The 121,896-nt window shown below is 44.6% G+C and overlaps 2 protein-coding genes across 3 annotated transcripts; both read left to right on the top strand.

Annotated features, from left to right (window-relative positions):
* The first annotated feature begins 4,736 nt into the window (after positions 1-4,736).
* SUCO (SUN domain containing ossification factor) lies at positions 4,737-69,999 on the top strand. Of its 2 annotated transcripts, XM_054587755.1 has the most exons (24): positions 4,737-4,924; positions 22,618-22,726; positions 24,369-24,479; positions 26,470-26,624; positions 28,190-28,327; positions 28,555-28,705; positions 30,900-31,023; positions 31,779-31,903; positions 32,963-33,030; positions 37,815-37,922; positions 39,514-39,619; positions 41,520-41,540; positions 41,743-41,798; positions 42,275-42,366; positions 43,152-43,217; positions 48,321-48,389; positions 49,143-49,233; positions 52,080-53,237; positions 55,746-55,833; positions 58,004-58,108; positions 59,615-59,769; positions 60,424-60,515; positions 67,121-67,176; positions 68,097-69,999. In XM_054587755.1, exons 1-24 carry the CDS (start codon positions 4,863-4,865, stop codon positions 68,538-68,540), a joined length of 3,750 nt encoding a protein of 1,249 aa, XP_054443730.1. In that variant the 5' UTR covers positions 4,737-4,862; the 3' UTR covers positions 68,541-69,999. The 2 variants fall into 2 exon arrangements, with proteins under 2 accessions (XP_054443730.1, XP_054443731.1); XM_054587756.1 differs by lacking the exon at positions 41,520-41,540 and having other exon boundaries at positions 31,767-31,903.
* Positions 70,000-93,433: 23,434 nt separating this feature from the next.
* On the top strand, positions 93,434-99,674 carry FASLG (Fas ligand). Its single transcript, XM_054587556.1, has 4 exons — positions 93,434-93,781; positions 94,362-94,407; positions 98,285-98,341; positions 99,280-99,674. The coding sequence occupies exons 1-4, from the start codon at positions 93,434-93,436 to the stop codon at positions 99,672-99,674; spliced, it is 846 nt and encodes a 281-aa protein (XP_054443531.1).
* Positions 99,675-121,896: the final 22,222 nt, after the last annotated feature.

The raw sequence follows: 121,896 nt of genomic DNA, 5'->3' as shown, positions 1-121,896 counted from the left end.
CACGTAACTCTGCTCAGAGATGCTGCCTCTGGACCAGGAAGGGAGCAGAACATACGTACAAACATCCTCCTGGGAGACTTGAGTGGCGTATTCATGGCGTTCTGTCCTCTGCCCAAACTACCCTTTCAACCTTGCCTCCTACAACCCCCTGACATGTCCAGAGCCTTCTCTTGAGGTAAACTGGGTTTCTTCCTTTTCCCTGTGTGTAGGAGGCAAACCTCCATACCTTAGCTTCCTGCCCTTCCCACCGCCTGGAAAGCGCCACCTGCGCCTGAATACGGCAAGTCCCTGCTCCGGGGCTCAGGCTCCCCAGCTGGGGAGACCGCAGCTAGGCCGTGAGGCCCAGTGCCAGCCCGTCCCCCCTGCCTCCCGGGAGCAGCCAGCTTGATCCATCCCTGCCTTTCTCCAAGTAGGACTTAGCCGCAGAAATCACACAGCCTCCCTTTGCCACAATCGTTTGTCAAGGAAGTCACCCCTGTTGCCCCGTTTCAAGGGGAAGAGCAATAGACTTTGCTTCTGATGGAGGAATGACGAGGTTCCAGAAGAGCAGGTGGGACTGGACACATGGCTGCGACCATTTTTGGAAAAAGACAATCTACCACAGACCTTGTCACACTTTCTCCTGCAAGTGAGTCCGTTGTACCCAACTAGTGCTGCAGGGAATCGGCCAGATGTGAGCCACGGGGTTTCGGACCGAGAGCTCAGTTGGGTGGCAGAGAGACGCCCTGGTGCAGTGACAGCCAGGACTGGCTGCAAGTTGCTTTCCCAGTAGGGAAAGAAAGGTCCCATCTCCACCATTGAAGAGGCTCGGTGGATAGCCCAGGAGCTGCTGTTTTATTAATTTTCTGACCAAGAGCTGAAATTCTGCTGAGAGACTCCCTGTCTTGCTGAAGTTTACCTTCCAGGTTATGTTTATAAATGCAGATACAAAGCCGTTGCTTCGGTATGGAAGGATATAACCGTCAACAGTGGATCCTGGAAAAAGGGCAGGGAAAAAGGAATGTGAGGAACGGGGAGTGAACTGGTGGAAGGAACTTTACTAAGCTCTTCCATTTACCTTTGCCAAGGGAGCAGTCTTGGTTGATAGCAGCTGGTTCTTGGTAGGCAGAAGCAAGCGGAACAATCTCCAAGCAAAGACATAATGAAAAAAACCTGTGCCAACATAATTATCGTCAGCTTTCTGCTGTCAATAATACACAATTTGATTTATTTCCACTAGGAAATATGCATTTTACTCCTATTATGTGCCTATTTAAAGTCTGTGAGGAGCACAGGTGAAATTGATAGCAGTTATAGTTCATTTTGATTGTTCAGATAAACACATCTCATCAAAATGTTTAGCCTATACGTGGGTTCTGAACAAAGGTAAAATAAAAACATGCAATGTTTAAAATTAACCAAAATTATTTTACATGTTGTCTAGGGTTCAAAATTTAAATTATAGTAATAAAAATCCCTTTCTTCTTCACCCCTATTCTTCAACAATAGCATTTTTTTTTCATTTCAAACTTCTTAGAGTTTAATTTTCTTTTTCAATGGTATTTTGGAAGATGGGACTATTACAACTGAGGGTCCTTATAAAGACCAACAAAGGCAAAATATTACCAAAAAGTCGGACCTTAATGTTTCATCTCTCCAGTTATATAATACATTTATATTGCTTACTTGTAATTAGATTTATTTTTTCTTGTTTTAATTTTAAAGAAAATAGGCACCAAAAGGCCTAACTCCTTGCATAGAAGATGCTCAAGAAACTTAAACACCCTGCTTCATCAATTATGGCCATCATCACCACTAGCGTCCTCCACACTTAGGCTTGATTGAGTGGCTCCTTTGTGCCAAGGACAATGATAAGTGATGAGGGGGACACAGGAACAAAATAGGACACTCACCTCCTGCCCTGCCCGTCCCGTGATGACACACTAACTACAGTGCAAGTTCGAAGATGATGATAGCCTGCACTCTGGAAGTCCCCAAAGTGGGGAGACTGAAAAGGAATGTTCTTCAAGAGGAGAAAGTGGCGGCTGAGCTGGCCTGGAAAGGGGTTCTATAAAAATGCCATCTTCTCAACAGTTTCTCAACCTTCCCTAGAAGCATTGCTGTTACTGTTCATTAATTATTTAGCTATGTGGAATGATTAATGTGTAATGCTTTCCTATGGAACAGACTTTCCCAGCGAGTTCGACTACACGTCCACGTCGTTTCAGTTTAAGGAACTGAGCTGTATGTAGTGGAAGGAGGCTGCAGAAGCTCTTCAGTCCTGGTTCACCTTGGATAGTATTTTATGCAAATCTTTTAAAGACGTACAGACTGGTACACTTTACCATCACATTCTCTCATTGTGCAAGATGAAGAGGAGCAATAACTCAATCCATATAATGATCACAATTCAGCCCTCCAACCAGGACAGTAACTGAGTAATTGAGGCAAAGTTAAGTTTTCCTCAATTATTCAGGTAATTGCTTTGCATTATAGGACCATTAGAAAGATGTTTTTTTTTTAACCCAAATAACAGAGAAGGAGAAAACTTTAGGCAAGGGAAAAGTTATGTCTGAAACACTGAATAGGTGATTCTGAAGGCAGGAATACCAAGGAGAGTTCTAGTAACGCTTTTGTATTCTGAAAGAGAAAAATGATTTCTAGGAAAATGTTTATTTGCCCCACCTCACCACTTTTTATTGCCTCTATGTTCTCTTCAGCTTTTCAAGTCCAGCGACTGAATGAAATAATTGTAAAATCTATGTCATAGCAGACTCTTTCTTCTGCCCCCTATATTCAGTATTTATGGGAAAGTGAAAAATATTAAAATGCTAAAAATATGAACTTATTTTGCCACAGGTCACAAACAGCATGAGAAAATATTACATTTTTTTAAAATTCAAAGTTATATGTGCACATAAGAATCACACATGACACATACATATATCACAGTAACTATCTGAAGTCTTAAAACAAGGAGGAATTAACACAAATAGAAACTCAGGTGAAGAAGCCTAACTTACGGGAAAGACGAGTTCTATTTTATGCAGGTAAAATTTGAAGTAGTGATAGAGTGTTTAAGTGTTATATCAAGACACTATTTGAAGAGAGGTTGGCATATATAGATCTGGTAGTCCACAGTGGAGTTGAAAAGTGAAATTATGAAGTATCCGAGAGAAAAACTAAAAAGATCAGAGGACTGAAGATTAAAGCTTAACTTGAGACCTTAGAAATGAAGCTGGCAAAAAAAGAAAAGGATATTTATTGAAATAATAAAAGCTAATGATTGAACACTTAGGTGAATGGCAAGGCTACTACAGGGATATCAGTAAAACCTTAGTTGTACAAAAAAAAAAAAAAAGGAAGAAACAAGAAAAAAATATATTTGTGTATGTTCCAAAAGACATTGCAGGGACTTGGTGGAAAAGCCGTGGGTTTGGAGTGAGAACCGGAGATGGAGAAGCAGACTTGCGATGAGCTTGTGCCTCTTCCTCTGTGCCCTTTACCGTCCAAGGGAAGACAACGACGTTAAAAAGCGCTTGGGAAGAAAGGCGGTAAAACGTTTTGGAGTTTCGGCCACTGTCCCTAAACTAGCTTCTGGGAGATATTTAGGGGCCTCTGGCATAAAAATCTGGGATGATCACAGGCTCATTACTGAATATTGAGAAATTTTCTTTTGCCCCGTACGGTAGCTTCCCCGCTTTGAAGAACCTCAGGACGTGGAGCTCCCCAGCAGGAGCCACAGTGTTCCCCTTCCAGACCCTCCGCGGCCCACCCAACGCAGGAATGCAGCCGAATGGAAATCAGCAGAGCCCACCCCAACACAGGAATCCGGCGGGCCGCGAAATTCTCCAGGAGGCGGGGAAGCGAAAGACCTTCCGCTTCAACCAATCAGCCGAGAGGGAATCCTGACACACCCTCTTTTCGCCTACCTATCAGCATCTAGCTCGATGGGCCGGACCCATTCACAGGAGAAAACCGCCTTTTAAATTTTATTTGTATAGGTTTTTCCTCCATCGTCATTCTAGGCCAACCCAGAAACTGTGCCCAAAAAAGAAAACTGAGTGTAACAATTCCAAAGCTAGGCAGTCTGGCGGTGAGAAGCGAAACTATAGACCTCTCCATCAACGTGATTCCAGGAGGGACGGGGAAAGGGAAAAGGTTCCAGAGGACAAACTACAACTCCCAAGAGTCCTTGCGCGGATCGGCACGCCCTGGGCGAGGGGGGCGGGACATTGTAAGGACACAGGCTGAGTCAAGGGGCTACGCTCCGGTTTCCCGACCGAGAACCATTGACTGGGCGGGGCTGGAGGTAGGCGGGGCGGCGGCCTTGCAAACTCTCCAGCTTTGTGTCCTCCTCCCTCCCGCTTCTCCGCCAGAGACGTTGAGGGGGCGTGGCCTGCGCGGGGGCTGGTGGGGGTGCAAGCGCCGCGGGACGTGGGTGACGCGGCTGCTTCCAGCTCAGCGGTGTGTGAGGTGTCACGGCCCCGCCGGTGATTGGCTGTTGGCAAGCGAGTACGCAGCGGCAGTTGGTCGCCGGCCGCACGGAGGGAGAGCCGGGGCGGGCGGGGGGGATAAGGGGCAGCAGTGGCGGCGGCGGCGGCAGCGGCTGGAGGAGGCGGGCGCGGACGAACCGGCGGCCGCGGCAGCAGCGGCAGTCCCCAGAGTCCTCCCGTGAAGCGTCCCCGCCGGCGCCGCCGTGGGCCCCTGGGAGAGGGAGGCCGGTACGCGAGCCGCCGAGGAGCCGCTCCCCAGGCGCCGCAGTCCTTCGGACTCTCGCTCCCATCCTCGCACTCCTGCTCCGGCTCCTCCATCTTGGCCTCGGCGGTGGCGACTGCCGGGAGGATGTGCCGCCTTCTGGCCGGGGGAAGAAGGAGGAGAAGATGAAGAAGTACCAGCGGGCCTTGGCCCTGGTCTCCTGCCTCTCTCTCTGCTCGCTGGTTTGGTGAGTAGCCTCGGCCGCCCTGGATTTTCCCCGGGGCGGGGGGAGGGGAAGGGGAGCAGCCCGGGTCACACCCCCACGTCCTCTCGACTTTTAGGGTGCGGGTCTCCAGGGTCCCCAGGAAGCGACTCTCCCGCCGACCGGCCTGGCAGGGCTCTGCAGAAATTTTCACGGTGTATTTTGGGATTTACGGACCCTGACGGGAGAGAAGGGGGCCTGGGTAGAGGGGACCGCCTAAGCGCCTTTGTGTTCAGCGACCCGCGGCTTGGGGGCGGCGGGTGTTGGCGGGCGGCGTTGAGGTAGGTGCTGGGGGAGTCGCGCGAGTTCCGGGGCAGCGCCGGCTTCGGCGGGGCGGTGAGGGCAGTACGCGCGTCGGCGGTGACCCGCTCCCGACAGGCAAACGCGCGTGGTCCCGGGGCGGGTTGTGCGGTGCGCGCCGGAGTCCGGGCCGTTTCTCGCAGGCTTTGGCCCCCAGCGCACGGGGGGCTGCTGCTCTGGGAGGCCGAGGAAGCGCTTTTTCCCGGAGGGCTGGGTGACGGGGAGCCCTTGGTTTAGAAGAGAGTGTGTCTCAGGTATGGTTTGTCCGGTACTTTCCGTGGTGTGGCTTGGGTGATGTCCCTTAGTAATGGGAAGACGAGTCCTGTGTTTGGAAGGCGGGAAGACTGCTTTGTCTCTGAAGTTTGTGGAGTTTCTGTTAATTCCTGCCACATTTGGGGTTTTTGTTTTGTCTTGTTTGTTTTGAGGAGCAAAGAGAGCTTGTAGGTCAAAGGGTTGCTGTCCTTGTACTTGGGAAAGTTATTCGTCCCTCCTGGGGAATTTCTTCGGAGATGTGTGACACTTGCTGACTTAAAAGGTGCTTCTTTATTCAAAGAGATTTGCTGTTTATTAAACGTCAGATAAACCAAGTTCCTGGTTTAGCTTATGTCTGCAAAACACCAGCAGTATTTTTATTTTTAGGGGTGGCCAGTGAATTCCAAACACCCTGAAGTGGTAGAGTTCCTGCTCACAAAAGGTGGTACTTTAATAAGAGGAAAAGAAAACACTTGCCTGGCTGAGGAGCTTTGATTGGAAGGTTGATAGATGTTTTAGAGAAAAAGAAATTTGGCCTTTTGCCTTTCCTTCCTGACCTTCTTAATAAGATCAGTGTCACCCCTCGCTCCCTCGCTTTTAGTATCTTGTTGGGTGGCAAGAAGTGTGGGTAGGTGATGAGTCCACTTACCTCATTTTAAATTTAAATTTGCAGGTGACAGACCAAAACCTTGTATTCATACCTACCCCTTTCTGGGGACGGCTGAGTTGTTCGTAGATTATGTCTTCCTCTTTCTCCTTGATCTTGCCCATCTTTAGAGCACTTTCAGGAATGACTCACAGGACAAGAGGTTACACTTCATTCAAATTTAAGATGCACCAGTTATCTCTGATTTTTTAAATGGAAATATATTGGACACATTGTGTAAACTTAAGGTGTAGAACATGTAGGTTTGATACATTTATATATTGTAATATGTAGCAGTAGCATCTCTATCATGTCACATGATTATCTGTTTTCTGTGTGTGCAGCTGGAATAAAAATCTAATTGCTTAGCAAGTCTGATGATTGTCATCCAGTATCGCTGTCTGTGTTCACTACACAGGGCATTAGACCTCCAGCACTTAGCTTACTAGTGGTAAGTTTGTATCCTTAAACGTGATTTTTAAAAATATGTATATAATTGAACGGTGGAGATTAAAGCAAGTATTACAGTGTAGTTCTTAAAATCATTTGTGGATTTAAATTAACCATTCCTCTATTACTTTGTGTAATTTCTGGCTATCTTTTGCCTAAGCTAACTTCAGTATGATTTCTGACCTGTTAGCAACAATAAGGATATGACCTGTTACGGGGGTCAAATATCAGTCAGTCTGGTATTGAAAATAGTAGTCATGAAGTTCTGTAAAGTCTGTGGACTCCCACTGTGAAAAATGGATGTTGAGGGTTTAAGTAAAGAGTGAAAAGTTTGCTAAGGTGGCTCAGTTGGTTGGAGCCTTGTCCTGTGCACCAGAAGGTCGCGAGTTCCATCCCCAGGGAGGGCACACAACCTGGTTGCAGGTTTGATTCCCCCCTCAGGGCACGTATGGGAGGCAACGAATCCATGCCCCTCCTCCCCCTTCCCCTCTCTAAAATCAGTAAACATATCCTTGGGTGAGGATCAAAAAAAGTGAAAAGTTTAAGAAACTTTAGCCTAAGAAACATTTGGGTTAGTATATTTTGAGATATGTTTGGACTACCAAATAGACATTTTAGTTATTCTTTACTGAAGCCATTAAAATACGATATTTAGGGTTGAATTTTTTTGGAAAGGCGATGGTGAGATTGGGGAAGAGGATTGGCGCATGGTGGGACTGGAAAGTGCATGTCTTGGTCCCTGAGACTTCGTTGGGAAATTGAAATGCTGAAGTGACAGCGCTGGCCCAGCCGCAGCCTGATCTGTGTGCCAGTTCCTGACATCTCCGTTCCCGCCTAGGTACCTCAGGCCGTTGTGAGGCTAGAGGAGAGGTTGCAGAAAAGTTGGTAAGCGCCTCTTAGTAGCCAGTTTTGTCATCTTTATCATTTGTAAATTGTCCTGATATTTGTGGTAAGCTGAACTGTTTTGTACATTTATGAATGCTCTATGTCGATATTGCAGTACTCTAAGGTTCTCCCCCTCCTACCAGTATGACTGAACTTTGTTAGTCACCTAATTTGTATGGCCATCCGTTCGGAGATCTTGGTCCTGTCTCCCCTCTCCTTTTGTCTTTCCTGCCTAGGGTGCTAACTTTAGATTATTTTAGCAGAAAACCCATCCCCTCCATCTCACTATTCATTCTGGGTGCCATGTTTTATTTCTGCGCACTTCATGTGATTCCTTAGCAGTCAGTAGAGAGTATTTTAGACGTACATGTACTATGGCGGCCGCACAGAGTAACATGGCAGCTGATATTTATTGTCAGCTGTCTCTGTGTCAAGCCTGTATTGTGTTGGCATCTTTAATCTTCACAACAACTCTATGACGTAAGCATTATTTTAACCTCATTTTGCATTTTGTAGTGAAGGAAGTAGAGAAATAACTTGGCTAAAGTTAACCAGCTGATACATTTTGGAGCTTGGATTTAACTTAGCAGCCTGATCCACAGCCAAGGACGCCGAGGGTGGGATCCTTTCACAAGAGGTCTGCAGGCCTGTGTCCGACTCCCGTCACTCACTGGCTGTGTGTCCTTGGACCTGTTACGGAATTTCTTTGAATCTTAACTGTTGTATCCTAAAGTTGGGAAAATAAATCATGTCACACCTCACAGGTTATTAGGAGGATGAAATGAGATGACATATGACAGCTTTGTAAAACCGTGCGGGTTTATCATCTACATGTTTCCTCATAAAATCATTCAACAAAGATTTTTCTCATGCTTATTATGACCCAGATGTTTTGGGCATGGAAAACCTTAAAACAGGTGGCCAGCCTTTTCCAGTTTTTGTAGTAAAAGCCCCACATCCCAAGAATCCTCTCCATTAGTTTCCTGTTGCTGCTGTGACGTTATCGAACATGGGGTGGCCTAAAACAGCACACACGTCATCCTACCGTTCTGGAGGTCAGGAGTCCAAACTGCGTCCTCACTGGGCTCAAGCCAGGTGTCGGCAGGACTGGCTCCTTCTGGAGGCCCTGAGAGGAAGAACCTGGGTTTTGGCTCATTCAGCTTCTGGGGGCTCCCTGCCTCCTGTGGCTCTGCCTCACAGCCACCCGCCCCCACCCCCAGCCCGCGGCAGCCCCCACGTCTGCCCCCCGCTCGGACCCCCCTCTCGCCTCTCGCCCCACACCGGGGCTCGCGTGGCCACCGTGGGCCTCCCCAGATGGCCCGGGGGTGTCTCCCCGTCTCGCAATTCTGAATGGAATCACACCAGCAAAGACCTCTATACCACGTAACGTTACCGTTTTCGGGGATTAGGGCTTGGGCCTCTCTGGGAGCCATTACACAGCCTAACATGCCATCCCTCAGTCCTGGCGACCTGGGAAGTTTGATCACCACCTGAAAGAGGAGAAGGACTTGGTCCGCGCCTTAAACAGTGGATAGTCAAACGTTTTGAGTATGTCTCCCAATCAGTAAAACCGTGCGCATGCACCTTTAATATGCACTTGTTTATAAGTTGTATATGCATGTGCCAATATAATGGTAGCGTATTAGTGTGCTAATAATATACAATTTTACATACTAAATTATGTAAATGAGAAAGAGAACTAGCAGACTTCTGTGAACGGTATCTCTTTGCTCATTTAAAAGGTAGCAGTTTTCAGTGACGGATGGGCCTGCCGGACTGGATTGTGTCGCGTCGCACTGTGGGTGCAGAACTGCCTGTGCGGCCTGGGGCCTCAGCCCCGCCGTTTTCTGACCGGTTGTGCTGGGTTTTGGTGGCTAAAACAAAGCAGCTGCTTTCATGGAGACGGTTGCGGTTGAGAGAATGTGTGCTAGGGTCTAAAATTATGGCTCTGAAACAAAGCTTAAAGAGAGAAGAAAAGTTAGTTTTTTAAAAAACGGGGCAGCTAGAAGAATTGAAGGTGCTCAAAAAGCAATGGAGGCGGCGCCGTGGAGGCGAATGCGGCATCCAAGTGGAGACGTTGCGCAGGCACTGAGCATGTGGCGCTCAGTGCAGGTCGCGTCTGGGCCAGGGTGGCCCTCGGAGAGGGTCATTTTGAAGCAGAACCTTTGACTCCCCAGGAGCTTCTGCATGTACTTGGAATAACGGAGGGTGTGAGGCCAAGGGAGGAGACTGGTTTGAAGTGAAAGGCGGAAAGAGGTGTAAGGAGTCCATCCGAATGGGCAGCTGTGTAAAGCGTCTTAGGTAGGGCTGGAAAGCTGGGGAACGGGCAGAAGGGCCTTGTGTGCAAAACAGGGACGTGACTGATAAGCTTTTGGGAGTGGAAAGCAGAAGATGTTTGGAGAGTGGGTCGGTGTGGCAGCCGGAAGAGAGAGGAGAGGCTGAACAGCCTTGCAGCGGTGTCCTTGGAGCCTCGACCTGTCTCCCTCACCCAGCGCCCTTCCCTCTGGCCTGGGCTGGGACGCCTGTCCGAGGCTCCCTTTTTGCCTGAAGGGTAAAACTTTAAACCCTCTTGTTGAAGACCTGAAGTCTGTCTCAAACCTGCGTTTGTAGCTTCATTTTCCATTGTTTATTAGATTTCCTGTTGTTGTAGGCTTAACTTGTTAGCTTGGTAGTTATTTATTTGGGGACTGTCCTTGTAGTTTGTCATTGAAAATTAAGGTAACGGAAGTATTGCGACTTGATTTTGTAGGATAAATGCACCTTATGTAATTTCTTAAAATATATCTTTATCACGTGTTTTTTCCATTACTGTTTATTCCCCTTGTATTCCCCTCGCCGCAGCAATCAGCAGACCCCAGCAAGTGGAAATCGGGAAAGGCTCCTAGTTTCTAACTAACTAGTTCCTGCCCCAGAAAAATAAAGAATGATGAGAACGAAGTCAGGTTTTGGACACTGGGGAGAGCGGGGGCAGGACGTTGTGGGAAGGGGGAGCAGCATGTGCCGGAGACTTGGTGTGTGTTCAGGGAACACACGAGAAACTCGTGTCCGCGAAGCACAGCACGCGGGGCAGGGAGTGGCAGGACCTAGGAAGCCGAAGGCTTAGGCAGGGGAGGAATTTTCGAGATTTTTAAATATCATTCAGGAAGCTTGAATTTTGTCACGTAGACTCTCTAAAGGTTTTCAGCAGGGGAATGGTGTCCTGAGGTAATTTAGTGTTAGGTTTTTGGCGGTGGTGTGAAGGGGTGAATGGCAGGGGTAACAAGGTAGGAATTAGGGAGCTCTGGTAAGAGTTGCTCTGTGTAAGAGACAAAGGCCTGAGCGGAAGCAGCTGTAACGGGGGTGGAGAAACGGATCACAGATCTGTGAGGTAAACTGGAGACGGTAAGAAGAAGTACGGCTGTTTTTCAGGTTGCTCACCTGAGGGCTGGACGGAAAGCAGTACCACGTGGTAGGAGCCAGGATGTAGGAAGAGGAGGTTTGGAAAAGGAAGATCCTGTGTTCAGGTTTAGATTTAGTTCTGTTGTAGACATCCTGGTCAATGAAGAAAGAGAGATTCAGCTTTTAAATATGCTTAATTTATTCTCAGCATTAGTATAGGGCATCACTGAAGCATTTTAAGGAATGGACTAGTGATTTGGAGGAGATGGTAAAAGCTAAAGTTACAAGTTTTGGTGGCCATCAGCTGAAAATCACCCAAGGAGCTGAAACTTCTCAAGATATTCATATAGAGGGTAAACTGAGGACCAGGACCAGGAGCAGAGCCTGGCAGCTCCAGAACTTACGCCGGGAGCAGGAGCGTCTCATCCGAGGGGACTCGGAAGAAATGGAGATGAGCAGCAGAAGGGTGTCATTTGACAAGCCAAGGAGAGAGTTTTAAGTGGGAGTGGTCAAAGATGCTGCACGCAGCAGGGAAATCAAAGAGGGTGAATTCTGCCACAACCGTACTAGTTTCGGTGGTATAATGGGGGCAGAAATTAGATGTCACAGGGTTGAGGACTAAGTGGAAGTGAAGTTGAGACTACCCCTGGATAATACCCTGGAGTTTGATAAGTGAGAGAAGGTGGAAAGGACAGTGATTGATAACAGTAACATTCGAGTACATATTCTGTGCATTCGAGTGCACACTAAGAATAGATTGAGTTGACCAGAAAGTCTCTATGGTTTTTTCTGTAAAGAAAAAGACACATTTTTCATTTTTACCAATTACTTTATTGATTTGGATATTTTGACTATGATGGCTATCTCCTGCATTATACAGTGTTGATAGTTCTCAATTAATGTCTCACTTTGGTCGTTATCAACTTTAATCTACCCGATTGTGGAGCATCATCCAGCCAGAAATCTCCAGCACAAAGCTTCACAAACCACTTTTGACATGTTCAGTCACAGCACCATGTTCATACGCTGCACAAATCTTTAGTTGTGTTTTTACCTCTTTTATAATAAAGCATAATGTGCCAAAAATGTTGCTTATTTTTTCCATCTTCAGTATTAAAATGGCTACACAAAAATTCAGTTTTGATTAATTTTTTTATTAAATGCATGCTGATAGGACAGCTCGCACAATACAGTCTGACACAATTGTCTTGAATGAAGTGAAACACAACTAAGCTCTACTAGAGCCATTGTATGGAGAGAAACCAAATGAACTTTTTGGCCAACCCAATACCTGTGTTATTTCATTTTCCTCATAATAATGCCATTTCCTAGTATTGATAGTGAGGCACACATGTTTTGTAATTTTTCTAAGAACATACAATTTATAAACAACGGACCTGGGATTAACACTTGAGTCTCCTGACTCTGAAGTCCATGCCCTAGCCAGTGCGCTACTAAGTGTCACGTTTGTCACTTGTCGCCGCTCTCAGAATCACGCGGTACATGCTGCTACTCCTTTGTAATAGTTTGTTATGCTGTAACTAGCCTTGACTGATGTGCTTGAGTGAATGGATCTGTTATTTTCTCACCTTTTTCTGTTCATCTGTTGACTCGAGACTATTAAGTAGGAAACAACAGCAATAGAGAAGGGTCATAGCTGCGGGGAGAAAGCTCTCTAGGTTTGCCGTCACAAGTCTAGTGACTTTGGGCAAGTTAACTCTGAGCTTTAGTTTCTTTATTTGTGAAGATGGGTTAATACTTTAATATAAAAGTCCTGACAAATTAAATCAACAAGACTTTTTTCCTTTGGAGACAGCAGATGCTTGGGATTGGGTTGGCGCTCTCAGTTTACGCCGCATTGCGCACGGGTCCCCTTCGCTGCTGCGCCGTGTTTGCTGTTTCCCTTTTACCATCTGTCTTGAGTTTCACTCCTTCTTACCCCCGTTTTAGGCATTTACCCTGGAATATATTTGAGACATTTTGAGTCAACTTTGTGTATTTGTTTGGATATGTGTTGCCCTCCAAAATATTATTATTTATGGGTTTTAAAGTTTACACAAATGGTATGATGCTACTGATCTCATTCTTTTTTCCTAATTTTTCCACTTAACACTTTTTTTACTTGCTCTAGTTGACTAGAACCGTTGTTAAAATGAATTGTAGCAGGGAGGGGGCCGCAGATGCCTTCAGGCGGGCCCGCCTCTGGTCATCCATGCTCACTCCAGGGAATTTCCCACAGATTTGCTGAGCACTTGGTGCACAGGCTGCTTCTAAAGGCAGACCTTATGCCAATGAATGCGCTTGGGAATAGAGGTGGGGAAGGAGGGAAAATTGGGAGAGAAACCACAAACATCGGTGTGCGAGAGAAATGTCAATGGGCTGCTTCTCGCACATGCCCCTCCTTTCCTGGACCAGGTACCGAGCCTGCAACCCAGGCACGTGCCCTTTTGCTTTGCCGAACCACGCCCAGCCACCTGAGCCACACCAGTTAGGCTAATGAGAGGGGTTTTGTGACAGACTTAATTTTGCGGCAGGGTCAACCATGTGCCTTTAAGGCCTTTTGGTTAACCTGGTTATTCTTGGACCACTTTTTTTCTGTATCGTATTTATAACAATGGGATCCTTGAGATATTTGTTGAGTGGTAAATTACCTTGGAGAGAATCGCTGTCTTTACGTTGCTGTCACCAGCATTCCGTCTGTGTGCGTACCAGGTCTTCTTTACCTTTCCTTATTATCCAAGTTATAAGTGTTTGTGCATTATTTAGGTTAATTTTGAAATTATTTTGTATTTTTTATTATTGCTAATATGTAGTTGATTTTCAATCTCTTACTGCTAAGGAGGAAAATACTGACTTTTGTATCTTATATTCTTAAATTGAGATAATTTATATATGTTGAAATGTACATATATTAGTTATATATAGTTAGATCAGTTTTGACAAATGCGTACATCTGTGTAACCCCCACACCCCATCAAATATAGAAAATTTCCATTATGCCAGAATGTTCTCTCATGTCCCTTTGTAGCAAATACCCCAAGGCACAAAAAAAGATTTCTATCATGATGGATTAGTTTTGTGAATTCTGAAACTTCATCTAAATGGAGTTACACAGTATCTGTTCTTCTATCTGGGTTCTTTTACTCAGGGTAAAGTTCCCAAGATTTGTCCATACTGTTTCATTCATCAGTAACTTGGTCCTTTTTATTGCAAGTAGTAACATTGTATGAATATACTACAGAGTTTTATCCTGCCGTTGTTGGACATCTGGGCCGCCTCCAGTTTTTGTCTGTTCCGAGTAAAAGCCACTGCGGATGTTTTTGTACAAGGCTTTTTACGGACTGTTTTTCATTTCTCTTGAGAAGTAAGTAACTGTGGAATTGCAAGTGCTGAACTAGACAGATATCGTGTGCCTCTTCTGGACGTATTACCTGGAGAAAGAGACACGGGGACTTACAGAGGATTCCAGCCGGGAGCACAACCTGAATCTGGCCATGATGGAACATCAGACGGACTTCAAAAAAAGGCCCTACTAGTTAAAAATAAAAGGACTGTGTTCTTCAAAAATGTCAGCGCCATGTAAGATGAAGACCAAGAACTAGTTCAGATTAAGGGAGGCCAATGACACATGCTGAACAAGACCTTAGACTCGATTTGTACTTGGGGTGCTGGGTGAGGGTGCCGTAAGGGCGCTCTCCCCCCACGTGGCACAGCTGCGTACAGATGATAGAGCGTCCTGTCAGTGTAGTGTTTGCTGACGTTGCTGCTGGGCCCTGGTTGGGGTAGAGAATCTCCTCTTTCTGTGGGAATACACACTAAGAGATTTAGAAATAAATTACACGGAGAAGGGGGGAGAGGGAACACGAGCGAGCGTCACGTTAGCGATGTGTTGATACGGGTGAAGAGTTTGTGGATGTTCTTTGTATACTAGCCATTCTTTGGAAAGTTTGAAATTGTTTCCAAATAAAAAAGTGGGGGAAAAAAGTCGGGGTTGGGATTTCCGCCTTTTCTTTGGGAGGTGTTAAGCCACTCAAATTTCTTTAACTCTTGTTAGGTTATTCCAATTTTTGTGCCACTATTGCTACTTTCCTAGAAACACCTATTTTTTCCTAAGTTTTAAAATATATTGGTATATATAGTTTGTGATATTTCATACTTAAAAAGATGTTTTGTCTGTAGTTATTTCATGTTTTTATACCATCATTTAATTTGCACCAGCAACTCTCCTTAAATGGTTTTGCTAGAGCTTGTCTCTTTAATATTTTCTTCAGAGGACCAACTTTTGGTTTTTCTTAATTTTCCTTGCCTTTTTCTTTTCTTTTTTTTCTTTTTGGTTCTCTATTTCTGGGATTTCTGTTCTTTAGTCTTCCTTTTTTGTTTTCCTTGTATTTACAGTGTGTCTTTTATCTTTCTGAGTTGAAAGATTAGCTCTTTTGTTCTCAGTGTTTGTCTTCAAAAGCATAGTTTTCTTGTTCTTTTAACTGCATCCCACTAATTTTGACCTGTAGTCTTCCACTCTTGTATTTCATAATGTTCCTTACTGTTTCTTCTGACTGAAGGATTATTCTGCTGAATAATTTTTGTTGCCAGACTTAGACTGTTGTGGGCTGTTTTATTATTTCAAACTTTGTTGCAGTGTGGAGAGGATAGCTTATTAGGTCTTGTGTCTTTGGAATCTGAGTCTTCTTTTGAAGCTTTAGTATATGGTCAGTATTTGGGAAGTATTCCATGTATGTTAGAAAAGAATGCTGATGTGTATTTGTTGTAAAGTTTGTATATTTCATAAAGCTTGTTTTTTATATATAATACCAATCTCCTGTTTCCTTAGGTGTTGTCCATTATTGTTTTGTATGACATAATTTAAAATAGGCAACCAAAATATTTTATTGTTTTCTTTCCACCTTTGTCAGTAATTTCACATATTTTGAAGTGATTTTGTTAGGTGCATATATGTCTATAATCATTACATCTTTTTACCAATAAATAATAATTTTATTATTTATTTTTAGAGACATATTTTTCAGCTAAGTTCAACTTCGTCTTCTTAATTAAAATTGCTACTTTTTAATGTCTTGTCAACATAGCTATCAAATTTTTAATGAGTTAAAAATTATTACTAACGTTTTCTAGCAAGGCCCTCTGTATGTAACATAATATCTGGTTCCTAGTAGGTAGTCTTAAGCGCTTATATAGTTTCTTTTATATCACTCAGAGGGAAACCGCATTAACTTATTTGAAAGTTTGGCAGACTCCAGTTTAGTTTCGTCTCCTACTCCGCAATTATTAAGCTTGGCTCATTTGCATGTTAGCATATTCTTCATTGCGCATTAACGTGTCCTAAAATTTATTATTGGGTTATTTTGCTAGATTAGTTTGATAAGATTATAAAAAGTAATTGTTGAAGACAGCTAGTTCAGTATTTCTGGGTTAGGCAGGTGTGAAATGCTATCATTCTGAAGTATTGTTATAATAAAAAAAAGATGTTTCATCACTTGCACATTAAAGAATGCTTTCTCTCCTCTTAGTGAAGTCTTCCTTGGCACATCAAGGCTTAGTTCAGTTGTTATATCCTCTAGAAAAAATTCCCTGAGTCCTTCTCCTGTTCCATTTTGTAAGAACTAAATGATACTTCTCCTGTCGTAACACTTAAACCTTAACCATTATTTTTAGAAATACATAGTTGCAGCACACCCTTTAAAACATCAGGATGTCTGGCAATATTAGATTCTAGGTTGCCACTACTAGAAAAACTTCAGTCACTATGCATTCAAGTTGAAAACCTTTTTGCAAGAAAAAAATTACATAAAAATGTAATTTCTAAAATGAAAGCAATCAGGTTGAAGATAAAGTCCCTAAAGTATGCCTTTTGAACCTGGGCATTTATTTCATTCAGTGTCATTTGAATACAGGCATTCATTCCTTCTGTATCTGTGTTCCTTTTTTTAATCTACTAACCATTAAGTGCATACCTAAAAGAGGTTTTTTGGAAATTATAGGTAAATAACAAGTTTTTCTCAATAAAGTAGGTGAATACATATGTAGTCTCTTAATATATGTTAAGCATATTTCTTGGAGAGTGAATATTTTTAAACTAAAACATTCTGTAGTTGTCTCAAATACTTCAGTAAAAGTGAACACATTTTTAAAGGCATTTCTATGAAGGCCTTTCCATGTACAGGGCACCAGCCTAACTAATTACCCATTGATTTAAATTCTTAAGTATAATTCTGTTCATGTCAAGGCCAGAACACAACTTTTAACTACATAATCAAGTAAATTGCCCTAGAAATCACATGCAAATAGAAATCTGCAGAATATGTTTTTTAAATTAACTGTTCATTGTTGTAGAAGTTACAGAATAGGGAATTTATGAAATTTGAATGTGAGAGACATTTTATAATATTTCTATATGTGATCAGCAGTGGGTAAGAGGATGAAAGACAAATTAGGGATAGTTCAAAAATAAAAATTAATTTGAAGCAGTCTGCATTATTCTCACTGAACCATGCTCCTAGGCAAAAATGCCTATTTTTATTCCTTCTCTTGAAATAAAAAATAGTTTGTTTTAATAAGCAGAATGCCTAATACTGTGTTTACTCTGTGCTGTCCACAGCTCTAAGCTTTTCCTCATTAAATCCTCAGAACAGTCCCATAAAATAGATGACAATATTTTGAAGAAAAGTGCAGAGAAAAGTTTAATGAACTTGCCAAAGATCATACAGACTATATAACTCTAGTTCTTATTAATTAAACCATTGCTCTAGGCCATTTAGCAAATTGTCATGTTGAATGTATCTTCTTGTTACAACATGAACCTCTGCAAATCCTTGCCACACACTGGTGTTATTATGACCTCCTAGGAATGGAAAGATTTTCACTCCTCTGTCTCTTTCCTAAAGTTTTGTCTTTTATCTTCCATTAATAGTGATTTGAGCACCAAATTCAACATCAGCGGTCATGACTTGAAACCTCTTGCCTGTAAATTGCAGTAATAATAGTAGTTTCACATCATAACATAGCTGATGTGTAGTGGTAATTCATTTGCTTATGTTCATTTTGAGGCAGTCCCTCAGGAAACGTTTAAATAAAAGATCAGTGAAAGATAGCCATGCTCACACAAGGCATGTTCTTCCTTGAAATGCTATTCCAGCGTAAATTTCACTTTTATTCCTACCTCCCATCTGCCCCTAATAATTATTTGCTACAGACCAGAGCTTTTCGAACTCTCGGTAGTTGAAGGTCTGGAAGAAGTAGTGTGGCAGTTTCTGCTGAAGAGCAGAGCCAGGGTGACAGCACCGTGCACCGTGGTTCACTGAATATTTTAATTCCTTGAGACCTGCTGCTCAGAAAAAAAGATTTCTTTCAAAATATTGGAAGTGCACCTGGTCACTTAAGAGCTTTCATGGAGATACGCAATAAAGTTAATAGAGTTTTCATGCTTGCTAATACAACATTTATTTCTGTAGCCCATGAGTCAAGGAGTAGTTTTGATTTTCAAGTCTTATTATTTAAGAAATACATATGGGTCTAGCTGCTATAGGTAGTTAATCCTTTGATGGATCTGGGCAAAGTAAGTTAGAAACCTTCTGGAAGGGATTCACCTTTCTGGATGTCATTAAGGAAATCAAGAAGAGGTCAAAATTGTAACATTAACAGGAGTTTGGAAGATGTTGATTCCAACCCTCTTGGATGACTTTGAGGAATTGAAGCTTTCAGTGGAGGAAGTGACTGTAGACGTGGTACAAAGAGCCAGAAAACTAGAATGAGAAGTGGAGTCTGAGCCCCGGCTGGTGTGGCCCAGTGGCTCGAGCACCAGCCTGTGAACCCAAAGAAGTGGAACCTGAAGATGTGACTCAATTGCTTCAGTGTCACTGATAAAGTGTGAACGGGAAGGAGTTACTTCTTATGGATGAACAGTGAAAGTCTTTTCTTAGATGGAATCTACTCCAGGTGAAGGTGCAGTGGGAATTGTTGAAAAGGTTTTACAGTCACTTCATAAACATATAGTGTATAAATTTATATCAGTTTATATAAATTGATATGACAGTGGCAGGCTTTGAAAGGATTGACTTCAGCTTTGAAAGAAGTTCTGTGGGGAAGATGCTAGCAAATAGCATCACACGCTTCAGAGAAATCATTCATGAAAGGAACAGTCAGTTGATGTGGCAGACCTCATGGTTGTCTTATTTTAAGAAATTGCCGCGGCCACCACCCTGAGCCTTCAGCAGCCACCGGCGTCTGGGCAAGATCCCTCCACCAGCAAGAAGACTACGACTCACGAAAGGCTCAGGTGATGGTTAGCATTTTTTAAAGTATTTTTAAACTTAGGGTACATTGAACTGTCCTAGTTCAAACAATGAGGCAGGAAGAGCGAAGGGGCAAATAAATGTTCCTTCTCCTGCCTTTTGCTCTGTGGCGCCCCTCAGAGGATTGGATTGTGCCCACGCGGGCAGTCGGCTGGTCCCCTGGTTCAGGTGCGAACCTCATTTCCAAAACACTCAGAATGGAGGGTAATGGCATTTGATCATAGGATAGTAAAACAAGAATCATAGTAAAACAAGGATCATAGTAAAAACGGAGATTTACTATGGTTTTTTCTTTTTTCTTTTTGCTAAATTCACACTGACTGCTTACTTATTAGGACTTAACACAAACACGCACATATACAGACACACACAGACAGAATTCTTGGTGATGGTAGAAATTTAGAAAGTATATAAAGGGGTAAAGAAAGTAAAGAAATGACCACCAAAATTCCAATCCACACAGTTTTAGGTGTCGGAAACTTTGCTGTCCCAAATACGCACACACACACGGCGCGCCTGCAAACACACGCGCAGCACAGAAACAATGTGAACATAGGCCCATAAAGAAATATTTGATGAATAACGATATATTGGGTTGGCCTAAAAGTTCCTTTTTTTTTTTAGTTCATGTGTTTTTCCTGTGCAGCGGCTCTAGTAGAGCCGAGTTGGAGTTAACCTCATTCAAAATAGCTTTGTTGGGTTGCGCTGTGACGGCTGTCACACCAGTGCGCGCAAAACCGTCAGGGGTGGGGACTTTTTGTGTGGCCATTTTAACATTGAAGATGGAAGAAGATACACAACATTTTCGGCATATCATGCTTTATTATTTTAAGAAAGGTAAAAATGCAACTGAAATGCAAAAAAAGATGTGTGCAGTGTACGGAGAAGGTGCTGTCACCGACTGAGTGTGGTAAAGGGGTTTGCGGAGTTCCTTGGTGCTGCTGACCGTCCGGCCAGCTAACTCTGCCGTGGGGCCGTCTGCGGCATGGGAAGGTGTTTGGCGGCCCCCCCGCCCCCCCGGCCTCTCCCCGCTAGAGGCCGGCAGCGGGAGACATACTGACAATATCCAAATCAGTGAAGTTACTGGGGAAAATGAAAGATGTGTCTTTTATTTTATGGAAAAACTAAAGGGACTTTTTGGCCATCTCAATATCTTTATGACATTTTGAATAGACATTATATTCTTGTGGTTAAAAATTCAAAAGACAGAGTATTGCAGAGTGAAAAATATCTTTCTGTTGCCCTGGTTACCAGCCCTCATAACCGCCCCCCATAGACAACCAAGGTGATGCTTATTTTTCTCTTGTTAATTCTTTCAGATTTATGCACATATAAATAACTTTTGTGTACATGGACACACATAGTAGCATGCTATGTGTATATATTATGTACCTTGCTCTTTTTCTTTAGTCACAATTTTTATCAAAAGAATGTGTTCATGGGAAAAAGTCAGATAGCTCTAAAAGTAATTTGTTTTTGCCAAAGAGCAATTCCCATCCTCCTCTCCCAAGTTCCCTTTCCAGGGACACCAGTTTCATCTCTTAGCTGACTGATTTTATAGTTACTTCTTTGTCTCTGAAATAAGTTTTAGGTACTTTAATGCCAGTTTTAGGTATTATTCTACTGCACACGATCAGAGTCTCTTTTAACTACATGCTGATGATATATTTTGATCATTATTTGAGTTAGATCAGCATTTATTGTTTGTATTACTATGACTATAAATGCTATTGACAGGTGAGCCATGTACTAAAACATGATTACTTTTCCTCTTCTGTGCTACTTTTCCTTTTCTGTAGAGCTAATATTTGATTCGTTTCCCTATTTTTGTATTTAATTACAAACTGTTTGTCACAGGAAAACCTGTACTGTAGATTGTCAAAGACCCACCAGGTACGCTGTCCATTCCATCCTCCTAAAGGCTCCCCAGGACCTCCTGATAACCTCCAGGTCAGACGGGCTGCATCTGTTCTTGGTGTACAGCTGTCTGCCTAGGACCTCTCTTTCCAGTTACCCTGGGGATTCCGGTTCCCACTCTCATCTCACTACCATATTGTAGTAGATTAGAATCTTCCTTGGCTGGTGTGGCTCAGTGGATTGAGCAACGGCCTGTGAACCGAAGCATCGCCGATTTGATTCCCATTTGGGTCACATGCCTGGGTTGTGGGCCAGGTCCCCAGTGGCGGGGTGCACAAGAGGCAACCACACACTGATATTTCTCCCTCTATTTCTCCCTTTTTCTCTTTCTAAAAATAAATAAAATCTTTAAAAAATCTTTTTGATTATTCTTACTGATTAGGTAAACTTTAGAGTCAGCCTGTCAAATTAAAAATATGTGGATTTCAAATCTTCCATTTAAATTAGCTTGAATTGTGTAAAATTGACTTTCAAGTTAAAGATTTGTCAAATATTGGCAGTTTCACACAGCTCTGCTTAATAGTACACTCCTAAGTTTATATTTAGTATTTTATTATTTCTGTTTTCAATGGGGACTTTTCTCCTATTAGATCTTGTAACTGGTGGTGGGTAGTTTGAGTAGAGTCTATTGATTGGTTTCTTAATGTTATGCCTAGGTATATACTTCTTATACCCAAGATTTTCTTTTTAGTTTTCCACCTATGTAAATTCATTATCTACAGTAATTCATAATTCTTCTATCTCCTTTTCCCACATTAAATGTTTACTTATTGACTTGTGGAATATGTAAGTTTATCATATATTTTTCAGTGCCTATGGAGATGATAATATTTTTTCTTGATGTTTTTGCATGGCAAAATAAATTGATTTTATTATATTGAATGACTTTTGAATATCTACTTGATCGTGATATTGATGTATTATTTTATTTTTGTTGTGTTCCTAGAGACTTTCTTTTTTATTGTTTTCTTTAGAAGTTCTGTGTCTGATTTTCACAAGTAGTATTAACCTATGGCATTCATTTGTGTGTGCTGTTTCTGTTAATTTTTTTGATGTTACTATTATGTTTCCCATATAAATATAATTTGGAAGCTTGCTTCTATGCTTTGAAATAGTTTAGGTAGCTTTAGAGTTATTTGTTCTTAACTATTTGGTAGAATTTAGAATATTATTGGCATCTGGAGCTGAGGTTAGTTAGCTCTTTGACAGCTCTCTCTATTTTCTGTGATAATCATCAGATACTCCTTTTGTGAAATCTTTCCTGTTCTACCTTCATGAAATTCATAATTCCGTACTTGGAATGCAGATAACAGTCTATTTTTCTTAGGGCATTACATAAATAAATTAAAAAACCCTTGTCTTTTATGTACATTTGTCATCTTCATCAAATTAAGTTCTTAGGGGCATTAGCTAAGAACCATCCTTGCGTTTATTGACTCACATTCTAGTCCATAGTCGGGCATATGGTGGTTTAACACCTTTTCCTTCTTTCTTTTTCTTTTTCTTTTTTTTTTTTGGTGGTGGTGATGGTGGATGTTTTACAGGCTTCCCAGTTGGCGTGTGTGTTGTAAAGAGAGTTCTTCAGCTTCATCATATTACTCTCAAGATGACAGTTGCGCACTAGAAAATGAAGATGTACAATTCCAGAAAAAGGTACTTTAAATAAAGGTGACGAAGTATTCTGTATGTCAGCTTTCTAAGACTTCCTCATAACATTCAGAATAAAAGTAATTTCAAAAATCCTATGACATAATTTCTGGTGGAGATTTCTGATTCTTCCTTTGTATAATTGAGGAGTTACCTGAATATTTCTGAAATTAAGCTACCTCAGATATTTATGTATTTATTTTTACTGCTTATATTTGAAATGTTGGAACATCCTTAGTCCTACAGTAGGGAGAAAGAGTACCTATTCAGGGGACTGAAAACCAGTGGCTTGCTTTTTAATGCACTAAATAGTTAAAGGGTTTCTAAAGAAACTCCAATCTTATAAATTTAAAACTATTAGAAATGAGGATTATAGGCAGAATCTGCAACCAGTGGCTATATAATTGGGGGAGATGAACAGAGTCCACACAACCTTATGGTCTCTAAATAATTTTTTATTTTATCATATTAAATGAATAAAGGTGAGTGTTGACTAGATTTGGCCCCCCCCCAGTTAATGTACTTATTTTAAAATACTGAAGGAATTGATATTGCCTATAAAATAATTTATATCCTGTTCCCCTCCCAGAGGAACCACAGTTGACTGTTTCTTGTGAAAATGCTCATACCATTTCTTGAGATGTAGGTATACCATTATGTAGCAAAAAAAATTAACACTTTTTAAAAATTAATATTTTTATTTTCATTAAAATGTTGTTAATAGTCTATAGACTTCCCCTTTCCCCTCATAATATCTCTTGGACACCTTTTATATTGCTATAGTCTTATGAATGGCTACATTTTTATTTTATATATATAGATGTAGCATAATTTGTTAAACATTTCTTTATTGACAGACTTACATTGTGTTTCAGCTGTGTATATGTGTACATTTGTGTGTGTTATGTGCAAACATAATTATAAGCTTGATTTTATTTTTTGGCATGATATTTACAGTGGGTTATTTAAATATTTGAGTTATATATATACTGTATTTCTGGGATGGAGCATTTAAAGATTTGAAGTCTGTTGCTGAATATTTCTCAAGAAAAGTGTAAGTTTATGCTTTCATCCATATTCTGTAAGATTTAGATGTACTCTCTTTGAGGAGAAATTGGAAAACTAAATGTTATAAGAATGAATTTAATTAAGTAAAGGATTAAGAGGGAAAACATTCTTTCAGCAAACATTAAGGTACCTATTATGGGCTATCCAAAACAAAGATTAATATGAGCTTTGTTTTATGAAACTTGTCTTCCAGAAGATACATTTAAAGACATACAGGTATCGGAAATGCTAACTTGAAAATGAGTGTCAAAAGAGAGTTGACACAAGGAACTACAAGTACATGCATTTATCAGGTATTTGCTGTGTGCCTGACACATAGCGGCGTTAGGATTAAAGTGCTTATTAAGACGTCAAGTGAGGCTCATGGCCACATGATTAGTGGACACAGTATGTGCAGTGGCAAGGAGGGGAATGCGGGAACGTAGATGATAAACGTTTAAACACACGTAATTAGAGTCACATGCACCCAAGGCAGTGTTTTGTTCGTAAAGTACAGAAAGAGGTGGTCTTTAATATTGCTGCAGGACTGTTCTGTGAAAAAATCGTTTACCAGTTAGCCTTTTTGTTTGTTGCAATACAGGATAAAAGAGAGGGACCCATCAATGCCGAATTCCCGGAAAAAGTGAGTTCAAATTTACCTATTCCTCCAGAAGAACAGAAATTAAAAGATGACTACGTTGTGGATGTGCAAGTAAGCCGTGTTGCTTTGATTTTTAATGATGTGTCTTTTCTAACTAATTCATAAGATAGAAAATCTCTGATTGGTCATCATATTGGGCATTGATACTTTTTCTTTTTGAAGTACCATGCAACTGGTATTAATACCATTCACCTGCTAAGAGTACTGCTTTTGAGAAAATGCACAATTACTGATTTACTAATAAATGAGACCATTTCCTCTGTAGTGAAAGTTCCCACAGAAGTCCTCACGTCTTCCTGGGTTTTATTTTGCCCCACTGTGATGTATCTTGTCACTTCAGACTTTGGGCTATTGGGGATTTTTTTCTAACTCACAACAATAGAAAATATTTATATGTAGAACACAGTATTTTGATAACAAAGTCTTATCACTTTGGTGGAATATGAATGATAAATAATAGGTTAGGATGTTTTTCCTCTTTTTCCCATATTATGTCCTGAATATTATGTTACACTTTGGAGATATTTGAGCTGGAAGAGGAAAGACTAAGAAAAAGCTATCTCACCTATTAACAAAACCAAATTTCAGCTTAAAATGAGGGAGAACTCTCTTTTTTAAATTCAGCTAGAGGTGTTTTATGAATTAAATTAGGTTATGTAAGGAAATAGAGTGAGTTGCTTTTTTGGGGTTCTAGAAGACATTTCTTAAATTTTGTGCCTAAGAGTAAGAAAAAAGAGATCTGCGTGACCCTTCTAATGATATGACTGTCTGGAACAGTCCTACCATTGTCCATTTTCTAGAATTTTCCATCATGGTCTACTTCGCTCCAACACTTTCAAATGCTTTTTGCATCTTGGAGACCTGTGCTGCTCAGTACAGTGGCCACGTGCTGCATGTGGCTGGTGAGCACTGGAAACACAGCTAGTCCAAATTGAGATTTACTGTAATTATAATGTGCACATCAGACTTTGGAAACTTTGTAAAGGAAAATAAAAGGGTGCAAAGTACCTCTTTTTTTTACATTGAATACATGTTGAAATAAAAATACAATTTTTGTCTTTTTTTCTCAAGGCCTCCACCATAAAATGTAAACCATTTGCATTCCTTTGTGAATTTCAGTGTAAATAACTCCCTAAATGACCACATTTTGTATATTTTGACTCTGCCTTATATTCTCTTTGTGCCTGCATGCTGGCCCTCCTTCTCTTCAGAGTCCTAGTTCTTCTAGTCCGTTGTCTTTTTCCTCGGAACAGAGCACGAGGACCTCTCCCTTGATAATCATTTAGTAAGCGTTAGATGTCTGCTGTGTGCAGGGTGCTGTGCTGGACACCGGGAACGTGAAGAGCAAGAGAGCCCAGTCTGTAGCCAGGGTGTTCGTAGTAGAGTTGAGGAGGAAGAGGTGTCTGTAAGAGACTTTATGGGCGCTGTGATGAAAGTGTACAGGGACCCGTGGAGCCGAGAGGAAGGGGCAAGGCTAATCCTGTTTAGGGTTGGCCAAGGGGGAGGAGGATTGTGGTAGGGTTTTCAAACACCAGTGGACAGCAGGTAGATCTCAGATTGTGTTTGGGAGGGGCAAACGGCCCAGAACACCCAGGATGAGGGAGCAGCAAGATTCTTGAATTGCTCCGTGTTGTGTTGTTGTTTATTGATACTCATTATCTTCTGAATTGCTTAGGGGCAAGAACTCTGTGTTGTATTATTTTGTGTATTTACATAGCAACGCAGCAGTCCTATGTAAATCCCAGTAGCAACACAGGAACTATGTAAGACTGGAATGTTTGTAGGTCTGAAGTAGGAAGTAGGAAAGACCAAAGGCAAGTTCTTTTGTCCTAGTTTATGAAATGCCATTAAAAATGTGCAGAGCCCATATTTTAATATGAAATATATTCCACAGAGAGGTAATAGTGGAAGAAAGGTTTTTTACTTTTTTAGTGAACATTATTTATATTGTCACTTTTGAGGCATACTTTTTGCATAGTCCTGTTCATCTAAAGAGATAATTTGTTAATTTTAACATTTAATATAACTTTCTTTAAAACAGAATACGGAGTCAAAAAAGTTAAGTCCGCCTGTGATTGAGACACTCTCTTCAGGTGATCTACATGAAGATTCTTCCAGTGTAGTTGTGGGCAGTGAAAACATTGAAAATATTTCCAGCTCATCTACCTCAGAGATCATTCCAATCTCAAAACTTGAGTAAGTCATTACAAAGAAAAAAAAAAAACCTCATTAGATTATGATAGAAAAATTTCTTTATAGAATCAGGCAGCTTGATAGTCTGATTTTAAGTTTAGGCTGTATAGCAGACCTAAGTTATAATGCCTAAACACACACCTAAAAATAATGTGTTTTTATTATTTTTAATGTAATCATCTTATAATATAATGAGTACTTATTTTGCTACCTACATTCAGGATTAGATCCCAGCTGTGAAATTTGTATATCGTATAGGTAAAGTGAGTTTCTAGTTGTTTAAAAAATGTAATACCTATTTCAATAACCCTTCCTATAATTATCAATCATTCAAATGCCAGATTATTTATTTGCATTAAGCATCAGTGCAGCATTCCATATATACTGGTCGTTATGTCTTTGTTTGAATAGCTGCCTTTTTCAAATTTGATAATAAATATTTAGAACACATAGGTGCAAGTTTTCCTTAACTTAGAAAACCTGTTATGTACTTACTCCTCCTAGCTCCTTACAGTAATACTACAAAGAATAAAATAAAATGTTCTTAATACTATAGTACGTTAAGCATTTCTTTTATCAAATGAGTTAACATATATATAGTGCATAGGGACAAAATCTGGCACATAGTAAGAATGTATGTTAGTTAATATCATTATTATTATCTCCACTTTTTTTTTTTTTTTAAACCACAAGCAATTTTTAAACACCTATTCTGAAGAATGTAAGGGCTGGGTTGAAGGAATTGTACACAGATGTTCCAGTTACCATTTAGGAGTTTGTTCCAGGAAGCGACAAGGGAACAGAAGACATGCTTAGTGTTTAAAATTTTTAAATAGTGTTTATTCCAGAAAGAATTTAAGACTAGATACCATATATCTAAACAGTACTGTATTTTCTCATTATATTGAATATGACTCTCTAGTGAAATGGAAGTGATTTAGAAAAAACAGTTAGGGTGTGTATTTTTAAAATGAAATTCTAAAGGTACCTTAAGAACTTCAGTGCGATGTTTTGATAATAGGTGATTTTTTGATACTGTTGGCAGTAAATACTATACTAAGAAAAATATACCAAGGTGCATTTAGAATAAATAATTTAAAAAATTTGTTTTTGATAAGACCAAATATTAACCTATAATATTTTGTTTTAAAATTTTGTAATCAGCTGTTCAGAGTTTAAGGGCACTAATAGGTTAGGAGTTAACAAGTGCTTGGCTAGAGCGTCCCCCTGAGGCGCCAGGGTTGTGGATTTAATCCCTGGTCAGGGCCCGTACAAGGATCAGCCAGCGAATGCATGTGAATGGGTGCAGGGGCACAGGCCAGTGTTTCTTCCTCCTCTTCTCTTCCTCCCTCTCTCTAAAATCAGTTTTTTAAAAAAGAGTCAACAGTTGACTTTACATGATTTAAAAGAAGTGAATTCTTGAAAATAGCCTGCAGAAATGTAAAGCATTCTTTTCCAGCTTAGATTATGTTTAAGAAATCATTGATAATCATTTTTTTTTTTTTTTACTTATTCTTCTTATATCAAATTAACCAGCTTGGTTCTCCCCCCCACCCCCCTATTTTTAGTGAAATAGAAAAATCTGGTACTATTCCTCTAGCCAAGCCCCGTGAAACTGAGCCACCTGAAACCGACTGTGATGTTGGCGAGGCCCTGGAAGCCAGTGCTCCTGCCCACCAGCCCGCCTTTGTCCGTCCACACGAAAGGTGGGTGTGGGCAGCGGTTGCTTTTGTAGGGTCTGGAGGGACAGCAGGGTCACGTGTGAGTGGACTTCGGTGGATGCTTAATTCCACTTTCCGATGGAGGGAAAGCTGAGGTCCCATTCGAGTTCCTTTCTTGGTTTACTTTGTACATGATAATTATAATAATTTTGGTGGTATAAATTTGTTACTTAGTTAAAATTGGTTTAAATATGTCTTTTGCTTTCAAATAGCCTTGTTGGCCAGCATATAGAAAATGTGTCATCTTCACATGGCAAAGGAAAGATAACAAAATCAGAATTTGCATCAAAAGTTTCAGCAAGTGATCAGAGCGGTGGTGATCCAAAGTCTGCATTGAATGCTTCAGATAATTTAAAAAATGAGGTAGGTATTCTACCTTGCACTATCCCCTACTTTATTATACAATGTGTTTTTGTGATGAGCGAATCAGGTAATTTGCAAACTTTATTTGTTACAAAATCAGGGGTTTTAAGTAATGAGCTGTGCTCCCTGAGAGCAAGTGGGTACTTCATAGTACTGTTGCCAGTATGCTGTTTATGAGTAAGTCCTTGCTGGTATGGCCTGTCTTTGGTTGTATGTAATTAAATGGTTTTCTGCCACTATTACTGCTTTAATATCAGGTGCATAAAGTCCTCATTTAAGCAGGTTCTAGAGAGCTCTATAGCAGTATTTATGACTAGTAAATTTAAGTATCTTCTGTATATAAGTTTAATCCAGTAATACATGCTCTTCAACCAGAATCATTTCAGAGGGATATTTTACCTTTAATTATTTGTGTGCAAAACACTAGACCAGCTTTTATTGAAGAGCATGATTCTTAACGTAAAGACAGGGCCTATCCCAGTGTGGCAGTTTTACTCTCCCTTCTGAGTTCTACTTTGACTTCAGATAAGAGGCCAGTGTGGAATTTCCAGAAGAAGCATTGTCAGGAAGGTCTAGGCTTCCTTCAGGTAAGAAATAACAAAGTGAAAGAGATGAATACCCCTCCGTAACTTAACAGAGACAAAATATGGGGAATCAGAGAGGAGCTCATAGTGCTGGTGTCACATCCGTATCTGTGCTTTTTTATGTGTGTGTGTGGGATTGAGTATGCTATTACAGTTGTCCCATTGTTCTCCTCGCCTTCATTCCCCTCCACCCCACACCGCCCCATCCCCCCGCATCCCCCACCCCGCCCGCCTTAGTTCATGTCCATGGGTTATGCATATAAGTTCTTCAGCTTCTCCATTTCCTATACTAAACCTCCCCCTGCCTATTTTGTACCTACTATTTATGCTGCTTATTCCCTGTACCTTTTCCTCCATTCTTCCCTCTCCCCTCTGTCTTACTGTTCATAGTTTTTGATCTTCTTTTTCTTAGATAAGTCCCTTTAACATTTCATATAATAAGGACTTGGTGATGATGAACTCCTTTAACTTGACCTCATCTGGGAAGCACTTTATTTGCCCTTCCATTCTAAATGATAGCTTTGCTGGATAGAGGAATCTTGGATGCAGGTCTTTGTCTTTCATGACTTTGAAAACTTCTTGCCAGCCCTTCTTGCCTGCAAGGTTTCTTTTGAGAAATCAGCTGATAGTCCTAAGAGAATTCCTTTGTAGCTGACTGTCTCCTTTTCTCTTGCTGCTTTTAAGATTCTTTCCGTATCTTTAATCTTGAGTAACTTAATTATGATGTGCCTTGGTGTGTGCTTCCCTGGGTCCCACTTCTTTGGGACTCTCTGAGCTTCCTGGACTTTCTAAAGGTCTATTTCCTTTACCAGATTGGGAAAATACTCCATTATTTTTTCAAATAAGTTTTCAATTTCTTACTCTTCCTCTTCTCCTTCTGGCATCCCTATGTTTTGGAACATGTAAAGTCGCCTCAGAGGTTCCCAAGCCTCTCCTCATTTTTTTGAATTTTTTTCCTTCTTTCTGTTCTGATTGAATGTTATCTCTTCATTCTGCTCCAAATCATTGACTTGAGCCCCAGTTTCCTTCCCTTTACTGTTGGTTCCCTGTATATTTTTCTTTATTTCACTTTGCATAGCCTTCGCTTTTTCCTCCATTTTGTGACCATATTCAACCAGTTCAGTGAGCAGCCAGAGTACCCGTGTTTAAACTGTGCATCTGATAGGTTGGCTCGTTGTTCATTGCCTAATTCTATTTTTGGAGCTTTGATCTCTTCTTTCATTGGGCCATATTTCTTGGTCTCAGTGTGACTTGGAAATCTTTGGAAGGGGCAGACTGTGCCTTTTTAATTTGGGTCTCCTGTTCTCCACCTTCTCTTCACGCACTTTCAGTGAATCTCCACTCACAACTCACTGTGCTTCATTCTGGAGACTTCTGCTCTTTCTGTGCACCTTTTCATGAGTATAGGGGCTCAGCACTTCAGTCAGCATGGTGAATGAGCGAATCTTCCCAGTGAAACCAAATCAAGATACATTACAGTTGAGTAGTCACATACCAAAGCCAGAAATAAAATTAGGTACACATTATAGAAAAATGTGTACCTTGGAACAATTTAAATTGCAGAGAATACCTTTGTATTCTGTGAAAGTTGAAATCTTTGTTTCTTTCAGAGTTCTGATTATACAAAACCAGAAGAAATCGACCCTACGTCTGTAACAAGTCCCAAAGACCCAGAGGATATACCAACATTTGATGAATGGAAGAAGAAAGTTATGGAAGTAGAAAAAGAAAAAAGTAAGATGGTACTTTTGATTCCTTCTTTTTTTTTTAAAATAAAGGAACTGGTTTAAATATGCTTTTCTCTTTTTAATTAGTAAAATAAAACTTTGAAAACTTTTTTAAAGGTAAAACTTACCAAGATAACTATTAAATACCCATATGTAAATTACCTGTGTATAATTATGTACAATTTTAATTCTGATTAAAATCCATTCTTGTAAATTACTCATTGAGGGAAAAAATTAAGGTAGACAGTAGAGCAGTGATTCTCATCTTAGTTTATAAGAGGAAAATTGAGGCATGGAAAGGTCTAAGTCATACAGCTTTGAACTGTAAATACCGTTGGACTAAATTTATTAACACTTAATTTTGCTTTTGTAGAATGGTTCTCAGAATTAAGAATTCTTAATATTGAGGTTAGAGATAGAAGGATAGCATTCGTCCTTAATAGAATTAATTATGTATTTTATATTTTTAAAAGCTTTGATTCTCATAGATGAACTTCATTTTGTGAATTATGTTACTTAGACATAAATCAAGCAGTGTGGATTTTTGTAGCTAATTTGTTTATTGGGGGTATTTAAAGCTATTGAGGTAAAGCATTTTGAATTTCTTAAAATATTTTAGAATATAGAATATTTTAAAATATTCTCTGAGGCATTAAAACCTGTTCTTTAGGCAGCAGACTGTTACTTTTGAGATCATGGTGTTGCTGGGATATTTTCAATCATAATCATCATATGTATGTTTATAATAAGGTCTGTCCGCAGGTCAGTCAATGCACGCGTCTTCTAATGGAGGTCTACATGCCACGAAAAAGGTCCAGAAAAATCGAAACAATTATGCCTCAGTAGAATGTGGTGCCAAAATTTTGGCAGCTAATCCAGAAGCCAAGGTACTTAAGTATAAAATTTTTCTGCACATGTAGGAAGCTGGTGACTTTAATAAATATAAGCAGCGATTTTCTGGGAACTATGTATTAACATGAGCTACTTTGCTAATGCATTAATAAAGGTAGGGTTATGCTTTTAAAGACCATTTCTTGTATGAATTCTTAGTTATATTGATTGATATATTGCACTTTTATTTCTTTTGGAGACTATTTTTAGAGCAGTTTTTGGTGCATAGGAAATTGAGAGGAAGGTACAGAAATTCCCATATACCTCCTGCCCTTACGTATGCATTTCCTCCTCCATTATCAGCATATCCCCCACCAGAGTGATTCCTTTATTAGAGTTGATGAACTTACATTGACACATTATCACGCAAAGTCCATAGCTTACAATTGCGTTCAATCATACATTTAGTGGATTTGAACAAACGTATAATGACATGTATCCATCATTACAGTATCGTACAAACTCTGCCTGTTCATTCCTCCAGCACCCCGCCCCCCCCTACCCCCGGCCAATCTCCTGGCTACCACTAGTCTTTTACTACCCAAATAGTTTTTTCCTTAGAATGTCAGGTAGTTGGAGTTATACATAGTATGTAGGCTTTCAGATGGGCTTCTTTTACTCAGTAACATGCACTTAAGTTTTGTCCATGTCTTTTCATGCCTTCATAGCTCATTTCCTTTTTAGAGCTGAATAATCTCTAAAATTTAGAGCTGTATTGTGTGGATGTATTGTTTATCCACTTACCTAATTAAGGACATGCACCCTGTTTTTAACTTTTTAAACCTGTGTGAAATTTTAAAAAGGAAATAGCCAATAGAAAATAAATTAAAAAAAAATAGTAACAGACATTTAATCTCAGATGTTTTGTTGCAAGGCTAACAGTGTTACAGCCATGAGTGATAAATTTTAGCCAAGTGAAATTTTTTCCCCAAGTGAGTGTTTCAGAATCTTAGGTGTGTTTTAAGATCTAAAAATATAGAAATCCTAGAAAGCTTTAGAATTGAAATAAATATTTTTACTTTAGTAATTTATTTCTTTCCCCCCTTTTAAACTAGAGCACATCTGCTATTCTTATAGAAAACATGGATCTTTATATGTTGAATCCTTGCAGCACTAAGATTTGGTAAGTAAAATAAAATGTAATAAAGCACACTATATATGTGTATATAGTTTTGTGTTAGGATTAGAATGATTTGTTCATGTAGTTACTTAGTAAGCATTTGTGATTTGTTGGGACTGGTACTGTACTTGCCTTAGGTACAGGGATACAAAATTGAAGACAGAAATGCTTTTCCTATTAAGGAGGTCAAAAAAAACAAAAACAGTGACAGATCTAGTCAAACAATGATGACATAATGTAGAAAATACTGCTGAAAAAGTTGGACTAGATGCAGAGATGGTAAGTAATTGCACGAGAGGGTGAAAGAGCTTCTTGGAAGAGGTCCTTCCTGAGCTGAGTCTTGACGGACTATTCGTAGAAGGGAGCAGGTGCGGGGAGAGGCATCCAGGGACTGCACGGGCGCGGGGACAGTGCCGCAAGCCGCAACCGGAAGTACAGCAGACGCAGCCTGGAAAAGTATTTTTAGTCGTGACAAGAATAAAGGTGATAAATGGTGAATGAAGAGACAGGAGAGTTAGCTTAGCAATGACCAGGCCATCTAATATTATGTATACCCAGCTTACAGCTTTTTCAAGTTTATCTTAAAGAAGATGAAGGGGATGTCGTTTATTTTAGTAAGTAATGACATTATCTCGCTGGCATTTTAAGAAGGCGTGTCCTCAAAGGGTGGCCTGTGGCAGGATGCAGTTGGAAGCAGGGGCACCAGGTAGGAACCTGTTGTCAAAGCTCAGGTGAGAAATGAGGGCTTTAACTAAAGCACTGACAGTTTGGATATAGCAGAGGGGGAGGCATACTTGGAAGATCTTTAGAGCAGATAAAATAGACAGCTCTTGGTTAGTTATTGGATGCAAAGAAAGAGACATCGAGGCATCTCCCAGGATTTTGGCTTCACTGCTTGGATGTATGATTCTGCCGTTAAGTAAGAATATAGGCAAAGAAGTAGATTTATACCACTTCTGCCATTAAGTAAGAATATAGGCAAAGAGGGAGGAAATAATGTGATATACTAACAGTTTTATTAGATTACTTGATTTATTGCTCAAAAGCAGCTGTTTAAAATAGAATTGTGGTAAATCACCACTATTGTATTGATGTACATATATATAAAATTATTAAGGAGAAATTAAACTTTGAAGATAATGCTTATTCTTGTTATTGGCCTTTGCTCCCTTTGGTAACATGTATCTTTAGGTTCAATTTGAAAATTATCACTAAATTATTTAAGGGTATTACAGTATCGTTTCAAAAACAGTCTTTGTGCTATTTAGTCCATAAATTGAATTTGAAGCAATGATTGTCTGAGGTCATAAAATATAATTTTGGTGTATTTCTTTGTCGAAGCCTCTATGGTCAGTAACAAGTTTTTATGCTCCAAAGTTTTATATTTCAAGCAAATATGTGCTGGGATGAAGTTACATGAAGCAATCATTTTACTTTATTCTGGTTTGCAGAATAAGTGCTAATAACTACCCATTTTGTATTTAAACCTTTCTGCCAGACAGCATGTATTTGTGTATATGTGTTTATTGTGGGTTTTACTTCTTGCTCACTTGTGTGTCTTCTCGCTGATAATGAAAACCTCAGAACACCGTTTCACTGACTTCACGTGACTGAGGCGGGCTGGCCCGTCTAAGGTGCTCCACGACCACTCAGTTCCCCTGTGGCTTTAACGGGTCTTCCTGGCTGGTGGGGGCGGCGCACATGTACCTCATCGTCATTGGAGGTGCCGCCGCTCTGCTTGTCCCTTTGTTTTTTCTTTTAAATACTAGAACCATCTTGTCAGGTTCTGCAAAAAATTATGCTGGCATTTTTATTGGAATTGTTTCAAATCTTGAGGTGAATCTTCCTGGTCTTTTGTTAGTTTGTCTGTTTCTCCATGTATTTGTTTGTTCATGTTAGTTTGTCTCTTTCTCCATGTATTTGTTTGTTCATTTGATGCTTATTGAGCACCTGTCCTATGATGCACTGATGCTGGAATAACATTGTGCCCCAAAATAGACGCTGTAGATTTCCTGTTTCTTCTTGAGTTAATTTTGGTTAATTTTATGTTTCTGGGAATTTGTCTTTCATCCATTTTCAGAGTTTTTCTAATGAAGTTGTTTATGTCGTTGCCTTATTGTATAAAGATCTTTTTTATTTTACAGACTTTTAAAAATATTTTTATTTATGCCTCTCCTTTAATCGCCACAGAAATTTGTCTATTTTGGCTTTATCAAGTCCCTCTATCATGTCTTTGTTTACTGTTTCTTGTATTTCTGTTTGAATCTGTATTATTTTATACTTTCTTTAGGTTTTGTCTATTACACTTATTTTTTAATACACACTTTTTTCTAATACACATGTTTAAAATTATAAATTTCATTCTTAATTGTGTCGTCTAAGTTTTGATACATGTTGTTTTATCAAACTACTTGTGTTCAGATTTGTTACTTTACCGATTTTTTAAAATTACCTGTAAATAAGAGAAGTATATTGAAATTGGATTTGTCATCTTTTACATGTAGTGTTGTTAATTTGCATATAATATCCTCTGCTTCTAAGAAACAAAAGTTGAGGCAGAAAGATGTAATGAAGAAGCATTTTAAAATCAACTTTAATGAGAAATAATTCCATGCATAGTAATATTTTACATACCCTGAGGCTTATATTAGGTGCATGCAAGTTTTAGAATTGTTAAATCTTCCTGGTGACGTGACTCTTACGCTTGGTAACACAGTTGTGTGAGAGCTTATTTTATCTGGCATTAATATAGCTCCTGTATTCTTAGAAAGGGACAACATTTTTTTTTGCAAAAAAAGGTGGGAAAAATTAGCTTTTTTTCCCCATAATATTCTTTTAGGTTTATTTTCTCCATTGTAAACAAAAACCAAAGTCGGAGTCTGATTTTCTTCAGTTTCCTCTCCTCAGGGTGTAGTGGTGATAGATATAAACAGTATTTAGGCGTTGGAGCCAGATCGATTTGTGCTCTGACTTGAGCTTCCTGCTTCTTGGCTAACTGACTAAGTAGGGCTTGTGATTCTGTGACTTAACAGAGACCAAATAACTGGTTTTAATAAGATAGACATTTAAATTTCTCTGACTTGAAAGCTCAAGCTGGTCGGAGGTGCAGGGGTCCGACATGGAACCGTTCCAGGCCCCCGCGCCTCCGCCTCCCTCAGGCGGTGTTCCTGCCTGGGTGGCGAGGTGATGGACTCACCGCGCCCTCCTCCCAGCCTGTAAGGTTCAGGGGGGAGAATGCACAGTGTGGAGAGGCAGCGGCTGCCTTTTAAAAGGCCTGAGCAGGAAGTTGCAGTTGACACTTCTGCTCCCATCCCATCGCCCAGAAAGACGTAGCGTGGCCAGAGCTGGGAAGTGGTCTGATGGGCGGCCAGCAGCTCGGCTGTGTCTTGGCTGGGGGTTCTGTGTATTCAAGAAATGCAAAGACAGAGGGGGAGAGTGTGAAGTAACCAATTAGTATTTATTAAGTGATTCTGTGAAATGGAGATGATACCCTTTGCAGTTGAAAGAAGGATTACGTCGTCTGACATGGGATCTGACACGGAGCGCACATCAGCAGGTCCCTGTCATGTGCCCTCTCCCGAGCGAGCGGCGCTCTCTGACCTCTGATTGCTTTTACCATCTCCTGGAACTTGGTTCTGTTGTTTTCCAAGATTAAGCACAATATCTTCATTTTAATGTCTGATTTATTTAACATTTAATTGTTAACATATCTCATTTGATACAGTAGTTTACTGTGTATTGATTAGAGTGCTAGGTGCCGCCAGCATTTCTTTTCTGCAAATGCCATGCTATCTACAGTTTTAGTTTACACACATGGTGCCATATTTTTAATATTTTTCTAAGCAGCAATAATTTGTGGCATCTTTCCATGTCCATAAGTATAGGTTTCTGGCATGATTTTTTAAAAACAGCTTTATTGAGGCATCATTGACATACAATGAACTACATGTAAAATAAACTGCAACAGGTCAAAGTGTACAGTTTGTTAACTTTGATATTTTATACATGAAACTATCACATAGTAAAGATAAGGAACATACCCATTTCTCCAAAACTCCTTTGTAATTTTTCCCTCTCACCCCTCCACTACTGCAATGTCAGGTCTGTTTTTCTATCATTGTAACTTACGTTTTCTAGGTTTCTGTATAATGGAATACATAGTTTCTTGTGCCATTTTTACCACAGCTCTTGTATTCTACTGTCTAGGTGGGCAGTGAAGCCAACCCTCTCCTTTGTTAATCCTCTCTGCTAATCATTTAGGTTGACTACCACCTGTGCTGCCCGCCCCGCCGCGCCCTGCAAACTGTGCTTTGGTGTATTAAAATGTATATACAAGGGTGGACATTTGGGGCCATGTATCCCTAGGATAAATTTCTAAAAGTGTATTGCTAAATCAAAGGCTCTGGTACCCTTGAGACAGTGTATTTGCCTAACTGCCCTCTGGACTATTTAGTTTTTATGGTCACTAGCTGTTCTTAGTGAAGTCACTTCTTCTCCAAAAATAACCTTTGTTGTTTAAAAAAAATCTTTTAAAAAAATATCATGGTATAAAATCAAGATCCTGTTTTATTTGTAGCCCCCCCGCCCCCATCATGTGCTTGGGAAATACAGGTGTTCCCTTATGGATAACTAAGGCCCCATGTCCTCCTCCTTCCTTTAATAATGAGTCATTTCATAGACATCTAGTTTATGCACACTGTTAATTTGATTTGAACTGTTTTTAATTAGTTTGATGTGAACTGTTGTTTTGATTGGTTTATCTAAATTGTCTTTTTTTTTTTTTGAAGGTTTGTTATTGAACTTTGTGAACCAATTCAAGTAAAGCAGCTTGATATTGCAAATTATGAGTTATTTTCTTCTACTCCTAAAGACTTTCTGGTTTCCATCAGTGACAGGTAAATTCTAAAGCTGGTTTCTGCAGAATTTATGGTGGATCTCTAGAATAAAAATTTTTAAATGGGTCGCTTTTAAAAACTTTAATTTTTTATATTAATCTATCAATGTGTAAGAACAGTAATAATACTGCTTAGTGTAGGCACTTGTCAAATAGTTTACTTTTATTAACTCATAGTGCTTACAGCAACCATACAACGTTGTTTCCTTCTTAGATGAGGAACCCGATAAGGAGAGGTAAAGTAGCTTGCCCAGGTCACATGACTTGGGAGTTGGAGAACCGAGATTCAAACCTTGATCTGTGTGGCTTTGAAGTCCTTATTTTTAATTATTGTGTTCTATTTGCTTCCAGATATTTCTTTTAAATGTTACTTAAAAAATGAGTACTTCATTTTATTTCATGAGGTATATTTTTGTTAAAGTATAGTTTGAAACTTTTTTTGTTGGTGTGTGTGATTGTAAGAGAGAGAACACATTTGCAGGGAATTTGGTAAAGAAGCACAATCCTATCAACCAAAGATAACTGTCATTAGCATTTTAGTATATTTCTTCATCTTTTCTATGTTTTACTTATGAACTATGTATTTACATTATGAAATGTATTTTGTTATAAAAACAAAATAAATTTAGTTTTTACTGCTTCCATGCTGAGAATATCCTTTTGTCCTTTAAACACGCTATTTTAAATGAGTGCATAATGTCTCCCCCCCGAGTGGAGGAGTTCACTCATGTTCTACATTGTTTGGGAGTGCCGACGGTGTGCATGTAGGGTGCTCTTATTTATTTAACTGTTCTTCTGTCGTTGATCACGAAGGGTTTTCCATGGTGTTTGTTCCTCTACCCCACACTCAGCATTGCATATGTACAGACAGTTTTAGAAATAAATCCTCAAGACTTTGTGAGAATTTGATCCATTTTTCTTCTACTAACCTTGCTTAGATCACTTCCTTCTCTCTAAGACATAATTTTTAAAATAATGTCAAATGGCCATATCAGGTCTGATAGTTTGTGTGTATTGTTTATGTTTGTGATAAGAGAGCACGTGCTATAGTAAACAAAAAGTAATTTTAGGTTTTTAAATTAGATTTCCTTTTCAAGGGGTACAGCTACGTCAGCTCTGAGGAGTTCAAATATGATTTTGAAGGGTTTCCTCTGTTTTCCTGTCCACCAGAGCTTCCGTTCATGCTTTGTATCATGACGCACTTGTCAGTACAGGAAGAGTGGCACCTCCTTCCAAATTAGTCGGTTGGCCACTTCCTGTTTTAAAACGTCCAGTTTACTGGAAAGCCCTTACTCTTAAGAAGCAGTCCTCATCCCATTTTTGTCTTCTTGTCTTCCCCTTCTGTTTGATAATGGTGTGATTTTTCAAAATATTCTTTCTTCTTAAAAAGGAACCTGTTAGAGTTTTAGTTGGAAAAGAATATTCCAACTAAATATTCCACTCACTGTTTAACTGATATTTAAACTAAGTTAAATCAGTATGTTTACCTGGAGAGGAAAAAAACATACACAATGCATTTCGAAGATGTGAAGGGACCTCTCAGTGTGTTTCATGATTGTTTTAAGGGAATATTTATGTTTTATATTTCCTAGGTACCCCACGAATAAGTGGGTTAAGCTGGGGACTTTCCATGGTAGAGATGAGAGAAATGTCCAGAGTTTCCCTTTAGACGAACAGATGTATGCGAAATATGTGAAGGTAATGATTGCACGTATGGGACTATGTTCTGGAATGAAACATACCTGTTACTCATACTTTAGAACCTCAACATGCCTGTTTAGAAGTCAGAGAAGTTAAGAGGAAATTTACTGAAGTATACCATTTAATAAAATAATTTTTACTTGAAAATGTTATTCATTTAATGAGACAAATAGTACTACATTCCCTTCGGTGTAACTGGAAATCTAGGCCCAGTATATTTGTGGCTCTGATGAAATTCCAGATTATAACTTTAATCTTTTTGAGTCTTTATATAAAATCTCATCTTCGTAATACCATATTTCTTTTTATTTCAGAACCTTGTATCAATGTTAGACACTGAAGTCTTCATAGCAAGTCTGATTTCTTAGTAGAATCTGAGTTTTAGGCCATTTCAACTTTATCCTATTTTCGTTGTTATTACAGATGTTGCCTTTTATATTCAAGTAAAATGTTCTGTGTGTCCAAATACCAGTTTCAAATAAAGTCAGCTTTTAAACATTTTTGTTCAGTATACCTGCTGCTTTCTTCACCAATAAGTAGAATTATCACTCTTGAATTGGATTTAGACAAAATATGGGAATTTCCTATTCTTCTCCTGCTCTCCTTTTTTTCTTTAGTATATTAGCCATACCTTAAAGTACCACTCTGTTCATAATATGGACTTTTGGTATCATAGCAGCTTTAATTTCTTTTTCTTCTTCCTTAAATGTGAAAACTTATAGTCACCTAATTGTCTTCCAGGATTTTACTGTCTGTGTCTTGTTAAGCATGTATTAAGTTGGCTTCTCTAAGTGGGTAAACTTGTAGTATTCCTAGTCTCAGTATGAACATACCAAATTCTATTTTTAAAGTAGTTGATATTCTCAGTGATTCAACAGTGTTCAGAAAAATGAAGGTACATTTTCAGTTCCTTTTCAAATGAATACTGAAATAATTATTTAGTGGCCTTTTTATAGAGCACAGTTTCTACACTGTGTTAAGGAAAAACATTGTAAAAATTATTTGGCAGGTGATACCATTGTATTTAATTTTATAATTGATATAATGAACACATTATGAAGTAATTCTGAGAATCCTCCTCTAAACCTTCTACTATGTTAATAATAAAATATTTTATGGTAGGATAAAAGTATGCTGGAAAAACTTCCTACCTTGTTGCTTTTATGATGGAAGACTATAGAGCATTTTGACGATTAGTTTTCTAAAAAGTCCTTTACGATAGAATTAAATCTAAAAGCAAAAACATTAATGTTCTCTAAGTTTACCTGGATTCTTTTTATTCCAAAAGAACTAAATCCAAATCTCCAAACTACTTGTTAGTAGCTTATGTTTAAAAAGTGGGTTGATAATATGTGTGTCTTCTACTGCTCTGTTATACTTGAAATAACAAAGCATACCAAGAATTAATGCTTTCCCTAAAACAATTTGTATACAATATTGTACAAGAATAAAAATCATTTCCTATTATGGTAATTGATCTTTTTTCAATATGTATGTGTGTAGATACATATATCCACATATGTATTAATATATAAATTCATACATAGTTATATATGATAATATCAATATTTAAAGTAATATAAGGCACAGGTTGTTTCTAAAGACTATTATTTTTAGAAAGCTTTAACAGATAAATAAAACAGCAACTATGAATTTTAGGTTCTTTAATAGCTTTAAAATTTATTTCATTACAGTTAGACTGTACTTTCTAGATGGTAAAAAATTTAAATTATTGCTTCAATTTCTTCAGAGAATTAAGGGTACTACAATTTTATCCATCAAAGTACACTGCTTTCTTTAATTGTGCAATATAACTTACACACATTAAATGTTGCTTGTGGCATGTTATCCAGACTTTGGAACTGATTTCTTTTTCTTTTCCTTTCTCTTGCTTCAGATGTTCATCAAGTACATAAAGGTTAGCAACCTTCTCTTTTGCAATATTGGATAATGGCATGGCATATTAATGCATGGCAAAAAATAAAATAATACTTTACAAGTACTGATTTTGGGGGGGAATAAGGACTTTTAGAAATGTTATACATGAGAATCTGAGTGTGTTGTTGGGTAACCTCACAGCATGGTGCTAGTTTCACATTTCATGCGCTTTTACTCTTTAGGTGGAGTTGTTATCCCACTTCGGATCGGAGCATTTTTGTCCATTAAGTCTCATAAGGTAATAAAAACATTTACTGGGTGGTTTATACAAAAAAAGTGATACACAAAAATCCCAGTGTATTTATAGTGAAGAAGTAATTTGCTGCTGTGTGAAGTTAATACCATAGAAATGTAAGCCGTTAAGCCTTTTCTTGCTCTTGAAGACATTTTAGGAAAATGTCAAGTAAACATAACCATCATTTTATGTGTTTGGTTTAGTTTGCTTGCTATTTTGCTATCATAATATCGGAAACTTTTTAGACTGATATCAAAACCTGGTCATTATATTTTTAAATGCCTTAAAGAGAATAATTTTACATTGTGATGGAAACAGTGCCCGACTGCAGTGTATGGAGGAGTCATTATTTTGGAGTCCAAAAGCTAAGGGCCCTCAAAACATGACCAAGTTAATGTATCTTGTCATTCATTGTGTAGAGATGGCTCTTAACAGCTCTGTTTTGTTTTGAAAGTCTTTAATGAAATTGTTGTTCGTAGGGTATTTGGCACTAGCATGGTGGAAGAATATGAAGAGATTGCTGATTCCCAGTATCAGTCAGAACGGCAAGAGCTATTCGATGAGGACTATGGTAAGTGATTTTAGAACAGGTTACTATTATGTATCTATTTTTTCTTTTTTAAATTGGATAGAAATGGGTAAGTATAGGTCAGTTTAAAAAATTAATACTATAATGTTGTCTTTACACTTTAGGTTTTATTTTAACCATAGTAACTAATTTTTTCCTAAGCCTATTTTCTAAACTGATTTTCAACTTTATCAATTGAGTTGTTTTCCAAGTTTATCAATCAGCGTTTGTAATTGGAACTCTCTTGGATATCATCTGTCCTGTAAATTATGACTATATCCCTATGCTTAGACCCCAAAACCTATTCAACTCAATAAGGTAACTGAAATAGAATTGAGCATTAATTGTTTTGATGTGCTTTGAAGCCTGAGACTTTGACAAACACCTGTGAGCCTAAAGGGATAGGAAGGAGCCTGAGGCCCTTCATTCGACTTTATCAAGTCCTAGTTTTAAGATCTCTTAAATCATAATCTGTATAGCCTCAGTTTCCCCATAAATGAAATGAAGACATTTACAAGGGGATTGGAAGTACATTGAAAACTTGAATTGAAGTTCTATATGTGTGATTAAAACTTTGTTAAGCAGTAGAATTCCTTTCCTTGGATTGCGTCTGTTGGATAAATGACTTATGAATCTCATTTTATTTTTTTCAACATATTTTAGATGTATAATGAATACTTATTATAAAATTTGTCTTAATGTCAGCTGACTTGGACATAATCTAAGCTTTTAAACATATTATTGGAGATAGTTCTCAGTGTAAGTACCTTCATTGTCTCTTCAAACAGATTATCCACTGGATTATAATACTGGGGAGGATAAAGCCTCAAAGAATCTTCTTGGTTCTGCCACAAGTAAGTATGGCAGGGGTTTCCTGGTCACCGGGAAAGGGTTCCTCAGCTCTCTCCCCGACACGTGTGGGTGTGTTGTGGCCGCATAGTTTAGAAGGCTGCTCCTATCGCTGTTCGACTTTGAGTTGACTTTGAGATGCTGCCTTTTGAAAAGTATTTCTGTGGAAATAAAATACTGTAGAAAGGATGGATGAAAAGATGGAGGAGAGGAAAAAACGAAAGCACAGTGTAGAGTTCTACTGTGATTAAGTGCTCATGGGATTATGCAAATTCCTCAGAGTGAGAAAAAGGCCAAAGGTGTGCTTGGGGACAGAACTGAGAGAGAGGCCCTAGACCATAGGGCTGGGAGTGTCAGGAGCTGGAACCGTGGGTGCAGGCCTCGCCACCAGGGGTTCTTCAGTCAATAGACATGATTAGTTTCCTATTTAAAATACACAGGCTGTTCTTACCCATAATAATAATAATGATTCCCAAGTAGTAGCAATAGTAGTCATATTAATATACTCTTTGTAAACTACAGAAAGTAACTTAGATACTAGTGGTTTCATTTCTTGTCATTCCAACCTAATATCTGAACCTCATGGTAGGCTAGCTAAGAAGACTCCTGGGAAAGACTGCTACCAGCTGACGCTTTGTTCTTACTGTTAGAACATAGGCAGATATAGTTTAGTGTTTTGTTATTTTTGGTTATCCCTGAAGAGTGTTAAAACTTACTAGAAGAAGCTTCCTTTTTATTTGGAGATTAGTAATTGAATTTAGTGTAAGTAGATCTTAGTAGTATAGAAGATCAGCTGCTTGTGCACTTCCTTTGTTGCTTCTAGTGAGTTGAATTGCCTGAAGCCCAGTCTCCTTGTCCATTGACTGTATAGCTGTTTTAGATGCTCACCCATAGTACCTCTGCTAAGCACATGCACTAAGCTATATAGTACATGGAGTTAAGAGTCATTTCCCTTTATCTTTTCTTTTTACCTTGTATTTTCTCCTTCCTGCCTTCCTCTCCATTGAAGGCTGTAGACTTAGATGGACATTTTAAGGAACAGGAAGAAGAGTATTAAAAATATCTGCACAAGGAGAATCCTTTTATATAATACCTGTCTCTGTTACGTATTAGCTCCATATATTTTTACTCTATTGCTAGTTAACTAATTTTTAAAAAAATATTAGTGAGTACTTTTAAGTAGGATCCTTTGCTATATAATCAATTATGGAATTAAAACTAGGTGCCTCATTCACTGCTGTGGGATGTAGTCTTTCAGGAGTGAAAAATAGGATGCTATTTTGCTTGTCTGGATATTATTTATTATTATTATTATTATTTATTAGTGTCCTTAAACTTGTATTTAAAATTCCATGTTATGTAATACTCATCATGGTTCAGTGATGCTGAGTTAGCTGTGAGGAAGTCTCATTATTTTGTGGGGTCAGAAAATGGTCCCAGACTAAAGGTCTCTAACTTCTGGTGGTTCCTGGAGAGGAAGGGGCCTCTTTGGGAAATCACGTCCTGACTGTGGTTTCAGGTCAAGGAAAGCCTGTTGAAATCCTTGGTTTCTCTTTCTGTCTGCTCATGGGGTTACTGCCTGGGACCACTGAAGCCTGGCTATGTTTTAGTGGGAACATTTCCCCAGTTGTAATCACTACTCTTTGACCATTGTACTATGTTAATTAATTAGGTATAGAATCTTCTTTAGAACCTACTTTTTGTGTCTTTCTCTTTGAAGGTGTGTTTCTTGGTAACACATCATTTATTTTTCTTTTTATGGCTCTCGAAGGGCATTCCATTTACCTTCCAGTATTCTAGGTGTAGGTGGAATTTGTACAGTGAGGCTGGATGGGTGAGAGGGTGTCAGCTGGGCCCAAGCACGGGAGATGGGGTTTGGAAAGATCTCCATCTCTTGAAGTTTCAGAATGACAGAGGCAGTGGGAGCTCAGTGATAAGGCTTTGTCCTCTCAGAGCTTGCAGGCGTGGCCTGCCGCTGCTGCCTTCTCCGCCTGTGTCCTAGTTTTCTCTGAAGAGCCTGGGACTGGTCTGAGCGCGACCTAGCTACTGCCTCCAAGGTGGTGTAACTTTGAGGAGTAAATAACAGAGTGGAATCGGGCTGAAGAGCTAATCTCCGGCACTAGAATGTCCGAATTTGACTATAATCATCACCGACACTTGAAATTAGGTCAAAGTTGGCCATTTTGAACTTAATTTATTTTTAATATTTATATAACTGCTTCTAAATTCTTTGGTTTTAATCCTAATTGAAACTTTTTTTTCCTTTTGCTTTTAAGCAGTAGCTACCAGAGTAGTTGCTTCTAATGGGACTTCGTTGTCAAAGAGCACGCATCCCGCACTTTTAGAAATCCTCGCTATAAACTTTACTTGGTGCCGAAGAGGGAGAAACTGCTTAGAGCAGCATTCTTGGCTTTGTGTGCATGGCAGGACGGGCAACTCTTCCACCTGATTGTTTTGATTACATTCTTGGACTAGAACATTTAAGTATTTTACATCAGCAAGAATTTTTCATGTTGCTGCTTTCCCTGAGTTTGGTTGCATGGATTTTTCCAGACCATTCTCTGTTGACTCCCAAATACGGTGTATTTTGTTAGAATTGCCAGATCTGCTTCTGTATATGTTTAAGACAAAATATAGTTTTTGTTGTAAGTAAAAGTACCTTTTTATGAGTGTGCATATTTTAAGATCCTAGAAGGAAGAGTGAAGGAGGGCACGCTGCAGAGGTGGCCAGAGGCACGCGGGAGGAAGTAGTTGTTGCTTGGCCTGCCTTGCTCTTTGCAGCATAGGCCATTTGTTTTCTGTGTCAAAAAGGGCCATCAGCATGCTGCAGACTGAGTATAACATTGATATTTGTTTCTGAGGAGAATTTCTGTTTTAAAGGGATGAGATGGGATGCATAGTCGCCCAACTCAAAGATAAAGGGGTTGGCTAATCTAGGAGAAATTAGGGACGACTCTCTCTCCAATAACTATCTTTGCTTATACTGAAGGCTTGTTAGTGGCCAGGTTTCAACATGGCAAGCTGTTACGTGTTTGGATGCAGACTGAGAATGGTCAGAGTGGAATATTCACAAAGCTGCTTTCTCTCAAAAGACAAAATAAAAGACGCCATTTGGCAGTGTTCTGTGAACATAGCAAACTATTTCTTGTAGGTTAGATGGGCTGATAAAGTAAATAGAAATTTGCTAAATTTTGCTTCTGTTACTTAAGTGGCCCTTGAAATAATGAAAAATAGTATTTTAAAATGATGGATAGTATAAATCTTGTCTGTTGTATGTGCTAGTATTAAAGCTTAGGTTAAAATATAATACTCTAAAGCTACTTTCTTTGCACAGATTAATAAATGTTGTTTTTTTCCCTGGAATTCTTTAATAAGAAATACTCACAAATTTGAAATCTGAGGGACAGTTGCTTTATGAAGCACAAGAGACTTAGAATATAGACTTGGTTCCAAAATTGGGATTCTGTGGAGCAGTCAGGCGGACTGAGCTTTAGCCAGCAGGCCAAGGGGAAGGCCAGGCACTGCTGTTGCTGTGCTGGCCCGCGTGAAAGCGGGCTCGTGAGGAAATACGAGTTTCCGTTGCTCTTTCATTGTGGTGTGTGAGGAAACATGCAGTTTCCATTCCTCTTTTTAATCTCATGCTGAGGCCTTAGCCCCAAGAGCCCAGGCCACTTCTCTGTTTCCCGATTTGCCAGGTCAACAGGCACGGTTGACCTATAGCCCTAGGCATTTAAAAAGCAAATATACAGCTTTTGTATGTCATTCTAATGATGATTGGAAACAAAGTGCCGCTGCTTTGTTGTCTTTCAGATTGTAGGCTTATGTTTATGTAAAGATCAAAGTTAGTAACTGTCTACTGGTTATGACTTTTAAAGCAGTCTAAGGTCTACTTCCTTACTCCTACCACGAAGCACCTGTTTACGGGGGCAGCTCCAGGCGACAGTTCCCACCCTTCTGGAAGGGCTAGCTTTTCCTCCGTAGGTTTTTCCTGCCTTCACACCTGTGGTTTCCACGGAGAGACTGGTGAACACCCTGGCGGTCTCTTAGGAAAGGAGGCTAAGACGGAAGTAACTGCGGAGGCGCAGTCTGTAGCCTGTGCCAGAGCCTGGTGTTTGAATGGGAGAGATGCGGGCTACTGATGAACTGACCAGTGGGGTTTCAGAGGGCGGATTGGGCCGGGGGTTGGTGTCCCTTGAAGTTACATCACATTACTCGGAAGGAAGCCTGCTGTCACCAGCACCAGCTTTTTTTGAGTTCTGCTGTTCTGTGCTCCTCATGTGCCTTCGGCTGTTTAGATAGATAGGAAGGTTCGTAACATTTGACCCAGCCCCTCGATGCCCTCTTTGGAGAGGGGCAGAATTAGCAGGTGTGCAGGTGGCCCTGCCTACAGCACTTGCGGTTCTATGACTTTGACTTTTAATTTATCTGCCTGTGCCCATACACCTCGATTCACAAAAGAATTTGTGTGATTTATCATCCATAAATCATTACTAAAAATTATCAAAGTAAATTGAGTCTATACATTATCAGTTTGGGGGTTAATCATATTATGATATATATTATATGTTTATAGTTGAAATAACAAAATCTTTCTGCTGCCCTTTGGATAATAATCTTCCCACTTTAATTGTTTTTCTGTGATAATCACCTGTTTAGAAAACATTTGTTTTTTTCAGCCTTATTTGTTTTTGTTTTAAACTGTAGAATGTTCTTAAAGAAAATCAGGCTTTTCTGTAAAATATGAATTTTGGTTGTCACATTTCTTCCCTGTCAATGTTGAATTATACTTGAATTTTGTAAGGCTGAAGACTGTTTTGGTAAAAGGTTTGAGGAAGCCTTTTTTTCTAAAAAAAACCCCAAAAAACCCAAAAAACAAAAAACCAACTCTAGTTTTTAATCCCTTCTGAACGTAAAAGTTCAGATTTATACTCTATACTTGTTGGCTGAAATTTGTGTCCTATATTGGACTTACATAGTAAGGTGAATAAAAAAGTAATTAGTCCAGAAAATGCAAAAAGACCATTAAATAGTTCTTTGATTACCTGATATTGTTATATGAGAATATTTAGGTGGATTGGTATTTTTTTTCTGATTGAATTTTGTTTTAGATGCCATTCTAAATATGGTGAATATTGCCGCTAATATTCTGGGAGCAAAAACTGAAGACCTGACAGAAGGTACCGAATAATTTTATGGCTCTTTTAAATATCTGCTACTTGCAGGGACTTCCCAGTTAGGAAAATTAATTAATAAGCCAAGCAATTTGATTTTGCATTTAGAAATATGAAGTGATTCAAAGGAACCTACCAGTCTTCTGTTATTCACTGTTTATTCAGTTGCACAAGGTCTCTTTTATAATAGGATCCTGTCTGTATAAAATTCATGAATTTGTTTTTTGACTCTTCCTTGCTATAGAAGTAAAATAATTTATCCCTTACCTCTTTCCTGAGGTTTTGGTGCAGTAATGGTACTTCATGTATGCTTTATAAAGCAAATAGCTACTCAATTTAGAAAGCAATTTTTTCCCCTTACAGAATGCCAATAAGAGTATTATTAACAAGGAGAAATAACCTTGCCTTTAAAAAAAACATAGTTCCAAGTACAAACTACAACAGTCTGTTTATTCTCATTCTCTCTAGAAACTCTTTCAGGTGTTAGAAGGCATTCTAATCGTGTAAAATGACACAAAAGTCTTAGTCATCCGACTTGCTTTAATTGTCTGAGATGAGAAAGAATACGCATTGCTTGTAGTTTTGACCTTGTACGATCATTTCTTTCTGAAAGAACGTTGATGAAAATAAACAGTCTACAGTAGCAAACCTATTTGACTTCTCCCCTGAGAAACTAAACTTCTTTATTTGTTGTAGTGAAATATTTCGTGGTATAGCTTTTAAAAATTAAACTCAACATGGGCATCTTTCTTACAACAGGAAATAAAAGTGTATCTGAGAATGCCACTGCCACAGCTGCACCCAAAATGCCTCAGTCCGCTCCTGTTTCGACTCCTGTTCCTCCGCCTGAGTAAGTCTCACTGTGTCTCTGGAGTTCCCTTGACATGGAGAGAGCTACGTCCACTAGCGCAGAGCGAGGTGCTGGGACGGCCAGACGGCTGTCTGCAGAAAGCCCCAGGGCGCAGGGCGGCCGCTCCCCGGCCCCTGACGTGGCGCAGTTGCTTTCGGGTACTCGGATACACCTCACTCCAGGCCAAATGTTTGTGGCTTGGATACTGTGCATTACTTTTGTTAATCACAGTACTGAATCTTTTCCTTATTGTAAATCACTGATGTAACTGTACAGTACAGGTTCGAGGATAAATTTTAAAGGCCTGTTTTTATTAGGTTCAGATTGAAAATTATTGACCAAGCATCTGTGCTTTGCCCAGAAAGCTATAAAGGATGCCTGAAATGCCCAGGGCAGATTCTTAAATATGTGTTTGTCACATGGCAAACTCTTACAGGGTTCAGTTTCCCAAATCAGATGATGTAGTTCTTCTCCAGGTTGCAGTGGGCAGGGATGTATGTATCTAGGTAACATATAAAATGCTCTTGTTGTTGTTATTGTTGTTCTTTTCTACCAGAGATGGTTAAGGTATTTGAAACCTCTACTTCTTATCTAAAGTAGATAAGCTCATAATGACTTGGATAATTGGGTATAGTTATTATAAATTTAATTTGTGTGTATTTCATTGGATATACTCCCATAAAACTTTGAAAGACCTTTTCTGTAGAAGAACTCTTAAGAGAAAATATTGGAACATGAAACTGTTAGAGGCGTATATGTAATGATGCATGCAGTGGATATGCTTTAAGCTGTAACTCCGAAGTACCATACCAATTCAAAAATGAGATTTTTGTGCTTTGAAGGGCACAGTGACAAATTTCATATTGTTCTGTTAATTTTTTTAAGAGAAAAATCTCTTTTTAAAAGATTTATTTATTTATTTTTAGAGAGAGGGGAAGGGAGAAAGAGAGGGAGAGAAACATCAGTGTTCGGTTGCCTCTTGTGTACCCCCTACTGGGAACCTGACCCTCAATCCAGGCCTGTGCCCTGATTGGGAATCAAACTGGCAGCCCTTTGGTTAGCAGGTTGGCGCTCAATCCACTGAACTACATTAGCCAGGGCCATGGCTCTGCAATCTCAAAGTGGCTAAAGGTACTGGGTGATTAGAGAGAAAATACAGCATTATGTGTCGTTGATTCCTAGAAGCTACTAAGAAATCTGTTTGGGATAGACATGTTCTTGTTTCTAGTTAATGTGGGCCTGTGATTGCTGCTTCTGATTTTATAATGAGGCTTCTTCAGTTAACAACACATAGTATGTTTTATTTTTTAATGGAGCTGATTTCATTTTACATATGTACATACCTACACATACATACATACTCACCCCGTTGTATTCATGAGTGTTAGAAGATCAGGGTACTGTGACATATATTAGTTTGATTTTTAACACATATCTTTGCATAACTGTTTTTTTTTACCTAATGTTTCTTCGTGTATGTTTGTCTTAAATTTTGTTGATGATTCTATGACAGTCACCTGAAGAAAAGAAATAAAAGAACTCATGATAGGGTGTCACTGTTTTACAGTTATTATGAAAAGGTGACTTTTCTTTTCCCAGGTTTGAGTTTTTTAAAAATGAAACTGATTAGAGTATTCACAGATGGTATATAAATTAATTTTTACCAAATTAAATTGTTACCAATTTTAGAGAGAGAGGAAGGGAGAGGGAGTGATTTCGAGAGAGAAGAAGTGTGGGAGAGAAACATCGATTTGTTGTTCCATTTAATGCATTCGCTGGTTGATTCTTGTATGTGCCCTGACCGGGAATTGAACCTGTGACCTTGGTGTGTCAGGATGGTGCTCTAACCAACTGAGTTTCCTGGCCAGGGCCGAAAGTATAACTTTTTAGATATTGTTTGTCCTCTTCCTACCTTTACTATTATGATGTAACTCCTCACGAGAAGACATTTTCTGCCATTCTTAGTAATGTTTCAGAGTAGGAAAATTTGTATATGAAGGCTTTATACGTTTTGTAAGGGCCACACCCAGAAATGTATTCTCTTTATGGAAGGAACCATAGACATCATAATTTACAACACTGTTTCACTCGCTTTATCTCCCACTCTCCCCTACCCTCCGCACATACTCCAGAGCGCAAAGATGGGACTGAGGGAGTGGAACCATCAGTTTATTATTAGCTAGGATTTTCATAAAAGTGGTTAAGATTTTCGGTTTTAAATAATAGAACATTAGCCCAGATGACATTAAGATGATCTTGGGGAGGAACGGGGATCTGCTGCTTTTCCCTAAAGCAGATAATTGTGTGTGCATGTGTGTGGTGTCACAAATCCACAGAAAAATTATCTGTGAGAAACTAGCGACCTTTTGGGAGGAGGGTACTCAGACACAGCATGCATTCATAAGTATTAAGGACCCTGGCTTCTAGTTTCTGCTCTGAGACTTCACCGCCCTTGGGTAGAGCTCAGCTTCTAATATAAGCAGTAATGAGGCTTATAAAGATTTGGTGACTATGTATGGGAAGGAAGGCCCACAGCATACTCAGTAAATGGGAGCAGTGCCTGTATTCAGGCAGCCCTGAAGCAGAGATTAAGAAAGCAAGGTTGGTTTGGTCAGTGTGATGATTTGAGTCATCTGGTCACTTGGTGAATGGTCTTTCTGATACCATTTCTGAATAGTATTTGGTTTTATCATGAAAACTATTTCACAAGGAAAGAGTCCAAAAAAATATTTGAATTTCATCTGTGTTTCTAGCCTTTCTTTTGTCTTACGCATGATACGTTTTCCTTAAACATAACTTTAAGGTTTCTAATTAAAGTGATTTGTGATTATGATATGTATTTCTAGGTTTGTGGCCACTGAAGAACAGGCGCACGACACAGAGCCATCGTCACCAGATACTCCCAAAGAAAGCCCCATTGTCCAGCTAGTTCAGGAGGACGACGAGGAGGCGAGTCCATCTACAGTGACTCTTCTGGGTAGCGGAGAACAGGAGGATGAATCGTCACCCTGGTTTGAGTCAGAGACACAAATATTTTGCAGTGAACTGACCACAATTTGTTGTATTTCTAGTTTTTCAGAATACATATATAAATGGTGTTCAGTTAGAGCTGCTTTCTATCGCCAACGCAGCAGAACTGCTGTGAATAAGGAAAAAGGTTACCTTGTGTCCGCTCATCCACCACTACTGCTTCCTGCAGAATCAGTACCTGTGTCAGCGCAGCCTCCATGTGGAGAAGCGGACAGCAAGAGCAAGGAGAAGGAAGCTGAAACCGTTGTTCTAGGCGACCTAAGTAGCGCACACCAAGGTGACTTGATGAATCACACTCTAGATGTAATTGAACTTGAACCAAGCCATCCTCAAACTCTTTCTCAGTCTCTTCCCTTGGAAGTGACTCCAGAAATCAGTTCAGTATCTAAAATGGAAGTATCTGAGCCTATTAAATACGAGGCAGGACACACACCATCACAAGTGATTCCGCAGGAGAGTTCTGTTGAGGCTGGTAATGAAACGGAAAAGAAGTCTGAGAGTTTGGGTTCTGTAGAGAAGCCATCTGTGGTCTCTGAAACTAAACTGAGTGAAGTAATGGATAGTACTGTAAAAGACAACACAGACTCCACGCAAATTATCACAAAGCTCTCGGAAACAGTAGTGCCACCTGTAAACACAGCTGCTGTGCCAAACAGAGAAGATGGGGAAACCAAAACAAGCAGAGCCGATGCACCAAAGCCAGTGCTGACCCCTGCTGTGGATCCTGCCTCGCTCCCTGAAGCGAAAGAGGAGGAGCAGTCCCCGGAGGATGCCCTTTTAAGGGGCTTGCAGAGGACAGCTACGGATTTTTATGCTGAGTTGCAAAATTCTACAGATCTAGGATATGCTAACGGGAATCTTGTACATGGATCGAACCAAAAGGAGTCAGTGTTTATGAGACTTAATAATCGTATTAAAGCCTTAGAAGTTAACATGTCTCTCAGTGGGCGCTATTTGGAGGAACTTAGCCAAAGGTAAGCTTTAGGATGGATGAGCACAGTCCGCTTTGCACGGCGAGTCACGGTGCACAGTAGTAGTACGCAGGTCCGTCCTAGCTGGCGAGACAGAGTTACTTCGATACTGATCAATGACTTAAAGATTTCTTTTCTTTCTTGGTAGTACTAAGTGAAGTAACACCCTTATTATTAGGTTAAGTTTGAATTATCTATAATCAGTTCCTCCTTTCTTCTGTTGCTTAACTTTAGCCATCTTTACGCTTCAATTCCCAGAACACTCATGGGAAAAATTACAGTCTTACAGACCGTAAAGCTCTTAGTGGAGCTTGACAAGATACCATTGGCAAATTTAAGTGGAGACTGGAGTGGACTGAACTGGGCGATTAGGCAGCACGGGCGCTCCTTCAGCAGCCCCCGGGACCCTAGTCCCAGCTGTTGTCACGGGCGCCAGAGGCAGTGTGAGGGTGCCCCGTAGCGACTAAGGCCCCAGGTGTGGTTCTCCCTGCGGTTCAGCGTCTCCACTCCTGTACCCGAGGTGTCCCCTGTCCTGAGGGCGTCTCCTCCGACACGTTGTAACTGCCCAGGCACTGAGTGTCCAGAGTTTCTGATACACTTCTTTTTTCAGCTCTTCTTAAATCAAAATGCTCCTAATGAGATGTCACCAAGGTAGCCATTGTATGCTAAGGGGGGTTTATTCCTAACCCATACATATAATTTACTGGCCCGCTGCGTGTATGTGCGTGCCTACTTAGCTGCTGTGTACCAGCTCCTGCCGCACCCTGCCCCCTCCCAGCCCCCCAAAGGAAACTGCAATAGTCACTGACCTTGTTTTAAATTGAGATCATAGACGTAATATGTTAGTTTCAGGTGTGCAACACAGTGATTCAATATTTGTCTGTATTGCAAAGTGATTCACACCGTAAGTCTAACGTCCATTGCCACACAGTTACAAGCTGTTTTTGCCTTGTGACGAGAACTTTTAAGATCTATGCTCTTAACAGCTTCCAAATATACTGTGCAATGTTACTAACTGTAGTCACCCTGCTGTGCATCACGTCCCCAGGATTTACTCATTTCATGCCTGGCAATTGGTGCCTTTTGTCTCACTTTACCCATTTTGCCCACCCCTTAACCCGTGCCTCTGACAGCCACTAACCTGTTCTCTGTATCAAAGAGTTTGGGGTTTTTTCCTTCAGTTTTTCTTTATTTGTATTCCATGCATAAGTGAGGTTGCACAGCATTTGTCTTTCTGTCTTATTTCACTCAGCATAATGCCCTTGAGGTCCACCCATGTTGTCCCAAATGGCTAGATTTTCTCCTTTATATGGCTGAATAATACTCATGCGCATGCACGCACGCGCGTGTGTGTGATATTTTCTTTACCCATTTATCCATCAGCGGACACTAAGGTTGCTTCCATGTCTTGGCTGTTGTTACTAACGCTGTGTGTGTGCGGGGGGTGCATGTATCTTTCTGAGTCAGTGTTTTCACTTTCTTTGACTAAATACCCAGAGGTGGAATTGCTGGGTCATATTGTAGTGTTATTTTTACTTTGCCGAAGAAGCCCTGCACCTTTTTTCATAGTAAGTGCACCAATTTACACTCTGACCAACAGCGTACTTCTTTTTCTTCACATCCTTACCAACGTGTACTATTTCTTGGCTTTTTGATAATTGCCGTTCTGACAGGTATGAGGTGATGACATGGTGATTTTGGTTTGCATTTCTCTGATGGTTAGTGAAGTTGAGCGCTTGTCACGTGCCCGCTGGCCCCCTGTATGTCATCCTTGCGAGAATGTCTGCTCAGACCCTCTGCCCATTTTAAAGATCAGGTGGTTTGGGGTTTTTCTGCTGTTGAGTTATGTGCATTCTTTATACATTTTAGATGTTAACCCCTTGTCAGGGGTAATGAATTGCAACTATTTCCTCCCATTCCATAGGTTGCCTTTTCATTTTGTGGATGATTTCCTTTGCTGTGCAGATGTTTTTTAGTTTAATATCGTTTCACTTGTTTACTTTTGCTTTTGTTGCCTGGGCATTTTGTCATATCAAAAAATCCATCATGAAGACCAGTGTCACGGAGCTTACTGTTTATGTTTTCTTCTAGGAGTTTTATGGTTTCAGGTCATACATTCAGGTTTTTAATTCCTGTCGAGTTAATTTTTGTGTATAGTGTAAGATAGTGGTCCAGTTTTAGTCTTCTGCATGCGGCTGATTTTTCCAACTGCATTTATAGAAAAGACTGTCCTTTCCCCATTGTCTATTTTTGGCTCCTTTGTGGTAAATCATTTGGGCGTGTGCAACTAATACATCTCACGTCGCACCGAGACACGTAGATCTGATGCTGAGGTGGCCGACCTCCAGCGACCTGTGTTTTACTTACGTAAGTGGGCCTGTGTGGCACAGGCCGCAGTAAGGGGCATGTTTAGAAAAATGGATTTGTCTCACATATTGAAATCAGAAATGTGTTTCCAGTAATAAATTAATAAGAAATTAAAGCTAATTTAAATCAACTCTTACTCCACAGGTACCGAAAACAAATGGAAGAAATGCAAAAGGCTTTCAATAAAACAATAGTAAAGCTTCAGAACACTTCAAGAATAGCAGAGAAGCAGGTTGGTCGTTCTCCTGCTGTGATTTCTTTTCCTATTAACTTCCTTTGAATTTTGTAGGCTCTCGCTAGTGAGAAGGATGAGTAACGTTGGTGTTCTTTTTCCCGTGATGGCTTATGATTAAACCTGTTAATGTCATGTTTAGAAAGTTAATCTGGCTATTTGCATTAATATTTCCTCTAGAGAAAACTTTCTTGAGCATTATTCCTATTACGTTTCAAGATACTTACGTGAGTGTGCAGAAGTGCAGTGGACTTTTGCGCAACTTTGTTAAACCCGAAAATCCCTTGGGGTCATGTCGACATTCTTACTGATTCCAAGTAAGACTAAGCCTGCGTCTCCTTTTTAACCCCAGGACCTTTCTGTTTCTCCCTCGCCCTTCGTTTCCCGCCCAGAGCTGCACAGCGAGGCAGCAGGACTGGCGAGGCGGTCGCCCGGTCCCTGGAGGTCGCACTGGGTTCCTGGCTGCATTCGGATGTTTGTGTGTTGCAAGGCATGGGTCAGGCTTCTTTGGGGGGGAGAAATGAGAGGCATGAATATGCCTTCGTTCCGACATAATTTGTTGAAGATTATCCTTCCTTCATTTCCATTTTTATATATACACACACACATACGTATTTATTTATGGGTCTGGTTTTGCGTGTTTTTGTTATTTGTGTGTCTTTACGCTGACACCTCATTGCTGTGATCACGGTCGCTCGACAGGGGCCCTGGAGCTCAGGTCGTGTGACTCCTCCAGCTTTGTCCTTTTCCGGAATTTTTTTCTCTAATCTGGATTTTAGAATGAGCTTGTCACTTTCTATCTTAAAAAGAAAACCTGTTGGATCTTAATTAGGATTATTTCAATAGATTAATTTGGAGAATTGCCATCTTAACAGTATTAAGTCTCCTGACCCATGAATGCAATGTTTATTTCATTTTTCATTAATTTTAATACAATGATTTGCCTTCGGTATTTTCTCTTTGCCTTATGTCTGAAAGAGTTGTTGAAGTACTTTGAAATAATCTTGAGTATTATTAACACTATTGGAAGTAAATCTTGATTGGAAGTGTTAATGGATTTATTAAATTTAATAGTGTTTTTAGTATTAAATAGTATTCAATAGTAAATTTAACTGAAGTACTTTCAGTGTTTATAACTGTGTAGAATTTATCAGTGTTTGTCAAAAATGTCAGTAAAAAGAAATAATTTGAGTATGTTCAGCATTTTAAAAAGATGAAGTAGGGTAGACAGAGAGTCCCACGGTGGGGCACAGCGAGGGAGTAGGTGAAACTTTTCTTACAGTTTCTATACCCTCCTACCCCCAGCGTCATACACACACACACAGTTGAGACTTAAAACTTACTTATGTCTAAACTTGAACAACTTAGGTCTAGATTGGTTATGTAGCTTTTCTGTAGAGGGTCCCGAATTAGAGCGTTGGACTCCCTTAACATCTTCCTGCCTTCTCTTCCTCCTCCCTGAATTCACTAATCTGAAACTTTCAGTACAGTCTACCTAATATAGAGTTATAGCTATGAGCGTGATGCATATTTCCCTAAAATATGTATGCATATTTTGAATAAAGGTATGTTTGTTGATAATTAAAGTTTCTAAAATTTAGAGCTGAAAAGATGAGTGTTCTAACAAATTTCTTTGCACTGGTGATATTCTAGCATTGACTGGATAACCAGAAGTAGGTTTTTTGACTTAGTAGCATCTTAAATTCCATCCTAATGTAAAATAGAACTTTTGAACCTTGGTGTGAGCCTGCTGTGTATCCAAAACTATTCTTCAAAATTTTTTCCACATGTCTCTGTGCCAGCTGCTTCGGTTTAAAAACACGTATTTGACACAGTAACAATTTTGCATGTAGCTGGTTATATGGTGGTTTATACATATGGAACTCATATTAACTTGAAAAGTAATTTATTAACTTCTGTTAGAATTCTACATGGTAACGATGGCAAAATGGTTTTGGGGCAGGGCAGGGGAGGAAGTGTGAACAGCCTTAGATTCTTGCAGCAGTTTTTTTTTTTTTTAAAGTTCTGTTAGGAGTTTACAATATTTATTCATTAGGAGTTTTCCTTATTAATACCTCCCCCTCCCCTGAGGAACTTAATAGTTTTTCCAGATTATCTTACTTGGACTTACAGCAAAGAAAAACGATGCTTATTTCTCCCCTTATCGTAGGATCAGCGGCAGACTGAGTCCATCCAGCTGCTGCAGGCACAACTGGCCAACGTGACGCAGCTGGTCTCAAACCTGTCGGCAACAGTAGCGGAGTTAAAACGCGAGGTAATTGTTACTACTGGGGTTCCGAGACAGCGCACGTCTAGACGTTGTCATAAAAGCTGGCTCGCCAAGAACGTGGTATTTAAGAGCTTTAAATGAAATTGTCAGTTATGGGGAACTTTTCAGAAAGCCAGAATGTGGAGGTTTAAGGTTTTGGAAGTAATTACAGTCTTTTGGAAAACATGGCTTTCATCGTTTACGTCTTACCTAAAACACAGTTAGTTATAAAACCATTCTTTTAGGCCTTTTGCAAACCATTGATAGTTGGAACACACTCTTCGTTTTCAGTTCCAAAGGCTTTAAGTTGCCTAACAAAGCAAAAATGTCAGCGCGGTACTAAGTATTTACTGAGCGGCCCGTGCATGGGCGGCCCCACCGTGGGACCTACAGCAGGGGGCAGTCCCTGGCCTCGCAGGGCCGTCTCTCCGGGGGAGGGGATGCAGAGAGTGGATGTGGGAAGGACAGGGGCACAGGAAAGGAGACGTGGCTGTGCGCAGCGGTGGCTGTCGGGGTGCTGCTTTAGCCAGAGAGATGGGGGAGGGCTTATCCGAGGAGGTGGCATTAGAGCTGAGCGCTCGGGAGCAGTCAGCAGCCACCCAGAGCCTAGGCCCAGAACAAACCTGTCACTGGGCGGACTAGGGCAGGGACCCGCGATTAGGAACCGTAGTCATTGGCCAAGTGCAGAAAGCAAGCTCGTGTGCCTGGAGCGGAGTGAGTGGGGAAGCGGGGGAAGACGTGAGTTCAGGGTGTCTGCAGGAGCCCGGCCATGTAGGCCTCTGGGCGACTCAGAGTTTGAATTCTGCTCTAACATTACAAGTCATGGGCACGTGTCACGGAAAGAAGTGACATGGATCATCTCTTTGACAGCACTTTGAGAAAGTCCCCTTTCGTTGCTCGGGCAGATTGGCTCTCGGGGAACAGGTGGAGCAGGAGGAGGGGAGCCTCCGGAGGCGGCGGCAGGAGCCCGGGGACGGGTGTGGGCTTGGAGCAGGGTTTTAGGCGTGGGGGACAGAGGGCAGTTGTTGGATTCAGGCGGTGTTTATGAGGAGGAAGACAAGGCTTGCTGAAAGGTTGGGCGTGCGGGGTAAGGAGTTAAGGAAGACCCTCAGGACTTTGGCCTAAATGACGGGGCGGTCAGCGGTTCGGGTGTGTAAGATGCGTGCGAGCGCGCGCCTTCTCCCCGCGGAGGGGGCGGCGCAGACGGAGGCAGGGCCCGTGGGACGGGACGGCAGCGCTTGGTGAGCCTGCTGAGAGGCACACGCGCGTTCAGATGCTATTTTTAAAACCTTTCATAGCTTAGAAAATTTCAGTGAATTGGGGGTAAAAAGAAGGAATGTTAAAACATTATCTTGGTGGTACATTTTCGGAGCGCATGCCCTACTTACCTTTGTGGTTTTGAAGCACATTAAAATGCGTTTAAAGGGATTTGTCCTTTGAATTTTAAATCTCCCTATATTTTTCCTAGTATAATTTTTAAAGTATTATTATTTTTCCCTCATCTCACTTGAGGTTTCAGATCGACAGAGCTATCTCGTCATATCTTTGGTTCTCTGTGTTGTCTTGGGACTGATGCTTTGCATGCAGCGTTGTCGAAACACCTCTCAGTTTGATGGAGATTACATTTCAAGACTTCCTCAAAGTAATCCGTATCCAAGCCCTAAAAGGTAATTGTCTGCATTATATTTCAGTTTTTTAAATCTTTTTAATATTTTTCACAAATTGGGGCAAATAAAGGGATATGGAGATCATTTGCTTTTTCATATGATTATCTTGAAACCAAAGTGTTAAAAACATCATTAGAACTAATGAGATGATTCTATGCCTGGAAGGTTCTGTGGACTGTAACAGAGAAAATATTATATCGTAGGAAATGCATAAAAGCCGTTGAAATGTTTTGCTTGTGAAAGATTTGAATGTGGAATTCAAAGAGGGGAGGAAAATAGGTATCTTAATATTGCACTTTTTATTTTTTTAATTAAAAATTTTTTTACTTATTGATTTATATAGATAGAGATTTATCTATATGTTCATTGACTGAGCCTTACGTGTGCCCCAATTGGGGATTGAACCCGTAACCTTGGCATGTTGGGACAGTGCCCTAATGAACTAAGTTACCCAGCCTGGACTTAATATTGCACTTTTTAGAGAGTGATCTTTAAATTTTGTTTAACACATACTAGCAATACCTGGAGCGCATTACCTTAGGGATTATTCCTAATGTACAGTTCGTAGTAGCTTCCATCTAGCGCCAGCTATGGAGTAAATTCTTATGTAGTTTTATTCGTTGTGTCCAATGTTGATTTTTCTTAATGTGTTAGGTGTTTTTCTTCCTATGATGATATGAACTTGAAAAGGAGAACTTCATTCCCACTCATCAGATCCAAGTCTCTGCAGTTAACTGGAAAAGAAGGTAGATTTTTTTGTGGGTGTGTCATTTGTGTGTGTATTTATAAACATGGATCGAGCTTACTTGTGGCCTAAGTATAACATCAGTGTGGTGGTAGAGGCCACCTACAATAAATAAGGGGTATAGGCAAAGCGGCTGTACTGTGTTCACGCTTTGAATCTATGTCTGTTCCTGAAAGCCCAGAGGGTGGGGAGGGGCTGGATTCAGTGAGCCGTTGGTAGCTTTCTTTGCCGAGCTCCTGTTTAGAAGTATTTCTTTTTAGAAAGGGATGCTTGAGACAGTTCACCAGATATGGAAAACCCGAATGTCTTCCATAGCATCCTGTGCTTATCTGCTTCCTCTTCCTGTACAGGTAGGACTCCTTTTGCCTCTAGATTAGGACTGTGAAGCATTTCTGAAAAAAAGTCTGGTCTTTTTTTTTTTTTTAAGCCCACAGTCTGTAATAGCTTTCCATTGGCTGACACTTAACGAGTACTTGAATTTCAGTGAATGGATGGTACTGAGTGGCTGTTTTCCTACCTCAGTACTTTTATAAGTAGTGCTTGAATTAGTGCTTATTAAGAGACTTATCCTCATAGCAGTATTAAATAACCAAACTAATTATGTATTGCAGTTAGGAGTGCTTTCTTAATTATTGGCTTCTCTTTCTTTAGGATTTAGTTAACTAAGCAACATATTTCAAATGATTAAATCATTCACATAATCATTCCTGTGCTTTACTGGTTTGCTGTTACCACAAAGCTTTACAGACTTAACCCATTACATGTGTGTTTCCAGAGGACTAGTAAATCTCTTCCTCTTTCCTGCCTTTTTTCTCCTTTTTTTCCTTTTCTTTGCTATGTCTATTTCCAACTGAAATTTTTAATTGAAACATATCTCCAGAACTTTTTCATTATGTGAATCTAAAATTTTCCGTACATAACACAGCTCCCAGTTTCCCCTTCATCCAGGCCCTGGTCACCATTTCTCGTTCCTATGAACTTGACTACTTTAGCTCCCTCTCATGTAAGTGGGCTTCTGTGGTATTTGTTTTTCTGTGACTGGGTTGTTTCATTTAGCACAGTGTCCTCAAAGTTCATTCATGTCATAGCATGTGACAGGATTTTCTTCCTGTTTAAGACTGAATAACACTCCATTTTACGTATCTACCATATTTTGTTTATTCATGTGTTAATGGGCATTTGGGTTGCTGCCACTCCTCGGCTGTTGTGGCTGTGGATGATGTGAGCGTGAGTGTGCACGTTATCTCTTCAAGACCCTGCTCGCAGTTCTTCTGGACATATTCCCAGAAGTGGGATTGCAGGATCAGATGGTAGTTCTACTTTTAGAGGAGCTTTTATATTGTTTTCCGTACTGGTTGCACCATTTTATAGTCCTACCAACAGTGTACAGTGGTTTCAGTTTTCTTCATATTCTCATCATTTGTTTTCTGGGTTTTTGTTTTTTTTTAAATAACCTTCCTGATGGGTGTCAGGTGATATATTGTGATGTAGATTTGCCGTCCTCTGATGAGGAATGATGCTGAGCATCTTTTCATGCGTTGTTGGCCATTTGTAAATCGTATCCAAGCCCTTTGACCATTTTTTAACTGGGTTATTTGTGGGGGAGTTTTTTTGGTGGTTTAGTTGTAGGAGTTCTTTATATATTCTGGATATTAACCCCTTACCAATATATATGATTTGCAAGTATATTTTCCCATTTCATAGGTTGCCTTTTGACTCTGTTGATTGTGTTCCTTGATAGAAGTTGTTAAGTTTGACAGTCTCATTTGTCTGTTTTTGGTTTTGCTTCCTGTACTTTAGATGTCATGTTCAAGAAATCATTGCCAAGTCCAGTGTCATGAAGTTTTTCCCCTGTGTTTTCTTCTAGAAAGTCATAGTTTTAGGTCATGTGTTTAGATCTTTATCTGTTTTCAGTTACTGCGGTGTGAGGTAGGGGGTCAGGTATCATTCTTTCACATGTGGATCTGCAGCTTTCCCAGCACCGTTTGTTGAAGAGATTGTTCTTTCCCCAGTGAGTGGTCTTGGCACCCTTGTTGAAGATTATTTGACCATACATGTGAAGGTTTATTTCTGGTCTTTTTTAAAAATTAATTTGTCTATTTGTCTGTCGTTACGCTAGAACCAGACTGTTTTGATTACTATAGCTTATAATGTTTTGAAATCAGGAAGTGTGAGTCCTCTTACCTTATTCCTGTTTTTCAAAATTTTTTTGTCTCTTTTAGCTCTCTTGTGATTCAATATGAATTTTAGGGTGCATTTTTCTAATTTGGCAAAAAGTGCTGTTTCGGGATTTTTGGTTAGGGATTATGCCGAATCCATAAATTGTTTTGGTAGTTTGGACATCTTAGCAATATTAAGTCTTCTAGTCATGAATATTTCATTAATGTTTTAAGATTTTAGTGTATGAGTCTTAATTTCCTTTTTGGATTGTTCATTGTTAGTTACTATGTAGAAACGGAACTGATTTTTGTGTGTTGATTTTGTATCCTGCACCTTTGTGCTGAATTCATTTATTAGTTCTAATAGTTTTTTGTAGAATTTTTAGGGTATTCTACATATAAGATGTCATCTTTGAACAGAGATCATTTTACTTCCTTTTTTCCAATTTCTGTTTCCTTTTCTTGCTTTATTGCTCTGGCAAGGCTTTCTATATTACATTGAATAGAAATGATGAAAGTGGGCATCCTTGCCTTGTTTCTGCCCTTCGAGGAAAAACTTTCAGCCCTGCATCATCGAGTATTATGTTAGCTTTGGGCTTTTCATAAATGACCTTCAACATTTTATTGAGTATTTTCTTATTGAAAGGATGTTGAGTCTTGTCAGATGTTTTTTCTGGATCAGTTGAGATGATCATCTGGATTTTGTTCTTTAGTCCATAAGTGGTACTGTGTTGATTGGTTTTTATATGTTGAACTACCTTGTATTGCAGGAATAAATTTACTTGGTCAGACTATATAATCTTTGTAATGTGCTGTCAAATTCAGTTTGTAATAATATGTTGAGGATTTTTGTATCGGTGTTCATCAGGGATACTGTTCTCTCGTTTTCTTGTGCCTTTGTCTGGCCTTTCTGGCCTTAGCATCATGGTAATGCTTGGCCTCATAGAATGAGCTTAGAAGTGTTTCCTTCTCTTCAAACTTTTGGAAGCATTTCAGGAGGACTGGTGTTCATTTTCTAAATGTTCCGTGGGATTCTCTAGTGGAGCCATCTGGTTCTGAGCTTTTGTTTGTTGGGAGGTTTTTGATTACTAATTCGGTCTCCTTCATTGTTGTTGATCTGTTCACATTTTTTATTTGTTAATGACTCAGTCTTAAGTAAGTGCATGCTTCTAGGAATTTATCCATTTCTTCTAAGTTTCCAGTTTGTTGGCATGCAATTGTTGTTATTAGTCTCTTAAAATCTTTTTTATTTCTGTGGTATTGGCTGTGATGTCCCAGGTCTTTTTTATATTATGATTAGTACTTTGTTCAAAGTTGATACATATTAATGCAGAATTGGCAAACTACATATTTCTTGTCTTGTTAAGCATTGAAAGCTGTGTAATAACTAGACTTAGATGATCCATGTTGCAAATTAAATTATTTATTATAAGCATTCTTAGTGTCTCTCCTCTTCAAGTTTATACTTTAATTAGCAATTCTGTCACTTGTGTTGACTAGCCAAGTAGACCAAAATTATTTTGATTTTTGTAACATTTTATTGTGAAATATAACTGATCTATTTCAAAAGCTCATAAAACTAAAATATACAACTTGTCAAGTAATTATGAAGTGAGTACCTGTGTTGCTAACACCCAGATCAGGAAGTAGCACAAGGCCCGCTCTCTTGGCGTTGCTCCTCCCACAGGGGGCTGTCTTGACTTTTTAAATTATCACATATTTTATTTTTGTAATAGTTTGACCATCAGTGTTTGGATTCCTCAACAAAATAATTTGAGCCTTGCCTGGTTTTGAGCTCTTGATAAATGGAATCATACCATTTTTTCGCATGGAAAAAATAAAATACAGGAATAATAGTATAAGAATAAACTCTGTGTTTCACCTGCTCACAACCGTGACCCTACTTTGCCCGCCCCTGTATGTGTTCTGTCTTCTTCCCTTCAGCGTTCTAGTTGCGAGAGCCACATATGTGTTTGCATTGCATCTTCAAAATTATGTAGTATTTCAGGAACTGACCAAATCACAATGTGTTTACCCATTTTTGTGCTGCTGTAAACATGCCTTTGTACCCTGGAACGTAGCTGCATGCGTGTCTCTAGGAATCTTACCAGGATGTGAAGTTGCTAGGCTGTAGGGAGTACAGGGTAATGGCAAACTTTGTTTGTTATAAAATGTCACAACAGTTTATGCTGCCACCGGTACTGTGAGAATTTCCATTCTATGTTCTTGCCAACACACACTTAGAACTGTCAAGTCTTAGAGTGCATGTTAACCTCATTGCAGTTGTGATTTGCATTTACCTGGTTACTAATAAGGTTGAGCATCTTTATTAATGCCGTTCAGTCATTTGTAGGTTACTTTGGATTTTCTGTGAATACAGGCACATCTTTTTAAATTCCTGGTTAAATTTGTTGGGCTCTTTGAATCTCTAAATTGCTACCTCTTAGCATATTGGGAAATTCTTAGCTATTTTTTATTTCTCTAAAAAACTACCTCTGCCTCATTCGTTTTTAGAACCTCCATTTAATTAAATGTGTTAGTTTTTCCCTCTGTATCCCCTTTGTCTTATTCCCCATCTTTTTGTTTGTTTTTCTGTGCTATATTTTGGATGATTTCTTCTGATCTGCTTTCCAGGCCATGCATTCTTTGGCTGTCTGTAGTCTTCTATTAAATTCATTTGTTGACTTTTAAATTTCAGTTATTTTCCATTTCTAGGAGTTTTTAGTATTTTTTAAAACTTACAGGCCCTTTTGTTTTATGTTTCTTGAAGATATTTTCAAGCTTTTTAAATTTAAATATAGTAAGTGTACTTGTACTTATAGTGTGTTTGATAATTCAGTATCTTAAATTATTTTTTTAATCTCTTCATTAATTGTTTTTGCAGACTCATGCTCAAGGCGCTTTGTAGCTTTGTGTGTGTGGTTATCTTTCTGCTAGTCCTCTGGAAAACTGACTGGTAGGGACAGTTGGAGGGCTAAAATGTAGGTCCTTACTCTAGAGAGAATTTGCGTTTGCTTTTCATTCAGGAAAACGCCACCCTTGGGGCTTGGGGAGCTGGCTGAGGTCTGCTGGGCCCCCAGGCGACAGGAAATCAGAGGGCGGTCCCTGCACAGGCTCCTCCTTTCCCTGAGGGCCTCGGCCTCTGGAGCACCAGCTCCTCTGGGCAGCAGGAGGGGAGGCCCGCACGCTGCTGCTGGGCATGGGCCCCGAGGTTTGCCCGCTGGCCTGTCCCCTCACGGTGCCGTCAGAGCTCAGGTGCGCAGACTCTTGCAGCGACAGGCGCTCTTAGGACGAAAATGACTTTCAGGGTCCACTTGAGTTTTTGGGTTCCTACTTTTTCTTCAGTTTTAGCCTGGGGATTACTTACTTATCTTGGCAGCTTTTGAGTGCTTTTATAGTAATTAAAAAAATTCCATCATATGTAGTGCTTTCATTGCAGAGGTTGATCTGAATAACTCTGACTCCATTCCAAAAGCAGACATAATGTTTAAAAAAAAAACAATTTGAGTGAGATTAGCAATCTAATAGAAATGACTATTTGGAGTAATGGTTGGATATTTTTATATATCTGTTGACTCTCAACAAATTTCTAGAATATAATGTAAAATATAATTGGTTGAATCATGTTATTAATACATTTCTGGCATCTGACATTTTGGAGTGAATTTTCTAGTTAGAAACTTCTTCCTCTGTCAGGCCACAGAGCATTCACCCTCATCGTTTCAGCAGGACTGACGGCGTGGCCGTGCGTGCGCGTGCGTGTGCTCGTGCGCGTGTCAGTGTGCGAGGCGTAGGGCCATCTTGAATGTGCTTAAAGTAATGAAAGTTTAGAAACCTAGAACTAATACTTCTAATTTACTCACCACGCCAGAAGTGTTCAGTTATTGTTTGGTCATTTCTATTGCATGTTCAAGCTATTTTTAGGTTGGGGTTCATAGTTTTGACTTTAGTAAATCATTGTAATAAACAATTAGAAAAAACTTCTTCGATCTGTGTGTGTGTCTGCGTTCCCCTGACTTTCCTACGTGGGCACCGCCGCTGGTTGCACAGTGTCAGCCCACATGGCGGCCCGGAGGGGAGTTTCGTCGTTCAGGAATGTGTGCAGATGGTCTGTAGGGGGCGCTCTAGCTTACTGCCCGTGTCATTTTCTCAGGTAAGAGGGCCGGCTGGCCAGGGCAGCGTCCTGACTGTGACGGCCCGTGGCCAGCAGCAGCGGACACCTAGGGGAGGTGCTGGAAGGGGACCGTCAAGCCCCAAACCAACCATCTCCCACTTGTTGCCCTTGGCCTGCTGGTTTAAAATGCATAAGTATATCATTAACCTGGTATAAATATAAATTTGTTGCTTATGTTAGGAAAATTCCCTTAGGGATAATGTAATATTTTTGTTGTGTTTAATCATAGCATAATCTATTTTACATCTGCTTTTTATTTTTTCTTACTTACAGTAGATCCGAATGCTTTGTACATTGTAGAGCCCCTCAAGTTCTCTCCAGAAAAAAAGGTAATGTTTTGTTTCTCTTTAAGTGCCTTGGTGGGATATGCGGTAGTAGATGAAGAAGTAGGATGAAAGGTTTAATGTAACCTTTAAGTGGTCCTTAAACATACTGTTCTATTCAGTCGTGGTAAAGATATAAAGAAATGTTTACAAGGGGTGAGCAGACTATGATCCATAAGCCATATCTGGCCTGTGACATGTCTTGTATAAATCTGGGGCCATTTTTAAATGGTTGTAAAATTAAAAAAAAAAAATGCAGGTTTGTGACCTGCGACACCTGAAATGGTTCCTGTGTGGAAAGCTTGCTGCTGACAGGGAGTGTCCGCGCGCGCCGGGCACAGCGTGGGCACCAGCCCGCGACCCCCGCCCCAAGCCCCTCGGCTGCTGGTGAGGCGAGGCCTCCGAGCTTCTGTCTCCTGTGCGTGGCCCGTCAGCAGGTGGCGGAACTCCGAATGCGCTCCGGCTCTTCGGGCTCCCAAGCCTGTGCGTTTCCCCGTTGGCCTCTCCAAGGGAGCGGTGGCTTTTTGGTTGGAGGCGACGGTGGGTGAGAGGACACGGCCTTTGGAGCCACCGGCTGGGGTTCAGCCGCAGCCTGGCCACCCCCTGGGCCGTGCCTCGGGCAGGGACCCACAGCCAGGGAACGGCCCTCGCCTGTCGGGCTGGTGAGTAAGGTGCTCCTGAGGGCACCCGGCGTCCTGTTGGGTGCACCCTAGGAATTCGGGGGGCGGTGAGCGGCCGGTGAGCGTGTTCCCTGAGCGGCATTTTCCGAACAAGGAGGGAGGATGGTGCCTCGCAGAGCAGAACACCGTTCTACTTTTCACCAGGAGGTGGCTCTTCTCCTCCATGAGCTCAGACTCTCTAGACGGTTGACGAGGTAGCTACCTGTGGGAGGTCTGATCCCTGCCCTTCTTTTACTCCTGTTGTAGAAGAAACGCTGCAAGTACAAAACAGACAAAATTGAGACCATAAAGCCGGCGGACCCATTGCATCCTGTCGCCAATGGAGACATAAAAGGAAGGAAGCCCTTTACGAACCAGAGAGACTTTTCTAACATGGGCGAAGTCTACCACTCTTCCTACAAGGGCCCTCCATCCGAAGGGAGCTCGGAGACGTCGTCGCAGTCTGAGGAGTCCTACTTCTGCGGCCTTGCAGCCTGCACGAGCCTGTGCGGTGGGCAGCCCCAGAAGACGAGAACTGAGAAGAGGGCTTTAAAGCGGAGGCGGTCCAAAGTCCAAGACCAAGGGAAGCTGATAAAAACTCTGATACAGACTAAGTCAGGGTCCTTGCCGAGCCTGCAGGACATCATTAGAGGCAACAAAGAGCTCACAGTGGGCACGTTTGGGGTGACCGCTGTCTCGGGCCACATCTAGAATAATCGAACTTTTCCTCCTGGGGACTTCTGTTGTTCTTGGAAGAACACTCTGTGGTTATTGAAGGGTTTCGGGGAGGGAGATGATGCTAATGGGAAAAGCATTCAGAAATTATGGGTTCTGCCTTTTTAAAGGTAGATGGGATTGTGTCGGTCAGTCTGGGTTGACGAGCCGAAGTCCTGCCAGGCTGATGACTTCCCACAAGGACAGTGGCAGACATTTTCTAAAGACGCTTTTTCACAGGTTAATCGCTGGTAATTTGGAAGCCCAGTTCCTTGGGCGGGTCAGGAATAGAAGCCCAAACCTCTTCCTGTAGCTTCGGTCCTATTTCTTGCACCTTCCATATTTATGTGCCTTTTGTCTATTTATAACGCCACTGGAAGAGGAGAGGGGCTTTTTCTGTCATTTGATTTCTTTTCTAACTGTTAGTTTTTTGAAGCTGCAAACACTACAAGGCTTTAAGGTGACCTGCTCCTCAAGTTCAGTAACGTGGGTCAGACTGTGTGAAGAGGCTACAGACTTGCCAGCTAGACCTCTGTGTAGCAAACCCACCTGAAACCAACACTTGATGGAATTTTGTGTCTGTTTTTAGGTGAATGGTGATACTCTTAAATGTATTTTCATTTAATTTATTCATACTGGTTTTCTGTAGTTACAACTCAACGAGGAAAACGAAACTACAAGATCTTTCTTACAAATGACTGGTATTTGCAAATAAGTTTTTTATAAATTCACCTTTTAAACACATGTAACCACTTGTAAAGGTTGAAACATTCACAGTAAGCACCGATCCTCCATACTGTCACTCACTACAAGTAGAAAATGTGAAGGTTTGTCGAACGAGTCCAGGTCTCACGTGACGCAGTCGCAGCCCACAGACACGCCCAGACCAGCCGGTGAGTTTGTCGAGCCTCCTCTACGGCCAGGTCTCCAGGGCTGTCCAGTCCCTGGTGTCAGCTTCGTGCGGCCGCGAGTGGCGGAGATGGACGTGTGAGATGCCAGGGCACCTGTCTTCGTTTTGTCCTTTTATTTCTTTTCATCGGCAGCAACTGTGTTTTGAGTAAAACAGTTTCTTTGTCTATGTTTGTACAGTGATGAGTGAGAGTGGCAGGTTTCCTTTTGAAAGGCAGAGAATTGACCATTTTGTGTTGTCAGTCTTAAGTTATAACTTATTAAGCACTTTCAGTAGTAACTGTGTTTCAACTTGTCTAATACCTTTCTGAGGGTATTGTTTGTAATGTGACTTATTTAAAGCCTTTTTTGTTTGTTTAAGTTGCTGCTTTAGATTAACAGTGTGTTTTAGATGATTGACATTTTTTCCCGTCTGTACAATTAGCCGTTCAGAGCAAGAGGGCCTGGTTGCGCAGGGAGCCACGGGGGAGCGGGCCAGTGGGAGCAGAGGCGGGCGCCGGCCGTGGGGAGGGGACGCTCAGTGTGGAACGACGGAGCTGTAGTGCCGTTAGAAACTGTGAATTTCCAAATAAATCTGAACACTTGTCTTTATTAATTGCTGCCTCTCTCTTCTTTGAAGGGGAACCTACAAATCTGTTAGCCTGACATAGACGTAAGTTCTCGTCTCTTCAGCCACTGGCTCCGCAGCAGCCCGTTGCAGCCAACGGCAGCCCGACCTTCCACGCGCACGCTTCCGTCCGCGCGCTGTCACGGTGCCGTCATTTCAGGCGCTGGCAGGAGTGGCTTCCGTTTTATTGAGTAGATAGAATATGTGTATGTGCTTTTCTCTTACCTGGTGCCATCTTCAAGACTACTAATTTAATTTCTGCACATCTCCTTACAGCATAACAATTTACAATTGGGGTTTTATTTTTCCTCTCTGAGATTATACCTACATAAGGAGAAAAATGAACATTCTTGTTAATAGATTTGTGCCTGGTAAGAATCAAAGCTGTGTATGTGTGTGTGCGCGCCGTGTACACAGAGTGGGGCGAAAGTGGGTTTACAGGTCATACGGGAAATAGTACAGTAATTAATCATCAATAATACAAGAACTATTTTGTGTACTCACAGCTATAAACCAGCTTTTTCCCCACCCCTGTCTATGGCTGTTCCTTGATAGTCCACCTCAGTTTATTTCTTGTTAAGCATTAAAACAGGATGAAATAAGAGGAAACTGAGGGGTTTCTTTCCGTTTTGAAAGAAGCTATACATACATGTCATGTGAAGAATTCATTTTATGAGGCCTGCACAGGAAACCCGTGCTCTGCCCTCTGCCACGCCGCCCGCCGCCCCCCGGGGCCCCCGCCCCCGCCCACCGCAGAGTCCCAGCCCCACCGGCGGCGGCCGCCGCGCTTGCTTTGCCACTTGTTGGTTTTCCAGGGTTCGCTGAATCCCCAGTTTGAATATGTAAACTTGCAGGCATGAATGTGAAGTACAGACTTGTATTTGTTAACCTAGTTGGACACATCTATTGAACAATTTATTTTTAAAAAACACTACATTATTTGTAAACTCCACATTTCATGGACTAAAGTTCTTTTTAAAACCTCATGCTTTCCCCAACTTCTTAATTTGAAAATTTTTGAATCCCTAGAAAAGTTGAACACCTGTGTACCTCTACCTACATTCAACAGTTAAAAAGTTTTGGGGTTTTTTTGTGTACATATGGTTGTGTGTATATGCACCACAGACTTTTTGGGGGCGAACCATGTGAATGCCAGTTGGGACGATGTGACCTTTGACCTCTAAATACCTAAGCAGGAGCTTTCTAAGAAGCAGGATTTTTCACCTACTCGACCTCAATACAAGAGTCACGCCCAGTGTGAGTGAACTCCATGGACAGACCTTGAAACTGCTCCTTTGCGTACACCATCAACTCCTTGTCCCTCTCTTGCCTTGATGCACTTGCTGGGCCAAAGGACACCCCTGGCTAAGTCCAGCCTTCTGCCTGCGGGTCACCTGCACCCCCCAAGTGCAGCGGGCCTGGGACGGGCCGGCGACAGGCGCGGGGACTGTTCGTGGCCCAGCTCGTGGCTGTCGACCTCGGGTGGGCCGTCCGTGCTGCCCGCAGTCCGAGCGCGTTTTCTTGGCCTACCTACCGGCTCTCCCGAACTATTCTCGGACGTCTTCTCGCGATGCGCGCGCTCTGCCTTGTGCGTGGCTGGGGACCTGATTCACTGAGAATGTCTAGAAGGAAACGCTCCCACAAGCTTCCCCGGCCTGCTGTGTCCGTGTGAACCGCCTCTCCTCCTCCTCCTCCAAGCGGACGCCCTGCGGGTGCACTGCATGCCGCGGCCCCTTTCAGTGACAGCTGTCGGAGGTGCAGGGGTTGGGGGCTGGGTGAAGGTGAAGAGGTTCAGCAAAAAACAAACCAAAACCAAAAAACCCCAAACTCATATCCTAGATACAGGCAACAGTAAGGTCATTACCAGAGGGAAAGTGGGTGGGGGAGGTAGAAGACCGTAAAGGGGGATAAATGGGGACGGAAGGAGACCTGACTTGGGCTGGTGACCACACAGTGTGACATACAGATGACATGTTACAGGATTGTACACCCGACACGTATATAAATTTATTAACCAATGTCACCCCGATAAATTCAGATTTAGAAAGGAGATGAGATGGAGTGTTCCTGACTGGGTTGACCGTTGCAACCATCATTCTTTGGGAATGAGAGAATTTCGTTCTGCATAATCATTGTGTGGGAACCGTTGCAAAGCAGGTCTGCAAACCTCATCGCTGCACATCTGACGTCCACTAGAAGTCCCCATATAACATTTAGGGTTTTTTGATTCCTTGGTTTCACTCTGTGTTTTTGAAAAAAATACAAGATCTCCCCTTACCATCCTCAGTTTCTCACCCCCGTTTGTGAACTCACTGCCTTCAGACGGGGGGCCTCACCGCTGGAACCAGGCTGTTCCAACATCAACGGCTGCGGGTTGCTAAAGCCCGTGAGCAGTTCTTACTCGACTTGGTCACACGGGAGTGTGGAACTCAGCCCATCACCCCCTTGTGCAACACTTCCCTCGGCTTCGACAACGGCGCCGCCTTCGTGGCCTCTTGCTCTTTTGCCCTCTTCCGGCGTTGGGGTGCTCAGAGGCTGCGTTCCAGCACCTCTCCTCCATGCTCACCCATCTCCATGCTGACAGCTCCTGTTTTTGTTATAGCTCAGGTTCAGGATTTAAAAAAAATTTTTTAATTGAGTTTATTGGGGTTACATTGGTTAATAAAACTATGCAGATTTCAAGTGTACAACTCAACCAAACACCATATGCACACTGCATGGTGCGCCCATTGTGCAAAGTCTTCTGTCCCCATTTACCCGCCTTTGCCTTCTCCCACTTCCCAGTGAGGGAGTGGGGCTGTCCCCACACTGCTGTCTGTGTCTATGCCTTTTTTACATACACAATATATAATTTTTTTCCTCAATACCTTTCCCTTTTGTTCACCCAGATCCCCAACTCCCCTCCCGTCAGCTCTCAGTCTGTATATATGCTTCTGTTTCCGTTTTGATTGTTAAATTTATTTTGTTCATTAGATTGTGCATATGAGTTAGAATATATGGTATTTGTCTTTCTCTGACTCGCTTATTTTACTTAGCAGAATGCTCGCCAGGTCCATCCATGCTGTTGAAAAGGGTGAGGTTTCCTTTTTTGTGGCTGTCTAGTATTCCATTGTGGACATGTGCCACGGCTTTTTTATCCACTCATCTGACCCGCGCTTGGACTGCTTTCACATCTTGTCTATTGTAAATAACACTGCAGTGAACATAGGGGTGCATATAGCCTTTCAAATTAGCGTGTTGGGTTTCTTAGGATATATTCTCAGAAGTAGAATCGCTGGGTTGAAAGGCAGTTTTAAAAAAAACTTTTTGAGATAACTCCATACTGCTTTCCACAGTGGCTGCACCAGTCTGCATTCCCACCAACAATGCATGAGGGTTCCCCTTTCTCCACATCCTCACCAGCACTTGTTTGTTAATTTATTAATGTCATTCTGACATGTGTGAGGTGGTATCTAATTGTGGTTTTAATTTGTATTTCTCTGATGATTAGTGAAGTTAAGCATCTTTTTATGTGTCTGTTGGCCATCTGGATGTCCTGTTTGGAGAAGTGTCTATTCAGATCCTTTGACCACTTTTTAATTGGATTGCTTGTTTTCTTAGTGGTGGTGTATAAGTTCTTCATGTATTTTGGATATTAACCTCTAATCATATGTATCATTGGCAAATATGTTTGTATATTCAGTGGGTTGCCTTTCCATTTTGATGATTCCTTTTGCTGTGCAGAAGCTTTTGAGTTTGACATAGTCCCATCTGTTTGTTTTTCCTTTGTTTCTCTTGCCCAAGGTGATACATCAGCAAAACTATTGCTACAAGAAATATCTGAGGCTTTATTGCCTATGTTTTCTTCTAGGATTTTTATGGTTTCACAACTTACACATAAGTTTTCAATACATTTTGAGTTTATTCTTGTGTGTGGTGTAAATCGATGGTCTAAGTTTCATTTTTTTTGCATGTATCTGTCCAACTTTCTCAACACCATTTACTGAAGAGACCTTCTTTACCCCGTTGTATGTTCTTGCCTCCTTTGTCAAATATTAATTGACCATACAGTGTGGGTTTATTTCTGGGCTCTCTCTGTCATTGTCTCTGCCAAAGATTCTTTGAAATTCTTCCTGTTGGACATCTTTCTGCCTCAGCCTGTGACTTGTGTAGAAACATCAAGATCTACTCACTCTCCTGCATCATTGCAGTCAGAATTTTCCAAGACGAACTTCGTCCGCATCTGCGTGACGTTTTTCTTTCCCTTCCCCTGCAGAGTTGGTGGATCCTCCTGGTAACCCGTTCTTGTGAGAGAGAAGATACGCCCAGAGTCAGCACTTTTAACTGCTGGGCTATTTGTATTGCTTTGGGCCTTACTTTTTATCTGTTGATGTGGTGAGCCAGTCCTCTTTTTAAGATTGTAGTTTGGCTGAGCTCTGAAGCTTGTATTCTTTCCCCAATAATCTTATACCCAGTGTTTCCTTCTGAACTCATATCTTCCCTTATCACACTGCCTAACAGAGCCGATTACTCTGAACCTATACGGTCCGTGACTTTTGATTCCATTGTGCACGTCATTGTGCAGAGATTCCCTGTCTTTGGTCTTCCCTGCATTCACTGCAGGAGGCACCTCCCAGGACAGTGTAGCATCACCCGCTTTATATCCTTCTGCCTCGTGTCCAGCTGTTTTCTGGGAGGTGCTCTCTCTTTAATGGACACAAAAAGAATGCCTGTAGCATGTGGTTATTGGGTAAAACTACATGAGTCCTTTCAAAAAGCTCTGTTGTTCAATGAGATGAAGTAAACATTTTCTGAGCACAGTTGCCTGGGATGGGCCTGCCACTGCACCGTACCTTCCAGGGGTCAGGAAGTCCCCGCGGTGCCGTGCTGAGAACCAGGCAGCGAAGGAGGGACACGGCAGCGTTCACATCCGAGGTAAAGTCTGCTCTCCCCAAGAGCAGGCCATCAGAATTCTTACTGTCGGGGGGTTTATGGAACTTTAAAAGTGGAAGTACCAAAATGACTCAAAATCCCCACATGAAAAAGAATATTGACTTGAGGGAGCAGGAGATGCTAATGAACATCGCATCAAAGCGATTCTGCTTAAAAATAACAACCAGCCCAGCAGAGAACGGAAACTGTGGCTCTTCTTCCCCGCAGAGTCTACGCTCTCGCCCCACCATCCCAGAACACTCTGCTCACGTCTCACAAGAGCCTGACTTGAACTTGAGCTCTGGTCGGTGTGTCTGCGTGTTCCAGAGCAATCGGGCTAATCCAGTCTCTCAGAAATGCCTGAACCGTGTGTACAGGGCCGCAGTGCCTGTCCCGGGCGAGCTGCGGCACCTTGCTCTTTGCCTAATTTGAGTCCCATCGAGTGAATAAAACTGGCCTTTCCGAGTGTCTGCTTCTTCGCTGGAGCGTAGGTCAGTCCAGAGCCACCCCTGCTGGCTGTGGAGTGTGAAGATGAGGAAGCCTCTTTGCAGGCCATCAGGAGTGAGGGCCTGAGCCGGGCGCTAACGAGATCGCCTTCAGTCAGCCCTGCGGCGACTCTCTAAACTGTCTCCCACGGTGACAAATGCCAGTTGACTCATCTTTGGACAGTGGCCATGCGTTTGTATTTCCATCCTACCATCTGTAGGAAAGAAGAGTCACACAACTAAAAGACAACCTGTTGGTGCAATGCATTTAAGGAAATGGTTTCCTGTCCTCGGGGTGACCACAGGGGCTCTTTGATGGCTAATATATTTAACACCCGCTGTAAGAGGAGCGACAGAGGCACAAAGTTCCGCTGGTAATGAGCTGGACTCGTTTTCCCCCCATCTGTCCCCTGCTTTCATCCTGTGGATTGTAGATTCCAGCGCCCTTTTCCTGTGGAATCTAGTAACTTTAATGTTAGCAACTGATTTGTTTCCCTGAGTTCAAAAGGGGCCCAACAGAAGATCTTTTATTGTCCAACGCATTTCAAAACTCCGGTTGGGTAGCCCAGCCTAGGCCTTAGCACTCTTCCTAGCGCGAGAGTACGTTCCCCTGCCGTGAAGCGCCCTCTAGGGGAGCCCCGCAGGCCCAGGCCGGCCTGGTCCCGCTTCCTTTGGGGCTCTGTCACGCCTTGTCCCGCTTTATTTGGGGCCACAGCCTGACAGCAGAAGATCGCATCCATGCTTGTGCACGGATGTGCACCGTCCAAGTAAAAACCCCATCCATACCTTTCAGGACCGTCTTCAGACAAGCCAGGGCTAAGCCGGACTAAACACGCTTAGAAAAAAGTGTCCCAACCTTCTTTATCACTCCACACACGCCTCTGTTCTGACATCGCATGGTACTGTCATCGTAACAGTTGGCTGATGTCTCTGTCTCCGTCCCTCGTCACTCGGCTGTGAGGTCCCCTGTTGAGCGCACTGTCCGCCATTGGGTGACGAGCTCCAGGAACGAGGAGGGGGCAAGTCCGCCCGGGCGCGGCAGGTCCCGAGCTGTGTCTGGACCTGTGAGCGGGAGGTGGCCTGGCAATGGAAGCGGTGGTGACGGACATTGTCAGGGAAGGGGAGGGGTGAGCGCTGGGCATCCTGAGGGCGCGTCATCCCGCGCGGGCGAGCCCCGCAAAGCCCAGAGGTGTGGAGCGCAGTGAGCGTCAGAGCCTCTCCTGGAGCTTAGCTGCGTGGAGTTGGCTTTCCTTCCCAGGGCAAAGGGCACCTTCTACCTCCTCTTGGCTTTCTCTTGTCTGGAGAAGACGCCATCCCTGAGCTGCTATCACGAGCTTTTCTGCTCGTGGAGGTTGATGGGCAGGGCTCACGTGTGACGTGATGGCCGGCCAGGTTTGGAAAGTAGCCTGGCTGTGACTGCGGGTCCTTACGGGTTCTATTTGGGTTAATTAACTGAATTAACTTCTGTTTCTGAAATCTGTGAGCACCATAGGAACTCTTTACTCCCTTTAAGAGGGAGGAGCGAGTCACTTCCTCATCGCCTCTCCCCATGGAGGACGCAGAAAACAAGTCCCAAAGGAAATGTAAGAGGAAAACTTCGTTTTTATATAGCAACGCACATGGGAGAGACAGAAGACACTAATGGCTGGGAGTCTGAGTCCCGAAGGCGGGGTGAGGGACAGGTCAGCCCTCCCAGGATTTACTGCAGGAAAACAATGGCTCTCCCTTGCGGAGAAAAGACTGCACGCAGAACAGGTAAGCTGCTGGGGGAATAATTTCCCCCAGCAACGTGAGACTGAGGACATGTGGGATCCGTTTCTTGTTGTTCGGATGCGGTGCTAGGTGTGCGTCTGACAGTGGGAGGGAGCGCGGGTGCGGGGCAGGGCGTCAGCCTCTCCGCCCCAGGACCCTGGGTGGCCGGGGCCCTCCTCTTGGGGAATTGCTGATCTAAGCTGGGCGTTTTTGTTTTTAAGATTTTATTTATTTATATTTAGAGGGAGGGAGAGAAGCATCGAGGTGCGAGAGATACATGATCAGTGGCCTCTTGCATGCCGTCAGCCCGGGACCTGGCTGGCAACCCAGGCGTGTGCCCTGACTGGGAATCAAACTGGCGACCTTTCCGTTCACAGGCCCGCACTCAATCCACGGAGCCACACCAGCCAGGGCTGAGCCGGGCGTTCTTAATCTGGGCTCTGCAGAGGGCGGCTGAGAAACCTGGAATTCCGTGCAAAATTTGGAGTTCATTTGTCTAGGAGTCTTTGATCAGGTTTGCAAAGGTCTCTATCATTCCCAAATAGCTTTAAAACTCTGACTTTGATACAATGTGTTTTCAATTGCTACTTTATATATATTATTTTATTTTTTTGGTGGTGGAGGGGTTTGGTGGTGAGAGGGAAAAGCTGGTGAATCTTCCTTTCAATGTGGCATCATATCTGCCCAGAAGTGGGATTGGAGGAGACAGGAAAAATCATACCAGACCCTTTTCATGTGGCTGTTTCCAAAATTCTGGCAATAACCTCAGATTACGCTGCTGAACAAGAGATGGCAGACACCACGTAGAGGCTTGTATTTCCATACCAGCTCGGGGTCAAACAGAACCTCGCAGAAGTGCGAGGTGTTACCCATGACCACAGAAGCGTGGCACCAACAAGCAGGACTAATAGAAGAAAGGCCAAAGGAAAGAGGAAAGTTTTACATGAGGCCAAGCTCACAAAAATTCAACACCCAACTCCAAGGAGCGCTTCTTTTTCTAGAGCAGTTAACCAGTGACAAGTAGCTGCTCGCTGGTGACAGAAATCAGCAGAATAACCAGGTCCTGGCTCAGCCTGGGGAGATAGAAAAACATCCCCACGGGGGAGAATTCCGTCTCTCAGGCTGGTTCAAAGGGCAAGCTACCTGGACAATTTTATCGGCAGGAAAGACGGTGATCTGGGTCACCCTTTGATTCACATCTGTGAGGCCAAACGTGTTTCAAAATTTAAAAATGTTTCCATTTTAGAAAGCACATGCCCTGCTGTGATGTAACAGCCTCAATATGGATCCACTTCCTGTGGTCAAACGAACCTCTAATCAAGGCTCACATCTTGGCAGTTACATGAAGAGTCATGCTCGGGGAAGGCCGACAACCTGAAGACTCTGGTCCCGCGGCAGTTTGGGTCACAACTTGTCACCAAATGAATTCCATGTAGGGCTTGCTGCCACATGAGTTTTGGAAAATTCCATGTTCCTACCGTCACGGGAGGGGGTTTACAGATCTGTATCATGTATATATGTTCCGATCTTTGCAACTCAACGTGTACAATATTTTATAGAAATCATGTACGCACCACCTATTGAAAATCACTTTAGAAGTTGCCCAGGGATTGACTTTCAGTTTCAGTATTATCCAGAGTCAGTTCAGTTGAACACCTTTTAAAATATTGATGACGTTGGTTTCTCTCAGTTGTCCCCGCTCCTAGTTTCCGTTTCTCGGAAGTTACACGTCGTCTGCACATTCGAAGCTGGAAGTTCTGGACGTTTGGGAAGGAAATGGGCCTGGGCCTGGTGCATGCGGTACAATGAAGAGAAGTGCTTCGTCTTGTCCTGGGCTCCTGGCACACGGTTCCTAACCCCGGGGGGCCGCCACCGGGTGACCGGGGGTGGGGGCCCCAGGCAGCTTCAGGATGGGGGTTGGTCACCAGAAAGACCAAGGCATGATGAGAAGGTTGGAACTTTCAGCCCTGGGGGTTGAGTTGGTCAGCAGACGGCCACGGATTTACCTAATGGTGTCTACCTGACGAAGCCTCCCTGAAACCCCTGAACAGTGGAGCATGGGGCGCTTACAGGCTGGTCAACAGGTCAGGGTGCCCGACAGGCCAGGGCGGCCTGAACCCCTGCCTTGCAGCCGGTCAGTCGGCGGTAGGGGAGGCCTGACTTGGAGCGCGTCCCTGAAGTCGGGGGCAGCCCGTGGGTCTGGGCATGTGAGCTGTGAGAAGCTCCGAGAAGTTAGAGTCAGAAGTGAATGGAATTGTCGAACGCCCGGCGGGTGTCTGGGGAAAGAGAGTTGGCCGCTGGTGTTGGGAGACACCCCAGAGTGAGGCTTTCACCGTGGTGGTTCTCAAACTCGGTTCCCGTGGAACAGCGGCGTTTGCTGAGTTGGCTGAGGTCCCCTGTCATGGCAGGTGCATAAGAAGTTTTTAAATTTGTTGGGAAGGTGAGAGGTTCTCAAACTGTGCTTCATGAGAACAACATTCAGAGACACGCGTGACACCCAGTCAGAGAGGCGCCTTCGGTCGCCACCATGCGACCGGATGTCAGAGGCTCTGTTCAGCGCGACCGCTCCCTCACACCCTGTCACTGAGACCCGAATGGATAGCGGTTCTGAGCTTGACTGGGCTACTTAAAACTGTTTTACTTTGGGCAAACCATTTACCCTTTCTAAGCCTCAGTTCCCCTTTTTAAAATCTACTCTATCATCTGTCTTCTATCATTCAGCCCCTCATCATTTACTATCATCATTATGTCCATCTGTCCGTCTATGGTGGATAGTAAACCGTTCGTCAGTGTCTGTTTCCTTTTACGTCTAGGCATTAGGACGATCCCATACACACACACACACAGCTACACATGGCCTGCCCTGGCCCATGAAATACGGGGACAGGCAATGACTGGTGTCCCTTCCAGCAGGGGCCTTGAAGCGCTGGTGCCAATTTTCTGTCCTTCTTCTTGCCGCGTGGCTGGCAGTGTGGCAGGTGGTACCTCGGTTGGCCGGGGTCCCTGAATGAAGACACTGTGCAATCCAGTCTCTACAGACGGTGTGTACAACCAGAAATACACTATTTTGTTGGCCTTGTTTGTTACTTAACCTAACACATCTTGTTCCAAAAAGAAGTTAAAGTAGCGTCAAGAGAAATGGAGCACAATAGGGTAAAAAAGTGACTGAGCACGTTAAGGATAACACATAATAACTTGTAATAACACTTGCCTGACTGAGTCATTGGAAGAGGACACATACACCGTCAGTTTGACTGATAGTCAGTAGATGTAACAGTACGAGACTGCGGCTCATTTTTATGTTTGGCTCTTGCTCTGCGATGGTCCTTCTCGCCCCAGCCACCTCTTCCTCTTCCCACCAGCTCACCTCACCGAGGCCTGCCTTGACCTACATACTCACCATTATAACCCAGTTTCCTATATCCTGCACTCACAGTGCCCCGACTTATGTTTTCTCTTCATATGTATCACCATCTTATTTATTTGTTCGTATCTTCTCCACAAGTGATGGCGTCTTCCTCGGTTTTATTCACTGCTGTGTCTCCAGACCTAGAGCAATGCCTGGCATATAAAGTCCGCACTCAGTAGTCATTTTTTGTATGAGTTATAAATGAATGAATTGTGACTTGATAGGAGTTTTCAGAATCTTCCTCACAGATCCAAAATGTAGTAAGCAGACAGCTGCGCGGCCCTCTGGAGCTTGGAGGGCAGCATGTGCCCACACCAAGAGCCGGCTTCTCCACGTCCACCGGCCGTGACCCCGGCCCGTCTGTCTGCCCCCGCCCTGCCTCTTCTCCCTCGTGGCATGCTGGTTGTGAGGGATGCTGCCTGCTAGACAGACAGCAACAATCATGATGAGAACGAAAAACCATGATGAACACTTACTGACCAGTGTTGATGTGCTAGCTTCAAGGCTAAGTACATCCTGTTCATGATCTAGTTTGAATTTCCGTGTACCCTGAAGTCATTGCTATTATCTGTATTTTCAAGATGGGGAAGTTCAGGCTTAAAGGTGCCACCCCATGTGCCTAGGGGCACATGCTTACTACGTGGGAATGTAGTTTTAATTATCTATTGCTCTATAACAAGCCAACGAAACACAGTGGCTTCAACCAAGTCGATATTGTTTATCACAGCTCTGTGGGTTGAATGGGCTCAGCTGGATGGCTCTCTCCTGGAGCCTCTTATGTGATCGCCTGTGGCTGTGGCTCCATGGTGGCTGGCCTGGGTGTCTGGCGGCTTTCACACCCGGCATCCCAGATGGGACTCCTGGGGACCGCCTGGTTGTCTCCATCCCTGTTGTTAGCTTGAGCTTCCTCCCAGCATGGAGGCCTCCAGGCATCAGGCTTCTGTAATGGCCAGCTTCTTATGAGCTGGCCTTTGGTGTCGCGCAGTGTCACTTCTGTGGCATTCTGTTAGCTGCCCGGGACCAGCTCGGGCTCAGTGGGGAGCCGGGAGGGGCTGCAGCAGGCGGAAATGCAGCCCCCTGGGAGGCGGTTCTGCACTCTTGCTGCTGCTGGGGAACAGGAGGGTTCCCTCCCCCGCTTCTTTAGTTCTGCTGGTGGGACCAGTTTTAAAATAAGTAACATTGACATGAGCCTAGATTAACAGGAGAAAAAAGCTGACTTAACACGTGCATGGGGGAGAATCACAACACAATGCTTGGATCATAAATCGAGGCTCAGAGCAACGATCAGGCGCCTTTTCAAACGTTTTAGCCAGAGAAACCGTCTGCCCCTGAGAACTCGACAGCGCAGAGAAAGTCAGCGCCCTTCAGAAAGGAGCCCAGGCGGTTCGGGCTTGGGGAGTCAGCCAGCGAGTGCGATGCAAGGGGCAGGCAGGGCCTGACCACCCCTGATCTTAGGACTCTCGCGTTGCGATTGTCCCTCGGTCCTTCAGGAGGGGCGGAGTGCGCCTATCATGGAGACCTGTTTCCTGCTTTAAGGGGGACCTAGCGGGGTCAGAGAGCTCTTTCCACCCCGGCTGCTGTTCAGGGGATTTTTAGTTCGAAACATGTGCCCTTGTGCGCTGTTGGGGGGGGGGCTGCCCTGGGCTCCGACACTGTTCCCGCGGGATTTTTAAACCAGACATTCTGAACCCGGGCTACAGGTTACAAAGTCATTCCTGCAGACAGGGCGGGCAGGTGAGGTGGGGAGGGGCGGCCTGACGCAAGAGGTGGGGGTGGGAGCAGGCCCCGGGGCTCGGGGGAGAGCGCGGCCCGGCCACCGGAGGCAGAGGTGGCCCCGGTTCCAGCAGCACCTCTGGCTTTCTGGGTGCGGGGTCGTGGCGGCCCCGCGCTGCCCGCCTTTCTGGTGGTTTAGGCCTCCTGTGTTTGACGCTCCGAGGGCCCCTGCCAGGGTGCCGGGAGGCTGGCTCGGTTTTCCTGGGCTCCCTGGGCCTCGGTGTGACCTGTCTGTGGAACAAGCCGAGGGCTGAGTTACCACGCGGGGCGGGCAGAGCACGCACATGTTCCATTGTGCTTTGGAACGCCTGAGCTCCCAGCCCAGACCACAGAGTGCTGTGGGCAGATCAGCCTCTGATCTGTCTCAGCTCCGGAAACCGTGACTTTCAAGCTGTGTCAGAGCCAACCCCAAAGAAAGTGACCAGGCTTAACCCAGCGTGAGGCGAGGAGCGGCCCCAGGCAACAGGTGGCAGGCAGCCTGGGACGCTTGTGCCTTGGGAGGGTGGCTGTGGGCGTCAGCCCCCCGACCGGCATCACGCGTGGGCCTTGCCTCGGCGGAGGAGGGCTGGTGGCAGAAGGGGACAGCTGGGTTGCAGGTGCAGCTCACCTGGCTGCCGAGGGGACAGGCTCAGCCAGGCTGGCAGGGGGCTTGGGTAGGAGGAGCAGTCAGGTGTCAGGCCACTGCTCAGATCGGCAGTTTCTTCCTGAGCTGCCTGCTTGTTTCCTATGATCGGTTCGACTGAACGGGCCCAACTTTTTTTTTTAGACATAAAGTTAAAATAAATGAGCGGAGAGCACTCTTCAAGCTCCATCTCTGATCCAACCTCCTCCGTGAAATGTGTCCTCGGCTCTCAATTCCCCCTGAATCCCAACCTGACTTCTCCCGTCCTCAACCCGAGTCTAACTTGGAGGTGTCCCGGGCATTCATCACACCTGTAACGTAGTCACTGTCCGACAGGCCTGCCCTGCTTCAACACTGCCTGTGCCATGGGCCGCCCCCCAGGGCTCGCCTGCCCCTCTGTGCCCCCTGGAGGCCGGCAGCGCAGAGCCCAGCGGCAGGGGCTCCGAGCTGGGGCAGACCCGGCGGGCTCCACCCCTCGCCTCGGCCACGCCCACTCCGGGTGGCTGTGCCCTGTGCCGGCCACGCCCTGGGAGGGGGACTGGGAGACCTCAGGCACACATCCGTGATAGACCAGGTCGGGTTGGTGGAGGCGTCAGCGTGGCCTGAGCTTCAGAAAGGTGGTGTGTTTCTGACTGTCTGTAACTTTAATGGCCACCGTGTAATCTGAGAGCTACAGACAAGGGCCCTGCCGACAGCTCCCGGGGGCTCGGGAGTCTGAGTTCCCTCGTATCCCCGCAGTGGCACGTGCTGTCGGAGCTCCGGGGGGTGGTAGAATGACCGATCAGCTCCTGGCTTTGTGGCTCATTAGTCCCTGGCCCAGCTCTAAAAGGGCAGGAGGGACTAGAGGTCAGCAGGAGGTCACCCAGAAAAGGCCACAAGAAATCTGGGCATCTACTCAGAAACTAGGAACAGCAGAAAGCCACAAAGGGCTAATGCCGTGCCCTTGTTAAAGGACCAACGTCCATGCAGGGAGGGACAGCGGCCGCAGAGAGGGACGGACTGGGAGATCGGGGTGTCTGTTACAAATGGAGGGAACATGGCTGCTGCTGAACCCCAATTCAGTCATCTTTGGGTGCCTCATATTTAAAAATTATCCTCTGGGGACCTGGAAAGCATCGTGGGAGTCGGAGGAGGCGAAGCCGCATCAAAAGCAGTTTCACATTCTCATCGAGTCTCACTGGAAGGTTAGGTGGGCGGAGGATGCAGCGTCAGCCTAGGACGAGCTCTTCGCTCTCGGCCAGCTGGGCTCTGCCCCCCAGCACCCTAGTTAGAGCCCCCCCCCCCATTTTGAGTTGGGAAGTGGTTGGCCTTTCCTCTCCTCAGGCCTGGGACCTCAGTGCCAAAAAAACAGTGGATTCTACCCTTTTACTGAAACTCGTATTTTCGTGAAGCATCCACTCAGTGTCCCAGTGGTGGGCTTATTACGTCTCTTCTGGTTTCAAGTGGCAGAGGCCCAACTCACAGAGGCTCACGCTGGAAAAAAAAAAAAAAAATGAAAGAAGCGATGAATCTGCTGGCAGCCAGGAGGCTCAGTGGCACTGGGGAAGGTCTTTCATCTCAGGTCCCTGACTGGGCAGTGAAGGAGCGACCCTATGCGATCACACTGTGTTGAAACCCAAGGCAGGGTCGGTGCCTAAGAGGGGCACACGGTACCTGCAGCGTGAGTGGATGAACGCGCAGGCGACTGCCTGCTAAGGTTGATTTCAGTTCTCACTCCCAGGGCTGTGAACGCGGGCATCTCTTGCTCCAGGAGGGGCAGGAAGACAAGAAAAAATGAAGAGCATTGAGAATGTGTGTCTGTAAACTAGACCAGAGACTTCCGAGCAGAGAGGTCAAGACCTGTAACTTCTGCCTCAAGGCCTTCTGCAAAAGGAAGTGCTTCCTGTCACCCTCTGACCGCTTCCTCGGGGTCCCACCTGCCTTGCCTCCCTATGCCCCTCCTCCCAGTGCCTTCACTCTGGGGAGCCGGAGCTGAAAGAGGACCAACAGGAGGGCTCTCGATGTCTGGGCACCAGATTGCTTTAGCGGCCACCGCTACTGGGTACTCATCCCTGTTGTTCTTTGCTCCGACCCTCCCCGGGTCCTTCTGCCTTCTGGCGTCCTGTGTGATTAACCCGAGCCCAGGGACAGCGAGCGTGGCCTTTGCAGGAGGCCATATGCGCACACACACAGACATGGGGGTGCAGGTATGAGAGCACGTTCCTGGGCGGGCGTGAGGAAGGCGCAGAGCGCACCCTGAGTGGGGCTAGTTCAGAGCTCCCGGGGAAGGGGCCCCTGGACCTTCGCTCCCTCCTGGGAGCCCCACCTTGGAAGGTGGGCGCCCCGGAGCAGGCCCCTGGCGAGCTCCCCGTTCTTTTCAGCGCAGTCGCCTTCGAGCGAGTGTGACAGGTGAGCAGAGCAAGGGCGGATGCTCCGGAGGGTGGGCACTCCTGGGTCGGGTGTCCGCCGACTGCCAGTCGCCGTCCTGGGATGCATCTGGGTGTGTCAGGGGGTGTCCGGAGATTTCGGATGTGTGTGGGGAGGCGGGCTCTCCTCCTGGCTCTTCCACAGACCGGCCGTGGCCTTAGGGGACCCTGTCACCTCTGTGAGGCTCGGGTCCTCCTCTGTGAAGGAAGGGACTTGAGACAACGGTGGCGTTACTCTAGCTCTGACACTCTGGCACCAGGGAAGGCTCTGGGTTGGTGAGACAGAGCTGCAGCTGGTTTGCAAACCAGGCACAGGTGGCCGGGGGAGCCTCTTTTGTGGGGTAACGAGCAGCTCTGGGCCGAGTGCTCTTCTCTCCCGGGGCCGGGGGACTGTCTTTTCCCTCCCTGCTGCCCCCGAGGTCCAGATCCACCTCCCTGACTCAGAGGGGAGGCTGTGCGCTCCGAGCCGGCTTCTCCTGGGACCCCGAGGATGGAGGCTCTCGAGGCACCCAGCTGCACAGCCTAGCCAACATCTGCTAGACACTCAAAGGAAGCAGCGGGTGACAAAAACAACGACTTTGACCTTTAAGCCCGCCTTTGGTGCATCTGATGTTCCCACAAACCCACCATGACACATGTTTTTGCAGCAAAGCATTTCAAACATCAAGAAGGGGCTTGTAAAAGAGCCCGCAAGACCCAGGCACTTCCAGTCTTAATAGATGGTGTTAGGGTGTGCCTCACACCCCACCCCACTTCCTCACCGCCTCGCAGGCGCGGCCACGGCCCTGTGCTCTTGGGGGCGCTGCTCACGGGGTACACGTGCGCATTCCTGCTTCATAATCGCTGCCACAGTGGGCCCTCATGGGGTTAGAACTTCAGCTCAAGTGCCAACAGGCTGAGTGACCTCAGGCAAGTCGTTTAACTTACTGGAGCGTCGGTCTCCTCGTTGACTCATCTCATCGGCGGATTCCTAGGGTCTATACTCATCCTATTTGTGGCGTGTCTCTAACACCAGGCACTAGTCCCACTTTGGAAGGGCGGCACCCCAGGCAAAGGCCTTGAGGCAGGCACACCTGTCACATGGGCTGGACTAGATGGCCCGTGTGGCCACAGCTGCGTGAGACGTCGCACAGAGGGCGCAATGAGAGACGGCGGAGAGTGGGCAAGAGCCCAGGTAACGCCCGGCTTAGAAGCCACAATGGAGAGTGCGGGTTTTATCCCGAAGGCGGTGGCAAGCCGCGGGAGGGCTGTCTGAAACGGCCGACCAGCAGGACCAGCTGTCTGCCTGCAGCTGAATGTCATCACGCTGCCACAGGGCCGTCAAGGCAGCGGCAGACCAGGGGCACCCGCCGAGTCGCGAGCCGCGGCGCGGCCCATCGCGGACTGAGGCTGCCGAGGAATCCGCAATTCCCACCCGAGAGCCCGTGGACGCGACAGCCGGAGCGCGCTGCACACCGGACAGCCTGCGACTACCCAGCACCATCCCTTTCCCTGGGGGCCTGGGCGTTACAGTCCCTACCGGGGGGACCCCTGCTGGGTTCTGCCAATGGAGAGGGAGTTGCGTGGGATCGGAAGGTGGACGCGGAGAAGCCGCTGTCCAGCGCAGCTACTGAACGTCACGCGGGAGACGGCAGAGATGGGGGGCGTGTCCCCAGGCCTTTCTCACGCCCCCCGCCCCCGGAGGGCCGCCCGCGTCAGTGCTGCCAGAGGCCGAACCGAAGGGTTGCGGCACAAGCTTCGCGTTTCGGGGCTTCCCCGGAGCGGCCCCCTGCCCTCGCGTGCCTGGCCTCCTGGCCCGTCCCTTACTCTGTGTGCGGACAGTGGCTTCTGTTTTCCTGACCCGCCCCCAAGCGTACACATGGGCCAGGGGAGAAGGGAGCCTCTTAAAATCCGTTGCAGGGGGATGGGCTGAAGCGTCATCATGCGCGGGAAGACCCACCGTCGTCCTCACGCTCTGACGTCACCCCTCCGCCCGGTGTCCCTCGGGTTCTGCGTCCCAGCTCATCCCCGACTCAAACTTTCCCACCAGAAGAGGACATCGAGGTCGCCTCTCCCTCGGAGACAAGAGATCAAATCGAAGCATAAAGCCAGCGCGGCCTATCACCCTGCTCAGGTGAGATTACAAAAAACAAAACACCCCTTCGACGTCTTGCCAGTTCGCCTGAGCCAATCAGGTCGTGTGAGGTGGGAAGAGAGAAGAGGCACCTGCAGAAAGAACAGCAAAACAGCGCAGCCACGGAGGCCTCGGTGGGAACTGGGCGGCGCGGCTCTTGGTTCTGCCTCTCACCGTGGGAAGGAAGAAGGCAAATGCCTACGAAGGAGCAGGAGTTGGACGGTCCACACACTGCTCTGGGACAGCTCTGGACGTGAGAAGACAAACTGATCATGGCCACATTTGGGGCGGAAGCAAAAGAACGTCTGATTTGGAAAGGTACGTCCCACTAAGCTACCGCTTGAAACGAAGGACAAAGGCAACGTAAAAATCCATCACAAATCAGAATTAGGAGGCCGGGTCCTCCCTCCTGACCTGCCCCGCAAGGATTATCATCGCCTTGCCCGCTGGCTTCTGCTTGGATCTGCGCCGCGTGGAGCCCCAGGAGGGGGGGAAGGGAGGCGGCACTGCGCACGGAACCGACGCCCCAGGGTGCTCCGGCTCGGCCTGGGCCCGCCGCAGTTGCCAGCGGGAGTCATGGCTCCTGCCTGTGTCTCCTTCACACGACTGCCTCCTTCTTGGGCTCCAGGAACTCATCTTTTCCCTTGGCTGCTGGTCATAGCCATTCTCTTCCTTCTAGTTCAAGAGCATCGCAGGATCAGTTTGGGTTCCCCTACGCCCTGCCTACCTGTTTGTAAGCAGTTCCTTTCCGGGAGCCCGCCTCTCGCTACCCGCCTTGGAGCGTTCCACCTGTTGGTGGACGAGATCTTGATGAAACCAGAGGAAACTTCTCTGTTGACACAAGCAATATATAAAGAACAAAATCCTAAGGAAAAACATCATGCTTTTCAGGGGAAACTTTAGATGCCCACAGTGACAGTTACTGCTCTGTATAGTTTTTGAGGTTCGAGACAATACAAAAAGGAAAGAAAGGGAAGGAAGAATAAGGATTGGAAGGGAAGATGAAAAAAATTCTCATTTTTCCCCATTGATGATATATATCTATATTTAAAAAAAAAAAAAGAAATTCACATACACACTATGCAAAGTAAAAAGAAAGTTTCCACAGGTTTGCGAGATTCTAGGTTGCTTATTACAATATAAGGAGCATTTCTCTAAACCTGTAGTAGCCTTCTGCGGCAGTTATCTACAGTTACTGCCGTACAAACGAACCCAAAATGCAGCGGTTTAAAAAAACCATACAGTTATTATCTTATAATTTCTGTGAGTCAGGAACTTGGGTTTGGCTTAAGTGGTTTTTAGGGCCTGAATGTTTGTGTCCTTCTCAAATTCATACATCAGAACTTTATATCCCAATGCGATGGTATTAGGAGGTGGGGCCTTTGGGAAATAATCAGGATTAGAGGAAGTCACGCAGGTGAAATCCTCGTGAACGGGGTCCATGCCCCTACAAGACTCACGCGAGAGCTTGCTACCTCTCTCCCTTCCCAGCGTGTGAGGACAGTGTGAGAAGTCAGCCCTCTGTACTCTGGAAGCGGCGGCCTTTTTATAACTTAATCTCAGAAGTGCTATCCCATCACTTCTGTTGCATCTGTGAGAAGTGAGTCCAGCCAGACTCGCAGGGAGGGAACTATAACGGGGCTTGAACCCCAGGAGGCGGGGGTGGGGGGTGGGGGTGGTCGCTGGAGTCACCTGGGAGGCTGCCTCTCTCAGACGCTGAAAACGCCACCGAAAACAGGACTTCCTGCATAATCACCGCAGAATTACAAGGTGTCAAGTAATTAATCTAAGAAAGAATGTATGAGACTATCTTGAGGAAAACTTTTAAAGGTCATGAAGAAGATGTGAAAAAGTGTAGTCAGGGAAAAAAAACCAAACATTGTGAAGATTACGCTCCCCTGAAATGAATGCAATTACAATGAACAGCGCCCTAGAACATTTTACGTGTATGCTAATATATATATATATTTATTTTTCCTGAAACATTTGAGGGAAGTTCAATCAACTCAAGTAGCTAAGTCAGTTTTGGGAAAGAAGAGAGAAGAGGGGGACCGTTGCCTTAGCCAGCTCTTGAGACGTTCCACAAAAGCCTGACTATGGCAACTGTGGTCCCGGTATTGGGATGCAGAAATAAATCAATGAAACAGAAGAACCTAGCAAAGGACCCCATGTAAAAAGTTGATATGCGACCCATACACCACTGTAACTCCCGGGGGGAGGTGGCTTGTGTTGGGAGCACTGGGTCATCCACGGAGCAAGACAGGGACGGACTCTTGCGTCACAAAGGTGAACCCCGGAGACAGCGCCTGCATGTGAAAGTTGGCGGTCCGGGAGAAGATGCTGACATGGCTCAACGTCACAATGGGTTAATATCTGGCATATGAAGTACAATGAGATCCTGCAAATCAACACAAAAGAAACCCTATTAAACGCGGGCTTGGCACATGAACAGGAGCTACAAGCAAAAGTGGAAACGCGAATGTCCAACAAGCTATAGGACAGGGTGTCCAGCCTCCCAGGAAACCAGAACGAGGAAAACGGGTAGACGAGATGCGACTTCCTAAACGGGCTGCTTGGAAAAGGTTAGAGAGGTGGGCAGTGCCCAGCAGAGAGCAAGTCCTGGGGTAAGGCATTTGCACCGTTGGCGTCGGTGTCGGTAGATTCAGCTGCTCAGACAGCCGCCTGGAGGTGCTGGGTGGGATTAAAACTGTGGGCAAAAGCTTTTGAATAAACGGACTCCAGCGAGGAGAGCCCCGGGCCTTCGCTCGCCTCTGCGGGTCCCAGCGGCTGTTTCCCCTGTGCCCCGCTCCCCGCCACTGCTGGGCAGGGCCGTTTCGGAAGGGAATGGCGCTGCCGGATGGACCGCAATGAGGGGCCGTTTGACTTGTCATCCAGTGAGGTAGGTACTTAAACAATTGTAACAACTTTGCAGGAGGAAAGTTCTCTGACGAGGACCTCCCTGGTGCCCCAGGCTCTCCCGCATCCTGGTAACTTTCTAGGACAGGTGGCCCCATTCCCCTTCTCCTGGAAGAAGTCGCCAGCTCTGGATCTTTCCCGCCTGTCCCGCCTGAAGGAACTGGGTTCCAGAAGCAGCGGCGGGGAGCGGGCAGGTGGGTGCGGGGGAGAGTCAGTCGGAGGGTTCTTCCCGCCTTGGGAGCTGCCAGCCGCTGGCTCTTTGGCTTTCTGATCCTGGCCTCTCCCAAAGGCAAATACTTCCTTTCCTTCAGGAATCACAGAGCTAAGACCCACTTTGAAAAGGCGGTTTCTGCTAATTCACAAGGTTCTGAGAGCACCCCAGACTATGACGTGTCCTGTTACTGGTTGCAGGGGCGTTTATGTTCCAGCGCCTTGGCTGTCCCACGATGTTGGGTGGCCCCGGAGTGGAAGTTCAGAGTCGGCCTGGGATTGGAGGGCCCTGCTGGGTTGGGGGCCAGTATTAGGATTCTAAGTGAATCGCAGAACGAATGAAAAGAAGAAGCAAGGCAGGCAGAGAGGTGAAAATACAGCAAAATTGTTAGTGAAGAATTCTGGAAGCTTCTGTGGGCGTTGGCGACAGAGAAGCACAGGGTGGGTGTCTCCGCCTGACACGACGTGGCCCATCTCCGCCTGACAGCCCCCTGATGGGGCCTGAGGACACTGGGCGTCAGACATTGACTCGTGCCCGCCCTGGTCTGCGACCCCCTCCCCCCGTTTCTGTCCTTCCTGGAAGGAGGTCAATGGCCTGGCGATGACACGCCGTGGGAAGGTTCCCCCCGTTACAACCACCACCGTCTACATTTGTTCATTGCGCGCTGTGCTTGGGACTCTCTCAAGTGTTTTCAATATTCTTGTTGTTTTTGTTGTTGTACCTTTGGTGGAGTTCTTAAAATTAGATTTCCTGATTATGACTTAGTAACTTTGAACTTACCAGTTTTCTTAACTGTGAGTAAAGCCATAAGTGAATTCAAAAGTACACAAACTCCGCCCAGCTCTCAAGGATAGTGAGGACATAGTGCCGTCTTTCTGGTCTCAGCCGTGTCCCTGTTTCCTGAGTAAGAGGGTGGGACGTGGGCGGAAGTGTCAGAAGAGCAGGCAGTGGGTGACAGCCAGTGGTTGGCCTGTCACTGTGAACAACCTCGTGTCTCACGTGAAAGAACCCGGACAACTGGATTCAAACCACCCAACTGAAGGGTTAGGCATGGAAGCCAGATAACTAAATTTGTTTTTGAAAACACCATTCTTGCAGTGTTTTCCAGGGAGACTTGGGCTTGGGAACAGCTGGTGGCAGACAGGCCAGCCAGGCAGCCATCGCAATGTTCCAGGTGCAAAGCGGTCCAAGTCCGACCCACGGCAAGAACGGCCGGAGGACGGGCGTGGAGGAGGTCCGACGTGTGAAGCCTGTCTCAGGGAGAACAGACAGTCCTGGCTGACGAGTCGAATGCTGGGGAGAGGAGGTGGGGTGGCTGAAGTTGTCACCAGAAGCAGTAACCTCAGATGAAGCAGGTTGTATGGGGAGGGCGCGGGGCGGGCAGAATGTGGCGGGGACACAGGCTTGGCGCTGGCTTGGTGCAGGTGGAGCGGCCGAAGGATAGTTGCGGAAATGCCAAAGCACGATACGGAAACTACCGGCGTTAGAAAAGCGGAGCCCTCCAAAAAAATGGAAAAGGCGAGTTTGTGGGAGGCTCGTATGGTTTACAGGGAGGATGGTGGCGGCTAGAGCTGAGCCCATGTAAGTGGGACCCGAGGCCAGAGGAGGGGGCGGGGCCGGGGCCGGTCCAGGCCCGGCTGCCGTCTTCAATAAAAAACAAACGATAGGACATCAGTTGACTCTGAACTTCACAGAAACAACACATAGCTTTTTTAAGTGTATTGCATGTAATATTTGGGACCTACTTATCCTACAAATTATTTATTGTTGACCCGAAAGTCAAGTGTTACTGGATGCCTTGCATGTCCCCCGACTACTGTAACTGGGGCTGCAAACGGAAGTGCCTCTGGGGGCCGGGCCGGCACTGGCCGTGGCTGGGGGGACAAGGGGGCAGGGGGCGGTGCAGGCGGGCGGCCTGGAGCGCCTGTCTCGTCCGTGGGGGCAGCTGCTGCCCAGGCCCTACTGCCGGCGTTTGCAGAGATCGCTTCAAGTGCATCCAGTGTCTAATGTTCAAAAACAGAAGAGAGAGATACACATTTTAAAATGAAATATCCCAATTTTAATAAGGAACAACCAGTGAAAAGAAAAAACACGGTGAGGTGCAAAGAAAATGGGTCTGTGCGTTCCACAAGGCCGACAGGCCCCCAGTTTGCAACCTCCGACCTCATCTGCGTGGAGACTGGGTGGGGCCGGTGTTTAAGCTGAAAATCATGGGGCTTTGCAAGGTCAGGGTGCCTTGCACTTTGTGTGGGGAGAGATGACAGCAGGGACGACTCCTTCATGCAAAAAAGAAGAAGGAGAAGGAGAAGAAGACGAAGACGAAGAAAACGAAGAAGAAAGATGTGGAAGTAATGCTTCCGGCCACAAGTCCACGATCTTCTCCCTCAGTGCCTGAGGGTGCCCCAAGGCCACTGTCCCCAGAGCTGGGCAGTGGCTGAAGCCACAAGGTGAAGCCACCCTGCCCTGCCGGCTCTGCGGGGCCTGAGCGCTGGGCCTCCCTGCCAGCCCTTTGGGGCACGTGACAGCCGCTGACTGGGGCTTCAAAGTCTTTCGTCAGAAAATTGTGGGTGGAAACTTCCCCGGGTTTGCGCCGATGCAAAGTGAGTGGGCGTTATCTCTGAGAAGCAGAAAGAGAGAACGAAAGTGAGGTGTTTCCCTCAGCCATGGAAACTCTATAAAGAAGCAGCCGGCTTCCCTGCTCTCGAGCAGTCAGTCCTGTCTGGGCCGCCTGGGGCTCCACGGGGTAGGGAAGAAGGAGCCCCACGGCTGGGGCCGCCATGCAGCAGACCCTGAACTACCCGTACCCCCAGATCTACTGGGTGGACAGCGGGACTGCCCCGCCCTGGGCCCCTCCAGGGACCGTCCTCCCCTGTCCCTCCCCAGTGCCTGGAAGACCTGGTCAAAGGAGGCCACCGCCACCGCCACCGCCAACACTACCCCCACCGCCACCGCCCTTGCCACCGCTGCCCCCTCTGCCGCTGCCACCTCTGAAGAAGAAGCGGGACCATAACCCAGGCCGGTGTCTCCTGCTGATGTTTTTCATGATTCTGGTGGCCCTGGTCGCCGTGGGGCTGGGGATGTTTCAGCTGTTCCACCTGCAGAAGGAGCTGGCCGAACTCAGAGAGGTGAGCCGCCCTGTGGCTGCCGTGTCCCGGGAGCTGGGCGCGAGGTGGCTGTGCATGGTGACGGGTGTCTGGCTGCCCGGTCCCCAGGGACCGTGGCCTGGCTTGCAAAGGGCTTTTCAATCCATTATTCCTGTCCTAGACATGGATCCTTCTGGTGATTCTGTGCTACGGACAGAGACCTGCCGGCTCACATGAGTTCAAGGGGTATTTCCTAGCGGGGAAGGGCTCAGGGCCAGCGTTGGACTGGCAGCTACCTTCCTCCCCGCCGGCTGGCAAGTCAGCCTCGTGAGCCACGGCCTTCGTGACTCAAGAAAGGAAGGACCTTGAGTCTTGCCAAGAAGTGAATGTGTGCCAATGGCCAGACTAATTTATTCTTAGAGCAGACTTAAAACTATTGGGAAGTATTCCAAATCACAAAGCTGAGGTGCAAGGAGACTCAGCTGCTCAGCCAAAGTCAGAATTGGGACGAGTTTGTGAGGCATTGAGATTCCTTTCCAGGGCTTGGTTTATTTGACGAGTCTGCCTCCTTTGCTTAGATAACTTTATATTTATCATACAACTTTCTCTTTCTCATTGACAGTCTTCCAGCCAAAGGCATATAGAATCATCTTTGGAGAAGCAAATAGGTGAGTCCTTTTATACGTGCGCATTGAGTTTCCCAAGATGGTCCTCGGAGCTGGACCACATCGGTGGGATGCCCTGAACTCCATCTGTTCTTGGGCACATTTCACTCCGATAGGAATCCTGGCTGATCTTGCATCTCTGGTCCTTTTGGTACCTCGACTATGAAGTAAATTTAATTGTGCAAAATCAATGTATCTGAGTACCGCACGTAATTCAGAATAATTTCCACTTGACTTTGGGAGAGACACACACGTCTACAACCCTGGCCCTTGTCCCCTGAGCATCTGGCTCCCAGCCAGTCCCCTTCCTCAGGCCTCCGGGGTCCCATCCATAGGGCAGTGGCTGTAACTCCTGGGAAGAATGGGGGGTGAGGGGCTGTTTCTAGGGAAGCTCTTCTCTTTCAATTCTTGAAGAGGTTACTCAAGAGGTAAGCTTCACTGAAAACATATTTCCTCAGCTATGTTTAAGCTTTTCAGAAGTGGGAAATCAACCACCCACGTTAGGATGGCTCTTTGGCAGCCATTGGAAAGCTTGGGGGCAGACTTCAGCTATTACTCAAGAGGTGGCGCACCTGGCCCCACAGAGCTACCTTCAAGGATGAAGGAAAATCCTTTGCATGAGGTCCAGGGCAGGAAGAAGAGGACGATGTTGAACACTGGCCTCGAGACATTTCAGGACATAGTTCTGGAGACTGTGGACAGCTAGATTTTGGATGCTCTGGCTCTTGTTAAACTTGGGTTCATTGAACTTGAGATTGGGTGTGAGTCGGAAGGGAGCGCAGGCGGCATCTGGTCCAGTCATCTCACTTTTCAGAAGAGGGACAAAGCAGCGGGTGGATTAGGTGAGGTGCCCCAGACCATGTGGCCCTGCAGGGCTTTCCGGTGTATGGACTGATGCCTGGCGACCTCAGGCAACGCCTCTCTCTCTGTGAGGATACGGAATGCACCAGAAAGATGGCAAGCAGGATGCTGCTGCGAAGGCAGTAAGCAAGTCTTCCTAGAAACTGGGAAGAAAACCGAAGGCAGTGCCAGCCACCCCGTGAGGGGAGCCTGTTTCTCAGGATGTGCCGACTCAGGGGACGCAAGTCACCCTACTGCCCTTGCATGTAGGAGCCAACCTTAGGATGCTCTGGCCCGTAGTTCTGGGTCCCAGACCCTAAGTGTCAGGAAGTCCAGATGTGCACAAGCTGAGTAGAAATACTTGCTAGAAAAATAAAACCTCGGGAAGATTTCTAGGCTAAAGTAAATTTGAAAATCAGTGGAATGTGGCTGGCGAACCAGGGACCTAATTACTCATCTTTCACCCACTATCTGGAGTTGTTTTAGTGATGAAAAGTCAAGTGAACAGATGAGTCAGGTCTACCAACCCCACAAAGCAATTATCTTCGCTAGATCAACCCAGAGGGACTTGAAAGATGTGAGTTATCACATGGAAATCAAGCCAGCAACTTGACTAATAAGATAAGAGATGAAAATTCAAGGACACTCATTTCCATCCATTAAATTAGTAAAGATTAAAAAAAAGAAAACCCAACCCAGATTGGCAAAAAGGTGAGAGAAAAGGGCCTGCTTAAACAGCAGTCAACAGCCAGGGGGCCTGTAAATTACTACACCTTTTCTGAAGAGCAGTTTGGAAACATATATTGAGGGATTAAAACTGTTCATTTACCTTGTAATCTTACCACAAAGACCTACTCTTTACAAAATAATCAGAGATGTGCTTGAAAATGTATATATAAGGATGTTCATCACTTCTGTATAAGGCTATTTATAATAAGCAATTCAGAAGGAACGTACATGCCTCTTCATAAGAGATTAGTTAAATACACCATGATGTATTCAGATGGAGCATAATAAGCAGCAACTAAAAACCATATATTAGAAGGATGCTTAATGCCGTGGAGATTGTGTGTTCTGCAGTGTTACGTAAAAAGACAAGTTAGTTTAATATTGACTCTATACATAGATGCATATCTTGATAGCTTTCTGTTCTTAGCAAAGCACTAGAAGATTTATATCTTAACTTGGTAACAGTGATTTTCTCTGGGAGACGCTACATAAATGTTCCTGTGTACTTCTTTTTCACTTCCCACTTTTCCAGTTAGCTCATTAAGTCTTTTATTCATTCACAAGTGTTCTTGGGGTGCTTCCTATGTGCCAGGCTGGGGCTTGGGTTGGGGGTCACCCCTGAGAACAGGAGAGACAAGGGGCTTCCCCTCACTGAGCGTTAAGCAAGCTGGAGACGCTGAACTAAAGCCAGCAAACAGATCACAAGACTGCGAAGTGTACCGGGTGCACCTAAGCTAGAGTGGCTTGGGAAGTCCCCTCCAGGAGGTACTGTGAGCGTGTGTGTGTGTGTGTGTGTGTGTGTGTGTGTGTGTGTAGTGGGGTGGGGGGGCAGGGAAAAGCATTTTGGCCCTGGGAATGGCACGTGCAGATACCTGGGGCAGGAGACAGTCACCACCAGAGTGCAGGGTATATTCCTAGTTTATTCCAGTCCTCACCCAGCAGCCACGTTTACTGCGTGCCCTCTGGGAGAGCCCTGCCGCAGGAGGCTCTCTGCGGGACGGAGACGTGCACCGCTTCCTGCCAGAGCCTAGCCCAGGGTCAGATGAGCCGCACAGTCGGCTCGTGGCGGAGGAATGAAGGCGAGCCTCCACTTTGCCTTTCCTGTTCACCAGCACCGCATCCATGGGGGGTGACTGGCGGCGGGGGGGTCCCGAGGCCATGCAGGCCCCTGAGGCCACGCGGGCCCGGGTGACGTCCCCAGCAGACTGGGGCATTCTCACACACCTTTCTAAGAACCTCATTTCATTAGCTAAGTGGTAGCTCTATTTGGTTCAACATGTGAAGTCAGAGATGTAGCGTCTGTTTTAAGAACTAGTGCCCATTTTAACTCCTTCCGTTTAATGTAGCGAACGCTGACTGGTCACATGCTTTGTGTTAAAAACTGAGCTAAACACTGTGGTGGGTTGAATCTGCAGGAAAGAGTTTACCATTGATTTGAGACAGGCAAGTTCCACAGTTTTTGCAGAAAAAGGGAGTCCAAATTGACAAGGGAGGGGAAGACAGAGTGATTCTGGGTTTCAAAAGAGGGAAAGATCGTATTTGATTAAAAAGACTTGGGAGGGTATCCCAAAGAAAGAGGTATTTTTGAGGGTATCTATGGGGTCGATAGGAACTGGACACAGAGATCTGTTTGGAAGAGCATTCCAGGCAGAAGGAAAGGATGAGCGGAGGCTAGGAAGCCAGGGAGCTGGGGATGTGCGGGGGGAAATGTACACAACTCCGCGTTCGATGAAACCGTGCAAGGTGTTCGAATCGGAGGACAACTATTTTGGGGCAGGTTGGAGAATGTCACTAAGGGAAGACCTAGCCGCCAGGAGGTGGATTTGCTGTCCTTCTCAGCCTCTGGCCCACTGAGTCCTAGGGACAGTAGAGCCAGAGCGGAAAGAGTTAGAGCTCCCGAGTCTGGGTCCTGCTCTGACTGTGAGTATGGGGTCTTCTTAGTCAAGGCACCCTCGAGGCGGGACAGTAGCCTCCACCTGAATGCAGCGCATCCTAAATGCAGCAGCTGATATGACAGCTCTTTATTAACCAATACAATCACTAACGAATGTCATTTTATTGTAACATTATAATGTATGCCTCTGTCTATCTGAATCTGGTTTTTGGTTTTTTTTTACCTCTCTGTCTGAAATACAGGGACTGTGAGTCCACAGTTTGGACTTGCATGATTTGTATATGTTAAGACTGTTGCCATTTATGCTTTAAGGGAAAAAAAAAACCTCTTTTATTTAAATGCCCTGTTTAGAAGTCCACCAAAAGAATAGTCAGTGTTCCTATGTTTACTTCTACCTTTCTTCTCTTTATGATGCAGGATACCCCAATCCGTCCTCTGAAAAAAAGGAGCAGAGGAAAGCCGCCCATTTGACAGGTCTGTATCCGGAAGGGGCAGGACACAGAGAGCAGAGCAGCGGGCCCGCTTCCGCTGCTGTGCTCCAGGGGCGCGTTCATGGGAGGGGAGGCCAGCCTGGCATGGTGGCCTTTCAGCATGCGGCCGTGCCGTGGGGTGAGGTGACCGATAGCGTTGTGGTAGGGGCCCTCCCCGTGGGACATGCACACACATCTGAGAAGTGGCTAAGCACCCCATGCAGCGGTGTGCCGCCGTCCCTGGGGTTATTTGAGCAGAGGCTGCGGAATGATCTGGTTCGGACTGACAGACATTTATAGAGCACGTCTGTGTGTGCCAAGCCTGGGTCATGGGGATAAGTAATACCCAGTTCCTGCCTCCGAGGAGCCTAATTAATAGCCATATGGGAAAGAGGTACCCAAGTCATCGCTTCAGTATTGGGGAGTGTTCTCTGCTTAAGGTGTGTGCAGAATGCTGTGGGGACCCAAAGAAGTGAGGGATGCGGGGCTGGGATGAGGTGTGGACCGGATGGCCCCGCCCCGACTGGGGAACTGTAGGCTTCCTTGGATTTGGCTTCTCCCCTCGTGGGAGGACCCCAGCACCTAACCAATTGGGTGCTAGTTCTGAAGATCACAGAACCCTTGTTCCAGGGAGCTAAACTCATCTTACCAATTTCTCATTGCAATTGATTAGGGGTGTATACTATGGCCCTGTTGTGTCTCCCAGTAGTGTGGATGGTAAAATCGAGGCAGGCCATTTGGTAAAGGTGCTGAAGGAATTTAGTGATGGGTGATTCTGAGCCCTCGACCAGTTCTACAAGGGCTCTGTCACTTTGGGAAAAACAAAACAAAACAAAAAGCTTTTGCTCAAGGGAGAGAAGGCCTGCAGTTTTGCCTTGGAAGCTTAGTTTGTTGGGTGCATGCGTGGTCCTGGCTAAGAGCTCCCCTTTGGTTTGGTTGCAGGCAAACCCAGCTCGAGATCCATGCCTCTGGAGTGGGAAGACACCTACGGAATCGCCCTGGTCTCTGGGGTGAAGTACAAGAAGGGCAGCCTTGTGATCAACGACACTGGGCTGTACTATGTGTATTCCAAAGTGTACTTCCGGGGTCAGTCCTGCAAGAACCAGCCCCTGAACCACAAGGTCTATATGAGGAACTTGAAGTACCCGCAGGACCTGGTGCTGATGGAGGAGAAGATGATGGACTACTGCACCGCCGGCCAGATGTGGGCCCGCAGCAGCTACCTGGGCGCGGTGTTCAACCTCACCAGTGCCGACCACCTATACGTTAATGTGTCTGAGCTCTCTCTGGTCAGTTTTGAGGAAGCTAAGACGTTCTTTGGCTTGTACAAGCTCTAAGAAAAGCACTTTGAGATTCTCTCCATTATAGTTCCTTGTTACAGGCACTGAGAGTGTTGCCTTGAAGGAGGGTCTTCTTAAGCCCACTTGAGGTCAAGTGAGAAGACATAAAGCGAGAGCACCCTGAGACCACAGGGTGCAGCAGGGCCATGAGCCAGACAGGAGGAGGGAGATAATGGATGAACAGAACTCTCGGGGCTGCCCGTCAAGATGCAGAAGAGGGAAGGGCAGCTACCAGCGTGCCCTGCACTCAGCTGCTGTGGCCAAGAGTGTTTGTGCACATTGCAAAGGACACCTTTGAACTCACCTCTTGGGGTGGGTGCGCTATCTACCTCAGGGGAGACTGTCTTTCCGGCGTGTGGTGTGAGATGAGCGTGTCAGGGATGGGCAAAGGGGACGAGGCTTGCACGAGGAGCTCAAGACACTGAAGAGCCAGTTTCCCAGCGGCAGTATCTTTACTTCCAAAGCCCTAGCCTGGGCCACCAGGTGATGCGAACAGAGAAGCTAGGGAGGCCTCTGGGGGTCTCGGTCCCTTCCCTACACAGCATGTATATTTCCTGAGCAATCGTAGGTGTGTGTGGGATTGGAAGGGTTACCTAACAGAGAGAACATGAGTATTGTGAAGGATGCGTTAGGAGAATGTGGGGTGCATTTGGTCTAGGTTTTGAATGCTTCTTGGCAACCAACTCCAAGAATCCTCTGATGTTTGCCAGTAGTGACGCTATTTTTCTATATTATAATCAATATTTATAGACATACATTTTGTACATTTTTAATGAAAAGAATACATATAATAAAAATATATTTTAGAATATAGATAAACATTATGGATGTACTTGTGGGAAATCACGAAGATTTTGGTTTTCTTCCTTTTATGTCTTTCTTCCATGGCTTCTTTATTCGTTACGACTTGAGGCCACTTTCAGGAGAACTTACTGGGGCAAGAAGGACTTTGCTGGGATCTTATCCCCCCTTGTCCTCTCTTCCCTCTCCGTCTCCCGTCAGCTGAAGTTTCCATTGCCAACGTCATGGCCAGCGCTAAGCTCACCCAACCTTCCGGAGACGGACGGCCCCTCACCTTCTCCTGGGGGCGGGGCCATAGCATGGGGAGAGGGCACAGCCTTTGGGCTAAGAAGCCTGAATTTGGATCTTCTTTCCTCCATTTATTAACCATGCAATCACGGTGCAGGCCAAAAAATGGCATAGACCATTACTTATAAGCCACTCTGGGAGGGGCACTTCCTTGTCCAGGAGAAGCCACTGCATTGACAGATCCATCTAAACGCCTGGGTTCTCGCCTTCTCGCCTTGATCCCTCCCAGCGACTGTTCCTGTGTCTTCAGCCGCTCGTTACTGTGGCCTTCCCCTTGACTTTGTGGTGGCTAAACATCACCATTCCTCTTCTGGAATTTTGTTTTGGATGTCTTATTTTTACAACGTCATCTCCTATTACTCCTGCTTAATGGCTCCAACATTTTATCATAGAGAAATGACCATACCGATGTCGCTAATTAATGAACCCCATTATTTTCTTACATGTCCATCAGCTCCTTCTTTATGTTCACTCCTCTTCTGTCCACCTTAGACTCCATCAACTGACATTACAATCGCTACCTCAGAAAGACCCTCAGCCCCCAATACTCTGCCTGCTTCCTTCGCTGTGTTCCTCTTGCAAAAATCCCATTTTCTTTGCCCTGGCATCCTAGCAGCTGGATGTGCTGGAGAAAAATCACACAAACGGACTGTATGGTTTCCTTCTGTTTTCAATCAATCATCCACTTAAGTCAGCCCATCCATTATTTACCCATCACTAATTTGTTTCTGTCCTTTGATTGATTTGGGTAGGCAACACATGTGCGCCGTGCAAAATGGAAAAGTTACACAAAGCTATAGGATGAAAAGAAGTCCTCCTCTCCCCCCGTCCTGTGGCCCCATTTCTGCCCGTAGAGAGGGTCACCGTCTCCTATGTAGCTTCCCAGGGAGGGTCTGTACCTCACTGTCCTGTCCCTGTACACGCTGAGCTGGATAGTTCTTCGTTGCGAGGCTGCCCCGTGCGGACATTGAGGGATGCTGAGCAGCACCCCTGCCCTCTGCCCACCAGATGCTGCTCACATTCTCCCCTCCCCTGTGCTGGTAACTAAAACTGTCTCCAGATACTGCCAGGTGTCCCTGGGCTGGGGTGAGGTGACAAAGTCACCCTGGCTGAGAACCATGGCTTGACATCAGAGGTCATAGATCCCAAACGGTCACTCCACACGGCCCAGCACTTTTTCTGCAGTTCCCTGGTAAGCACGCTTTTCCATTGTTTGAGACAGTTACATCCCATCTTTTCCTCCTGCAAACCAACCCCTCCCCCCACCACCATGGAACCTCCCTGCCGCGCCCAGAGCCCCAGTGCCCTGCATCTGACCGGCCTCCGTTTCCATTGCTTCCAGTAGAGGAAGAGGACCACCTCTCTGTTTGTGAGCTAGACCCACCTTACCTCCCTTCCTTGGCCTATTGGCCTATTTAAAAATGTTCTTCTCTCCTGGATCCTCAGACTATCCCTGTGTATAAAATCATTTCCAGCAGACGTGCACATGTTCAAGTAGCCCCCAACACCAAAAGACAACCCAAACCAAACAGAAGCGAACGCACACAAAAACCCCACGCCTTTCCTTACCATCTGTTTTCTTCCAGTAACGGTGGCGTTTCTTGTTTTCCGGACAAACCTCTCAGAAGGCTGTCTCCGCACACACGAGCCCCATGTCCTTAGCCAGGAATGTGGCTCTATTATTTATTTGACCACTTTGAAAATACGTGTTGTTGTTTTTTTTTTTTTCCTGCTACGATGAAAGTTCCAGATACAAGACCTTTTCTGCCTTGTTGACCCCTGAGTCCTCATCGTATACGAGGTGCTCAATAAACGTTTGTTGATGGAACAACCTCAATTGTAAGGCAAGTGTCTTTCAGGTGTGGCTCTGTGGGTGTGCTTGACAGTAAGGAATGCATAGTAGGGCTGCTTCACAAATGTGTGTGCATGCCTCTCTAGGTTTGAATAGACTTTCCAATGGAAGTCTGAGGCTACGGATGGAAAAAAAAAATTATGCATCCTAATCCATAGCCCTGGAAACCAAGATAGATCTATGTGGTCCCCGGCACTACCAGGAGGCAGCCAGCAGACTGTGACAAGAACTGCCAGGCCACTAGTGCCAATACTGTCATGTAGAAGGAGCTCAGTAAATAGTTGTTGAATAAATCAAGGAACGAAGTGAAAGGTCCCGGCTGGGGTATGTCACCTGCTCTCCTTAAAACTCCTGTCAGGTTCCCAGCCAGGAGCCTCATGGGAAAAGTCAGGGAGGCCATCATCCTAGGGGGCTGCTGGTCTGTTTCCCCATCTTCAGGGTCAAGTCTTCCTCATCCTTCCCCTCCTCTTTTGACTCCAATCATCAAGAAGTTTGCTAGACCTTTGCTTTTTATTATTATTTTTTTTGTCTATGGCCCCTTCTAGATCATGGTAGCAGAGCAAAGAGGAAGGGGTAGCACACGCTGAGATGACCCAGTGTTACGTGCCGTCAGCTAGTTGTACTGACATCGCCACTTTCATCCCTCTAAGCCTGAGCTCTACTAACAGGCCTTTGAAATTTCCTGAAGACGCGCTTGTAGCTCCCTGTGCTTCTAGGGAAGAGAGGTTAACTGTTTCTTTAGGATCCGACTTATTTGCCTTGACCGCAGCAAAATAAAAGGAGTGTCGAAAAATCCAAAACTTTTGAATGTAATTGTTAAAAATGGAACCTGCTATTGTGCCTTTATAAAATGCTAGATGCAAAGTAGAACACGTGAAAAAAAAAAAAAAAGAAAGAAAAAAGAGGTAACTTCTGGTTTAGTAGTTTGAGGTTTTCTTTCTTTTTAGGCAAATAAAACCATGGGTTTTTTTTTAAGCCCCCCAGACTGGTGACTTTGTGTTCTCTGAAGTAGGTTTTTGACTTACCACAGCTTGACAGGAAAAGAGCTTCTTTGGGGAATGACTCATCGGAGACAAGAGCTCATTGAAAGAGGGGATTGAAGAGAGAAGCCCAGCCCCTCAAAGCCTGGTTACGGCCTAACCACTGCGTTGCACAGCTAAAACTAACCCAAAATAACATTGACTGCCAACTGTAATTGAAAAATAAAATTTAAAAAACCCACAAAAATATTTTACTTCCAAAAAAATAAATAAAATAAAAAAGATTTCCTTCAGGGGTTAAGTCTGGCCCTTAACTAAGAAAGTGTGTCGCCACAAGTTAGGTTACATTTTCCAAAGGCGTTTGGTTAAGTTTGGATGTTGCAGATATATTTTTACTCTCTGTTTTTTGTTTCTTTCTTTCCCAGGGTTTTGGAAAGAGGGTCCTCCAGAGGCCAAATGAGATGGTCCTTGGAAAACAGAATCAAAACCCCCTGTGTTAGGTCCTCAGACTCAGAAATGAACCTTGTTCTGAAATAATGTAAGTATTGATGGTAACCAGGGACCTTTGGGATTCAGGTAGAAACCAACCAGCCTCGGAAATAGAGATGGCCGAGTGAGTATCCTGCTCAACAGGACGACAGGAACCTCAGCCTCCCAGTGTGTGGGAAGGCCAGTGTTCTCTCCACATTTCCCTGGAATTTGCCGGAAGAACATTGCTCTTTGGGACGCCCACAGCACAGCTGCGGGCTCTCGCCTCCCGCCGGCAGCGAGCGTCCTCCTGGGCTCCTTCCTTCCTTCGGAGGCACCACAACCACAAGATGTTGGGTGCAGACAGCTTGTACCGAAGGCTTGACGGTAACGGAGAGAGGTTACCTTACCGCACACACAGCTACACCTCAAACTGAGTATTAGATATCACTATCATCCAAATGTGCCACAGGTATCTACTTAAATGTGTCACCTCAACTCCTAGTACTTGAAGGGAAGCAAAAGCTTATTCATTCATTCGCAGCATTTGCCTTGTACCGGAAACTGCTCCAGGTGCCATGGAGACACTGAGATATAAAGTCCCCTATGGCATTGTATTTTCGTGGAGAGATGGCGAATAGACAACAAAGGAGGAGCCACTAGGAAGTTATACGGTAGAAAGTGCTATGAAGAACAACTCAGCAAGGTAAGCCTGTGGAGAGGGACAGAGGAGGGGCGATGGTTTGCTACATGGTGAGGGGACACTGCTCGGAGCACCCCCAGGTGGAAGACCGCAAGTGCAAAGTCAGAGGGACAACAGGTAAATCTTGAAGTCTCGTCTTGAGGTATAGAAATAGTAGTATTATGTTTTCATAACTTTCAAAACATTGTCTCACATGCCTCTTTTATTGTTTTTTATTTTTATTTTTGAGGTGGGGGGGGGGAGAGAGAGAGAGAGACTTTGATTTTTTGCTTCACTCATTTATGCATTCATCGGTTGCTTCTTGTATGTGCCCTGGCTGGGGGTTGAACCCACAACCTTGGCATCTTGGGACGACGCTCTAACCAACTTAGCAACTCAGCCAGCACGCTTATTGTTTGTTTTGTTTTGTTTGTTTGTTTTAAATACATGAAATAGTACACATAAAAGAAGTTGGCATGTGTCAGAGTCTCTATAAATGTTAGTGGACTATATTGAATATATTTTGTGCTCATGATATTCACAGCCTGGGATGATGCCATTTTGATGCCTATTTTTTTAATCCTGAACTATAATTAAAGAGGGTGATGTTTAAATACTTGGCTGGTGAGATATCATGGTTTAAGCTCCGTCCGTAGAGCTCAAACCCTCCGCTTGACCCTGCAGTGCCTCAGGACCATCTCTCCTTACATGAGTGTGGGCTGCTGAGGGGATTCCCCTTTTCCGGCTTCATCACAGAAGGGACAGAACTTGATTCTTATGTCGTAGCCCTGGCTTTCTGTGGGTGAGCCACTTCAAAGACAATGTGAGTTAGTAAGAGACACCCTTGATCGTCCTGAACTCTGAAAGTGTCCACATGTCTACGACACCATATGCAAGACAAGAACCTTGGCAAAGGAGACTCGAGAGTAGATGGACATCTCTTGGTGTCTCAACTGTTTCTCTGGGCAAAGATCTTTTGGTTCACTTGGTTTAGGTCTCAGTTTTCTCACTTCCAGTCTGTGGGATGGGACTTGGTCCACATTTTCGGGAAGAGAGTGTTCTAGAAGTTATTCCTGATTGAAAGAGAGGGTAGGTTAATGATTCAAGAAGCTACAGTGGTCTCTGACATTAAATGAATGAAATGAGATTCTAGACCTTCATAACAGAGATAGAAGACTAGAGATTAGAGAAACGGGCATTCTGGCAACATGAATGCATTTTGTTCTCTCCACCGCGTTGAGAAGGGAAACAGCCTTGACTCAGAGGGTGAGAAAGAGACTCAAAGGTGTTAAACAGAACTCGAAACGTCGAGCTTCACGGCAAGACATCTCAAACCTCAGCATCCTCTTTGCATTGTTGGCGGGTTGTGTTCTGGCTTCTAAGAAACCCTGAAGGGGTTTCTGCAGGGGTCTGGAAGAGGGGCAAGGAAAAAAACGCTGTGCAAGGGACTGAGATGGTTTACACTTCCTGTAGCAGTTTTTGGGTTGGCCATGGTGGTAACTAGAATGGCGAACTGGCACTTTCTAACTTTGCAGAAGAGCTGGTAAAACTGTTCCGGGAAGGGAGTGGGAAGCAGCCAGTGGGGGTGTGGCCAGGTGGCCTCCGTGTTTGAAAGGAAGGTGAGTGTGGGGTATCTTGTTTCTGCCCTCGAGCCAAGCCTTTATTGTCATAGCTTATGGCTCACAAGATAGACAAGAATATCAACCTTTTGTTTAAAAAATAATAAGGCACCTATCATGGGACTTCTTATTGCCCTAAGCCAAGCTACAAAGTAGATGAACAATACCAATAGCTGTAACTTATTTATCCCTTTTTTGTAATGATTATGCAAAGCACCCTAGATTCATGTTTACTAATTCTCCCAACTCCAAAAATCAGTTGTTCCTAACTGTAAGTGAAAAAAACTGATTTTGGTTCAGAGAGGTTAAGTAACTTTCCTAAGGTCATAGGGTCGCTGAGCGAGGGTTCAAGACTGGGCTTTTCTGACTCGAGGACTTTTACCTAAAGCAGGCTTACAGTGACCCTTTATACTGTCAGTATTCTTCATTCATTCAACAAACATCTATGAAGTACCTACAAGGTGGCAAATGTTGCTTTGGGGGAGTGGCGTAATGGACAAGACAGGTAAGGTCCTTGCTCCCTTTAAGCTTACATCCTAGTCGGGGACGAGGGTGGTCCTCGTGGTGGAGAAAATAACGAAGCAAATAAATGCATCAATGATCAGATAACGATACACACCATGCATAGAGACTTAAAGTAGGATGCTAAGATAAAGAAGCACTAGATAACTCGTTAGGAGGATGGCTGCTTTGAGGAGATGCCATTTAAAATGACTAGAGCCAGGGCTGCAAAGACTAAGGATAAAGAGATCGCGGGTGAAGGCAACAGAATTTTAGGGGCCGGCTGATGGTATTTTGGATCAAACTGCACTATTACGTGGCCCTGTCGTGCCCATAGCAATAGTACTTAGACGCCAGTAGGCGCCCTAGTCACTGTGACAACTACCGACCTAAATAAAGAGCTAAACTGAGGCAAGCTTGAGTTAGGAGAAATTGGGCGCATGGCGAAGAGCAAAGGGCTGCCGTATCCGGCTACCAGTGAGGGATTTGGGGCCTCCTGCATTTATGGGCACCAGACCCAGCCAGATCCCCGCCCGGAACTCATTGGCTGAAGGATGGGGAGCGACTCCTCGCGGGTGTTCATTGGTCGGAAGGTAAGCATCTCTCTTCCTCAATTACACGAGACCAGGCTCAGCCCAGTTCTCCTGGCGGCGCGTGTGTGAGGCTCGCCTGCAGCCTCCTCCAGCCCGGCAGGCACGCTGCCAAGTGCTGCGGGTCCTCGAGTTGCGTCCTCACGTTCAAGGTCATTTGCTTACAATGTGGAGCCGGTGCTGCAGGCGCTCGCCTCTTGTTTCTATCTAGTAACCTATGGTACAATTGGCCCCTCTAGATGTCGTTTCAAGGGCAGGACCAGCCGAGGACAGTCAGTGAGGACTCACTGAGTCCCCTCCATGCACTTGCAAACTTCCCTCCGGGGGTGACTCCTGCCTGCCTCGGTGTCGAGTCAGCAGACAAGGGCTCTTCGCTCAACCGGGAGCAGCGCCACGTGGCTGGAGGCTGAGGGCAAAGGTGGAGCCGCAGAGGCCTGCGAAGGCCGGGTCTGGCAGGGCTTCCACCCTGGGCTGAGGGCTGAGGTTGCTTTGTCTGCGTGAAGGAAAGCCACCGAGAGGCATGGCGTAAAGGGACTGGGACCGCAGTGGGAAAGTTTGATCCACGTTTGCCAGTAGCATGAATCTGAAGTCCACTGATTGGGGGTTGGGTGCATGGCAAAGAGACGAATCAAGGATTTAGGCCAGTTTTCTCTTCTCTGTTTGCTTTACAGCTCCGACTGCAATTTTTTCCTAGCTTTTTTTTTCTTTCTGTGTATTTTCCCATTTAGATCCATGGCTACTTTCATTCTGGTGCTTTGGAAGGGTGTGTCAAATAAATAGCTTTACAGAAAACCCCGCGGACATCTCTCACGCCAAAGACCGACACCCGCCTCTTTTGAGTGGCGGCGGCCGTGCACCAGCCACCCATCCTCAGCCATCTCTCTACTAAGGGACATTTATCCTGTGCCCAAAGTTTGGCTGTTTCAGAAAAAAATCCTGTAATGACTGGTTATATACCTATCGGTGCACTTCTGCTAATATTTCGCTGGGATGAAAAGGGAGAATTAGAAAGGAGAGGCACTAGCTGTGTGCTCCAGCTTTCAGTGGGCTCTGTCCGATCGCTCCCCAGGCAGTCGTACCGGGTGACGCCCCCACACGCACCCTGGAGAATGCCTTCTCCCTATGCTGTAAGCACCACTTGGGTTACGGTTTGTAAAGTGTTTTACCATACCGGCAGGCAGAAAGTGACTTCTCATTGTATTGTGCATTTAAAAACTATTTTTGAAGTTGAAACTCTGTAGTGTCATTTGTATTTCTTCTTAATATAATTTTATTGTATTACTTAATATAATTATTAAAACAATCAGCCTCTGGTCTTTTTATTACTGCCTTATCGCAGTTCTTCATAGGGTGTGAATGTAACTGTCTCTTACATGTGTTAAAATCTTTCTTCCCATTGTGTCATTCGTTTATTAACTTTTTCCGCCCTGAGGATTTTACCTTTTTTTTTTTTAAGCAAATCTGTTGTTTCCTATATAGTTTCTTGTCACACTTGCACTTACCTCACTCTATTATTACAATCATATTCTTTCCCATTTTCTTCTAACATAAAATTTGCATTGTGCTTCAGCTCCGTCATGAATATAAAAATCTACTTTTATGTAATGTGAGGTAGGGAGTCGCCTTAACTTTTTAAAAAGTAGGTAGCCAGAAACACAAGCAGGATGGTCTTTTAATTTCTCACTCATTTGAAAGGACAAGCACTCAGACTGGGTTTCCCTTTCCCCTTGGGTTTGATTCTGAACGCTCTTCTTTTCCTTTGGTCCTTTTGCCTGCCTACTGGACTAGGGACTCTATTTTAATCACTGTATATTTAGTAACTTCTTTCTTCAAAGTGTTGGCCATTTTTGTGTATTTACTCTTCATACAGACTTTATAATCAACTTATCTAATGCCTCTCCCGCTGCTCACTCCCCTGCCAAACCCGACTGACCACTCCACACTGGTGAGAGCGGAGGGCAGAGGTCATTGCGGGTTACTTGCTTCCCCTCTTCCGGCCCCCCAGGTGGCTCCCTGGACCCAGGGAAGGAGTCCATGTCTGATGTTCCCAGAGTTTTACTTGCTTTAACAGACGCCTTCCATTCCCTACCTTTCCAAAAACCATTCCAGTGATGTGCTTTCTAATTTTAACCGACACTACATGATTTTCAATATGGAAAATACGTTCATTTAAAAAGGTACGTGATCTGTCAACAGATAATCTTTGGGCATCTACAGGGTGCTAGGTATGGAGAGCCAGAGGCAAAGGAGACTGTTCTCGTTGCCATGGAGCTCGCAGGTGGATGACGAGGCGCTAACACCCAGCTCGCAGCCAGTTCCATGGCACAGGCGCCGCGGAAGGAAGGGGCGGACGCAAAACGCTCTGGCCGCCCCCACTGGGGCCCCAGACGCAGCCTTAGCGGTCGGACAGCACTTGATGGGGAGGGCCGTTTGAAGCAAGTGAAAAAGCTGTTTGGGAGAGAAAGAATAAAGGCACGAAGGATGAGGTGAGGGAACGTGACTCACTGCGTGGAATCTTTGTGGGGGGGTTGGGAGGTGGTCCAGCAGTGGGCTTCTCACGCAGGGTTTTGCATCCTGTGGTGAGATGGCGCTTAGTTACATGTTCACTGATGGGCCCGTTCCCCTTTTGGTCACCCAGGACCCACCCTGCCACAGCACAAGCGAGGCGTCTCTGTGTTTCCTGCCTTAGGAAAGGGGAGTTGCAGAGACACCCAGAAATACAAGATCCCACCCGTGGAAGCTCTTCGAAGGAAGGGCTTACCTTCCCCAGAACCTGGGTGTCCCTAGAACCTGAAACAGCTGGTCCGTAGCAGCGCTCCCTAAATGACGGACTTGAGAATCAGATTCTTGGCTACTTTGAGTTATAAGAACCCTTGCTCTGGAGTTTCCATAGTCCAAGTTCCGAAAGGCTCACATCATCAAGATAAAGACAAATAGGACCGATTTGGAAGCACAGAAGCTCAGTCACGGGTGATTTTTCTCACATTGGACTCGATAACCCTCCCACCTCGGCAGAAGCGATGTGTCCTGGCAGGAAAGCGCGATGTGTGCCGGGACACCAAGCGCTGAGCTGTGTTCCCGAGAAGGGGCGTTTTCCACGCCCTCCTTCAGGCCCAGTCTGGAGAGGGGAGGAGCTTATGCGAAGAACCCCGCATGGATTTGGGGATCAGGAGGCAGAGGGTAACGGCTCGCAGTCTTAGCAGAGCCTGGGGTGGCGAGGGTTTTGCGGCCGTTCCTTCTACCCTGCACAGTGCAGGACAAGGGGAGTAGAGAGAGCTGCGTGCGATGGTTGCACAGAACTTGTTTTGCCCCGTAAGGCATGGGAAACAATACGTATGTTCTGGGTGCCCAAGAACAGTATAGAAGTGGCTGAGAGAGGGGAGAGCCCAACCCAAGGCGTCCTTACGGGCAGGGGCAAGGAGAATGTAGCTGTGTGCCGTGTGGCTCCGCAACCGTGAACCTGACGGCACCGGCGGGGGCCGAGCTGATGCCAAAGGGGACAAGCGGCGACTGAGGGCCAGGTATTCCCCACCACCCTGTGCCTTGGGGACACTTTCCAACCCGAGATGCTTAGAGGTTATGGTGGGCGAGGGGTGGGGAAAGAACTTCTGAATGAACTGGGAAAACCATGAGTTGAATTAAGATTAAGTTTCCTCCCGCAATGGAATGGGAACACAAAATAACAATGAAGACAAGTGACAATAAAAGGAAGTTGTGTTTTGTACACTCCTGAGTTTTTGTCCGAGGGTTGTATCATTATTATTAAATGTGGACTTAACTATGCACGAGATGGTGACCATCATTCCTGCATTTCTTCATTCAGATTTCACTAGATACCAGGTGTGGGGGAAGTACAAACAGGAGTAAGACCCAAGAGCTGATCTGGTTATCAGTCACTCCTGAGGGTAGGCAGCCGTTAGAGCGACTCCCGGCTGTCCGACTGGGTAGATGATGGAGCCACTCATTCAATGAAAGAAAGCAATGAGGAGGATGAGAGATTGGGGGGCGGGGGTACCGAGTTTGAGAAACGGAGTAGATGAAGTTATCATTCCGTGTGTCTGCACCTCCTCCTTCTTGGCCTCTGCGAGAAATCTACGCTTTCCTGCCTTTTGATGTTGACTGCCCAGCTGGCTTTGACCGACCAACGTGGATGAATGTGTCAGTGTGACAGGCCTTGTGTGTTTTTTTTTGCCCAGGGAAGGGGATTCCAATACCTGCCTTCGAAGGGACACAAAGTCCCTTCAGCCTGGGGAAAAAACACATGGGACAGACCCGAGCCCAACCCACAGCTGGGAGCAGAGCCGCTGGCCAAGCCCAGTGTCGATCGGCCGAACTGTAGTCTACCCGCAGAGTCACGAGCAAGAACATCAATGCCTTTTCGCACAGAACGTCTGGTAGTTTGCTATGTGGCATTTGTGTGGAGCAAAACATGTGAGCAACACACATGCGAAAATGTAGAGTGGGGAATCTGAGGATGCAGGTCTCAACATGAGGTGGGATCCCAAAGGGAAAATAAATACATTGGGAGCAGGACCATAGGCGATGTTAACATGCTGACCGTTTGTCATTTGGACCTGTGCTGCTCTGAGCATTGAAGGCATTTCTTTGTCCCGAGATGGTGTTATCTACTTTACAATATAAATGAGGTTACGCATTACAGTAAGAATTCTCTGTACTCGCTTAGAGCTGTAATATGTGCGTGGACTCTGGATTATGTAGACAAAATAAATACCAATCTGTGTTTTTCTTCCTGAGTAAGATACTTTCTCTCCCAGGGAAGGTCTTGGCATTTTGACTTTGAAGGGAAATGGATTCTTCTTCTCTTGATTTTTTTTATCCATTACAACTTCTTTGCTTGGCTCGGTTCTGCCTCTACAACAAAACATTCCTTTTGGACTTTAGGACCGATTTATGAGGGGATTCCCCATCCCGCGGGGTCCATGCGGCTGTCGTGGATGAAGAAATAAATTGTACCAGGTACCAGACACGATTTGCCTGTCAGGAAAAGGGGGTGGCGATTCTCTCTATTGGGGAATGCCCTGAGCCCTTCTCTGAAACGGTTTTTATTGAGAATGATATGCACAGGGGTATACAGCATATGTGCAAAGCTTATCAATCCACATCAGAGGGCTAGAGATAACAATAAGAAGAACATATGGATCAGTCTTAGGTTAGGGTCGGCTAGGCATACTGACGCCTGATGGGTATTGAGCCAAGGTTCGGGGCTCAGGAATTTTTTCTTTTGCTTTGAGACTAAACATTTGATTTTTTTAAAAAATTTTATTATTATTTTTTAAATCAGGGCAGTGCAAAGCAGAGCAAGCTTCAGGAACTATAATGCATTCTTTAGGCCAGCTCTCCCACGGGACCCTCGGTGTTAAATATTGGTCCACGCACCTCCCAGCATTCCTGGCTTTCCAGTCGAGGCTTACAGGCAGGGCCTAGCTCGCGTGGGGCTGCAATTCCTGCTGCCACACAAAGTGGCCCCCGACAGATTTCCATGAAAAACCATTCTGGCTGGCAGTCTTACAGACGGATCAGTCGATTCCTACCCAGATTTCTTTGATATTCAGCGGAGAGCAATTTCTTTCTTTTTTTGTTTTCCTTTAGGGCCCTGAAAAGTCCGTTTCATTCTGCAAGGTTAGTTTCCGGTGTTGAGTTGGCACCCTCTCCTCCTCCTCGCCCGCACTCCCTCCTCTCTGCTCTTCTTCCTCCCTTTGCTCACTGAGCCTGTCCCCAGTAAGCCTGCCACTCTGCTCCCTTGGCAAGGACACCTTCTAATTCCTTCCGGTGCTGAAAAGAGGGTTCATGCTGTTTGTGCTCTCGTGGCCTAACTCCCCAGTACAAAGGTGTTCTTTTGTTTGTTTGTTTGTTTGTTTATTTTTTGCTAGTGATACAACATTCACCTTCCTTGCAAATGCCTCAGTTCCTGTGAACTGCCAGAATCAGAGTAGCATCGCTGACCACAAACGCGCTTTCATCCTGTGGGGCCTGAAGCCTCCACTCTGAGTCTCGATGGAGGCAGATGCAGAATTGCCTTCAAACCAAACCTCCCCAAGTGGGTTGTAGATGCTCTTTTTCACAGCCAGCCCTTCGCAGCCACTTCCTGTTCTCAGGAGCAACAGCCGGCATGAATTGCTTTATGCAGAGTAGATAGATAGACGAGAGCGTCGTTGGCCTTTTGCTGCAATTGTGATTTGATACTCATCCACCTAGGTCTGACCTTTAGTGCGCGGGGCGGGGGAGGGGGGAATTTGGGCAGAGGGCAAGTTCTGGTGGGGGGAAGACGATGCATTGCATTTTAGAAAAAGTGGATTTCAGTATCTGGGGAGGGGAACCAGTTTTGGCGTGCATGTCAGGGCCAGGGTTGCAGATCTGGGTGTGACTTGGAGGTTTGAAACTTCGAGATGTGATGGGGAAGCAGGTGGGTGGACAAGGGCAAAGGCCGAGGATCGAGCGTAGGGGTCCTACCCACTTCGGTGGATGGAGGAGGAAGTAAAACCAGTGAAAGAGAAAGGCACGCACACATGGTAGGGTAGCCTCCCGCATGCCGAGGCGTATGGAGTTCTGAGAAGGAGGTGTGGTTATGAGTGTCTGGCTGATGAGAGACCAGGAGCCCGGGGGCTGAGCAAAAGCCATCTTATCTGGTGACTGAAAGCCACTGGGGACATTTGAGAAGTTAGTTTCAGAGGAGGGGTTTGGACTGGAACTGAGCATCTGCGAATCTGGACTGACTGAACGGTGAGGAAATGGGGGAGGGAAAGACAGGCCATCTTTCGAACAGTGTAGGCAGGAAGCAACGAAGAAAAAAGCGGCAGGATTCAGGTCCGAGTTGCGGTATGTGGGTGAAACAGACCCCAGGGCCCCTCCCGCCCCTGGCCCCTGGCCCCTGGATTTTGTAATACCCGCTTTCTAAAAGTGCGCAGTTTGTTACGGCTTCTCATTCTAAGGCAATGTTCTTTTTCACGCCTAATTCGATGTCTGTAATTTTGTATTTTTTTAATCCTTAAAAGAAGCTACCCCAGTTGTATGAGGTCCTGGTCCCCCAAAGTGAGGCTCTATGTTCATGGGACAGGTTCTTCCACAAGGACATGGCTTCTTGGGCCCAAGAGCGGTTTTGGTGGAGACGAGTTCTAATGCTCCTTGCGAACATGCTGGCGTGGTGGCCTGGACCAGGCACATCGAGCCATGAAGTGACCTTGACAGTCGAAGGGGACTTGGGTCCTCCCAGTGTTGGCCTTTGCCCTTTTCCTTTAGCCTCCGGTTGGCACAGATGGCCCGACCAGGCTCGTGGCTATTACCGCGGCCCCTGGAACGGCCCTGTCTGAGCTCAACAGGTCCACTTGTGTGTGGATTGTTTTCAATAAAAAATGAGAACGTTTTTTGGGGATCTCCTTGCTAACATGAAGCAATCTCATTGATGATACTAGGCTCCCATAAAGCAATCATATTGCTGCTTTTTCTTTTTTTAAAAAAATAAGTCAATTTTTAGTTTTATTATTTCTTAAAGATTTTATTTATTTGTTCTTGGAGAGATGGGAAGGGAGAGAGAAAGAGAGGGAAAGAAGCATCGATGTGTGAGAGATACATTGACCGGTTGCCCCCACCCAAGGACCTGGCCTGCGACCCAGGCATGTGCCCAGGCTGGGGATCAAACTGGTGACCCTTTGGTTTGCAGGCCGATGCTCGGTCCACTGAGCCACACTAGCCGGGGCTGCTTTTTCATTGTCAATACATGAGTCATTGTACCTGTAAATAAATATAAATTTCTTTTTCACACTGTCTTTTCATTTTGATATCTAATGTTAGTAATATGACGAACATCTATTGTGTTTTGTATCTAACAGCATGAACTTACAGTATCAATAAATACAGCATAGTATAGTAAATGGATTTTCCTTATAATTTTCTTCATACCATTTTTTCTTTTCTAGCTTACTATATTGATTGTATAAATATAGGATATAATGCATAGAACATACAAAACATGTGTTAATTGACTGTTCACGTTCTAGGCGAGGCTTCTGGGTCCACAGTAGGCTGCTTTGGGGGGAGACAACAGTTACACGTAGACTTTTGACTGTGCAGGGGTCAGCGCCGCTAACCCCCACGTGGCCCAAGGGCCCACCGTACTTTGGGAGGTACCTTCATGAGTCGGATTGGGGGACCCTTGGGTTCATTGTCAGCTTGGGGCTCTGTGTTTGTTTCAAGGAGCAGAATTTCAAGTGCAAGGAGAGAAGAAGGAGGGGCCAGCGCAGGTACTTTTGTCCCTGTGAGGGGTCTGGAGTGGGGTGGTTCGTTCCCCTGGGTCGGCCGAAGACGCGGGCCTAGATGGACGGGACGAGGGAAGAGGTGGAGGCGAGGGTGCACCGGGGTCGGGGGCGGTGGCCGCCTCCAAGGTCCCTCCAGAGTGGCCACTCACAGGAAGCGCTCACTTGGTCACTGACTCATTGTGTGGCAGGCTCTTCCTGTGTTTCAGTTTTCCCTCCTGCAAGATGATAAGCACCACAAGGGCATGTGGGGCGGGGGGGACCCTAAGCAAATCACTGAAAGCGCTGGCATCGCACGGGCCTTGTATGGTTTCCATGGTCATGAGCGGGGGCTGAGGTTTGAAAAAAAAAATTAAACTGTAGAAAGCGAGTAAAATACAAATCCACTTATTAGTTGGATGCATTTTAAATTAGATTTTTTTCTCTTGCAAGGACTGTCACTTAAAAAAAAAAAAGAGATAATTTCCCTCCAGAAAAACTCCAGTCTCAGGGTCTTTAGGTTGTCATTGAAACGAATGACCATGTCACTGAATATGAATATGGCACTTCTTTTTCTTTTTGCCGTAAGGAAAGAAATGGCAAACACACGTTAGCTCTTGCATTCGAAACACGTTCTGAGTACGCGCCACCTGCCAGTGTGCCAGCGTTATGAGAGGTGGTAAGGCCGCAAAGGTGGAGAGGCTGGGGTCAGCCTTAAATACGTGTGGAAAGGAACACAGCTAATTACAATGACGTGAGATAGAGGCTCAGCGCCACAGGTGTGTGCCAGGTACCCTGAGAGAGCAGATGAAGGAGCCACGAATGTAGGGGACAGACGTTGTCCCAAGTTCCACCAAAGAGCCGATCTGGGCCCTGGGCCCTGGAGCCGGTCAGTGAGGAGGTGGTGCTCAGGTAGCAGATTGAGGGGCGGAAAGAGGGGAGAGGGAACGTTTCCACTTGGGCATAAAGTCTAGAGTCAGGATGTTAATTAGAACGCCAATTCCTTGGAGGCTGACGCTGCGCCTGAGTCATCTTTGGGTGTCCCGGGAGCCTTTCCTAGACCTTACCCAGTGCTGCCCCGACAAACCCATAGGTTTCATTCGCTCCCCATCTAAACGGATTCAGTAGCTTTCCGTGCGTGATGACTAAAGTCCAGCCCCTCTTCTGGACTCGGAAACCTGTGCCACCTGCAGCCGGCTGGAGCCGCTCTTGGCTTCCCAGACTGACCTTCACTCCTCGGGTCACTGGCTGTTTCTCATTCTCCAGGTTGCCAGGCAAAGGTCCCGTCCACAGAGGGGCCTCATTTGATCAGCTTATCTCATTGGACTCCTGATGTTCTCCATTACTACCTCCTATTATTAAAATACTTGTTGATCACCCTGGCCGGGTGGCTCAGTTGGTTGGTGCGTCATCCCGTACACCAAAGGGTTACAGGTTCAATTCCCAGTCAGGGCACATATGTAGGTTGCGGGTTTGATCCCTAGTGAGGTGTGTACACGAGGCAGCTGATTGATGTTTCTCTCTCACACTGATGTTTCTCTCTCTCTCTCCCTACCTCTATCTCTAAAATCAATAAAACATATCCTTGGGTGAGGATTATAAAAAAATGATGCTAAGTTAAATGTTGACTGAAATAATAATGATAATAATAAAGGCATTTATTGAGTCTTATGATTGGCATTATGCTTCTTCAAAAAGTTTTTTAAATTAAAAATGTTTTTTTTGTGGTGTGAACACTTAAGATCTACTCTTAGCAAATTCCAATAAATTACTAACTGTAGTAGCTGTGCTGTATGTTAGAGCTATAGAAATTATTTATAATTGAAAGTTTGTATGTTATATGCTTATTTCTTTATAAACATTGTCTCATTTAGTTCTTATAATAAACTTAAGAGATAAGTACTGTTATTACTCCTGTTTTACAGAAGAGGAAAATGAAACTTAAGCAAAGCCATCCAAACTGGCCCAGGAAACAATGAATGATATAGCAACAGCCTAGAAATCGGGAAGTCTAACTTAAGGACCTAACTCTTAGGCACATTTGCTTAATGCTTTTAAATACCGCCTTTTGAGTGTATATGATTACATAAAGTATTAGCGAATGATTATCATATATTTATTTCATATCAGCTTTAGGTTCTGTGAGTTTTTAAATGATATGGATATCACTTTAGAATCTCCTACTAAAATTATTCCTATTACCATTCATGGCACCAAAAGATATTCCTTATTCATTAGCAAAAGGAAACATGGGTTTTATTCTCTTCTCTACTCCTCATGTTTCCCTTGCCCACAGTGTACGTGGCACCAATGGGCTTGCATTCAGTGGAGAGTCAGCGCGTTTCACGTATTTCCGTGCCTAAGAGTTTCCTCTTGTTAAAATGCCGTTTCCGCTTCAGGGGCAGGGTCTGAGACTCGGCCTTTCTAACAAGCTCCCAGCTGAGCTGATGTTGCTTGTTGTGGGACCGCACTTGAAGAAGCAAAGCTCTAAGGAAGGCACATAGTGCAGACTCCCTGGGGGTTTTCTTGAATTCCCCAAGAGGGGAAATAAGTTCTGGTAACTGGCCATCTGGCACGGGCCTTGGCAGAGACTGAGGATCAGGGAATGCGATCACATAGAAACTGAACCTCCTGGAGCTCAGGGTCCTTTATTGCCTTGTTCGCCAATGTTTTCTCAGTTCTTGGCATGGAGTGATTATTGAAGGAAGACAACCTGTCCTTGCTTGGGACAGTAGATAAGGACCCATAGCCTCACCCTCTTGTTCCTTCCCAGTTCTTTGGTGAGTGAGTGGTATCCACATACCTTTTCATTTTTCAGGAAAGTGAAAATCCTTTTCCACACAGTTACCACATGAAAAGAGTGATGGGTGACCTCTGTGGGAGGGGAGGGAAAATGGGACTCTAAGGCTTGAACTTTTACTTCGATCTATAGTTAAGCCCCTTTTGGATCTGTCTTTTCTCACGAAGGGCCAGATGCAGTAGACTCTTCCCTATTGCTGTGGAATGGAGTGGGTTTCTGAACACATTCATTCATTCATTCATTCATTCATTCATTTCTTCATTCTTTCAACATGCGGCAGCACCATTCTAGGCACTTGAGACGCATTGGCGAACACACAAAGAAAACCACCAGCCTCACGGAGAGAGAAATAATAAATTGGATAAATACGTTCGTTGTGTGTCACAAGGGGATGCAGAGCCAGGTAGGAGTGTGAGGTGCAAGGGGGGCGAACTACAAAATAGGGCGGTCAGATGAAGTCTCCCTGAAAAGGCGACATTGGGGCAGAGACCAGAGGGGAGTAAGGGGGTGAACCAGGCTGACGCGGGGGGCTGGCGTGTTGCCAGGCAGAAGGGACAGCTGGCGGACTACAGTGGCTGGCACGTTCCGGGGACAGCAAGGAGGCGGGAGTGTTGCGAGGGAAGGAGGTGAGGTCAGAGAGGGAAGGGAGGAGGTGAAGGGTTACTCGGGGAAGCCCGCGTGGGCGCCGTCAGGGCTGTGGCTCTCCGCGTGAAGCAGGGAGCCTTGGCGGAGTGCTGATCACAGGGGTGGTACGTGCTGATGCACGTCTTCGAAGTATCTCACTGGCTTCCGTGTTGTGTGAATGGACTCTGGGTGGACAAGGGCGGAAGCAGAGAGACCAGTAAAGAGTGATAGGCCATCCCAGCGGGAGGTGCTGGTGCCCAGCACCGGGGCGGTGGGAACAGAGCGGGAGAGAAGTCATCAGATCCTGGGCAGGATTTTATGACTGGGAGGACGTGCTCGCGGGAGAAAGGGAGGGGTCAACAATGCTTCCAAAGTGCCTGGCCTGAGCAACCAGAGGGATGGAGTCACAGTTAGCTAGGGGGAGACAGCTGAGCAGAAAGGTCAGGATTTCAGGCTGGCAAGAGAAGAGGCTGAGTGTCCTGAATCTATGACTGAAGTTCAGGAGAGAGGCTGGAACTGGATGAGACAATTCGGGGGTCACGGTCCACAGGAGGCGCTTACAGTCGTGAGACTGGCCCGGTGAGCACAGGCAGAGCCGGGCGGAGTACAAGGGCCCAGCCGGGGACCCTCCAGCACTGAGAGGCCCAGCAGAAGGGGGAGCTGGGAAAGGAGAGGGAGAAGGAACGACCGGGGTTGGAGGAGGAAAACAGACAGTGCGGGGTCCTCGAAACCAGGTAAGGAATACGGAGCAAGGCGTGGGGAGTGACCTACTGGGTCCGGCGCTCCAACAGGCCGAGCAAGATGAGGGCCAGGAGTGGCTGGGACGGGCTGAGGGGGCCAGGCCAGCGACCTTGGGGTCTTCCCTGATGACTCCCGCTCCGTCACCTCTACACCCAGCCCGTTATCAGGCCCACCGCTCCCGTGCTTCCCCTCTCTCAGAGCGCTCCCTCCCGGCTCCTCTGGCTCCACTCTTGACGTCCAGTAACCTACCCTATCACCCTGCCGCTGGAATGTTCTTTTAAAATCACACACCTGGTTGTGCCGCTCTCTCCTTGGCTGTGGCTTTTCACTGAGTTAGAAGAGTTTAACCTCAAATTCTCACCCGTGTAGCCACCTGACTGTCACCTCTCCGGCCCTTGGCCCCTTGGCCCTCGTAGAGCCAGCTTCCTGCCCCTTGTGCTCCAGCAGTATCTGACAGTTGTCACTTCCTCAAACACGACATGTGACAGAGCGTCTCCTGCTGCCTCCAGGCTGTGCCTTTCCCTGGAAACCACCAGCCGCGATGCCTTCCCCTCCCCCTCGGCTGCAGACACAGATGTCCTTGGCCTTAATCACTGCCAGTCGCTCTTCAGTCTCAGCTGAAGCGCCACGGTCTTCAGGAAGCGCTTCTTGGTCCCCCGGATGCTGGTAGTCCTTGCAGGTAAGAGCTCTTGCAGTGCCCAGCACTTGCACACTCGGAATTTCTCAGTTATTTCCTTATATGTTTGGTGCATGTCTTCCCCACTGGCCTTCACCCGAAAATGAGCGCGAGCACGACATTGCCCCTCACGCTGTGCTCGTTCCCACTCTCCCAGGACTCAGGTTCGAGCACTTTTGAGTAAATCCTCTTTTTCTTTTTTGTGTGGTTGTTCATTGTGCATTTATGTATTTATTTACATTTTTGATTTTTTTTAACTTCCATAATTTTCTTTCATTTCTGACTTGAAATAATTTTTATTTTTCAATGACAGTTAACATATGCTATTATGTTAGTTTTAGGGGAAAAAGATCCACAGTATGAATAATAAAATGGCAATACATACTTCTCCATCAACAATTGAATCTAAAAAACAGAAAAACCCCACAAGCAGAGGAGAATCGGAGCTCAATCCCTTGAGCTAGGGATTGGCTGTTGGTTTGTAAGCCGGGCCCCACGCACAGAGGGCAGGAGACACTGAAGAAAGAGGCAGATCGCCCCGATGGGCTGGTGGCAGGGTTAATGTGTGAGAGAACTCACCCACCAAGCTGGGCTTGGCGCCGGCCAGATGAGCGGGTCTTGCACCCGCCCGCCAGAACCTCAGGGTTTGTTAGAGGCCCTCATGGGACTCTCTCCTAGACTCAGTGCAGGGAGTCTCAATAACATACATCGAGAGTCGCATCCTTGAACCCGTCCCCACTGTGGGAATGGTGGGCAGAACTCACATTCCAAGGAGAGGGGAGGGGTGAGGAGCCTCCCATTGCTGGGGTCCAGCTCAGAGGTCACCTGCGGTGGCGTCCTCTAGATGACCTTCTCCAGGCGACCTCCTCCACCACTGGCCTCCCTTATCTTTTCTGAAATAAGTACGTCACGTTCCTGAATGTTGGGCTGCCCTAGTAACTTAAAAAATACCATTGTATTTTTTTTTTGTGTGTGTGGAATAATATGGAGATACTTAGGTTCATAAGCTAAACAATCAGTACTTAACATTTAATCCTTTCTTTCTGTTGGAACTGAACTATGCTGAGTGTAAAATTTGCGTTTTAATTAACAAGAGCCTTACTGTTCTTCCAGGAGCCTGTTGGAGCCAAGAGTTAATCTTTAGATCTTTTACTTTGGCTAAACATTTAAATTTTTGAAAAAATGATGTATGAGGAGAAAATAAGAATACGAGGGAGAGACTCCGGATTTCAGCAATAAGTAAATCAGGATGTTGGCTTTCAGGATGAAAGAGTGTCCAAGTGCCATGACTAGGGCTTTAAGTCCTATGGACAATGACATGTCTGAGTGAATGCAGGTCCACGGTTGG

This window comes from Pteronotus mesoamericanus, unplaced genomic scaffold (assembly GCF_021234165.1).
Source record: "Pteronotus mesoamericanus isolate MK-2021 breed Mesoamerican mustached bat unplaced genomic scaffold, CSHL_Meso_final scaffold_1186, whole genome shotgun sequence".
NCBI lineage: Eukaryota > Metazoa > Chordata > Mammalia > Chiroptera > Mormoopidae > Pteronotus > Pteronotus mesoamericanus.
Note: the sequence above shows the minus strand (reverse complement) of the source record. Positions and strands in the feature narration are given on the sequence as shown.

What these genes read in the sequence shown, in the direction of transcription:
- SUCO (XM_054587755.1), top strand. Translation starts at nt 4,863, where the DNA reads ATGAAGAAGTACCAGCGGGCCTTGGCCCTGGTCTCCTGCCTCTCTCTC. An exon ending in TGTCCATTAAGTCTCATAAG is followed by an intron (nt 41,799 to 42,274) that starts GTAATAAAAACA and finishes TGTTGTTCGTAG; the next exon opens with GGTATTTGGCACTAGCATGG. An exon ending in TTGGAGGAACTTAGCCAAAG is followed by an intron (nt 53,238 to 55,745) that starts GTAAGCTTTAGG and finishes CTTACTCCACAG; the next exon opens with GTACCGAAAACAAATGGAAG.
- FASLG (XM_054587556.1), top strand. Translation starts at nt 93,434, where the DNA reads ATGCAGCAGACCCTGAACTACCCGTACCCCCAGATCTACTGGGTGGAC. An exon ending in ATCTTTGGAGAAGCAAATAG is followed by an intron (nt 94,408 to 98,284) that starts GTGAGTCCTTTT and finishes TTTATGATGCAG; the next exon opens with GATACCCCAATCCGTCCTCT. An exon ending in GAAAGCCGCCCATTTGACAG is followed by an intron (nt 98,342 to 99,279) that starts GTCTGTATCCGG and finishes GTTTGGTTGCAG; the next exon opens with GCAAACCCAGCTCGAGATCC.